This window comes from Halichoerus grypus, chromosome 8 (genome assembly GCF_964656455.1).
Source record: "Halichoerus grypus chromosome 8, mHalGry1.hap1.1, whole genome shotgun sequence".
Taxonomy (NCBI): Eukaryota; Metazoa; Chordata; class Mammalia; order Carnivora; family Phocidae; genus Halichoerus; species Halichoerus grypus.
This window is the reverse complement of record NC_135719.1, coordinates 109,106,347-109,250,525: the sequence shown is the minus strand read 5'-3', so window position 1 is coordinate 109,250,525 and position 144,179 is coordinate 109,106,347. Positions and strand designations below refer to the sequence as shown.

At 37.5% G+C, this 144,179-nt stretch overlaps 1 protein-coding gene across 9 annotated transcripts; it reads right to left on the bottom strand.

The window, feature by feature from the left end:
- Positions 1-35,636: 35,636 nt before the first annotated feature.
- KTN1 (kinectin 1) lies at positions 35,637-143,358 on the bottom strand. 9 transcript variants are annotated; one of them, XM_036113889.2, is made up of 44 exons: positions 143,201-143,358; positions 106,833-107,385; positions 103,236-103,373; positions 101,402-101,572; positions 100,050-100,180; positions 94,405-94,521; positions 92,144-92,284; positions 87,950-88,056; positions 87,009-87,141; positions 85,549-85,636; positions 82,869-83,035; positions 82,381-82,449; positions 80,886-80,923; positions 80,125-80,215; positions 79,685-79,753; positions 79,134-79,171; positions 78,899-78,980; positions 78,022-78,090; positions 72,762-72,796; positions 72,258-72,348; positions 71,529-71,597; positions 70,874-70,911; positions 69,889-69,979; positions 69,660-69,728; positions 68,534-68,571; positions 67,573-67,663; positions 67,428-67,496; positions 66,923-66,960; positions 64,608-64,698; positions 62,393-62,461; positions 61,290-61,327; positions 59,324-59,414; positions 57,212-57,298; positions 53,786-53,875; positions 49,326-49,406; positions 48,453-48,542; positions 48,231-48,323; positions 47,181-47,252; positions 46,862-46,945; positions 46,619-46,702; positions 44,135-44,218; positions 42,376-42,468; positions 41,406-41,526; positions 35,637-36,119 (listed from the first exon to the last, which is right to left on the bottom strand). In XM_036113889.2, exons 2-44 carry the CDS (start codon positions 107,353-107,355, stop codon positions 36,115-36,117), a joined length of 4,074 nt encoding a protein of 1,357 aa, XP_035969782.2. In that variant the 5' UTR covers positions 107,356-107,385; positions 143,201-143,358; the 3' UTR covers positions 35,637-36,114. The 9 variants fall into 9 exon arrangements, with proteins under 9 accessions (XP_035969782.2, XP_077909865.1, XP_077909868.1 ...); XM_078053739.1 differs by lacking the exon at positions 143,201-143,358 and adding an exon at positions 142,628-142,751; XM_078053742.1 differs by lacking the exon at positions 46,619-46,702.
- Between the last annotated feature and the right edge of the window lie 821 nt (positions 143,359-144,179).

Sequence of the window (144,179 nt, the reverse complement as noted above, 5' to 3'; positions counted from 1 at the left end):
AATAATTTTTTGATGTAAGCATGTCCCAAATATTACATGCGTCCTGCATTTATCTGGCAACCCTACCTGAAAGGGAAAAGTCTCTACATAACCCTGGTGGGGGGAATTTCTCCCTGTGTCTTTCTGGAAATGTTTCCCATTAGGTGAAAGGTATATATTAGTAAAAACATAAATCTGAATGTTGAGGTTTCTGAGTTCTCTTCTAGTTTATATCATTGATTCACCAATGTTTCATCCCAAATATTTTTTTCACATCTATTCTGTGCCAGGTACTGGGTTAATTGCTGGGGAAATAAAAGTGCTGGAGAATAACATGGTCCCTGGCTCCTTAGAACCTATAAGGTAGTTATGTGCCCCTTAACCTCTCTGTACCTCATCTTGCCATCCATGGAATAAAGTGGTTGCTTACCTTGGGACTATGTTTCCCAAAGTGGGTCCTTTGCTAAAAGATATTACATCAAAGCTTTCCATGCTCAAAAATTTAAGAAATACTGAGTTAAACAGACTTAATGATACTACACTGTAAACCTTCTCAATATTTTAATGTGTTCATAGTTCTCATGATCTCTAAATGGTGCCTGACCCTGGAACCATCCCTTCAGGGAATCACTCTGGGGATTGGTAGTCTGTGGAACACACTTCGGGAAACACTGCCCTAGGCTGATGCCTAAAGTCCTTTATAAATCTTGCTTCTATGATTCTGTTCTTGTCTTCTTTCCCTTCTCTGCTGAAAATCTTCATCCATCAAGATCCAGCCCAGATGTCCCCTCCTCTGTAAAGCCTTTCCCTCTGACTCTCCCACCAATCCCCACTGCCCCCTGCGCGCGCCTGCGCGCACACACACGCGCGCGCACACACACACACACACACACACACACAGAGCAAGGACAACACCCTGTCTGGCTCACTTCTGCATCCCAGCCCCTAGCAGCACTAGGCCTAGTCCATATAATGAGTTGGGTTGGTAAATCTATTTTTTGTGAATGAACAAATGAAGTAACACACACCGCCACCAGTTACCCTGTCCCTTACTTTCTCATAGCACTTTTGTTTGTTGTGATATAATTTTTTCTTTAGTATCTACTTCCTATTTTTACTGGGAATATTCTGAGGACAGCAAAGAAACATTATATTAGTTTTTCCATCCCTAGTAAATGAATGCAATCTCCGCACACGATTTGCTCTTAATAAACAATAATAAATAACCATACTGATTGCATTACACTCTGTACCAGGCACCTGCATAAATTATTTTTATTTAATCTTCACAACAATCTCATGCAGGGTGTTTGACTATGGACTGGCTTGCTCAACCTCTAGGCTGCAAAGCTGGAAACTGTTGCTCAGATTCCTGCGGAGCTCTCTCAGTTTTGCATGTAAATTAGGTCTCACTGATTGTAAGGATTTGCATGAGTTTGGGAAGGCAGAAATGAGGCAGAGGCTGCTTCCTGCCCCCTTTGGAAGTTTCATTCTGGCAAGCCGCGGTGGAAATGTGAGATTTTTCTGCAGCAGCATTACAGTCCTTCTTCCAGCTTCCTGGGCACCTGAAGCAGAAGCAGTGGCAACATGACCACCTCAGCAGTTTGTTCCTGAACTCAACAGTTCCCATGGTGGCTTCAGAGGGATCGGCTCCCCTGGTGGGTCAGTTCTGGGATGGGGAATCATTCTAGGAGGTCCAGATGAGTGACTGCTCCTCCAACTTTGCCAACAATTGCATAAGTAGGTAACTCCCTGTATTAAATTCCTTTCTCCTTAAAATACTTGGGTTTCCAGTCCTTGTACTGAGTACTGAAGTTACTACCATTATCTACACTCTCCCTAAGAGAAAACTAAGGTGCAGAGAGATTAATTCCCTAAGGTCCCCATTTATTAAGTGGCAGGGGTGAGATGTGAATTCAAACTCTTTCTTATACTCCTCTCAACAAGATGGGGGAGGAAGGCAGAGTTGACATAGAACTCAAGAAGAAAAACTGGTTTCACTGATCAGTCAACTACCTTAAAACTACTAGTAAAATGTATGCAAAGATGAACCTACAAGTTTTTTTCTCAGGCCATTATTTAAAATAGAAGATATTCAGAAACAACTTCAATGTCCAATAATAGGAACTAGTTACATGAATTATATTCCATCCACATGATGGAATATTAAAAAATAATGTTGTGTAAAGCAATAATAGAAGAATGATGTACAGCTCTATGTTAGTAAATTTGAAAACCTGGGTGAAATGAAACATTTTCTAGGAAAAAGTTTATCAAAATTCACCAAAGAAGTGATATAAGAAAAAAAGGTAAGTTTGATAGCAATTATAAAAATTGCAAATAACTGCCCTTGAGAAAAACAGCTGGCCGTGACCGGTCCAGGGATGAATTCTCTTAAATCTTCAAGGAACTAATAATTCCACGATTACCCAAACCTGTCCCATGGCCTAGAGAAAGAAGTAGAGATTTTCAATTCTTTTCAAAAAGTCCAAATACTAGTGGCTTCAAAACCTAACAAACCTTAACAAGGAGAAGCCAGCAATACATTGAAAGAGCAATACCTCAGGGAATTTCTATTCTAAAAATACAAAAATAATTCAATATTAAGAAATCTATTCATATAAGTCCCTACCTTAATAGATCAAAGGAAAAAAACCAAGTGATCATATAAATACATACCTAACAAAGGAATTTAGTAAAATTTAATACTCATTCCTCATAAAAACTCTTAATAAGGTAAGACAATATGGATATAGGAATATGTGGTTATATCTGTAACATAATAACTAATGTATATTTAGGGAAGGATAAGTAACTATGTAGATCTCAAAAGAAGTAGCTTAACACTTAAAGGTGAATAACTATAGAAACACTTGTTAAAATCCAGAAGAATGAAAGTTATCCATGTCTCTACTATTGTCTAGCAATAGCCTGGTGGTTAACTGCACTTAGACAAGAGGACAAAGGTGAGTTTTACAAGTGTCAACCATTGCTGTACCAGGCCCCTCTGTGGAACCAGCACAATGACAACTAAACTCTTACATGACCAAGGCTTCCTCCAGTCTCTCTCCCTCCGTCCAAACCTGCCATAGGCTCTTTCTTAATCAGTACAACAGTGAAATGGTGAACAGTGATACTCATTTCCTTTCCATGTGGTGAGCCCAACCTTTCCCCAGTCCGTAAGCCCCAATACCAGTTCTTCATGTTTTCTTGGGATGCCTGAGAGCCCCACATGACCCGCCAGTCCTTTGCAGTAATTCCAAGCTCCTGTCCCATCTCGTCAGGACTATGCTCTCAGCCAGACCAGGCAGATAAACACAGCCTTGCCATGACCTCAATAAGGGCCGATGGGTTGAGGTAGGACTCTTCCCAATAGCATGTTTTCATTGTAACTTAGCAGCTTTCAAAAGACCAAATATCTTACCTAAAAGGAGGGACCCTGATGGAGGGGATTTCAAGTAATAGTGGCAGATACATGGTCCTCAAGAAGGAATTCCTGTCCTACCTAAGCCTTTCAAATGCGATAGCTACTGATTCTATCTTTATTTGAAGGCTGTCCCGCATCTAACTGGCTTACTGTTGCTGTTCGTTTATTAATATTACATCTTGGGCCTGCTTCCAAAATGGAAGTAACTTGCAATAAAAAAGAATTAAAAATCACCGAAAGTAAATATGTGAGGACTGAGCTTCCAGGAAGCCAAGGCAAAAAATGAAATGCAGCACGTTACATACTTCTCACTGTTTGGTAAATAGCACTATCAGCTTCTCAGAAGAAGAAAAGTTCTTTCTGGCATGAAATACCAAAACACACACATGCACGTGTACGCACACACACACAAGCATGCATGTCCAGATGCCCCTTCAGAACTATCCTTTGAGAACTAATGTTCAGAACAAGGTTATCTGACAAGAATTCTGCAAAAGAGATAAAAGGTTCTGTCCTTTTATTGGGAGGCACCTCTTTGGGGAGAAGGGCACTGGCACACTGCAAAGGCAAAAGTAGGGGGAGATAAAAAAACAAAAACGTGCTGAGCTTGGTCCCAAATGTGAAAGGAAGCTTAATTAGTTCGTACGTGAGAAACACTACAGAACCTGAATAAAGGCTCTCCACAAAGTAGTCTTCATTATTATTATTCATCAGGGTAAATGTGTGGTTTGCTTTCAGTTCTTCTGTATTGAAGCTAGTGAGACATGAAGATAAAGTTCCAAGACAACGTTAAATTACTAGTGCCTCTTATTAGAAAGCCGCATATTTCTTTTCAGGGTTATGTACTGCCATTTTTCTTATTCATTACTGGTGTAACATCAAGCTGTGAACTTCTGCAAGGCTGGAAATAATTCATGCAACCAATCTTCTTTAACAAACTAATCATCTCTCCCCTTCAGGAGGTACAAGATATGGAACACTGGTGATGATTATGAAAAATAACAGTATTTATAGGAATCCACTGGGCTCCACGCTATCTTCAGTATAGTGAAGAAAACTTCAGCTGTGTTTAATGATCTTTCCACTAATACTCTCACTGAGACAGGCAGGGCCTGTCACATCATTTTAGGACAGAAGTTCTCAAACATTTTGTCCTCAGAACTCCTTAACATTCTGATCAAAGTTATTAAATACCCACAAAGAGCTATTGTTTAGATGTGTTATGAGTACTGACATTTGCTATATTAGAAATTAAAGGTGAAATTTTTAAATACATATTTGTTAATCTTATCAAGATAAAACTTATTACAACATTTTTATAAAGCACAACTATATTTTCCAAAACAAAAACATCTATAAGAAGAGTGATATTTTTTTACATTTTTTGCTAATCTCTTTAATGCCTGGTTTCATAGTAGATAGCTGGATTCTCATATCTGCCCCTCTATTCAGTCTGTTCCAATATTACATGTCATGTAGCATCTGGAAAGCCCCGGCACACACTCATGAGAGAATGAGAGTGAGAACAGAGGTAACAACTTGGTATTACTATTAAGACAGTTTTGTCCTCACAGTGTCTCAGGGGCTACCAGAGTTCCCTCCACATATTTTGAGAACTGCTGATTTGGGATCAGACTGACTCCCATAAAAGTGAAATTAAGTTAAATTTACTTTCTAGTAAAAAAAAAAAAAGCACAAGACTTAGAAGAGTAAAAGTTCCATCCTATATATGTAAACTAAACAGAAGGAGAAAAACCTGTCTATTTTAAGGGGCTTAAATTTTATCTTGCCTAGGGTAAGGAGGCATACTGCACTACTCTTCAAAATGTCTGCTGCCCCTCTTACCTGCTACTCCTCAGTGGGTCTCCCAACACAGAAGATTATACTCTTCCCATGCGACTGTGTTTCCGTCTGGCCACCTGACCCACTTTGGCCAGTGAAATGCGAGTGGAGGCAACATGCGCTCCTTCTGTGCCGAAGCTTTACGGGCTATTGCGTGACTCCTCCATCCCTCGTGTCCTCTCCCATCCCACTCACAATGTCCCAGCAAAGGGCTGCTTCTTCAGCCTACACCCTGAAATGAAGGAACATGGAGCAGACTGGCAGTCGATCTACAAAGTACATGTAACAAAAGAGGAGTCCTCTGAGATTTTTGGAATTGTTTATTACTGCAGCACAACTTAGCCTATAGTGACTGATAAAGGTAAGATAATTACAGAAAACCTTACACACTAAAGAAAGTATCATAATAATTATTCCTACATATTAAAGAATAAAAAGCGAGGGTGATCTACGTCAGCATCCTCAAGCTTTTTTCGCAAATATTTTATTACATATAACAAGCATTATAGAGTGAAACCTTACACGGAACATCAAATATTCAAGGGTAAGACATGATCTCAGCATGAAAGGAGAGGATGGGAAGCATGACTTTGACATTAGACCTAGATTGGAAGCCTAGTTCTGCCGCTCCCAACTATATGACCTCAGTAAGTTTTCTTGGAGTCTTATTGTTCTCATCTGTAAGATGAAAATCATAGTACCTACTAAAGATGGTTTTGAAAACTAAATAATACGATTATATAAAGTACATAGCAGATAGCCCAGCATACTGTGTGTTTTCAATGAAGATTACTTTCCTTCATCCTTTGTCTCTCCATCTCCCACCCCGACTCCCAGATGAGGATCTAGGGATTCTAGACTTAGCTCTATCTACTGGGTTTCTCATTTACTTTTATAAATTTTAGTCCTTCCAAAAATAAAAAAATTGGGGACGCCTGGGTAGCTCAGTCGGTTGCGTCTGCCTTCAGCTCAGGTCATGATCCCAGGGTCCTGGATTAGGCTCCTCGCTCAGCGGGAAGCCTGCTTCTCCCTCTGCCTGCCGCTCCCCCTGCTTGTGCCCGAGCGAGCTCGCTCTCTCTCTCTGACAAATAAAGCCTTTTAAAAAAATTGAAAATTGTACCTGTACAACATACATACACACACAAATAGTCATTTAGTCTGTCACTCAACTAATATTTATTAAATACTATACTCATTTTACAAATACGATACCTCAAGCAGTAAGAGGTTTCCTAACTTCCCCAAGGTCATATGTCAGAACATATATATTTACCTCATTTTTTAATGGCTGATAATATTCAACAGTATTGATAAATTACAATTGACTTAATCCCCATTCCCCTTTTTGATGGACATTTTCAAGCTGTGTTATGTGTTTACCATCACAAAAAAGAAATCTCCTTATACATATGTAACGATATTTGTAGGGTAAATTCTAAGAATTGGATTGCTAGGCCAAAGAGTATAGAAATTGGGGCACCTGGGTGGCTCATTCGTTAAGCGTCTGCCTTTGGTTCAGGTCATGGTCCCAGGGTCCTGGGATCGAGCCCCACATCGGGCTCCCTGCTCAGCCGGAAGCCTGCTTCTCCCTCTCCCACTCCCCCTGCTTGTGTTCCCTCTCTCGCTGTGTCTCTCTCTGTCAAATAAATAAATAAAATCTTAAAAAAAAAAATAAGAATTAAAAAAAAAACAAAGAGTATAGAAATTTAAATCCTGATAGATACTGCAAAACTGCCCCTTGGAAATGTCTTTGCCAGTTTATCCTCCTGTGCTCAGGGTAGGAACACGCCCTTTCCCCAGACCTTCATCTACACTGTCCCCTTAACCTGCAGCAGCTTGTGCCTCTGGATCAATGTTTGCCAAACCATGTTCCCAAGAATACCCTCACTGGGCACTGTTTAGGAAAGGCTCCTGCCTGGAGAGCATCCCTCTTTCTTGTCTCTGGTAGGTTAATGTTTTCTTTCTCTGCTTTCACACGTAATGCATTTGGGGAGTCTGGCTGGAAGTGAGCTCTGTTCTGCTCTGAAGTACTCAAGAATAATTCATCTCTCTGAAAGGTAACTTGTATATTGATCCAGAAACATTGCAGGACTGTAGCTTTTTCATTGATTATTTGATAATGGGTCATTTCATTTCTATCTACTTCTGACTCCTCTAACTCGGATAAAAAACCAGGTGACCCTGAGCACATAATTCATCTCAGTGGAAAGCATTTTGCCTGCCAATTCACATTAGCTCAAGAAGTGACCCTGCAATCCTCCAAATCATTTAGAACAACACATTCCAGAGATGCCTCTCCCAACCTGCCTTATTCTTGTTTAATATTTGGGCAAGAAACTAAAGGAGTTTGAAGCAAATTGCATCTCGTATTTTCTTGGAAGGAGGCAGAAGCAGATCTAAAACATCTTTCAATGGAGTGAGCCCACATGGACAAGAGCACTTGTAATCACTTCCATTGTGTGTTCTTGGCCAATTTACAACTACATTCATTGAATTAATAATGATCAGCTGGGACTCACAGAGGCCTACTACCCAGGGCTCCACTGGGGGTTGCTGGCCAATAAATATTTATTGATGATAACTGGGTGACAAAGAGAGATGGGCTTAGCCAGAAATTCAATCTTCCTGCAAAAGCGTGCTAGCCAAGATTCCTCCTCAAGCTACATAGATGCAGTACCCAGAGAAATGGGGGTGAAAAGAACCTTGAAGATATGCGAAAACTAAGAAATTGAGTTCTATGATTGCTTTGCTTGGTGAAAAGTAAAGTAAACTCCTTGAACATTATCTTTTTAACCAAATTGTCAACAAAGGGAAGAGAATTTGGAATTCAACATTTTGCTTTCCTGGATTCTGAATTTTCCTTCCTATTTCAAAAAAATATTTGAGTGGTACTAGGCAGCAGGCATTCAAGTTGTACAGAGATTAAAAGGAGGCCCAGGGCAAGGAATGAAAGAAGGAGAAAGCAGAGAAAAAATGGCAGGAGAGGGGAAAGAAAATACTGAAAAAATTATAAGAGACCCTTTCAACCCATGACCTATCTCATTGGCACTGAAAAACATTTGATCATTATTTCTCCCAAAGATGATTCAGCCTGCTGCCTCTACGTGACAAACAGGAAAATTACAGAGATAATTTAGCTATCAGTGTTAATCGTCTTATTGGAGGATGTGTTAGTCTAGTCAAGTTATGACAGGTTATGCTGCAGTAAAAAAGGCCCCCAAAATCTTAACGACTAAAAACCACGAAGGTTCATTTCATGCTCAAACCACATGTCCATCTCAGGCTGCCAGGGCATTCTGCTCATCAGAGTAACCCAAGGACACAGGTGGACAGAAGAGCCAATTGCCTTTCAGAAGGAGACTCTTGCATCAGCAATAAAACGTTCTGGCCTGGAAGTAAAGAGCACTGATCACTACCACAGAGGCAAAGCTTAAGACAGGTCTAGCTTTGAATCCCTCCCTGCTTCTCATTAACCAAGTGAACTTGAACACATCACTAAACTCTTGGAGATTCCTTATCTGAAAAATGGGAATAATACAACTTATCATGAAGTTGCCGTCAAGAGTAAATGAGATAGCATGGAGCACTGGGTGTTATGCACAAACAATGAATCATGGAACACTACATCAAAAACTCATGACATAATGTATGGTGATTAACATAACAATAAAAAAAGTTTAAAAAAAGAGTAAATGAGATAATAAACAAATAGAACTAGCACACACTTGGGGCTCAGTAAATGATAGGCTTTTGTTTTTTACTATTTTAAAAGACTTCCAATGAGTCCAGTGAGTGCACACAGATGTGTGCTTTTGCTCATTTGCACATTATATACAAAATTCTTTAAAATATAAATTAAACCACTATATATATATATGTGTGTGTGTATATACATATAGATCTCAAGGCTTTCACTGCCACCTACTGTGGTTCCTAACAGTTCAGTTTTGTACATGGGAAAGGTGACCTGAAGGTGATTGAAGAATTGAGCCAAAGTTGTTCTACGGTTAAGAAAATGTTAACATCCGGGGCACCTGGGTGGCTCAGTCATTAAGCATCTGCCTTCGGCTCAGGTCATGATCCCAGGTTCCTGGGATCGAGGGGTCCTGGGATTGAGCCCCGCATCAGGCTCCCTGCTCTGCGGGAAGCCTGCTTCTCCCTCTCCCTCTCCCCCTGCTTGTGTTCCCTCTCTCGCCGTGTCTCTCTGTCAAATAAATAAAATCTCTAAAAAAAAAAAGATTTAAAAAAAAAAAAAAGAAAGAAAGAAAGTGTTAACATCCAACTTTGTGTCTCCTAACTTCCAGTGCAATCTTATTATCTCACTGCTATCCCCTACCTTTTGTGCGTCGGGGCCGGAGGGGAGAACAATATACTGCACCCCAATATCTTTGGCAGCAAACTTTTAGACAAGGATCAGGTAAAATCATAAGATTATTTTCACTATTCATATACCATGACTACGCTTCACAACTATATTTCACATAATAACTAAAGAAAATTAAAGAAATAAAAAAATGATTACAATTATAGTAACCAAAATAATGGCTAACATTTACTAAGAATTTACCCTGTGCCAGGTCCTTTTCTATAAACTTTTAGAGGATTATCTCATTTAATCTTCACACTAACACTATGAGGTAGGTAAGTAATATCACCCCATTTTGCAGGGAACTGAGGCACCATGAAGTGAGGTATCTTGCCTAGGTATCCTGAACAGTAAGTGGCATATTCAGGAGTCAAGCCCAGACAATCTTTTTCTGAAGCCCATGTTCTTAGCTTCTTCACTACAGAGTCATTATTTTTGAAATCCTGCTTACCAGAAACAGGTAATGGTGGCTGATGGAATTGCTCCATCAGTTCAAAGGCTGTGCTAAGAACTGTAGGTTCATTCAGACATACTGTTTTACTCTTATCCATGTTTATACTCAGCATCTCCTTAGTACCAGACAATTAACCAACAGATAAGTTCTTGAACATATAAAGAAGAGCAGAAGAAAAGGGGCAGATCGGAGCATAGAGAAGATGATGAACTGATAATTACTAAATGCATGAATGGCAATTCATCATCACCAACTGAAGAAAACTCAAATTAATGCTCTTCCTGTGTTAGTCAACAACATCCCCATCATAAATGAAATATGAAATTCATCATTTCAAATCTGTCAGCCCCTTAACACAAAATATGTGTGCCAGATTCTGAATATTGAACCTCATTGCACCACTGTCTTTTTATAAGCCAAGGAAGAGAGTTTATGGAACAAAGTGTTTTAGGGAAATGTCATAAGATAGAGGCAGGAGAGGGAACTCATGCTTATCTCCAGGGAGAAGGGGAGACCCCGTGGATGGAGCAGGCAAGCTCCATCAGGCCTGAAAGTTACTACTTCCATGCTATGGGACCAAAAAATTGGAGAGAGAATTTAGCACCTATTATTTTAATGCTCACCAAAAGAAAATTTTAAAATTCCATATCTATGAATTTTCAGGGAGGACCAAGTGGTCTATACTAACCCCAAGATGTCATGTTCTGTCAAACAAAACAAATCTCTCTCCAGATGAAGACAACAACATTAAATGTAATTCTTTGTGTGTTTTAAAATGCATAACCAATTAGTAATCACTTAGTCATGAACTAATAGAACTTACTAGGTTCCCCTTCCTGATTTCTCAGAAATATTTGGAAATTAATGGGATATGATTTATCAGACTGAGCCCATAAGCTATTTTCAAGCCCTTGTTCCCTTCTTCTTTCACATGACAAAGTGGACTGCAACTAAGAATTTCTGTGATCACAATGTATAATCACTATTGCTAAGTGGAAGCTGCAAGGGTAACACCAGTTTGCCAAGGTAGGTTAGTGTCACATATAAGACCTTGTCAGTCAACAACCCTCAGATCACACACTTCCACCTGCTGTCCACACCTCCTCAACTGTGCCTGTTGAGAAAGGCTCAGCCCCAGCAAGTTTGTGAACGGTCCATGGTATGCTCCAGCAATGGGGATCAGAAACAGTGTCATTGAAAATTTATGGGTGAGGTAGAATCAATCCAAACTTGTATACCCTAAAACAATTATGTAATAGTCACCAAAGTTATCAATTTGTTATCAGTAACTTTCAAGTCAAATGGAACAGACCAACTTCACTGCACCAACAGAGTCAAGATAACCCAAAAGGAAGCCCTTTGGCTTTCTGACTGTCCAGGAGCCTTGATTCAGAAATGGTGGAAGGAACTCTCCTGCTTAAATGTTGAGAAGACTATAGCTCTCAAGACTATAAGTGGTCTTCCTCACATCTTTGGGGTTTTCTGGGCTAGGTTATGGTGGCCATGTTGGAAATGGGAACTTGACACCACCACCATACACATAACTATGCGTCTGTTTTAGAACTTAAGTTGTTACTTCCCTCTAGGCAGAAACTAACTCTCTCAAATGGCCTTGTATAGGAGTTATAGCACTGTATCACCAATATTCAAAACTGGCTTTGTCAAACTGATACATATATTCTTTAACAGTATCATGATCTTGCCAATAAATACCAAATATATCAGCTCACACTTCCTGCTAGCATGGTAGGTTTTCACTGTTCCACAAAGTGCCAGGGTTTCCCGGAACGGCTCATAGACTGTCGCCAAGACAGGAAGGGGAAAGAGAAAGTCAAGAGGGTGGAGCATCTATCCCACCTCCACAACCAAGGCCTCTGCTTTATCTGTTTCATACAGTGGGGCTATAGTTTTCCACGTGAGAAAGGGTCTGCTTCTTTAAAAAGTGTGGAAACCGCTGTTTTAGGAAATGCCCAGATTATCAGAAAAAATCAGTATCTAGTGTGCCCCATCAAAGAGAAGCAGCTATGGAGGTTCCATGTTTGTACCTGCCTCCCAGGAAGTAAAGTCCACGTGGTAACGGTGTTTCCTCCGTGCCCCTCCCTCCCACTCCTCCTCAACACCTGGCTCCACGCCCCAAGTCTGACCCTAGCCCAGAGTGAGGAGAAGCCGAATGCCCCGGCCGGAGTCCAGCCAGAACGGACCGCACCGGCCCCATAAACAGCTTCGCCACCATTATTCAGATCAGCAAGTAGGAGGTGCGGCCCTTTACAGGGCAAAGGTGACCGAGAGTCAGCCACTTGTCAGAAGCCCCAGAGCCAGGCCATCCTCCCCCGGCTTTTCTGCTCTTCTGCCCACAGCGCAATGCCCCTGCTGGTGGAGGACAACGGCGCTGTCCCCAAGACCCCAGTCCATTACCTGCACCCTGGGGCCGAGGCCCGGGACGCGGAAGATCTGCGTGATCGTCGCCCGGGACGAGCCCCGGGCACGCAGCCCCTTCCAGCCGTGAACGAGGCCGACTTCCGCATCCCCGGCGCGACCGCAGGGCGGGCACCTGGCCCACGGGCTGCGGCGACCCCACGTGCGTGAGTTCCTGCAGCCAATGGGCGAGCTGTTCGAGCGCGTGCCCGTTCGCCAAGTGCGCAGACTCAGTAGCGGACCCGCGGGACCTGCGGGACCACGCGCACGCCTCCCACGTCTTCCGTCGAGACAGCGCGGGACCGGTAGGACCCCCTTGTGGTGCTGTATAAATATATATGTGTACATAGATTTCTAGGGAAAGGGACAAGGGAAGGGTTGAGGTAGATACATCCTTCTTTCACCTCTTTCCTGGGCCCATAAATTGGAGAGAGGGAGGGAAAGGATTTTTACATTTTTTAAACTACTATTTTCTGAATGAAACAGGCTAGGCCAAGGGGCCCCAGGCCCTGTCCTTTGTCCCTCACACCCTCTTTGTCACAATTATTCATTCATTCAAAACACATTTATTGAGCATCTACTCTGTGCCCAGTATTGTGCTAGGCCCAGGAGCTGAGCAGGGTGGGGGGTGCCTCTACACCTACTTGGTGCCTCCCCCACCCACCCCATACTTAACCATTGCCTTTAGGGGAGCTGTGGGAAATGAGACCCTTCTCGTGGGGTTTGGGGGGTCTCCAGGAAGCCTGACCAAGCTGTCCCCTCCACCATGCCAACCCACCCCCTGTAGCCCCCTGCCTTGCCCCCTGCTGGCTGGGGGCAGCTGCCAGGACATCTTACAGCTCTGACTTCTTTATCTGAAACCCCTCCCCCCAAATGAGGAGTTTGGGAGTCAAGGCCTTGGACTGTCCCCGGGGCCTAACAGTTAAGGGGATCCACATACCAGTGCCAAGGGGGGGTGTCAAGTAGAGATGTCATTGCCCCTCTCCCCCAGAACTGGTGGCGGGAGGGAGGACAAGTTTGGCCTAAATCAGGTGACCTTCCCCTTTGAGTATCTTCTCTGTCACTGAGAGCCCCACAGTGTTAAGAGAACTAAAGAGAATGCCAGAACCTTCCCCCACCCCACCCCCCTAAAAGAGAAGCAGCTATGTATATATAGCAGTGTTCTGGGTTTTCAGAGTAAGGTGTTTTCCTTTCTCATCAGTGAACATTAGTTACCCCTCAGCACTCCGGGAGGAATCAGCAACCCTGAGTGCCTCAACAGCCTAATGGGGCCCCTACTTGATTAACCTTTAAAAAAGGGGGAAAAAAGGATATTAGAGGAAGGAGAAGAGATATGAACAAAACAAGTAGTAAGACAGAATGATGCCACCATGGAAATGCTATCTTGTCCCCTTGTTTCATAGAAATTTACCCAGCCATCTTTATAGAAATGGTTCAGCCCAGCTATTAAAAGCTTGGCACAGACTGGAGGAAGTTGAGAGACCAGAGAACTTGAGTAGAGGCTGTGTCCGCATTCAGAAGGCTTGTGACAGCCTATCAGCTGACAGTCCTGCTGAGTCTACAGAGGAGGGAAACCAGACCCCAGGCTGAATTGTCTGTAGTCAATTCTGGAGGCATCTCCAGACAAAACAACAGTCAGACACTCTGGCACCAAAGATATGACCAAGAAAACACTGGGAAATGATCTCTGTGTACAGGTCTATGATCCCAAAAGAACCCTATAGCAAAAAGTCTTTGACTCCAAATGCATCAGACTGTTTTCATCCTGGTTGTCCCCGAAACTGACGAGCTCCTTTCAGAGCAGGCCCAGGTAACTGCTGCTTCTGAGGCCAGAGCCCCAAGAAACCCAAATGGAACTTCTTGAGAAGCCCAGGGTGGATCACTTTAAATGACTTTTCCTCCAAGCACTGACTCCAGGAGAAGCTCCAGTCTCAGTCTGAGGGGCATAGACCTCACAGTGTACCTCTCTGCATCAGGGCTGAGGATTTTGAGCTGAAAAAGGACAAAGCTGTGGATTATACACTGCTGGGTTGCTTTCCCAGCCCCTCAGAGACCTTCCTACATCTTATCTACAATCTGACCCAGCCTAAGGAACTCTGAAGTCATGAACTAATACTTTCTCTTCTCAAATAAGGCAGCTTCTTTCATACTGACATTACCAAGGCAGCCCCTCGTCATTAGCTTGGAATGGAGGTTCAGCAGCTTTGCTATGGGGTGGCTTTGATCTGGTATTTTCATTATGATATCTACAGAAGAATTTGGAGACATTTTATAAACCCTAAAGGCCTAAAGTGGATTTTTAGAGATTCATCACCTCATGAAATCTTAGGTTATGTCATTGTTGTGTGAAAGCCAATAGAAAGGGATCTGAAATATGTGTCTCTAGTGAGCACATGGTTTCTCACAGTGAGACTCCCCTACAGCCAGGGCCAACAGATGACCAAGTGACTAGCTAAAGGAGGTGGCATTGTCAGAGGACACCAGGACTTCTGTCAGCATTTTCTTAGTCCCTGTAGGGAAAAAAGTTCCAGTTCTTATTTCTTTGTTTGCCAACAAGATGCTCAGTTGTCTAGAATTCATCTGTGAAGAGTCCCACAGGAATCTGGCAGTCACATCAGAGCAAAGGAATTCATTCCAAGTGATTAGAATGGAAAGTTATAATAGTTAACTTGCTAATATCATTAATTCACAACAGAGATTTGCAGTCTTTGGGGGCTGAGCCATCATTTCGTTTATCAGGAAGGAATGATATCAGGCTCAGTCAGAGGAATTTGGATCATCTAAGTACAATAGATTTAAAGGCTGAAAGCATACCTACCATTGCATAGACGAAAGAGAGAAGATTCAGCCTTATCAAGGCAGGTCCAGGTAAACAGCAAGGAAATGAAAGATGGTGGGAGAGGTCGTAGTCCTCTGATTCTGAATTCCCCATCCCAGACTTGCCATGGAGACATTGGAGATCAGTCTCCCTGATCAGAGCCCACATCTCCCACATAGCTGCTGGGTTCTGCTCCCCGTACTTTCTGGTCCATGGACAGAGTCCCTTCCCTTAAAACTGAATGGCATAGGACAGTGGCCTAGATGAAAAATTCAGAAGGAACTTCACTTTGAACTCCAAAGCCCATGTCCGACTGCTCTTAGCCTAGATTCCTTAGGCAAGGATTAAAGGCTAATACTTTAGTTGGGAAGTTCAGTGCCAGGGCGATAAAGTGAAGGGAAAGGAAGGTTAGTTAGGGAAGGATGGAAAGTAAATGCAAGCTCATGTCTTACCGTGCTGTCCACTGCTTCCTGACAAGTCTTCAAAAGAGACAGCCATTGTCCAATGAGTGTACCTACTTGGCCACACACGACATCTCCAGGCTATAACGAGAAAAAAAATATATACCACAGGGCTGTCCATCACAGGGAAGAATGGAGAGGGAATTTACCCATCTCCAGTCTCACTGGCCAAAATGTGGCCCATTTAATTTCCCTGCCTTTCTGAGTTGCACTAAATGGCCCCTACCCCTGAGAAAGCTAGGAACCGCCCCACACACACACACACCCACACCCATGGCATGATGCTCATTCACATGCAGAAGTGCTGGAAGGAGACAGAAACTCTGGGCATCAGAACCACACCAGAGCCTTGCCAGAGTCGATCCCCACCGCAACAGCTGAGAGGGAGGAAACAGCTGTGTCTATGAGGCAGGTGAGGCCAAGAGAATAAGGGGGCACCCTGAGATGTGTCAGATAAAATGACATGATATGTAGTTAAAGGAAGTCATTAGTCTTTGCTCCTAATTTTCAACACAGCTGCAATTGGCAAAATCTGGAGGTTGTGTGAGAGCCAACAGAAAGGGACCTGAAATATGTGTCTCTAGTGACCACAGGTTTCTCACAGTGAGACTCCCCTATAGCCAAAGGTGAGGCAAGGAGCTCCCTGCCCCTCCACCTCTCTAAGTGACCTTCAGGAATGGAAGACGTCCAGTGCTTTGTTGCACCTGCTCTCTGAGACAGGCTTTCCACTTTCCAGCCACAAACATAATGTTGACCAAATTAAATCAGTTTGGGCCCATTGGGCCTCCTCTCTAGCTCTTGGTTGGATGATGCACATTAGGAGCCAGAAAGAAGTATGCGTGCGCTTTTCCATATATTGAGGCAGGCAGCATAGCATTAGGCCAAGGGTTTTATGTTGGGCTCTGGTGTCAGCCTACTGTACCTGGGGCCACCACTTCCCACTTATGTAACATCTCTCTCTCTCTCTGTGTTCTCTTGTATAAAAAATGGGCATAAAATTAGAACCTCTTCAGGGGCGCCTGGGTGGCTCAGTTGGTTAAGCATCCAACACTTGATTTCAGCTCATGTCACGATCTCAGGGTCCTGGGATCGAGCCCCATATTGGGCTCTGTGCTCAGTATGGAGTCTGCTTATCCTTCTCCCTCTGCCCCTAAAAAAATTGTTTATCTATTTATTTGAGAGAGAGTGCGAGAAAGAAGCACGAGTGTGTGTGGGGGGGGGGAGACGGAGGGAGAGAGAGAGAAGTAGACTCCTCACTGAGCAGGGAACCTGACACAGAATGGGGCTCAATCCCAGGACCTGGAGATCATGACCTGAGCCGAAGGCAGATGCTTAACCATCTGAGCCACCCAGGTGCCCCATAAATAAAATCTTAAAAAAAAAAAATTAGAATCTCTTCATAGACCTGTCGTGAGGAGAAATGAGACATTCTCTGGCAAGTGTCTAAACAGCACCTAAAAGCCAAGAAATATTAGCTATTATTATTAATAAATAGAAATTCTCTTGCCCGTTATTATACTTCATTTTTTTTGCCCTAGCTGCCAAAAAGTTGGGAGGTAAATTGTGACTACATTTGATCTCATCATTTACAAACTTGTTTATTCCTCCTGACTTCCTGCCTTATTGTATTTGCATTGTCATGTGAATGTCCTTTATAATAAGCTGCATCTTTTACCTCTTTTGCCATGTGCTGTCCTCCTTTACTCAGCTTCATCCCATTCCCATTTTTCCAGGTAAAGAAACTGCAGCTGGTTTGTGTCCTGCCCAGTACCCTTTCTAGGGTAGGTGGCTGGCTGCAAAATGGCTGCTCCCTCCATTAAAAGGTGAGCCAGGGAGGCAGGATCACCTGTCTTCATCAGGAGTGCTGGGGGGTCCAGAGTGCTGAGGAAGAGGAGCTGGAGTAAGTCCTTAAAAATAGACAAGTTCCTCCTCAGACAGCTGCTCCCCAAAAGCCAGCTCCCCACTCCATGACCATCCTTGAGCCATTTAGTACTGGCCGACACTCTTCTGAGGATGTAGGAGGCATCCTATTTTCTCTTCCCCAAACGGGGCATTCTGTTTCTTACAACAGTGAGTCTCTTGGGTAATGGACAGGACAGTTCATTACTCCAGATGTAAAACCCCAAGCTTCAGAACACAAACAGAATCGCAGTTTCCACGAGGCTACTAAAGCTGCAGATTTCCACATAACTTCCTTGGGTCCCCACAAGTCTCACTCACCTGTGTGATTCCTTCACAACTACTTAAAGGTCCCCAGCAGCTCGGAGCTAGTGGCTTTTCTGAGCTGCCGCCTCCCAACACAGCCTTTCATCCTGCAGAGAGAGATTGTACAGGGTGTTGGGGGGGGGGGAGCCATGGCCTGTGCCCACCCTACCTCCCCCGTGCTCCATGCTGCCTTCCCCCACCCCAGGTGCGGCATGCTTCCCCTTTCCCCCACGGTGCACCATGCTCACTGCAGCTCCTCTGCCCAACGCTCACATCTAACCACCCCCACCAGCCAGGAAAGTTATTTGCACTGCTGAAAGAAAAACTGCAGCAAATGCTCCTGCTGTGTGGGATGGAAGAGAACCTCCTGCTTCTTCAGGACTGCAGATGGTCTTCTACTGTGAGCACCTTTGGAGCCCCGTGTCCCCAGGACCTTTACAGTCCTATTCATCATCTCAGGCCACGGGGCACAGACTGAGAATAGGGAGTGAGCTCTGGAAATGTGGAAGAAGATCCACTGCAAACCACTCAGAGCCCTTCTGTTTCAGGAATCCCAGATGGGCCAGGAGAACTGGGCTAAAATAAGGAGTCTGGCCTCATAGTCCTGGGAAACCTTTTAATCCAGAACAAAGCAGGCAAAGAAAATTCAGATGCAGTCCGCTCTTGGTAACACCAGAACAATGCCTGCTCATTTGTTCAGGCCCCAGCTAAACCCAACAAAATAAATATAGCCATTCAAATTTCATGGCCTTAACTCAGACTGTCAGGGTATAACATTAATTTTATACAAATCATTTTCGGTATCTGAGCCCCCATTTTCCTGAAGGCAGTAAACTTAATCTTGTCAAATTTAAATCAATGTCAATGCACACCGTGTCTTCATCAGTCTGGACCTCTCTCAGCCCCTCCTTGCCCCTTCAGGGGGCATAGGACCTTTGGGTATTCTCATTGCACTAAGATGGGACACCAGGGTCCCACCAGGCTGCCTCAGGGCCCCCTGGCTATCCCCCCATCACCTGCGACTTCTCCACCTCTGTGGTCTTCAAGGACAGAGAACACAGGGGTCACTTAGATTTATCTGGAGTTTCTATCAACATCTCTCCTCTGCTGCTGGGCTCTCATGATATGATCCTTTCACTGAAATATTCCTAACATCAAATTCAATTTATTTGCTAATTCAAAAAATAAAACCAAAGAAATTTCTCCAAAGCCAATTAAAAGTTTGCATTTGTCAAGAAAGACTGTCCTTACTTACTCATTTTTTCCAATCCTATTGTTTATGAAGTCAACCTTATCCTCCTCCAGGTTTTTTGACTTTTGGAACTCAATAATAACAGTAATAACAATAATAATGGTAATTTTTAAATAGCAACAGCATTTCTCCTCTTGGCAAGGAACTACAGGTTTCACTGCCCACGGAAGAGCCCAAGGAGCTATGCGATCCATAGGACCCATTTATTGAGCCTCCATTGTTCCAGGCGTCTGCCCTGGGTATTGAGCTTGAAAGAGCAAAGAAATAAAATGCTGGGTTTTTTAAATAAGCAGCCTTTTGGAATCCAAAGGAAGTAAAAATGTCTTACCCCAAACCAGTGCTATAAAAGCACTTGTCCAACAAAAACAGAAATGGCCTCTGCCTTCAAAGGCTGTGGCTCTCCCACAATCGTCTCGAAGGGAAACACCAGCTAATAACACAGGTTGCCCTTCAAATTGCCATTTCTTGATGATTTTCCCTCTTCTTTGTGAGATCCTTGTAACCAAAAAACAAAGCAAAGAAAATTGAGAGAGAAGATCAGAAAAGGAACAAGTAAATATCACAGGAATATTTACCAGCCTATAAAATTTGGAGACTTAAAAAAAAAAGAGATTATTTTTCTGAGACACAAATGCATAAATAATTATTTTTTTAAAGATTTATTTATTTATTTTAGAGAGGGAGAGAGAGAGAGAGAGCAAGAGTGGGGAGAGGGACAGAGGGAGAGAGAGAGAAAGAAAGAATCTCAAGCAGACTCTGGGCTAAACACAGAGCCCGACCTGGGTGGGGCTGGATCTCTCACAACCCTGAGATCATGACCTGAGCTGAAACCAAGAGTTGGATACCCAACCAACTAAGCCACCCAGATGTCCCAATGACGAATGTTATTTTATTTCATTTTATTTCTAATTTAATTTTAACTTTTCCACTATTATACAAATTATAATTTCTAACATTGACATAATACTATTACAAGCCATATTCAGATTTCCTCAATTATCCTAATGCTGTCCTTTAAAGTCTGATTTTTCCCCAATATCCAGGATCCAATCAAGGATCATACATTGCATTTGTTTTTTTTATTTTTTTATTTTTTTATTTATTTTTTAAATTTTATTTGTTTGTCAGAAAGACAGAGAGCACAAGCAGAGGAGTGGCAGGCAAAGGGAGAAGCAGGCTCCCCGCTGAGCAAGGAGCCCCATACAGGACTCCATCCCAGGACCCTGGGATCATGACCTGAGCCAAAGGCAGACACAACCGACTGAGCCACCCAGGCGTCCCATGCATTTATTTTTTTTTTAAGATTTATTTAATTTTAGAGAGAGGGAGAGAGCATGCACACGCGAGGTGAGGAGCAGAGGGAGAGAGAGAAAGATTCTCAGGGAGACTCCAAGCTAAATGTAGAGTCCTATGTGGGGCTCCATCTCATGACCTTGAGATCACGACCTGAGCGGAAAAGCAAGTCAGGTGCTTAACTGACTGCACCACACAGACGCCTCCATACATCGCATTTAGTTAAAATGTCTTGTTAATTTCCTTTACTCTGGGCTAGCTCCCTGATTTGGGTGTTTGACTCTTTCTTCTTGATTAGATTCAGGCTCAACATTTTTGGCAAGAATCCCATGGGGGTGATATTGTATCTTCATGTGTCACACCAGAGGCCATGAGGTTGGTTTGTCCATTATTGGTGTTGTTTGATCACTTAGTTAAGGTGGTGTCTGCCAGATTTCTCCATCATAAAAGTGCCTTTTTCGCTTTGTAATTAGTAAGTGATGTAAGGGATGATGCTTTGAGACTGTAAGAATATCCTTCACCCAATGGCTCTAGCATCCATTAGTAATCCTTACCTGAATTAATTATGATGATGGTGGTTGAAAAATGATGGCTTTGTAATTCTGTCATTCCTCTGGATTTATTAACTGGCATTCTTCTATAAAGAAAGGCTTTTCCTTCACCCCCTCTCTTACTTAGTATTAATGTAGACTGGTAGATTCTTTTGTTAATGCAATATGTTACTATCCATTACTGTCAATATTAATTTTGATACTCAAGTTGGTCCAAATTTGGTTAGGGGAACCCCTTTAAACAAATTATGTGTTCTTTTGACATGTCCCCTTCAGCTTTTCTGTGAACACACAAGAGCAGTATTTAAAATGAAAGAAAAATGGGGGTCTTGGGTGGCTCAGTGGGTTAAGCATCTGCCTTCGGCTCAGGTCATGATCCCAGGGTCCTGGGATCGAGTGCTGCATCAAGTTCCCTGCTCAGCTGGGAGCCTTGCTTCTCTCTCTCTCTGCTGCTTTCCCTGCTTGTGCTCTCTCTGCCCCCCCCACCCCCGTCAAATAAGTAAATAAATAAAATCTTTAAAAAAATAATTTAAAAAAATAAAATGAAAGAAAAAGATTAAGGGAAATGTGGACGAAGGAAGAAGAACCATGAAGGACTGGACAAGAGGATACTTATGGTTTTAACTAAAACAGAGATCTTATCTTCAGCCAGAGCTTCCCATTGTCCACTATAGGGGTCCAGACATGCCCAGTAGCTGTAGGAACCAGTCTAACAATAGTCCATGTGCATGGGACATAGTCTTGTGGGAAGAACTCAAGATTTGTCCTCTAATATGTTCAAAAACTGTATTATGCCTGACAAATAACCTGTTTTCAGAGGGGAGGAGAAAGGTAGGAAACATCCTACGGGGAAGGAGTTCAGCACAAGTGATTGGTCCTTGGTTGTTAAAGGAGATAGAGGGTCTCGAGATAAAAGTGTGGGGGCTATTATATGAATCCACCTCCAGCCAGTCCTGAATGTGAGAGAGAGGTGACTCTCCATGGAAGCTTTAACAATACTGCTTTGGGACCCTTCTAACAGGTAGTAACACAAAAGTAAGAGAGCCAGCCACTCTTCCCTTTAGCAACAGAGCCCCATGCAGCTCTGTTGGTTCCAGGGAAGCCACAGAAGAATCTACTCTGGCTGAGGGATCATCTGATGAAACAGAATAGACACTGCAGGTGGGCTTCTTCAGGAGTACCTGGGGACTGACTCCCAGAAATACTTCAAGTAAGAGAGTAGGTGGACTATTTGGATAATTTTGCATACACAGCAGAGACAAGAGCCAGATTAATATGGGTTACAAAATAAATAGTGCTTTGCCTGGATGGCAAACATGGAAATTGTAATTTCCCCTGAATCAAAGGCTCAGTGGGATTCCACTATGTCTCAAGGTCAACTAGCGAGTAAGGGGTATTCACCGGGCTTGAACTCCTAGTCCAACATTTTTTTCCACGTAGCAGAAGGGAGTTGAATTCTAGAAAAATGGAAAGAGAACACATCAAAGAGAAAAATGCAGATGACAATGACATAGAAATAGCCATCGAATGGTCTATATACAATAGTCAAAGAGGCCAGCTCAGAAGAACACTAATAAAGGGATAGGAAGGGTCAAGAATGTACCTTACTGCGGTGAAATGAAGTGGAGAGAAAGAAGGAGAAGCTGAACCTCCACAAAAACAAAAATGATCACAAAGGAGACAGAAGGCAAGAAGTCAGAGAACAAAGAAATAGTCAATTCTTCACCTTTAATATCGTCCATTCATTTTTGGGGGCAACATCCACTATTCAAAACCATTCATAGGAGTTTAGGATGCCTTTGTGGAAACACTTCAACAAAAACACAAGATCAAACCTTGATGAGAATGGCTGCCAGCAAAACCTTTGCTTTTCTATCTTAAACCCCTGAGCATCACTTACAAGAAAAATCCACTTTGCTTCCAAGACGAAGTCCGCTTATATGCATTGTCTGTTGCCTCCCCCTAGTGACTGCATACGTGACGTACACTAAGAACCCATCGACAGAGTTGGAAAATGAAATGACCCAATGATCACAGTAATCATGCTTCTTTTTACTCGGATAGCATCGCACGGTCCTCAAAATGCTTTCACACGTGTAAGCTCTGTATCCTGACCACAGCCCTGTGAAATAGGCAGGGTGCGTGCTCTACCGCCGAACTGCCTCATGCTGACACTGCTTCCGAGCTTAGTCATCAAAACTGGGGAAAGAGAACAAGCTGGGGGTTTAGAGGCAAACCTTCCTTGCATCCCTTTGTGGTTTCCAGCCGGGGGCTTAGGTGCTGTGTCTCCATGGCTGGGTGTGTGACACGGGATTGAGACTGCCTGTCTCACAGAGCTGCAGTAAGGACCGCTGAGTCGTATTTGTCCCGGCTTGTGCGTCGCGCCCGAGGCGAGCGAAGGCCCGTGCAAATGCTACAGCTGCTGCTAAGGGCATCTTGGAGGAGCGGTTTCCACTTCCTTAGAAATCCACTATGGTTTCCGGACCTGCTCGGAGGCACTTCTTCCTTAACTGAAAAACATGTTGCTAGTAAGTATAGCAACATGTTAAATATACTTTCTTTCGTTCCAGTATCCTCATCTTCCAGTGACTTCTCTCTTTTGGGCCTGGTTTATGACCTGTTACACACTTTACTTCTAAAGAAGAATGTTGGCTTTACAAGAGTCCCTGTCTGCCATCCCTCACCTTTGGTCTCAGGTCTAGAGCCACATGCAAACCCACAGGGCACTCTTTCCTGCTGTTCCCTCGACTCCTATGAGAGGGTCTCTGTCCACCCCCAGGTACCTGGGCACCTGAGCACAACCAGAAGAGCATGTTCAGACCAGGCTTTGTTCAGAATGGATTCTCTTACTCAAAGACTTTATACCCTGGTGGGGAAAGAGGAGCCAGTGATCATGAGGAAGTGCAGAAAAATACCTAGGGAGCTCTTTAAGACTCTAAATCAGGGGCACCTGGGCAGCACAGTCAGGTAAGCAACGGACTCTTGGTTTCGGCTCAGGTTGTGATCTCAGGCCAGGTTGGGCTCCATGCTCAGCGTGGAGTCTGCTTGTCCCTGTCCCCCTGCTCCTTCTCTCTCTCTCTTAAATAAATAAATAAATAAATAAATAAATAAATAAATAAATAAATAAATAAAATCTTGAGGGGAAAAAAGACTCTAAATCAGACTTGTTATTTGAGTAAGCTTATAAAATGTATGTGCACACACATAAGCCCACAGATGTTCAGAGCAATTATAGGCTCATGAGATCTATTTGGGGATGGTGTGGAGTAATTCCTATAGTTGGCAACCAAAAATAGGTCCAGCACCTGAAATGAGCAGATGTCAGGATGAAAAACAGTTTGTTCCTGAGCAAACCCCTTTGACACCATTGGAGTCACCCAGGCAGCCCTCCTAACAAGGGTCAACTTCTGTCTCTACTCCATGACGAGGTCAAGACTTGCCAGGTCTCTTTGCGGTCTTAGGAGGTAATAAGTTGGGGAGAAAGAAAAATGGGAAAGCAGGGACTACAGAAATGCTTTTATCCTGATGCTTCCTTCCTCCTGCTAAAGAAAACACCACCCTTGCCACCTCCAGCATGCAGAGGACTGGAATAATTCCTTTTACAGCACAGTAGGAAGATACTTTCAAAGAACGATGCTCTGGGACTCGAGACATCAGCCACACAACCAAACCCATGCAAGCTTCTCTGCAGTGAGGTTAGCGATCTTATACTCCAGTGCCTAAAAGGGCCAGCAGGAAACTCCATCATGGTCTCAACTCCTTCAAAGCTTCGGGACGGCCCTGCAAGCCCACACCAAGGGCGGACAGAACTGTAACAAACCGAAGACCCACTCTGCAGACCCACCCCCAGGAGCCAGGGTCACTTGGAAATCAGAAACCATCTATTTACACGCAACAAAAGTCTGTTAGATTGAACTGAAGTATTCAAGTTACATGTATTGTCCATGATTGGGACATGATAGAGTGTTTATACTCTGCTCTTTCAAGAAGTAAACTTCCAGATTGAGTATGAGATGAAAAGCACCTCCTGTAATACAGAGGCAAGAACTCCTCCCATAAAATTCCTGAGCAGCAGTGTCACGAGCTCCAACACAGTGAAAAGGAAACGGCCAAATCTTGGCCAGACCTGGTTTCAATCCTGGTTCTACGTCTTCCTGGTTGGTGGATCTTGGAAATGTTCTTTAATCTCATCAATCCTCAGTTTTCTCATTCTTAAAATGGGCATAATAATAACAACTCACTCTTGCAGGGAAATCAAGAGGATTAGAGGAACATGTAAAATACTGGACCCTCTTAGGCATGCAGTAAGTGGGGCTTTTGTCGTCGTTCCCTTGTAACCTAATCAAAGGCCCCTGGTCCCATCAGCGAGAGCATGGTTGCTCTCCTGCCATTTTGCCCTGCCTGATCACACAGGGTCCTCCACTGCCTCGAGGCTAATGGCCCTCGCACGGTGCCTCTTATGTTATTCTTGCTCTTAGGCTTCATTAATTGTTTCAAAAATCTGTTAGGCACAAGCCTCCCGAGATTCCTACTGTGCCCCAGAATAGCTTACAACGCTTCACATTAAACATGAGCATCCTCCACTCTTCATTTCTTACTCCAGGCCCTCTGGGACATGTTTAAAACAATAATCAAAGCAGCATAACCAGTTGACACAAGTCTTGAATAAAAGCAGGCTCTACCTAATCCCATTCCTCTTGAGCTCATTAAATGACTTTCAGTCCCGCTTTAAATAAAGTCTGTCTTTCCAGCGGCTGAGACCAAGAAGCTGCTGAACATCTTAAAGTCACTGCTAGCTACTTGGGTCCTCCTCCTCATTCCTCCTGAACCCCCACCCTTCCTGCTCATCCTCACCCTCCTCTCTTTCAACACCCTGCCTGCTTTCTTGCTCTCCTGTCACGATGGTGACAACTGATAACATGTATCGCAAACTTACAATGTGCCAGGCACTGTTACAAGCAGTTTACACACGCTGTCATTTGCCTCCTACAACAAACCCATGTGTGCATTCCTATTATCCCTATTTTTCAGACGAGATGACTAAGGCACCCACATGTCTGAGTAACCCAAACCCAACGGGCACTGAAGAGCTCTCAGCCATCTTAGAGCCCTTTCTCTTCCCCAAGCCCTAACCAGGTCCTGTCCCTTCTGCCTCCTGGGTAAGCCCTGTCTCTGTCCTCTCTCTCATCTGCATCATCCTGCTTTAGCTCGGGGTCTCGTTGCCTCTTGCCTGGATTCTTACTGCTCCAACCTCTCCACTGGCCTCACCACCACTAATGTATGTCTCCTTGCCCACACCATCCCCACATGGCCACATCGCTCATTTGGTCCTTCACTCATTTGACAAAATAGTCCTAAGCAGCTATCATGTGCCAGGCATTGTAATAGCTTTGGGGTCATCCAAACGGTAAGATAGTCCCTGACCCCAAGGACATCTCAGTATTGGGAAAGTCAGACAGACAAACCAAAAATAATACTCAGGGATAATGGAAAGGAAGACTGTACAACAGGTAAGGCGGAAATTCAGAGGAAGGACTACTAGGTTCTACCCAGCATTGTGTAACAATTACGATTGATTTTTGCTGCAAATCACTATAGTGGTTTGAACATAGTTGCTGTTTTGTTGTTGTTATTTTTTTTTTAAAGATTTTATTTATTTATTTGACAGAGAGAGACACAGCGAGAGCAGGAACACAAGCAGGGGGAGAGGGAGAGGGAGAAGCAGGTTTCCTGCTGAGCAGGGAGCCCAATGCGGGGCTCAATCCCAGGACCCTGGGACCATGACCTGAACTGAAGGCAGACGCTTAACGACTGAGCCACCCAGGCGCCCCTGTTGTTGTTGTTTTAAACATACTCAGAATTCTGTCTGGAGGTGAGAAGTTACAGGGGTAGGTCAGTTTCAAAGATTTGGGGGTTTCTTTTTCCGCTATTTCTTTGGTTTGTCCTACATGCCACAAGATGACTGCTGCATCTCCAGCCATTGTGTCCGTGTTCAAGGCAGGTTAAAGAGAAAAGGCAAAAGGGCTAGATCAGCTCACGTGTTCCTTTTCTTTCTTCTTCTTTTTGACTGAAGTGAGATTTTGCTTTCCTAGAAGCCCCTCCTATAGACTTCTACTTAGGGTTCACAGCCCAGATCTGGGTTACATCACCACCCTTAGCTGCAAGGGAACCTGGAAAAGTGAGTATTTGGCCTTTCAGCCTCTATAGTGGGAGGCAGCAAAGGAGAGGAGGTTGGGTGTAGCTGTTAAGTGGACAGGCCACATGTGCTCAGAAAAGTTTCAGAGTAGAGATTATGCTTGCTATGGTCTGAATGTGTCCTCGCAAAATTCATAAGTTGAAATCTCACCCCCAGGTGATGGTATTAGGAGGTGGGACCTGTAGGAGGTAACGAGGCTATAAGGAAGGAGCCATCATGAATGGGATTGATGCCTTATGAAAGAGGCCCCAGAGAGCTCCCTTGCCCGTCACTTCCACCATGTGGGGACACAATGAGAAATCTGTGACCGGGAAGCTCTCACTCCACCATGCTGGCATGCTGATCTCCAACTTCCAACCTCTAGAACTACGAGAAATAAATTTCTGTCTTCAAGCCACCCAGTGCATGGCATTTTGTTATAGGAGCCCAAACTAAGGTATGTTTAAGCTGAGTCTTGATTCCTAATTCACATTCCAAAAATGAGTGCCGTGATGGATGTGCTGGTTCTCATTCAGAAACGCTCTAAGAGTGAAACTTTATGGACAGAACTGTCTTATCATCATTATCATGTGCCTGCTCAACAATAGGACAGAATGACTTAGATGAAGGTGGAAACACACCTAACATCACCGGTCACCGTCTCCGGTACCCCCTGCTTCAGCCTCTCCTCCCACTCTGCTGCCCCCCACTCTACATTCCCTTCTTTGCCTCTGCCTCCCACTTCAGCCCTTAGTTTACACGTTATGTTCTCCTGAGAGCCATCCCTGACTTGGCTCAGTGGACCTCCCACAGGAGTTTCCATGATTTGTAACCCTGTGGGGCCCCCTGAGCTCTGTGAAGACACCACCAAATCTCTTGTTCTCTGCTGTGTCCCAGCCCCAGACCTTCTAGAAGACTTAGAATAAAAACTTGTTGAATGAATAAAAGTCACACATCTGCCATAAACATATTGTAGCATACCCATATTCACAGGAAGGTGCCTTTATTCCTAGCCAAAAAGCAAACAAGCAAACAAAAAAACACCTGAGAAGTGAAGCCAAGAAGGAATGGCTTAAACTTGATATGGTCCAATACCAAGAAGCTACTTCCTGTTGAGATCTGTAGAAAATCCTAACACTGGAACCAAAATTAGAATAAAACAAACCAATAAGGCTGAGAGATGGTGCTCAAAGGATCTAAATTGGTTTCCAGGCAACAAGGACCCAATTCCCCTGCCTCAGACACACCTCAGTGCACATGCCAGCCCCTTGCAAGTGTTTACTATATGAGGCTGATCTAGTTCACCATGGGAGGGAGGAAGATTAACATCACCCAGAGCACTGCACACATGGCATCTCACTTTCCCCACCACAACTCAGGGGTAAATAGCTGTGCTGTATGTGGGACCATGCTATGAGGCTGTTACATGCTGTGGGAACAAAGAAGCCCCAGTGGCTAAACTAAGATGATTTCTTGCCCACCCAGTATGCTTCTGCACAGCTCTCCTCCAAGCACTGAATCTGGGATGTGAGCTCTTTGGTGTGACTCCATCAACCTGATCCTGCATTCCCAGCCATGGAGATCTCTCACCTGCACTTGCATTGAGGGCAAGAGCATCTCTATTCCAACTTGCTGCTTACTTCTTCCTCAACTCGTAGGCAGCTGGTGGTACCTTTAGCTTTTGTCTGCTGAGGTCTTTTCCTCCTTCCGATGGTCCCTCTGGACAGAATCCAAGACTTTCTGGACAGAATCCACTGGCTTTCTCCCTCCTGTGCCTCCTGTCTGGCCCATCGCAGTTATCCACATAAATCTTTCATTCTGAAAAATGTGGGTAATGCAAGCCATTCAGCATAACCACCTCTCCTCTAACCTGCCATCAACGCAACCACCTTTTGGCCTTTAGATTTTCCAGGAGTCATTCCCCAGTCCACTCTTTTCCAAATGCAGAGGATGCATTACAAGCTCTATAGACGGGCCCATTGAAAGCCTTCCCTCTTGACTGAAAATGAAGGAGCCCCTCCGCCCACCATCTATTTCTACCCTTGGTGGAGGTGTGACTCACAGCACAAGTAGAGCAATCTCTGAAAAATCCTCTTAACTTGTTGCTAACTCTGAACCCTTTTATGACATCAGAGTGGACATGGGAATTAAAAGCAGTAGCACCATTTCCCCCATCTTCCATTTTCAGTCCTGCAGATTTCGGAATCTCACCACTTCACACATTTGCTTCCACTTTTTTCAGATTTGGAGCTCTTTGCTAGGCGTGTGTGAGGGACAGGGGTAATGGAACTTAGTTTATCACAAAAGAACTGGAGAGATGATGGACCATAGAGAAAGGGATAAAGTCAATAGGACTTTTGCAACTTTTTTTCAAATGTTGTCAAGGGGCTAAGGCCTCCCTAAGGGCAAATGAACAGGAACAGTGGCATTTAGAGGCCAAGAGATCTAGAATGATGTGGGATTGTATCAGAGGATAGGGTACTGGAGAATAATTACAAGGTTCAAGGTTTGGTTATAGGTATGGAAGAGATGAAGGTCTTTGGAGTTGCAGTCATTTGAATAATGCCCCTCCCCCCAAGACAGCCACATCCTAATCCCCAGAACCTGTGACTATGTGATGTTACATGGCAAGGGGCACCTGCAGTTGGGATTAGGATTTTGAGATGGGAAGATGATCCTGGATTATCCAGGTGGGCCTTCAATGTACTTACAAGGGGCCCCATAGGAGGAAGGCAAGAAGACCAAAGGAGGAATTAGATGTGACAAGAGAAGCAAGTGTTTGGAATGATAAAAGCAAGGGCTGCTCACCAGCCAAGGAATGCAGGAGGCCCCCAGAAGCCAGAAAAGGCAAGGGAACAGATTCTCCTCGACAGCCTCCAGAAGGAACCGACCCTGCTGACACCTTTCGTCCACTGAAATTGATTTGGTGCTTCTAGCCTCCAGTACTGTAAGACAGTTAAGTTTGTATTGTTTGAAGCCTCTAAGTTTGTGGTAATTTATTATAGACCCATAATCAACTCTACAGGAGTCAAGGTCTAAATCTTTATTCCAACTGATTCTTCCTTTAAGGAGAGAAAAATCCTAACAGTCAATATGAAGAATAACATTCATGCACATTCAGGTTTGGAGTAGTGGGGATAGAGAAATTCACCAGATAAACTTGTTTTTCAAAAAAATACTCCTTGTGTGGCATAACCTGGAAATATCAAGAAACACCAAGAAAACCACCAATTATCACTTTACATCGTTTTTTAAGTTTTGGGAGAATTCTGTTTTCAATGTAGTAGGCTGACATGCTGCAATCTCTCTCCACCTCCCCGAATTTGTAGAAATTATAGAAAGGATATAAAAATAATAAATATTTAGCAGTGTTAAAAAACGAGAACTCTTTTGACAAGAAACTGCAAAAGAAAATTAAAAACCAGAATGCATGATTTCCAAGTGTGGTCACCAAACCCACATCAGCATCACTTGAAACTCATTCCAAACTGCAAATTCTTGAGCCCCATCTCAGACCTAATAAACTAGAAACATGGTAGGAATGTATCAATCAACAATCTGAATTTAACAAATAGAAAATATCCATTCTCTGGGGCGCCTGGGTGGCTCAGTCGTTAAGCGCCTACCTTCAGCTCAGGTCGTGATCCCAGGGTCCTGGGATCAAGCCCCACATCGGGCTCCCTGCTCAGCGGGGAGTCTGCTTCTCCCTCTCCCTCTCCCATTCCCCCTGCTTGTGTTCTCGCTGTGTCTCTGTCAAATAAATAAATAAAATCTTAAAAAAAAAAAAAAAAAGAAAGAAAGAAAGAAAATATCCATTCTCTTCACTTGGTTGGAATATTTAAAAATACTGACCACTGGCAACCAAGAATTGGAAGAAAATTCACTGTTGCATTTGTTAGAATTTACTAGAGCCATATTGTTTTATTACTTGCACAGCTAGCAAGGAGAGAAACTAGATGCCCAGGGCTGAAAAGCCTGCACAATTTAGATATGGAGATATGGTTATCAACCATACGGTTATCAACACAATCCATCAATGTTAAGTAAGAACGAATTTCCATTTCCTAAACTATTATCTATGGATTACAATACCATGTTTTAGATATTTTGAAATGAATAAACAGAGACTCTGTATTTTGGCAATGAATGAAATCCCAAGAACTCTGTACTGAATAGCTTAGAGAGAACCTGCTCTTAATTCAAAAACTCATGACTTCTTGATTCTTCATAGCAAGAGAATGCATAAATGTAAATAAGACCTTACCCACCTCTTTGACTCTGTTTCCTGTGTTCCTGAGATCACCAGAAAATAAATATTACCCAATTCTTTCTCATTTTCTAACTGAAGAGGATAAGAACTAGCCTGGTAAAGTAATTTGAGATTTCGAATTACTTCATTTAATGAAATCATTTCCTGCCAAAGCTTAGCATTCTTGCTGATAAATCCTCTTTTATTCTAAAGCTAAATGACTTTTTGTTTTTGTTTTTAATTTCTTTCTTCTAACGTCTCCACAAATTCAGGAAATTGGTGTCATACAAGTCATATTCACAGACCAAATGCAGTATTAGGAAACAATACTTAAAAAATCCATGATGTTGGCCACCTGGATGGCTCAGTCAGTTAAGCATCCTTGACTCTTGATTTCTGGTCAGATCGTGATCTCAGGGTCGTGAGGTCAAGCCCCACACTGGGCTCTGCATGTGCACGGAGCCTGCTTGAGATTCTCTCTCCCCCTCTGCCCCTCCCCTTCTTGCTTTCTCTCTCTCAAAAGAAAAAAAGAAATCCATGATGTGAAAAACAGACACTCCAATAATCTCTTATCTTAAAGGAAATAAAAATAAATTTACATAAAATTTTCATTAATTGGTGATATTTTAAATGTCCCTTAGAGGAATATACCAAGTAACTTGTGGCATATCCATAGTTAAAAATGAAGAAAATCTCCATATATAAATTTTAAAGCTAATATTGAGCAAATAAAGCAAATAGCAGAATGATTTATGAAGTTCAAAAACATGAAATTCGTATTATTTCTGGATACACTTATATATGTTAATTGCATAACACCATGAAATTAAATGATAAGCATCCCCTTTGGTGCAGTGGCTACCTCTGGAGAGGGAGGGAAATGGGACCAAGGAGGGGTACACAAGCTATTTAAACTGTACCTTATGTTTTATTTAAAAAACCTCAAGTAGGACAAAAGGTTAATATTTGATACTGAGAGGATACATAGGTTTTTTTCCATTATTTTCCATGATTTTCTGTATGTTTAAAATACGATTTTTAAAAATTAAGAAAGACAACAAAATCCCCACGTATCAAAATCTGTGGGATGCAAAGAAGTACAGAGAACTTACAGTCTAAAATGAATTAGAAAACAAGAATTGAAAATAAATTTTAGGAACAAGTAGTTGGCAAAGTGCAACAAAATAAACAAAAAAAAAGACTGAAAATGTTTTTATCATTTTTAATTCATTAATAAAGGAATTAAATATAAAACAAAATATAGTAAGAAAGTGCTCACAGAGTTGCCCAGTGTTGGGGAAAAAAACAACACGCTAAGAGCAGCAGCTCTAAAATTTTTGGTCTCAGAAATCCTTTACACTTTCAAAAGCTTTTTTGTTGTTTCTATAATATTCAGTGCAGTAGAAATTGAAACCAAGAAAAATTTTAAATGTTCATTTCTTAAAATAACAACATAATGGAACATGTTTTCATGATATGTAACTTCATTTTCCAAAATAAAACCAACCAAAAGGATGTAGTGAGAAAACTGGCATTACTTTACATGTTTGCAAATTTCTTTACTATCTGGCCTAATGGAAGCCAACTGCTTCTGCGTGCAATCTGCTGTGGTGTGCTGTCTGGGTTGAAGTGTATGAAGAAAACCTGGCCTCTGTACACAGATACATCATTGGAAAACAGAGCAGCATCCATTTCAGACCACTGTGGATATTCTCAGACACAAGAGCAAAACTCAACATGTTGTAATTACAGATTAATTGCCACATGGAGTCTGAAACCCCATCAGTGAGCTTTTGGCACTGTTACACTGAAATCCATTAGAATAGATCTTGTTACAACACATGCATGACTTTGTGAACATTGTGCATTGGTCATTCTCCCCTCCCCGTTGGTTCTCCTCCACCTGAGAAATTTTCTTAGGGCTTCCCGCCTCAACTGGCTCCAGTAGTGGCGTAGGGAGTCACTAGAGACAGAGGACACAGGACTCTCTCTGGACGCTCCTTTCCTCTCTCAGCGATCTGCTTATAACACACTGGGGAAAGGTGGACAGTTGAGGATGGAAGAGACAATTATAAAACTGTCCCAAATTGGAATAGGCCATGTTGTGAACTCCCTGCCACATCAGAAGCAAGAAGATGAATGTGTATTTGGTTGGGATGTTGAGGGAGGGGACACAATAAGAGATTGGACTGAATCCTTAACTTAATAATTTAAAAATTATTTTAATTTTTTGAAAATTCAAACATACGAAGAGGTTGAAAAATAATACGATCACACATTTCTTCTGAGGAACTAAGCTATGAAAGAGAATGGCAAAAGAAAGGTGGGATTTCTGTTTGCTTTTTTCAGATGGCAAAGACATGGGTATCTTTATAGACAATAGTCAAGTAAAAAGATTGAGAGATGATGATGATGATGATGATATGGTATCTGGCCTTCAGATCAGTTTTCCAGTGGTTTGCTGAAAGCAGCAAGGCCTGGGGTAGTCCAAATCCTCAGCCAGTCATCACTGTCCATGAGCAGCCTCTTCAGTTTATCTCTACATACTTTAGGACTACTATCTTGTGGGGGCGCCCGGGTGGCTCAGTCGTTAAGCGTCTGCCTTCGGCTCAGGTCATGATCCCGGGGTCCTGGGATCGAGCCCCGCGTCAGGCTCCCTACTCCGCGGGAAGCCTGCTTCTCCCTCTCCCACTCCCCCTGCTTGTGTTCCCTCTCTCGCTGTGTCTCTCTCTGTCAAATAAATAAAATCTTTAAAAAATAATAAATAAAAAAGAAATACTATCTGGTGTACACGGGATGATATGAAAAGGCACCACTTCAGATAATTCTCAAACTACAAAAATGAATTTTATCCATTCATTCATTTCAGTACCTGAGCACAAGTGTCAGGCACTTGCTCAGGGCTGGGGAAAAAGCAAAGAATAGAAGAGAGGATTCCTGCCCTCATGGAGCTACTTTCTGGTGGGAGGAAGAGGTATGACCAAGTATATACTGGAGGCTATAGACATTATAACAAAAATAGGTAGGTGGAGAGGGAGGCAGAGGGGGATACTGGATGGTCAAGAAAGACCTGATGAGAAAGGGGACATTCAAACAGATTTCAAGATGGTGAAGAAGCAAGCCAGGACTGATATCCAAGAGAAGAGAGCTATTTTAAGCAGAAGCATTACTGAAATAGCAAGGAGACCACACTATGGCCTCACAGGCACTTTTATACTCAATAGCACAAGATAGCTTTCAGCGGTTAGTTAGCGTCTGCAAGGTTCAGTGCTTGCATCAAATTATTTAATTAAAAGGAATTCTTAATCTCAGGAAACAATCTGAGGGTTGCTGGAGTGGTGGGGGATGGGAGGGATGGGGTGGCTGGGTGATAGACATTGGGGAGGGTATGTGCTATGGTGAGCACTGTGAATTGGGTAAGACTGATGAATCACAGACCTGTACCCCTGAAACAAATAATACATTATATGTTTAAAAAAAAAAAAAAAAGAAGATAGTAGGTAGGGAAAAACGAAGGGGGGGAAATTGGAGGGGGAGACGAACCATGAGAGACTATGGACTATGGGAAACAAACTGAAGGTTCTAGAGGGGAGGGGGGTGGGGGGATGGGTTAGCCTGGGGATGGGTATTGAGGAGGGCACGTACTGAATGGAGCACTGGGTGTTATACGCAAGCAGTGAATCATGGAACACTACATCTAAAACTAATGATGTAATGTATGGTGATTAACATAACATAGTAAAATAAAATTAAGAAAATAAAAATTAAAAAAATGAAGAAAAAACTTTCTTCAACAAAAAATAACATGTGCAAACTGTGTAACACAGTGCCTGACAAGGACACTAAAAAGTCCCCTATCATTGGTTATGAACAGTAAGTGTAAAAGCAGAGCTCTTCCACCTGAAGCTGGAGCAGTGGGTCTGAATGCTAAATTCTTGCCTCCTCCTTTCTGTGGCGCACAGCACTGCTGGACAAAGTTCACACCACACGGAGCCACGCAGAAGACCCAGAACTCCCCTTACAGAAGTCGTATGAGCAACAATACCTATCTTACCTTGTCCAAGAGTTGCAATTAATAACTGTGTTCTAAATTATGTTGATCTGTACGGCTAATGAGATCTGTTAAAGCGCAATGAAAATTAGAGCAAGTTTGAATAATAAGCATCCCTTTATTTGCTGACGCCATTACAAAAAACGGATTACATTAGCAACAAAAAAGTGTTTTCTTGAAGTCAGAGGCAGTTACTCCCCAAAATGTTAAGTAAAACAGTGTACAACATCAGTATTAAAATGTTAAATTTTATATTGTCTTTACCACTTTTGATCTTCTGAACAATTTTATTGAGCAAAATAAGATAAAAGATTACATGTTTATTTTATCTTCAGGAATGTAAAGGTCTAATTATTCAAACAGTTTTTATTATAAAACTAAACTCTGAAGGTGTCTACAGAGTTGGCTTTTTTTTTCTCTCTTTAAATCAGTAGTCTAACAAGGATTAGAAAAGACAAAACTCTGTTCAGTGTTTCTGACAAAGTAGAAAGGGTGAAAACATAAATAAGGCTTTAATTTGGCAAAATATAATACAATGCCTTCTGTTATCCTTGAATGAACAGTTTCCCAGTTACTTCACTCTGTAAAAGATCAGAAAGAAAGAAATTCATTTTAAAACAAGAAACAAAAGAAGACATTTGTCAAACACCAAAAATACATATTCTATTTGATCTAGCGTGGCTCTTTCAACTAGGATCAAAGCAATTATACTAATGGTAATCAAAAACGAGAGAGAAATCACAGGATTCAGAAGCTTTTGAGGTGGATTTAAAAATATGAGTGAAAACCTCAAACCAAACAGAATAATGTGGGGATTTAAAAATACTATTAGAAAATTTAAGAGAACATTGGGAATCCATTTTTATTAGTTCTTCTCAAGAAAATATAAAGCTAATAAAGTGGGTAGCACTGAAATTTACAACTCTCCCCCATGAATAAAGTTTCAGACAGAAATTTTCTGAGGTCATGGGAAGCTTTCCAAGTCAGATAAAATGACTATAAGAAATTAAACTTCAAAAGTCATTAGAGAGACTAAAAAGACTTAACCAAATGCAACATATAAATTCTGACTGGATCCTGGTTTGGGAAAAATAGCTAAAAAATACTTGCGGTATACTTAGGGAATTTGAACATGGGTTTAATAATGGATAATTTTATGTAACTACTGGTTTTGTTTTGATGTGATAGTGGTTCTATGGATTTGTAAGAGAATGCTTTTGTTCTTCAGAGATGCATTCCCAAGTGCTTAAGGATAAAATGTCGTATCTGAAAGTCACTTTCAAACGGTTTGACATTAACCAAATACGTATATACATGGAAAGAGATGAAGCAGGTGAAGGATGTGCGAGTGTTGCACTATTCTTTCAACTTTTATGTGTGAACTTTTTCAAAATAAAAAGTCAAGGGGAAAAGAATGAGAAAGTGAAAAAGCAAAGTTATCACTGGCTATCGTGTTCTCTAATTAAGAACAAGATTAACAGTGGATCAGAAAGTGTACACAGCCCACTGGTACAGGACGCTATTGAGTGCTATGTAAACACACCACCGAAAATGAAAGCCTGAGCTACGTGATAGCCAAGTGTAAAGTGTAGAAATAAAAGCTAGTTTTTATCTGGAACACTAATCCTTATACTTCAATACCACTATAAAAGAACATCCTTCTTTCAGAAACGAGAGACAACAACGTCGTAAAAAAACCTATTGGTCACATGGAATAGGGAGAGCAAATACATACAAAACACACACACAAAACTTCACCTCAATTTTTTCTGGATAACATTAAGAGCCTCTCCAACTCACTACTGACAAACAAAATACCAACTTGAGGACAAAGTCAGAATTGAAAACACAAACTATAAGAGGCTGGCAACAAAGGATTAGACAGAATGAGGAGGAAAAAAGGCAGCAAGAAAAAGAGGTCAGGGCACAGAATGCCTGAATTAGAGAAGAAAAGTACTGATTAAGAGTGTATGCATTGGGGGTGCCTGGGTGGCTCAGTTGGTTAAGCAACTGCCTTCGGCTCAGGTCATGATCCTGGAGTCCCAGGATCGAGTCCCACATCAGGCTCCCTGCTCAGCAGGGAGTCTGCTTCTCCCTCTGACCCTCCCCCCTCTCATGTGCTCTCTCTCTCTCTCTCTCTCAAATAAATAAATAAAATCTTTAAAAAAAAAAAAAAAAAGAGTGTATGCATTGGGCAAAGACCACCACAATTTAAATCCCAGCTCACCCAGTTACTAGTTGCATGACCTTGGGCAAACTATAGAACCTCTGTGGGTCTGTTGTAAAATGGAATAAAAAAACAAGTAATACCACCTACCTACCCAATGCCCTGGGTTGTTGTGAAGATTAAGCAAATGACCACAAGTCAGAAGCCTGCTCAAGCTTAGCGGGATACTCGTAAGTGCTGTTAAAATAAACTTCTTCCCTCCATAGGATTCCATAAACTGGTTCCAAGGGAAGAGAACCTGAGTGTTATGGTCTGAATGTTTGTGCCCACCCCTCCAATTCATATATTGAAATTCTAACCCCCCAATGTAATGGCATTTGGAAGTGGGGCCTTTGGAAGACTCCACCATCATGAATGGGACTAGTGTCCTTCTAAAAGGGACCCCAGAGAGCTCCCTTGCCCCTTCTGCCATGCACGGACTGTCAGAAATAAATGTTATTTAAGCCACCCAGTCTATGGCATTTTTGTTATAGCAGCCCAAACAGACTGGAGTAATGAAATCTTCTGATATGGTCAGACATACAGTTTGAAAACTTAGAAGACAAGCAAATATGAAAGAAACGTAAGGAAAAATAGATATCTGGGAACAAAAAAAAGCATACCATCAAGTACTAGTGCTGTTAGTCCAAAGCTTAAAAAAAAAGAAAAAAGTATCTTAATTCATACAAAGGAAGGTAAGAGGTGACAATCTTCTTTTTTTGGGGTGGAGGGATAGGAAATAGATAGGAAGACTTCCAAAAGAAAAGAAAGGTTAAGGTCTTACAAATTAAGGATATAAGATCAATACACATACCCCTACAGCTCAGAGAAATGCTAAGTAATGAATATTTGGATTTAGAATACTAAATAACTGCATATCATCATCCCATTTATGCCTTTTAAAAACTGTTTTTCCCTTATCAAATATGTATAGCATTACTTTAAACAATTCATATGTACCTGTGTACAGAAGTAAGAAGTAAGTTTCCTGACATCAGATATTAGCCTATTACCTACATTTCGATGATTAAACAAGCTATATTTTCAATTTAATCATTAGGCAGTAGTAGGTTTTTTTTGTTTTTTGTTTTTCTCATCCAATACAGGTACTAGTTTTAAAAGAATTCACAAGAGGAGTGCCTGGTTGACTCAGGTGGTTGAATGTCAGACTCTTGAATTCAGCTCAGGTCGTGATCTCAGGGTTGTGAGATGGAGTCCTGCGTCAGGTTCTGCACTGGGCACTGAGCCTGCTTAAGATTCTTGCTCTCCCTCCCCCTCTGTCCCTTCCCACCACCCCACCCCCCTAAAAGGAAATAAATAAATAAATGAATAATTCACAAGAGGGAGAATATATCGAGCAAAAATGATGGCTGAAGTTCAAAACTGCGTAATAAACATTTAAAGGGTACAAAGAAGGCTGTGGGGGCGCCTGGGTGGCTCAGCTGGTTAAGCGACTGCTTAACTGATCCGGGGTCCCTGGATCAAGTCCCACATCGGGCTCCCTGCTCAGAGGGGAGTCTGCTTCTCCTTCTGACCCTCTCCTCTCATGCTCTCTCTCAAATAAATAAATAAAATCTTTAAAAAAAAACAAAAACAAAAAACAAAGAAGGCTGTGGGAACCAAGGAATCTGTAGGGAGGGGTTACCACTGCCAATGCCGGGTAGAACCTATAGAATAAAGAGTTCTCAAGTGCCTAGCAGACCCTGTCTTCATACAATCCATTCTATCCAACCCATTCTGCCCTTCACATTGCACTGCTGATGCTCAACCACTTTTTCACCTGCCGAACTTGGACTTACATTCATTAGCTGACCAAAGAGTTATCACTTAGGGGAGCTGCCTGCCAAACAACAGTTCAGTTTTAGCTGTGTTGCCAGGATATACATATTTAACAAGTTGCTACAATTTCATAAATCAGGAAGAAAAAATCTGAAAAATAAAAGTGTTATACTGCCAACAATCAGTATAAGTCTCAAATTTAATAGGAAAACGACCAATGTGGAAATAGATTCCTAAGACTTAATATGAGCATACCACGTGTTTGGGAAGAAAAAGAAATATTAAAGAACACCTTTGAGATGCTGGAGAGATAATACCGACAAGGTTGAAAGGCACAGGGTAATAAGTAATCTTACAATTTTTTAGGCTCTCAGAAATGAAGCCCTTTTCTTATCACACCAAGGCCTATGGACTGACTTCAGCCTATTTAGCATATTTTATAACTACTTTCAGTCTCTTATATTAGAAATTTATACTTTCTTATACTTTCCGTATCAGGAAATCACTAATGACCTCAGCAAAAAGTTTTCATTGGAATGGCATTCTAGAGTACATGGAGCTGTTAATAGCAATTAAAGAAGTAGATATTATGAGAATAGTTTCTCATTTTAAGAATCTCTGTTAAACAGTGATGTAAAAAAAATTAAGGTGGGGGGTGCCTGGGTGGCTCAGTCGTTAAGCGTCTGCCTTCAGCTCAGGTCATGATCCCAGGGTCCTGGGGTTGAGCCCCGCATCGGGCTCTCTGCTCATCAGGAAGCCTGCTTCTCCCTCTTCCATTCCCTCCCCCCACCCCGGCTTGTGTTCCCTCTCTCGCTATCTCTGTCAAAATAAATACAATCTTTAAAAAAAAAAAAAATAAGGTGGTAACCTGAAGGAAGGTTAAAGTAAGACATTAGAGCAGGTTTTCAAGACTGAACAGAAGGAGCATGTGCAGGGAAGAGAATAAGGCTGAAGACATGGGAAAGAGTTACTAGCGACGCAGGAAGCAGATTATTTTCTAATTTAGAGAAGGGAAGTAATGTGGCAGAAGTTTAACTATAGGCAATGGAGAGATTAGCTTACCAAGGATAAAAGATTAAGGTATAATTATTTTTGCGGACAGGTTAAAAGAATGAGCTGGGTTTGTCTACGAAATCTTGTGGAGCTAACTGACCTGAATAGCATTTTAAAGGAGAGTTTATGCTAAGGCAGACCAGATGACAATCATTCTATAAAAGTGAGATAGAATGCCCCTATAACCAAAATGGTGATCCATCCAACTTTTCCAGGACACCTAATATATCTGGAGGGCAATAAAATTTCATAATATGGTTTGGTTAATGATAGGTTTATTTATCTTCAATTAAGACTCACTTTAGGAGTTAAAAAATGGGATTTCTTTGATTACCTTATAAGCAGACTTAAGTAAAAACTCAGTTTCCCATTTAAAGAAATTGTGATGACTTGATTTTCAATTCAGCATCTACTATCAGTAAAAATATTACAGTCACTTTATTTTACCAAGTCATTAAGAAAAAAAAAAAAATCACACAGACACTTTACCAGAACTAAGAGCAGGATCAACTAAAGAAGTAGTTGCCCATATTATGCAACAAAACCTAGGTAAACAAGTCATGAGAGAGTCTGTTTTTTAAGATCGAAGGAGGCAAAAACAAAAGGTTTTCCCCCCTCCAAGCTGCAAGACCAAAATATGGAAGAAATGGAAATAAAACTCCAAGAAAGCTAAAGCTGTCATCTGCGGGTGCTGAGAGAAAGAAAGAGGGACTACTTCCAGGAGGGCAATGGGAGCTCCCGTAGTCCTGGTAAACGCCCACTACAAATACACTCACACACACTCTGTCAACTAGCCGTAAACAGACAACAGTACTTCAGTTATTCTTACCTAATACCTGGTAGTGTTCTTTCTCCTTTGTGAGCTGTTGGTTTACTGCCTGAAGCAACTGCTGTAACTGGGTGACAGTCTGATTTAGACTTACAGACATTGTCTCCTTCTCAGAAGACTCCTAAAAAGAAGAGGAAAGTGATAAAAAACAACTCCAAACATAAGGAAAAGGCATTTGCAACCTAAAACAGAAAATATTTTATTGTTTTAAATACAAACATGAAAAATCTTGAAAATGACATAAAAATTAACAAAAACCACATACAGAAACAGTATTTGCTATCTAGTGATGCAAATTAGGTTGCACCAAAGAAAGCTATGTTATGTCACTAGGCCAACAAAGGCAAAAATCTAGAGCCTTGTTTAGTAGTTGTAAATCCATTTCTCCTTTCAGAAAAAAAAATCTGCCAGACACCAAAGGACAGCACATTTATAACAGTAAAAGTAAGCTCACATATATTGAGCCCTAAATGTTAGGCAGCACTGTTTTAAGTGCTACGCACTATTCTAAGTGTTTTAGATAGTAACGCATTTATTCCTGTCAACAATCCTTACAGGATTGGTACTATTATCATTGCCTTTCACAGATGGGGCAACCAAAGCACACAGAGGCTAAGGAAAGTTGTCCAAAGTCACACAGCTACTAAGTAGCAGAGTCAGGATTCAAGCACAGGCAATCTAACAAAGTCCACATTCTTCAGCAGTATACCATAATACTTCCAACACAAACATTACAATTAATGTACTATCTTACAAGCTAAAGTGAAAACAAACATTAATAAAAACAGCGCATTTCAGAGATAAAATATCTGGAAGAAAAGATGACCTTCAGTAAGAATGCAACATAACTGATGGAAGTACATTACAAAGGCGTTTTTTTTTAGTCAGAAACAGATCTAGCACATTTTTATTCTTCATGTAATTTACAAGGTAATTAGCCTAGAGATCTGGGGTAAAAGAAAATGCATACCATTTCTGGGGAAACATCACTATTCTCAATAACAGTAGTGTCTCCAGCAGCTTTTACTATTTTTGACTGGATAAGATCCAGCGACTTTTGAGCCTGTAAGGAAAAGCAACATGGTAGCCTCTAAATACTACAATGGAGTATTATGAGAAAAAAAAAAAGAGTGATTTTCTTAACATATTTTTTACAAGATTAAAGCTCATCTCAAAATACAATGGAAAGCCAATCTATTCAGTTTTTTCCTCCAAAATTAAAAGCTTCCTCCTTGACCAGATTAAAAACATATGCTGTTTTAAAAAGTTCAAACAACAGAGAAAAATGTATAAAGAAATTAAAAGAAGAAATAGCCACAGTTGATATTTAGGTTAACATTAGTCTAGATCACGTATCAGCCAAATCTGGCCACAGCCTGTTTTTGTATAGCTCACAAGCTAAGAGTGGTTTTTACATTTTTAAAGGGTTGTGTTAAACACACAAAGAAGGGTATGTGAGAGAAACCATATATGCCCCACAAATCCTAAATAGTGGCTTTGCTCTGACCCTCTTGTCCAGATCCCTCCTGTATACATACAAGTGCTAACAAAAAATTTGGGCAGAAAATTTCATATAAATGGGCTTTTAAGATACCTGCTATTTTATACTTGCTTGTTTTATGAAGTATTTTGCTAACTTTTTATATCAATAATTATTTATGTACATTTCTAATCAAGTGTTGCACAGTGTTTCTGGTCTACAGATAAGGGGCAGTCACTGTCTTCTACTGTTGCATTAGCAATCATAAATAACATGGCACATCCATATCTTTGAGCACCTGTTTAATATCCTTAATACCTGAGACACGAAACTGCTAGGCTAAAAATGCATGTTTTATATTGTGATCAAGAGGTCAAAAATTAAAATCACCTATCAAAGTAAGTCAGATTGCTCATCCTTGACAATGTATCATGAACCTACTTCTGAAACAAACATCGTGAGTTCACATTTTATCTACTGGTAACAGTAACGCCAAAATAATTTGAAGCAATTCTGGATTCCTACACTTATTTTTTCATCATGCTAAATGTACTCTTAATGGATTCCTAGACTTTTACATAACAATTAGAAGCTGTATCATACAAAACAAAAATATTTCTTTCAACTTTTAAAAAAGTGACATATTTGTTTTGCTAATGACTCCCACAAACACAATCATAGCTCTAAAGCAGCTTTGATAAGCATGTGACTTGCACTATTAAAACTATCTAAAAACAGAATTACAAATAACTTGCCATCGTAATGTAGAGAGTAAGAAATGTAATCTTAAAAACTCCCTATTTATATATGAGATTAAGAAAGTGTATTTCCACAAAGAAATAAATGAAAGGAACAAATTTCTGAAACATCAGAGGTCTACACATTTTGAATCTATAAAAATCAAAAGAAACATACTTTGTAAGCAACTACATAAGAAAATCCCAACAAAACAATACATGGATGTAACCAAATTTTTAAAAAAGAGTACCTTCAATTGCATTTAAAACTTAATCTATACTTTATAAAGCAATTACTTATATAAATGTATTGAAATAATGAAGCAAATTAAGAACAATCGAAAAACAAGCCAAAAAGTTTAGTTCCAAAAATGCAACTGTAAAACAGCTTAAATTTATAAACACGTTAATATGCAAAAAAAACAAATCCAGAATTAGCAGTATGTTTACTTAAGATTCAAGGCACAACACAGCATGATGATATGGCATCTTCAAGACAAGCAGTGTCTTACCTTATGCAAGTCACCAGCTACCTTCTGTCTTTCACTTTGTTCAGTTCTAAGCTTTGTGAGTGTTTCATTTAACTGTGTCTTTAACTGTAAAAATAAAGGAACACCACAATTAACTTAATTTGCATCCTTCTTTGATTGTGCTGAGACCTCTAGAAGAATGAATGAGAAAGAATGGGATTGCTAACAGTTATTATGCACAGTGGATTAGCCAATATGCTGCACCAGATGTATAGAAAAGCTAAGCAGTGGAGGTTCCCATCTGGAAAGCTAAATATAAGAAAAGCTACAGAAACAAACTAGGGTTCAGAGGAGAAAACTGTAAATGTAAAAATAAAACCATCACATTCCAGTAAAGTGCCTTTTAAAAGTATTACGATTCATAAAGTACTTCATTCATATTTAAATTAAATTAAAAGGCAAGTAGCCAGAAATTTTACTAATTAGTTTTTTAAGGCCTTCTGACCTATACAGTTAAGAGTCAATTGTGTAATATTTTAAAAGACATTGAATGGAAGATTACAAATCCAGTAAAATGAAAACTTCAAAAATTTAAATGTTGATCATCCTTTAAAACATCACTAAAGAAATCAATGCAAGACCACAAGGGCCTAATTATACAATATGCGATGTCTTTTTTTTTTTAATTTTATTTTATCATGTTCTGTTAAAGCGATGTCTTAAGATACAATTCTCAAGAACCAATTTGTCCAGTTATAAAGTTCTATAAACTCTAGTGCCAATATATAATGCCTCTTCTCATGATAAATGCTCCAATTAAATATGAATGAGGGAAATGGACTACACTGACAATAACTTTATTAAATTCATCAAGTTAATTGATTTTGCCTCACACCGACAGGCATACCATCCCAAACAGTTTCTGGAGATCCAAAAGGGAGAAATATAAGATACTAACCTTTCAAACTGGAGAAGGAATTAGTGAGGGACATTCCATTTGGAAATTTTATTTGGAGAACTCTCTAAATACCCAAATGCTTCAGTTTTTGCTCTTTCACTTAACTCTATTTAGTACATCAGATAATTATTCCTTTGACCCCCAAACATACAATGTATGTATAAGCAAACAAAATTATTTTATCTTAAAATGTGGCAACAGTTATCCTGAGCAAACAAGCAGAAAGACTAAAATAAAGATTACAAATTCAAGGCAAAAATAAGAAACAAGTACCATTTAAAATGGCCCCTTAACAGAAGTAAAGAGGCAAAAATACAAAGAGAACATTAGGCTGAACTCAACCATAATCCTATGGGTTTGATGCTACTGTTGGGGTCAGCTCTGACCAAGCACCAAAGTTAAAAGTAAAATCTCCAACAAACGGTGTTAAAAATGACTTTTTAAAAACACATTACAGGGTGAGGCTTATAGCTTGTAGCTATGGCCTAATCACAGTCCTGATGTGTGCAATATATAAGCAAGCATATGTATAAAACTAGTCACACGTTGCAGTGGCAATGATTCAATTAAATAAAATGAAGATAAGTAAAACCAAAATTTTATTTCAAAAATAAAGAGGGGGGGCTCTATGTGTACTTTTCAAAGAGCCCTCATTCCCATAAATCACTGCCATAATACAGAAGACCAACCACAAACGAATGAGTTAAGTTTTCTTTCTTAGTACACACAGCAGTACTAAGAAAGTTCCAAACTAGGCAGGGTTAACTTGGGGTAAGGAGAAAACTAACTACAATCTTCCTAGAGTTTATTCAGATACTTTCAATTTAGTCATGTGTTGTAACAATTTTTCAGTCATAGAAAGACAAAATGATTGTTTGAAACATACAATGAGCTAGTCATATTTATCTAACAGCTAAGCTTGCCAGGAGGAGTGTAAATTTCCAGAAATTTTAAGAATGGGAATACAGGGTACTCTATGTCATTATAAGGCATTTAGCTAACCTTAGTTATCTTTAAGTTTTAGAATTACTATGCTCTAAATGTTATGCTGATGAGAATTTCACAAGCTTTTTGTTATCTATAATCTATAGAAAGACCAGTTAAATTAAGAAGCTGGAATGAATTATTGCCCTTGAGTGAAGAATACGTATCTTCAACCTTCAATCATCTCCTTCCAGGTTAGAAAATAAGAGGTCCAGTTAACTATCATAACTCTGAGAAGAGAATCTTCACAATTTAGGCTATCTTTATCTATTTGTTTCACTTCTTTATTCACTAAAAATAATACTGTCCAAGGAATTAGGTTTTATAAAGCATGAATTTCTTTCTGGAAAAGAGTTGCAAGCCAAACATGCCATTGTTAGGAGCTAAGAAAAGAAGGATCATCTTAGGAGTCAAGAAAAGAAAGATCATCTTAGGAGTCATCAGAATACGAAGATTATCTTAAACTTACAAAAATGCCAAGCTAAAGATGTTAGCAAGGAGAAAAAGTTTGGATGGTTTCTCCACATGTCAACACAAGTGTTTTCAGAGCCTACTTGATACCCAGTGGAGAACAAGCTTCTTACCAAATTTAGCTCTTCATTCTGTCTTACTGCTTCAGAATATGAATCATCAAGTTTTTTCTGCAATTCAGTCAACAGATCTTTCAGCTGCAATGAAGTTTAGAGTTTAAGATTGATCTCCTTATGATATCCCATGTTTTGTACGCTACTTGGACGCTCTGCCACAAACAACTTACACTGAAATACTTTATCATTATTATAAACTTAATTTAAACTGAGAAGCAAAGTCAAAAAAATTCTGAGTACCTCTCTGACTTCTGTAACATAGGTAGATCGTTCAATTTCTGCCTTCTCTAGTTCCATTTCCAAATGCTCTCGTTCTCTTCTCAGCTAGCAACGCAACAAAGAAAAGTTAAATATAAGAATTCCTTTCATGATGCTCCCCCACAATGGAAAGTTACTACACTTACAAATATAACACAGTATCATCTCAAACACTACCCAAGATATTCTTAAAAGCGTAACAACTGCATCATTAAAGAAATCTTAAAACACAGATCTTAAGACAACGTTTAATGCTAAAAATGAGTCCACAGGTTGTAAGTCAAGAGATGAAATAACATACATTTTCAATGTCTTTATTTTCTCTTCTTAATCGCTCTAGCTCTTGTTCTGAAGATGTGAATGACAACTGCATCTGAAATGTGAAACAATTATATGACCAAGTAAATCAAGAATACAGAGCTTCTATCTTGTAGAATTTTAATCAGACTCTTCAGAGGTTTTGAAATGCATCTCATTTTAAAGCCACACTGAGTTTCAAAAGACCCTGAAAATGAAAGTAAGACATTTAACTTGATTTAAATTGTCGTCAAAACCTATCCCATTGGCATGATATTATATTAAGGCCCAGCTAGAAGTGCTTATTTTTTTTTCTTAACAACCAACTAGTAACTGGCTATATTTAATCCCCAAATGCATTAACATAGAATACCACCAGCAATGCTAAATTCTGCACAGGTTGGCCCAGGAAAACAAGTGAGCAACAGAGGACACTCTTTACTTTCCCTTTATTGTAATATATTTTTATTAAAGTATAATTGGCATATCATATCCTGTTAGTTTTCGGCGTACATTATAGTGATTCCATACTTTCATACATTACAAAATGATCCCCACAGTAAGTCTAGTTACCATTTGTCACCATACAAAGATGACTACCACACAGATGACACTCTTTACCACAGCCAAGTAAATGGGAGAAAAATTAGGACTGCCCAAGAACATTCAGATCACATGAACAGAAGGACTCATTAACTTTTTCTTGAATACTATATCATGGGTCACATATCAACATTGCAAAGCTTGCTCTGAACCCCAAATTCTTTGCCTTATTTTATCGCATAGTAGTTCTACAACTTCCAAAGCATTTTACATTCTAGATCACTACCTTAAATCACACCCTAAACTACTGATTCTCAAACTTGGGTGGGCATTAGAATCAGTTGTGGAAGCTCTTTAAAACACAGACTGCTGTCCCCACAGAGTTTCAGATTCAGAAAATCTTGGGTGGGGCCCAAGAACGAGCATTTCTAACAAGTTTCCAGGTTCCTGATGCTGCTGGATCCAGGGCCCACACTCTTGAGAACTACTTGCTCTATGCTTTTTTAGATACCTGTTTAATAGTCTTCTGTGATTCATCAACTTTAACTTTCCATTTATTTTCTTCTTGTTCCACACTTCTCTGTAGCTTCTGTAAAATTCCTTCCTATGGGCAAAAGTATAGTTGTTTTGAAAAATTCATGTTCTAATGACAAGATAAACTATTTAAGCCACTAAGGAATAAGTTAATAATTTAAAAATAAAACCAAAATGTAGATTAAAAATCATTTCCTACTGTTTCTGCTAGGACGGATTTATATTTTTCACACTCGAGCTGTAACAATGTGTGCATTTCATCAGCTTCTTTCAACTTGTGCTCTAGAACCTACAAAGAATGAAATAAAGAAAAATTCTCTAGTTTTACCAGTTTTGTGTGCTTCAAATTTGTTGCAATATTTAATGGTATGACAAATGGTTTCTAACTGTTTTATAGTGAGACACTACATTTCAACCTTCTTAAGCAGCAATCAAGTTCAATAACCTTTTTGGTCATTCAGTCTTTACTAATAAAACTTCCTGAGTCTGATTACTACAAAATATATTACACAATTTATAATAGGCTTATCACTCTTTAGCAGGATGGTAAAATCAAAGCAGAACCACACGTGAAGTCAAGTCACAACACCTATGCTACACACATATGGAAAAGAGGATTTTATTCATGCCACTTGAGATACAAAAAAATCTTCCAAATTTTAGCAAAGATAAAAACACATCTAGATTCTGAACACTCTTAATGAGGTATCGGGGGATACTTTAGCAAACCAGTCAGTTTCTACCTACCTACCTCAACTGATCTTTACTTTTTAAACCCAGGCTAAAAAGAGAGTAAGAGATAGTTAAATATACAGTTTTAGAAATGATTACGATACAGAGTTAAAGAAATAGCAAACATTAGCTTTGTATACTTATCAAATGCAATGAAGACTTATAGCATTTCTATCAAAATTTATACAAAATGAAATCACCTTCTTACACTTTCTCAAAAGGTCATTATTATTCTACTCATAATATGCACTTTATCTTTCCAAGCTCTTAAAGACAATTCTGATTTACTTCTTTCTTCCATGTCTGGTTACAACACAGATACTTCATTTCTTGAACTAACCTTAACCTCCTCTGAACCTGAAGTTTCAGCCACACATTCTTTTGCCTTCTTTTCAAATCCACGCAACCATTCACTATAACTCTGTAAAAAAGAAAAGTCAAAATAACCAATTTCCAAAAATATCTAAATGAAATAAGTAAAACATTTGAAACAACCAAATTAGATGACTATGAAAAAAAGCCTACAGACAAACACCACCTTTCTGGAAATTTCAAAGAACATAACTGCTGCATAAATTGTACCTACCCCAGCCTTGAAAATAAACACTGAAAATACACCTCTGTATTACCACCAAAATCACATCTTATTTACCTTGACCAAGGATATCTGCAATTGAACTCTGGACTTATATATAGAGATCTGGGCTCACTTAATTCCAGCCTCTACCACTTACTAGTGCCAGGACGAGTACATTCAATCTTTAAAACAGAGAAAACTGAAAATAAATTACTTTCAAAACTTTTCTCAGGTAAACCATTTCTCAAAAACTAAGTATTCTGAGTTCATAAACTAATAAAGTTCAAATGAAAATACTTTATTCAGAGGATTTCAAACACTATGAAGGTGTTCCAGGGATTCTGAAAATACTTCGAAATAAATACATATAATGAAGTGTTTTTAAAATCATAATGGGAAGTGGTAAGAATATATAAACATTTACTTATTTAAAACCAACAAAGGGACACCTGGGTGGCTCAGTTAAGCATCTGCCTTTGGCTCAGGTCATGATACCGGGGTCCTGGGATTGAGCCCCACGTCAGGCTCTCTGCTCGGCAGGGAGTCTGCTTCTCCCTCTCCTCACCCCTACCCCTGCTCGTGCTCTCTCTTGCTATCTCTCTCAAATAAATAAAATCTTAATAAATAAATAAATAAAACCAACAAAAACTATTTGTGCTGACAGGTTAGCTGATGCAAACACAAGGCATACATATATATATTTTGGTTTTAGTCATTCTAGATTTTAGAATAAATGATGCTACATTTTTGATGCTCCTTGTCCAAATTTTAAACTCTGATAGAGTATTTGTTAGATACTTAAAAGAGAATAAAAGGAAATTTGATTTAAACCCTTTGGTTGAGTTTACTCCAAGAAAAAAGAACACATGAAATTTCTATTAACTGCTCAAACTTAAAGTTTTAAGTATATGGCTGAATCAGGATTCTCTATACTCCATCAAGTAAGAATAAAAAATAAATATAGCTGGATGCTGAGATCACCCCAAAGTACAAGACCCCATAGTACCAAGTGGTCAAAAAAGCCTATTTTTTAAAATTTATTTATTTATTTTTGAGAGAGTGAGAGAGCCAGTGAGCGAGCAATCACGTGGGGTGTGGGGAGCAGAGGAAGAGAGTCTTAAGCAGACTCCACACTCAGTGCAGAGCCCAATGCAGTGCTTGTTCTCACGTCCCTGAGATCCTGACCTGAGCCAAAACTAAGAGTCAGACACCTAACGACTGCACCATCGAGGCACCCCAAAAAATTAATTCTCACATTATAAATTTGATCCAAGACTAAACGTATACCATTAAAATTCTACTTAGCTTCAAATACCGGAATTCAATAAAAGTTAAAAGTCAGCTGAAAAGATGATTTAGTTGCTTAAAGTTTCGAAACATTCCTCTAGGTCATATAGTTTAGATCTCTCCTATACTGATTTGCTTAGCAGAAAAGCAAAAGAAAACAGTAAAAAGATTTTACTTCATGTGTAAAATTCCTTTTATATCTACTGACTATATTAACTTAAAAACAAACTTAACATTGTTTTATCATCGTAAATTAAATAGATTATCCTATCCTTCACATTTCAAAAATCTAAAAATGCTACACTTTAGTAGAGTTAATATACTTCTCAAATAACAGACTACCTGCAGAAATATTCAACTTTTAACAAGTGGATGAAAAAAAGCCAAATATCATCAGCCAAGTCTTATGGTGATTTATAAATATTTATAGTGCCAAAAACTGTATGGCTGTTGAGGGTAATATTGCCGTTAAGAATGAGTCTATTACATTAAGAAGAATTTTTTATGCTGGTGATTTTACACAATTTTTTTTATTTAAAGATTTTATTTATTTATTTGACAGAGAGAGACAGAGAGAGAGAGGGAACACAAGCAGGGGGAGTGGGAGAGGGAGAAGCAGCAGGGAGCCCGATGTAGGGCTCGATCCCAGGGTCCTGAGCCAAAGGCAAACGCTTAACAACTGAGCCACCCAGGTGCCCAGATTTTACACAATCTGTAAAGAATAGATATTATAATTACTCACTCTCTCGGCTCAATACTGCCAAATAAATAAATCCAATTTTATTTCCATTAATAAAATTATAAAGTAGGAATAAAGAAATAAAAACAGGTCATGGCCACAAAAGAAAAAATATGAAATAAATAGCAACCCCTTTTTCTAGGCTTCATGTAAGACCAGCACTAGAACTAACAGTGTATGCTTAAGTCTGTCCAGTACAAGCTGTCTCATCAGTTGAACCCACAGAGGTAGACATTTACTATAGTGATCAAACCTGAATGTATCCGCAACAGTTACAAAGGAAACTAAAGAACTGTTGCTTCTTGTACAAGTTAAATGTAGATACAATCTGAGAGCAACAGCTAAACTCAGACTACACATAAAACAGACTATTAAATTTACTTATACCACACACCTAGCACCCATAGAAAGAACGGCCGAGAGCTCCTTGGAGAAACAGCTGATTCTAAGTTTGGAGCAGAAAATGTAAATAATAAATCAAAAACATCTTGTTATACCACAAAGCAAAGAAGCTGTGAGAGTTTAGCAGTGCTGTGTCAAAAAGGATTTGATAACCAGCCTAAATAAGTTCCAATGGGCCAAAGAAAGAAAAGCAGACATTTTTAGACCTCATGATAGAAGTGCACAACACCACCATGAAGAAGTCTTGCCCCACTCCATCCTACCTCTAAAGTACTGAACCTGAATCTCATCAGGCCTCTACTGACCACCAATTTATGGGATATAAAAGGTACAGAGAACACACTGACACTACAGGGATGCAGTCAGTTAAATCCAGACTGGGAAATTTCTTATGAAACCATTAGGTTTAAAAAAAAAAAGGTGGCGGGGGGGGCTGGGTGGCACAGTTGGTTAAGCATCTGACTTGATTTCAACTCAGGTCATGATGTCAGGGTCATGAGATTGAGCATCACATTGGGCTCTGCGCTGGGTATGGAGCCTGTTTAAATTCATTCTCTCCCTCTCCAAAAAAAAAAAGAGGGGGAGAGGGGGATGTTGCTGACATACAGAGGGATCCATGGAATCAAAAGGATTTAAGAGACCGCTTAAACCAATCACATATTGACCTTACCTAGGTCCTGATAACAACAAACTACAGTATGTGGTTATTTCATTAAAACTGAAAATTTATATGACAAAAGGGAGAAATGCATTGACAAAATGTATGAAATTAAGGATTTTTAATGTAATTTTTAAAGGAATCCTTATCTTTTAGAAATACATACTACAATAATTACGGATGAAATGCTCTGATGTTTGACTTCCTTCAAAATAATCTAGGAAGTGGTAAAACAAGACTGTGTACTGCAGGCTCATTATACTATTCTTTCTACTTCTGAGTGTTTATACAATTTACCATTAAAATAAAATTTTAAAGAAAGACCCTACAACACCATTTTAGCAAACTACATGCACTCTCACTGGCTTTCTCTGCTCTCAAATATTCACTGTAGTAATTCTCTGAATCAAAGCAACTTTTCTCTCTCACTTAACCTGAAGTAAAGCAAGCTGTTCTGTATTATCTTCAAGGCTTTCTTTAAAGAAGTTAACAGGTGACCAAAATCTTGAGCTTTGAAATGAAAGAAGCCTGGTTCAAAGTATTAAACACATTTAATTAAAAAATGAAGTGTTCCTAAAACTAAATGCAATCATTTAAAATTAAGCTCTATTTGGGGCGCCTGGGTGGCTCAGTCAGTTAAGGGTCCAACTCTTGACCTCAGCTTAGGTCTTGATCTCACCATCACTGAGTTTGAGCCCCATGTTGGGCTCCATCCCCAGTGTGGAGCCCACTTAAAAATAAATATATAAATACATGAAATTAAAATAACAAAATTATGCTGTTTTGAATAAAGCTATTAAAAACATAACTGGCCTATTAAACATTAATATTTCTTTCCCAAATGTTTACAATCCTCTAAATAATTTTATATTTCTATTATGTAAATTGTTATGTAAATATATTTATATTATGTAAAATTTATAGCATACAACAAAAGTATCAGTTGAATAAACAGAAATGAGTTTTGCACCAAGTTATTTATCTTACCTACTCAAAAGCACCCCATATTAACAACAGAAAAGATTAAGGAATAGATGTACTTCTAAACCAAGTGTAGAATGCAAATGCTGCTTATTCACAACTTCCTTAAGTAATGGTAAAGAGGACTTGTTTAGAGAAATAATGAATCAATCTTACCAAATTCGGAGGAACAGACACCTTTGGAAATAATTTTTTGAGAACTTCTTTAGCTTCTAATTCAATTGCTTCCACATGTTGTTGTCTTTCCTAAAGCAGAAGATGAACCAAGTCAAACTTACAAGATTGTAGAATTAAAAAAAAAAAGTCTTTTAAGCTCTAAGGGAGGAAAAAGTCACAGTATTTTAAAAATTCATCTTAATACTGACAAAAGCTCAAATTTATTTTGAAAATGTTAAAATGCTTCCATAAGAAAAAATCTGCAAAATCTCTAAAGCATCCTAAATAACGTCTCAAGTAAACCAAGGTAGTATCTGATAATACGGACATTTTCCTTGCTGTTAGAAATCAAGTGATTTGCCCTTCTAGAAACAATGCAAAAAACAAACAAGAACAAAAAAATTAAAAGTACACTTCCTAAGCTAAAACTTAAACTACATGCAAAAAAAAAAAATCTACCTGGGCAACGTAACTGAGGCTTACTGGCTGGCAAATCTCTATAAAAAAAAATGCATCACTGATGGACTGTAACACCATGGGATTAAAATGGCAACTTTCACATTTCCAGCTTCAAGGTCAAGTGACATTACAAAGAAAAAAAAAAGGCCATCAAAATTTGATGGGTGGTACATATGAGAAAAACAGGAAAGAAAGAGGAAAAACTGATGACAATTAATTCACCAATACCAAGCATCAAGAAGACTAATTCTGACACTTACAGGGACTCTTGTCAGCTGTAAATTTAAAGGTATTACAAATGCATGTCTAAATTTGGTGATTTTAAAACCAACTATGATGGATATCAATTATTAACTCAAAATCATGGTTTGTCAAAATTAGGGTAATGACTTGATCACACGCAAAATAAAAATCTAATAGTCCAACTACCTCTACAAAATTAAAAAAAAACGACACCCAAAAAATGCACATTTAAACCAAGCCAAGAAAAAAACACTTGTGAAGTTCAACAGGTGACAAGAAGGCAAGCGAGCTAGCAACATCTCAACCTTATCTTTCCCGCACCATTTAAATGTGACCTTTGAAATCCATTACTGATTTAAGATGCATACACATCAATTTAGAAAATCTAAACATGAAAATCTAAAATTACACAATAAAAAGCTAGAGATTAATCACATTCTGAACACACACAAAAAAACTTAACTTTATTCAAGATTAGTGGCAGTATTTTACTAGATGTTTTAATGGAGTGTTTTCAGTGATTCAATAAAGTCCACTATTTTTTCAGAAATACACCTAACTGCCTAAGATACATTCATTCAAGGAAAATGATTTACTGCTAATTCAGAATTAATTCACAATTAAGAGGTCATTTTTATCATCTGACCATAGAAGTGGTAGAACAATCACTAAAGAAAAACAGGAAGAGAGCACTGTGCAACAAAGTTTTTTGGAAAACTTTCCAAGGGAAAAAGAATCTAAGTAAAAGAAATGTGCCTAATTTATAACAAGAGGCAGAAAAATGAGAAGTTAATTTTGATTTGTACTAATTTTGCTAAAAAGTTTCCATCTAGTTTGGTAGTTTGGTTGTGGATAGCACTTTCCATTCCACTTTAATACCCAGAAAAGATCTAATATTAAAAATTGCTATTTTTATCTAAGTGTAATATTTATGAAGTATCTTTCATGTGAACCTATCATTTATAGTAGCTCCTCAAGAGTACTTACTACTTTAAAGATAATCTTGAAAAAGCAGTGTATCACCCTCTCTTACATTTTAGATAAAGTTATTGTTACTTATTTCTATCATCTAAAACACTAAAGGAGTTCTACATAGTTCTTTTTCCTCCCAGCATAACTTATGGTTCTGAGTCTATCAACATCACTTTACCCCTAGCCTATCTGAAAACAGTCTAAATTCCATTAAAATAGAGAAAGACTGTAAATTCTATTCTCTCTAGATCATTAGCTATGCAAGAAGCCACCAGGCACTTGGTGCTGAGTTTTGAAATAAGGGTCAATTTTTATACTCATCGCCAAGCATATGATGAAACATGGATAAATTCTAGTTCTCTTTTGGAAACAATCTGCAAGAATGCCTAGAACAGTTGCCTATAATTTCTTGCCGGAATGGCATGATATTAAGTAAGGGATTCGCATTTAATGCAGTCTCATGAACAAAATAAAAGCGACAAAGGCAGGTGTTAACAGTGAAAAATAAGGTAACAGAAACAACCAGAAACTACACCAGAACCCCCCTGCTAATGGAACTGACGGCAACCACTCACAATAAAACAATAATGTCCTACCTACCTGGCCTCGCTTATTCTTTTCCCTGGCCTAGATTTCTCTAGTCCCCAGTATCTGCCACCTGTCTCAAATTTAGGTTTTAGCGAAAATTAAGGCAGGTGAATAGGTACAGAAGTAAATACAAATCTATTACACTAGAGGAAAAATAATGACAATCATTTATTTGATTAAAAAAGCCTTACAGAAACTATTCTACTTAAGAAAAAAAAAGTCCTTCAAATGTCATTAAGACCTACATTTAAAATTCAACAGATTACCATGGTCCACAAAATACTTACAGAATGCTCAACTAAATCACATAATTAACTTTATTAACCCATCTACAAAATTCAATACTCCTGTTCACATTTATTCTTGGTAGAAATTTTCAAAATGCTTGACTGAACCAGCACATTCATTTGTCTCCATCTTTAAAAACAACTCTTCTCAATTGTAAGTCATTAGAGTCTTCGAACCCATGGAACAACTTGAACTCATGGAGAATATCTTTTATTGTTTTGAAGACAGAGGGAGCTATACATATGTTTCAGGAGTACTTTACATACTCAATACTCAGGTCAAGAGAATTATCCCTTCTATTAATATTCCATACTAAACATAACACATGCCTCATTACTGTCCAGCCACTTCAAAACCTAAAGTTTAATTTTAACTCCACCTCTTCTAAGGAAGCACCCAGAATTGATCCCTTCCCTTCCCTGTACTTAACACTTTGATCATTTTCTACCTTGTGTGAGTCATCTTGGTGTGCCCCAAAGAACCTAGGGGAGTTCGTGTACATCTATGTATTCAAATGCGTTTGTTAATTCAGTTAGATTTTGGGGGGCCAGGGTTTTCACCAAAGTGCCCTTAACCAACCCACGAGGCGTACAGTGACAAGAGCTTACTCGGGTAGCATAGGTCTCCTGAGATTCTTCAGCGTAAAGCAGTAATCACCAAAGCTCAAACAATCAGGTAATCATAACAAACTGCATGTTCAAAATTAAAGCTTCAAAGAGTAGATGAAAAAAGCAGAGATGACAGAGATGATAAATGTGGATGATAAGGAGATTTTATATTTAAATTGCAGTAAAATTAAATGCTTTAGTCTGATTTTAAGACAAGCTGCAGATTTTCTCTGTTCAGTGGATTGCTTCTAGGAGTTAGCATTACAACCTTGGAAGTCTTGTTCACTTTGTCCTGCAGCATTTTTTCAGTTGATGCCAATGCTTCCATTGCTTCCCAGTTTTTCTCCCGAAGGTCCTAATCATTTTTAGAAAGAATGATTTCAGTTTATCCATTATTGAAAGATTTTTGCTTTTTTACTTCATCAGTATTTTGCACTGCATTTAAATGCTGGTTACTGCAAAATTATTTCAATGGGAAATATGTATATTAGCAAAAAAATAAAAAGCAATGTTTAGAAGTCTGAATGAGAAAATAAAGATGCCCACTTCCCATGTTTTAGTATACACACCAGATATGCCAGCTATAGAGTAATTACTGTGCACATGTGACAAAGAAGAAAGCATTCAAAAGTAAACACAAACCAAGATAAAAATATGATTTCAGGTACACCAAATATTAAGGGGTTAAGGACAGGGCAAATACACAAGTACTGCAAAAAGCTTTACATGTGATTCTTAATCAGGGCCCATTATCACTCAGACTTTCCAACATTTTTTCCTCTACGTAGGTTTTATGGAATTAACGCATTTCCAGTCTACCTAGGAATAACAGAGTCACTCCCTGTGTCTGCCCATCTCTTTCGGCATGGTCAAAAGTGTGTGCCGTAAAGCAACCTGACATGAATATATGAGCTACTTGATCGAGGCTGAAAACAGGGAGGCTGGAAGGCTAAAAACCACATTCTCTTGGAAGAGAAACAAAGTCATTGGAAACTGAAAGATCTATTTTAACAGCATTTCATTACCAAATACCAGTAAGGACAATCTGCTATATTTCAGTCTTTCTTCAGATTTAGAAATCTAAAGAGTAGATTAAAAACAAATAAAAAGCCAATAATCACCATCTCCTGAATGCTTACTTATGTGCCCAACACTGAACCTGGTGCTTCCCATAAATTCTCATTAATCTTCCTAACAACCCTAAGAGATGTTTACTCCCATTTTATAGATGGGGAAACCACAGCTGCGGTAGGTTAAGAAATGTGGCCAAATATACACAGCCAGGGTAGGGGCCGAACTAGCATGGACCGACGCCGCAATTGGCTGGCTCTTCTCACACGCCCCAGTGCCTGCAGCAGTGCTGCAGCGTTAGACTCGTTTCACTGTGGCCTCCTCATCTCAGAATCCGGGTGATAAAACACACTGAACATGTCCGCAGGTTCGCCTCAGGTTTTGTGCCAAGCGATGCTGTTAGGAATGTTACACAAACATACAAAGGGCAATTCACATACCTAATTTTGACAAACTCAGGGGTGCAAGTACATGTCAACTTGTTAAATTAACAAATTAATGCAAACTTTGAAAAATTAAACTTGCATTAGAAAACACGTATCAATTTCCTACCAATATACCCTTAAGAGATTTCACTAACATTTTTACCTTGCTCAAGTCTTAGCAATCATACTTTTGTGTGCAAAAATTCCTTCTCTAACAAGAATGTTTGGATTCTACTTACAGGTATCACCTTCTGGTCAGAGAGAATTCGAGGAAATCACCTAAATTCACTATTTGTCTATTCAGTAAAAGTATTAGGACTTGAATTTCTTAGGGCGCTATCCCTTCCCATTCTAGTATAAATGTTCTGAGGCCCCTAACATGCTTAATTACCAAAAATCTGAGCCATCTGTTAGTTTAAAAGAGGAGGTTCCAGAAGGCTCTGAAAAAACTAATTACTAAAAATACTAGGTTTTAATACTGGGTTACTTTTAATCTACAAAAAGGCTAGCCCAGTCAAATTTAAAGGAGATGCCATTGATTTTAAAATACTGAGATGAAAAAATAATTTTTTCAAATAAAAGTTCAACAGAAAATCAGTTGTATTTTAAAAAAATAAAAAATCTGAAGCTGTAATAATACTTTCAATATCTAAAATGATAATTAGAAGTATACAAATTAGTCTTTTCATTTATTCATTAAAATATCTGTTCTCCAATAAAATTACTCTAATAATCCTCCCAAAAAAAGGTACACACAAAATAGTACTTTCTTACAAATATTAAGAAAACTACAGTAGAAGTAAATTTTTAAAAAATGGTGAAGCATACTTCATTTCAGTGAAGTAATAAAAAGAAAAGCTTTATTCTGACAAAGATTTGCTTACATTGTTTTTCTTCCTCTGGTGTTCAACAGCCTCCTTCAAAGAATCTAACTCATTCTGAAGAACAGTTATTTCTTTCTCTCTTTCTGAAATTCTAAACCAGAACATGAATACACATAGCAACATTTTAGGTAAACAGTGAACATGGTATTTATTACTACAAAATAAAAACAGCCAGTAGATGATGCTTTGCAAAATGTATTAACTTAAAAGGCAAACTCTTTTAAGCTTAGCTATTAACTGTCACCATAGAAAACCTATTTGTGATGCATTCTTATTTTCAAAAATGACTTTTACAATATGGCATGCTGATATTTGTGCTCAAGAGAAATCATCCCCTTAAGAAGCAGTTCATGAATATATGAACTGCTGCAGTTATAGTTGTTTCTATTTTTATCTGTGGCAGGGAAGTAGCTACTTTCAGAAGAGTGAAAACTGATGTAGACACATTCCCTTCAATATTTTTCCCAAAAGGTAATGAAATCAGTTATGACTTTCTTTAAATGGCTAGCCCACAACAAAAGTATGATATTAATGTGAGGTAGGTATCATTTTCATAACATCCTCAGGATTCAGGTTTTTCTAATTCTAATGCATTAGTTAATTTCCAGAAATGTAGAAAGCAATGGCAAAGATTCACAATTCAATTCTGTTATAGCTGAGAGCAGGTTGGGTAAAAAGTTAAATTACAAACAGCTCTTAAGAATAAGGCTCTATATATAAGAGGTTGGCAAATTAGGGCTCTGGGCCCAAATCACAGTCTTTTTTGGTCTGGCCCTCGAGCCAAGAGCTGATTTTATGCTTTTAAAGAATTGGGGGAGAAAAAGGGGGGGGATACAAAACAGAACTCTCTGGCCCACAAAACCTAAAATATTCACTACAGGCCATTTACAGAAAAAGTTTGCTGACCTTTGCTCTGTACAAACTCCAGACTCAATTTACCAGTAAATAATTCTAAACTAGTAAACCAACAACCTTGTAAACGAGTCAAGATAAAAGAATATTTACTTTTTATCACCTAATACACTTAATGTGGTTGACATCTAGAATGCTCAAACATAACCAACTTAGCTGAAATGACCTTAAATATACCCTCTTAGAGAAAAATACAAGCCAACAATGAAAGAAAAATGCTTCAGTAAAAAAAAAGTCTCCTTAAGGGGCACCTGGGTGACTCAGTCGGTTAAGCATCCAACTCTGGGTTTCGGCCCTGATCATGATCTCAGGGTCATGAAATCGAGACCCGCGTCAGGCTCCCTGCTCAGCAGGGAGTCTCTGCTTTTCTCCTTCTATGCCCCTCCTCCTTTTCGAGCTTTCTCTAAAATAAATAAATCTGCACCAAAAAATAGAAAAGTCTCTTTAAAAGAAAGCAATCACAGGAGCGCCTGGTTGGCTCAGTCAGTTAAGCGTCTGACTCTTGATTTCAGCTGAGGTCACGATCTCAGGGCCGTGAGATTGTGCATGGGGGGCTGGACATGGAGACTGCTTGGGACTCCCGCTCCCTCTCCCTCTGTCCCCCTACCCTGTTTCTCAGCTCTCTCTTAAAAAAAAAAAAAAAAAAGATAAAACTTTTTAAAAAAGCAAGCAACTATAAAGATTGAGATTTGTTTTTTAATGCAGAAGCAGAAACTTATTTGCATCATTCAATTCCACAATGATACCAGAAGGGTAACTAAGATAATTTAAGGTAAATAAGTAAAGCCTTAAATATATATTTTAACTTTATTACATGTTTTCTAAAGTCCTAAAAACCTCAAGATCTCCCTCAACAAACTCCAAATACCATAAAAATGTACAGCAGTTTGGCCAAGGGCACAGCTAAATGCTAGTGACCTATAGTTCAAGAAATCCATATAGAAATAGAAAAATTAGGTGCCATTAGAAGTTACATTAAATTCTTATCTGAGAACTGTTTAGCACATAAAAACAATTACCACTTTTCAAACTGTGAATCAAAATTATTACTTACACTTGTAATAGTTCTTCATGTGGGGGAAAAGATGATGCCTATTAAAAGAGTTAAATGTAATTTCAAAACAAAGTTATTTCTACAAGACTACAAAAAATTAAGCTCTTCCTCAGATATAAATTAACAAAGGTAAAAATACTACATATTCTGTATGCCTGTCACCAAGTAATTTTAATAAAAATATGTATAAATTTATAAAACGTACTGAGTACTAAGTCAAATCTTCCTTGCCACTACATAAATTCTTCATTTAACAAGTATTTATCAATTTCCTACTATGTGTAAAGCACTGAGTTAATGCCCTAAATCTTCCTACTGTACAATTCTTATTTGACTATATTAAGCTTCCAAAAGCCAAAAAAAATACTGTTAAGATGAAATCAAAAGAAAAACTAAGATAAGTTAACTTGCATGTAAGCAAATTTTACATAATATGTGTAAGTACACAGACCTTCACATATAGTATTTACATTCCTTAATGCCTACAATCTCCCAAACTGAACTACTATACTATAATCTTCTTGTTGAGAAGAACACATTCTTTGGCCCCTCATAATACTCTCTAGCTTACGTATGTTCAGAAAAATCAAACTGTATTTTGGTAACATCTTAAAAAAAAAAAATTACACATTTCCATTTTATTTTTACCAAGCAGAGTTATACCTTGAAAAAGTATTTTAAATAGTGGTCAACTATTATTCATAATATTACACATTTCCTAGTTTCTCTCCAATTACTAAATTTGAGGGGGGCGGTGGTGGAAAATATGGTATACATCTACATTTAAACTGACCTCTATAGGATTTTAACTGACTTGCTAAGAAAAGCATTCTGGAGGATGTGAAAACACAGATATATAAAAGAGCTGGAATATAGATAGTAATATTATTTGCATATATCTTATAAATTATAGATTATTTTATCTTGGATATGGCATAGCAAATTGTTTTTTTTTTTAAGGACATCTTCTAAACACTTATAAATAAAACAAGATACTTTAGTCTCCATAAAAAGGCAAAATGGTTAAGAATACTTACAGACAGTCACGGGTTATATAACTTTTTATGACATAAATGAAAGGCAAGCTACCTAATAGTACCTACCTGTTGGTAGTTCTGTTGCTTAAGTTGCTCGATTTCAGATTTGAACAATTTGTTTTCATCCTGTACTTCCTATTTAAAAAATTAAACATGAATACCTGCACAGAGATTATTTTCCATATAACCTTTCGAAATATAGCATACAAACCAGGGAAATTCTAAAATAGTTTTTTTAAAGTGATCATTTTAAAAGTAATAAGCCCTATTTTAAAATACAGTATAAAATTAGAATAAATTAATCTTGTCATTTGCAACGAGAGGTAGATGGAACTAGAGAGTATTATGCTAAGCAAAATAAGTCAATTATCATATCATCTCACTGATATGAGGAATTTGAGAAACAAGACAGAGGATCGTAGGGGAAGGGAGGGAAAAATCAAACAAGATGAAACCAGAGAGGGAGACAAACCATAAGACACTCTTAATCTCAGGAAACAAACTGAGGGTTGCTGGAGTGGAGGGCGGTGGGAGGGATGGGGTGGGTGGCTGATGGACACTGGGGAGGGTATGTGCTATGGTGAGCGCTGTGAATTGTGTAAGACTGATGAATCACAGACCTGTACCCCTGAAACAAATAATACATTATATGTTAAATATATATAAACAAATAAATAAATAAATTAGAAAAAATTATTCAGTACCAATCTGGGAGTATGTCTCAATGGAAGAAAACAGGATCCAGAAACAAATCCAAATACCTCTAAGAATTTAGTATAGGGTAAGGTTTCAGCTCAGCAGGGCAAGTTCTAAGTGACATTTTGGGCTGAATATTTCTCTGTTAACAGGACTGTCCTGTACACTCTAGCATGTTTAGCAGTATCGATGGCCTCCAACCTCTATATGCACTAGCACCCCTCCACCTGCTGTGACAACCAAATGTCTCCAGACATTGTACCCTGGACAGCAGAACCACTGCAGTAAAGTAGTAATGGATTCTTTAATAATGTGGCTAACCTTTTTTTCCCCCAAGGTTAAAATGTTATTCTCATAACTTACTAAATTACATATGAATAAGACATCAAACAAAAAAGCAAATTATAAACATATCAAAACGTGAAAATATTTTTATAATCATAGAGTAAGAGATACCTTTCATTCCAAGACTTCTCAGGAAATTACTTATATCTGAATACATAAAAGTTTCAAACTTCCAAAAGCAGGGAGGAAAAACACAAATGAAATAAAAAGAAAAATTTAAGAAAACAAATCACTTCTTATGTGACAAAAGGTTAATTTCTCTTATTATGTAAAAAAAAAAAAAAAATTATAATTTGGTAAGAAAAAGACAACCCAGAAGAAAAATGTGGGAAAAATTAAAGGCCAATTAATAGACAAATGAAGTACTTAACTTCTCTCACAATCAATGCAAATTAAAACAATCCAACCATCTTTCAATCATAATACCAAATGTTTTCATCTTTGTCAGTGTTGGGAGAGAATAAAAAGGAAATGGCCCTCTACTGGTGTAAATTTGTTAAAACACTTTTGGAGGGTGATTTGATATTATCTAACAATATTAAAAATGAATCCACTTGGCAGAGAAAGAGAATGTAACAGAACTAACACGTGGAGCCAGAAATGTGAGCAAGAGTGGCTGGAGACAATGCAGCCATCTAAATTTTGCTATCATTTCAAATTAATGTTCTGTAAGTATTTTCAATATTAACAACATGGAGATGAGGAGATATGGATTTTCAATTTTAACTACCTCTTTTCAAAAAGAAAAAGAAACTGCATAAAACTTTGACCCAAAATTTCACTTCCTGGAATTTTAAATATAGATATACTAGCAAAAGTACTGAAAATGCACACACAAGGATATTCACTGTTGTAATAGGAAGCACAACTCTAAAAAATCTAGGCATCCATAAACTAGGATTGGTTAATATAAATGATGGTAGATGCTACAACAGAATTAAAAAAGCCATTAAAAGTTGAAGACAGAAATGTGTTTATGTGGAAAGCTCTAAAAAAACATTAATAATTGAGGGAGAAAAAGCAAATACAAATTTAAGACAAGTACATACAACATATTTTATGAATGGGCACTTTCCTCAAAAGATACACAAATAATTGATAGTTTTCTGAAGAATGAGACCCAGTATCTGGCTGGGAGGAAAGAGTCTCTATCCTATTTTCTTTTGTGGTAGTTAAAATTGTTTAAAATATGCAAAGACAATAATTCACACAATAATTAATTTTAACTAAATATATTCACCTGTAACAGCTTTGTTTTGCTAGAAAGATCACTCTCCCTCTCTTTTAGTATAGTTTCTATTCTCTTCATTTCATTTTCCTTTTCTTTCAACCTAGAATTTTTATAAAGACCTTATATTTAGTTATACACATAAAAAGGACAACCAGACTTCAATATCACCCCTAAGGAAAAAAAGATAGCAGAAACAATGTCTAACAGCTCTTTCTTCCCAGATTACACCAACTTATAAATTTGTTTTAAAAAAACATTATTTCCAGAATCACTCAACTCAAAGTACATCATAAAACTGCTGCAGTTTATTTCATAGTTAACATTTCTTAAGCAACTATGGCTTTATCTAGGAAGAAAATCTAAAATCTAAAATAAAAAAAATAAAGCCATAATTAGTTGACCCAGGAACTTACAATATGCCCAAGCCTTTGTAAAGCGATGCTACATATAATTTAATCTAGTTCTCCCTACCCAACACAGATTTAAGTCTTTATCTACCTCATGTGAATCGCAATGCCCTTGTCATCCTAAACAGACCTCTAGCATAACACTCAACATTATTAAAATGATCTGTTTACCTATTTCCTCAGGGCATTAGCCATTTCAGTATTGCCGTGCCACAGGGCACAAAACAGATATACTCAGTATCTTTGCTGAATTGGAAGTTATTTTTATCCCACCTTAATGTAGAAAGAACTTCAAAATGTTTATAGGTCTATATGAAAAATGACAAAGAAGCATACACACATACACACACACACACACACACACACACACACACACACACAAAAGTTGGGGGGGAAACCCCAGCAAAACTTAAATACATATTGTTAAGTGAAAGAAGCCATTCTGAAAACCTATATTCTGTAGGACTTCAACTATATGACATTCTGGAAAAGACAAAATTATGGAGACAGTAATTATGGAGATCAGTGGCAGCCGGAGACTGGGGGTGGTAGGGGTGGCGGATGGAAGAAGGAAGGGATGAACAGGTAGAGCCAGGAGATTTTTAGGACAGTGAAACTATTTTGTATGATACTGTAATGATGGATACATGTTTTTATACATTCCTCAAAACCCACAGAAGAGTGAACCCTAAGGGAAACTACAGACTTTAGTTACTAACAATATTTAGACACTGGTTCATCAACTGTAATAAAGGTACCACACAAATGCAAGATATAACAAGAGAAACAGGGCGGGGGTGGTGGAAAATAGGAACTCTGTACTTTTCTCTCAATTTTCTGTAAACCTAAAATTGCTCCCCCCACCAAATTCTTTTATTTATTTATTTTTTTTCAAAAGATTTTATTTATTTGATACAGAGAGCACACAAGCAGGCGGGGTGGGACAGAAGGAGAGGGTCAAGCCAACTCCCTGCTGAGCAGGGAGCTTGCCGCAGGGCTCCATCCCAGGACACTGAGGTCACGACCTGAGTTGAAGGCAGACACTTAATCCATTGCGCCACCCAGGGGCCCCTATTAACTTTTTAAAAAAAGAAAACTGTGATGCAGAAATAGATCTAAAATCACATACTTTAATGAATTATATACCTACTACAAATGGGCCAGAAATTGTGTCTCTAAGCTATTAGCAAATGAAACAAAAGTACCTTGATAATTATACAATGCCCCCATGATAAACAATTAGCTGTACAAATGAGAATTTTAGTGTCAAGAATAGAGACATCTCCTTTGTCTTCATAAAGACAATGACCTAATATCCTCAATGTCTTACTTTTAAAGACCCAGTTTCAAAGCGCTACTTCTTAAACATCCATAAAGATTGATGGCATCACAGCAGGATCTCTTAAAAACAATTCTATAGCATGCCAAATAGATGAAGTCCAGGTATCCTTCTCACCACTGGGAACTGATTTAGTTAGCTTAAATTAAGAGAACAGACTTTTTAAGACAAAAATTTTCTAGGATGAACATCTATTAAGACCGATACCTCCTATGCTGATCAGACTCAATATTTTTACTCTTTAGCACAGTAACTGGTATGACAACAGATACTACTCTCCTCAATAATCAAGTTACTTTCTTAGAGATTCAATAATCTTCATCAAGGTTATAACTATGATTATCTTCTGGTTGATGGGTTTGAAGGGCTTGGAAAGGATAAAGTCCCCAGGTATCTGAAAGCACTGAAAGAGACTCTGTTTTATTATACCAAAAGAGACTTATTAGCTTATTTGCCTCTGGACTTTAATTCCTAATTTAACAAGAAATGACTAAAAAGAAACTCATCAGGATATTCAAGTACATTCTGCAAAATAATGAGAAGTTCCTCTTTAAAATGCTAGCTAAAATTATACTTACACAGTCTCAAGTTCTTCAAATCGTGATGCAGAACATGCCTAAGAAACAGATTCACATTTTTAATTCTAACATCAAAAAGATCAGGTACTACAAAGTACGTATACTATATACAAAACACCAATAAAATAAAAACAAAAATAAATAAAAACATAATTATATGTTAAAATTAGGCCATTTATAAAACAAAGACAGAATGAACTTTATTTAACTGTATTTTTTATATCCATTTCTTAAAGGATTACAGATTAATATACCAATTAAACACAGATACTTAAGAGTCAATCTCAAAAAGGACAGGAAATGCTTTTAGGCTTAGGTTGACTAATCAGGCAAAAGACTTGACAAAGATAAAATTTAACTTATTTTATCAACAACACAACTATGGTACAATAATTTTTATGGCAAGTAAACTCAGAGAAGATACTAACTTCTTTATTTTCTAGCATGGTAAAAAAGAGACTCCTCATTTTTTATGTAATATGCTGGTAATCTGTTTATACTATACCTCTTTCAAGTTACGCTGTGCTACCTCCTGAACATGAGCTTTTAAAGATTTGTTTTCTTCTTGAAGATCCTGAAAAAGAATTGGTATGAATTGAATTGATATTCAAGTATAAAAAAGGTGTTTACTTTTGTTTTTAACTTCTCACCTGTAACCATTTCCCTCGATTAGCTAGGTCTTTCTCCTTCTCTTCTAAAACAGTCTTCATGGTATTCAACTGTTCCTCCTTTCCTTTTAATCTGAAAATAAGTTAATAAGAACTATCAGTGAAAATATTACAGAACTATACAAAGCAAAATTACTGGCGACTGGAGAAGTAGATTCTAGGTTGTACTTACAGCCCAAACTGACATAAAATAAACTAAAAAACAAATATTTTAAGTATAAAAGCATACAAGATTTTGCAGATAATAAATTAAGAAGTATAGGACGATTAGGGTGCCTGGGTGGCTCAGTCAGATAAGCGCCTGCCTTCAGCTCAGGTCATGATCCCAGGGTCCTGGGATCTAGCCCCACCGGGAGCCTGCTTCTCTCTCTTCCTCTGCCCCTCCCCCTGCTCATCTTGTGTTTTCTCTCTCTTTCTCTCTGTGTGCTCTTTCTCAAATAAAATCTTAAAAAAAAAAAAAAAAGGTATAGGATGATTAAAGAAAAAAGTTCCATCTATCACTGCAGATCCAGATATTGAATAAATTAGGGTAGCCCTCCTCTCACCCCGTATCATCCTGTTTAAATCAATACCAGCAAATTTAGATAGCTTATTACCTCTGGTTTGGCTATGAAATATATAGTCAGTTTCACAGTGGCTATTAAAATGGGCAAAGAGCAACATCTCAGTCTGAGGTCATATTCAGATTATAAATTATGAAAAATAAGACTTTCCACTCTATCCCCATTCCCATCAAAAAGCTTAAGTTAAATCCTAATGAAAAACTTGAAACCATAACTTTTTGAGATATAATTTCATATTCCTAAAAATACTACTTGAAATTAAATAAAAAGAAGCTATGATTTTCATTATAACTGTATTTGATTTGTATTTGACTTGTACATACTTGTATTTAACTTGTGGAAAAGAGATATTAAAGGGAAATGAGAGAAATGGTACTTACAAGTTCTGAAGCTCCTGAATTTGAGAAGTAATAGATAACTGAAATACAAAGAAAAAAGCAGAAAAAAAGCAATTTATAATTCATTCAATTGACCTTTAGTTTTATGATAAACTTTAAAATGTGTACACTTCAAATTACAAAGATCCTAGCTGAATTATTCATGCCGAAATGAGAGGTGTTTGGATTTTGCCTTCTCTTGATTCAAATGACAGTAACAAAATAAAAATATGAATAATAAGTCTAAATAATGTGATAATTCTAAAGTTGTGAAAATTAGAGTATTAACTGTACATATACCTCTCTACTGTATCAGAGCTCCTTTCCAGTCTTCAAAGCCATCTATCTACTCAACAGTACTCAACATTGTGCTCCCTTTTTTTTTTTTTTTAAATCATACACAGTAATTCAACAGCAACTTTTACCCCCCACTGTCTTCTCATAGTTCCTTCAGATTTTGGCTTAAATGTCAGTTCCTCAAGAGATTTTCCTAACCTCTCAGTCTATATTAGAGAACTGTGATCTTTTTATCATACCCTGTTTCTTTCAACACATGATCTTAAATCATTAACACAGTGCTTTCACAAGTAGAACGAACTCAGGAAATACTGCTGAATAACTCTGTTGGATGAATGGATGAATCCTCATTTCCATGCAATCTCACTCCTTTTTCAGTGAAGCTTTATCAGATTAAATTCACCAAAACCCATCTATGTCCAGTAATCTCAGCTACCTCTGAAATCCCCCAACAAACTTTGTACTTTGTTCTCTAAACAAAGGTTGAGCAATACATATTCTATAACAAAACATTTTAATCCATGCAATTAAAAAAAAAGTTAAAAAAAGATTTACCAAACTGTTTTGTGTTTAAGTTGGCAAACTAAAATGAAACATTAATACAGAAAACTTTCTAGAAAAGAATCTTTAAAAGTAAAAAAATATATTAAATAAAATATCAAGAACACTTTCTCAAATCAAGCAAAAATAAATAAATAAATAAAAGTACATAACCCAAAATACTTACAGCATACTACTAAAAGTTTTTTCTGAGTAACAAGAAAAAAACCAAATAGCTCATAAATACACATACACTAAGAAATCTGTCATGCTATGGCTCTGGGATTTTTACCTGTTGAGCCTTTTCAAGCTGGGTATTTCCTATTTCTTCTTTTAGAGCCTCTATTTCCTGTTTCAAATCCTTGACAATGACAAAACAGACAAGATTGGACAATGGAAACACAGAAATTGACATAAAATGCAATGTACAGACAAACACATGAAATTAAATGATATTCACTAAAGTTGATAAACAAAAAAGAAAAAAAAAACCCAACACACAGTTTTCTCTCTCCCAATACCTGAATAGTTTTCTCCTTATTAGCAACTTTGAGAACTTCTGCTTCCAGAAGCTCTTCCACAGACTTGATCTTTCCATCCTTTTCATGAATCCTTAGATGAAGAAATGCAGTATTGAACTTTAATAGAAATCATCGATCCACCAAGACATAAAAAAACAGCACCAACAGGGGTCATCCAAATCAACTCTTCCCATTTTAAGTAAAACGGCAACGTATCTTGCAGATAAGAAGGGAAAAAAATACTTAAAGTCTTCCTAGAGGGGTGCCTGGGTGGCTCAGTTGGTTAAGCATACATACCACTCCCGATTTTCGCTTGGGTCATGATCTCAGTGTGCTGAGATCAAGCCCAGCGTCAGGCTCAGCACTAAGTGTGGAGGCTGCTTAAGATTCTCCCTCTCTCTCCCTTTGCCCCTGCCCACCCCCTCTTTAAAAAAAGGGGGGGGGGGAAGTATTCCTAAATGAGAATTAATCAGTAAATACCAGATGGCTAAAGCTGATACACACAAAGAGAAGCAGGTGACCTGCTTCGAAAGTGCACAGAGAATGTTAGTAAGACTTGCACCCTGAAGAACACTGGGAAGAATCAAGTTTCTCTCAACAATACTGGCTTCCAGAGTTCTGAAAGCAGTAGCAGAACGTATACACAATATGGCATCAAATTTACAGAGTTCAAGAAGAGGATACATGCTCTCTATATCCAGTATAACCTAGTTGTTTTTTTTAATAGTTCTTACTGTAGAAACAGAAAATTAACAATTTGATGCCATAAGTTAAGAAAATGAATGGAATCAATTACAGAAATAGATGTTTTAGCAATCACACTGCACTAGGAAAGCACAGCTAAATTCCCTTAATCCATCAGTAAAAAATTCTAGAGTGAAGGTTAAACTAACATACAGCTGTTTAAATTGCACAAAACAAGATTTATGAGCACTAAGAAAATGGACCAAAAGAGAAAGACCAGTTTAAAAATGTCATCACTTACACTTTCTTAAGTTCTTCAACTAGAGATGCAAAAGAAACCTGGAAATAGGAAAGTATCCTACTTAGTAATTTGCTCAAAATATAAATGAATTCAGAAATAGAAAAGTATATTATCCTTAAATTTTCCACTATACCAAAATCCAAATGAGAACAGTAAACCCAGGAATTGATTCTTTCTAGGTTTTTTTTTAATGTTATAATTATGAAAATTAAAAGCACTCTGAAAGTAGCTTTAAGGCTACTGATGGTTAAGTGTAGGCCAAAAGAAAAATCAATAGATACATGTTACAATTAAAAATTCTAACCAGATAAGAAGAAAATACAACTAGGAAATTGCCTATTTCAGACAGCTTCTTCTACTGCTATTTAGAGTCTTTCTTTATATTTGTACACTCAAAACTTTTATCACTTCAGTAAGCAGCAATGACATCCTATCTAAAGTACTCTACCCAGAGCCTGGAATACAGCTATTATTCAATAAATTGCAGCTTCTAGTACTGTTAATCAAGTCCCTAATCATTCACAGATTAAAACTATGATTGACAAATTCCACATTGGTGAAAGGAGGAATAAACAACAGACCTGCTCTATATGAACATAACAGGTCTGTGCATTGTTTAAAAGAGAACAGTTGCAGGATCTACTGAATACATTACCTGATCATTTTGCTTAGCCTTTAAGTCTTGAACTTCTTTCATCAGAGATGAATTTTCTGTTCTTATTGCCTTTTTCAAAGATACAGAAGCACAACAAACTTTTACTTTCTAAATTAGCTATCTTCAAAATATCCTAATTTCTCATTTTTCTTTAGCTGCTTCTTTCCCTCTCTGGAAGGCCCTTGTCACATGTCTACAATTCTGTAACTTCTAGAGATAGCCATTTAATTCATTTATCCCCACAAGTATTTCTACTTATGTTTCCACAACCTTAAGAGCACACAGTATACCACTTGTAAAGTCATTTCTCCCCCTAAACTCAAATACATCTTTAAACATTTCTTGCAGCAACCCTGTCCTAATCAAGTTAGTTAGGACTAATGATAATCACAAAACAGAACTGGAGCCTCTCCTTTCCCTGGCCTCCAATACTATTTCATGAATTTATGAAGTCTGTTAGTTATCATTTGGGCATGGTGGAGGTGTGGAAGCATAAATTACAAACCAAAAAAAAAGTGTCTATTTCATTAAGACAGTGAATGCTACAATCAACTATGCATTTTTGTATTCCTAATAAAATGTTAAATTTAATGGAAAAAGGGTATCATATATTCATTAAATGTGGATAAATAATATTAAGTTTTAAAAGTTATGGGAAAAAAATTACAGTAATCCCCTTCATGTTCACTGACAAACCACAAGGAAAACAAATGTACAAAAATGTTTTACATTCAGTTCCTCCTCTTTTGTGGCCACTTGAATAAGTCCAGTTTCAAGTAGTTCTTCTACAGTCTTCAACTTCTCATCTTTTTCTTGAATACTGAAATCATAAATTTAAAACATATTAACTATTTTTCAAGGTAAATGCTATCACTGCTAAATATTTTCTATCAATCAACTCCTGTGTCCCTCATTTCTTATAAACTTAATTCTAGGAAGGTTTCTGAGGATCTTTGATCATGGTCTAAATGTACTTCTTTACCAATAAGTAAAATGTGTTCAAGTAATACATGCTTATTTAGGCTAGCCTAAATAAATAAAATCATTGCCACACCTAACACCACAAACCTAACGTAATCCCAAATCAAACCAATCAACAGCATACCACCTTCTTCCATTATGAAGTACAAAGAGCACTTTAAGAATCTAGGTTAATATAGTTAATAATTCTGTTACCTCAAATTTGGTAGAAATGAGTCATTAAAATATAGTAAGAAAAACTTAAACTCTTACCATTTTTCCATTTGTTCCACAACATCTTTATTAGGCTAAAATAAAAATCACCCAAAAAAAGGAAAAAGTTTAATTTTACTAAGTTTGCATGAGGCAAAACTAGTTTAAAAATATAATTCTATGAAAATTGTTTAAATTAGATCCAAAATTTAGGAAGGTGATCTACACTTGAAGACTGTTAATAATTAAAGAATTATTTAATTCAGAAAACACAAGACAGAAGAGAAGCAGCTACACAAAAGACACAGAAAAAGATAAAGTATACTATGAGCTAGCAAAATGAGTTAGTTTTTAATTGCCATAAAAGAAAAGTTTAAGAATAAAGAAGAGAATTTGCCTTAATTCTATGTCAATTCTGTTCTTCAAATATGAAAAATCCAAGGCTCTAAAGCCTTGAAGATGAGGAAGGAGACTTTGTTCTTTCTTCTTCTAAATTGATTTTTTGACTTTTTAAAAACTAAGGTGTAATATTTATATGGGCAAGTGCAAAATCCTGTATACAAATCAATTAATTTTTAACATGTAGATATTATGTGACCACCACCTAGACCAATATATAGAATGTTTTAAAATTGATTATAAATTGCAGGAGCAACACATGAATATATTCTCTTTGTAAGGCATTAAAACATGACATGTAAGCTGACCCCCACTTTTAACCACTTCCCTTCTAGCATCTCCCCAGAAACACAAAAGTCCCCACTGCTATAATTTATTTTGTATCCAGAAGAGGGGCTTCCTCCTTAGCATTCCCAAGCCTTCAGGCAGCTAAGCAGCCTACCAAAACAGGCTTCGGGTGTTTTGCTTTGAACATTTTGTCTGCCCATCCCATTCCCTACCTGTACTGTCCTAATTTTGCTAGTTTCCTACTTTTCCCCCAATTTTATTATAACCATTTTCACAAATACTATTAATTTTTCCATTGCCAAATCCAAGTCCTAAGACTCCACTTCTTACATATTTCCAAAATTAACCCCCTTTTCTTCAATGCCTTAGGTTAGGCCCTCGGCTTCATTCATCTCAAATATCACAGTACCGCACTATTCTTCTCTCTGCCTGTTGCCTATAAGGAATATTTTGTGAGGGATACAGGAAGAACTTCCCAACGGGAAAAATTTCCCTATCACCAGAAAGGAGACGGAGCTGTCAAAAGTATATTAAGTCAGGTTTATAAACTATGAAAATAAATCATGCAACAAGTTTACAAATCTTTCACCAAGATGGGTTTCTGTCCATCTTTATTTTTGATGATGGCCATCTCATATAAGATTGAACAGGTGCAGTTGGGTGGCTCAGTCAGTTAAGCATTGGACTCTTGATTCCAGATGAGATCATGATCTCAGTCGAGAGATTGAGCCCTGCATCGCGGCTTCACGCTGGATGTGGAGCCTGCTTGGGATTCTCCCCCACCACCTCTCCCCACTCCCACCCAGCTAACACACACACTCTCTCTTAAAAAAAAAAAAAAAAAAGACTTAACAAAAAATTTGTGACTGTGTATGGTGATGAATGTTAACTATTAACCAGACTTATTGTTGTGATCATTTCACATTATCTACACATAAGCCCACCTCAAACTAATGTTTTATGTCAATTACATCTCAATTAAAAAGACAACACTATTAAGTCCAAGTTATCTGCACCTTAATCACTTTTTGTATTATACCTTTAGTCCTACACACTTCTCCCCCACACAAATTCAAATACCTCATTGTTACCAGAGTGATCTAAAATGCTGACAAAACACTTATTCATCCTTGCAATATCTTTCAGGGATTTACCAACATGCTAAATCAAGTTCATGGTCCGTACATAGCATACAAAAGTCCTTCATAATCGGGCCTTAGCCAATCTTTCTCTACTCCTTACACTGCATACTTTGCACTTCTACAACATGCCAGTTAACTCTGAATACACCATTTTGGCCACACACCGCCATGACTTTTAACACTGTATTCCCTTAGCCTGGATTTCCCTTGAGCTGTTGGGCAAGTTTGGCAGGCCCTTCTCTGTGGTACCTCTTCACCCTCACTGTCCTTCAGATAGAATTCATTATCTCTTCCTCTAACCCTGTACGACAGTTCAAAAATTATATTCATCGTACTTTTCTGTATTACATATCTATCTCCACACTAAATGCTATATTCCTGAAGGCAGGAACCAAGTCTCATTCATCTCTGTAGCTTCAGCATGGAGCACAGCATCTAGCATATACTCAATTCATAAACATGTAAACATGTAATGAAATTAATTTCCTTTAACAAAGTTACAGTTTAACATGTACTGTTGCTCATCACCTTATCAAATATTCAATTGCAGAAAAAGTGACCAGCTTAGCATCCATCCAACCTTTTTACTTTATATATTATTGGCCTAACCCAATCCAATTTTGTTCTCCCCAGACGATTTCCAAAACTACATTTTATACAATAATAAATAAATAATAAATTCTTTTGCAATAAAACACAAACAGGCAACAGGGCAAAGAGAAAAAATTTCCTACTCCTATAGTTTTTACTTAATAAAAATCTACTAAAGAATAAAAATGCTGCTCCTTTGCTATAAAAAAAAAAAAAGGATAACTCAGAACCCTGCCTCCCCAGAAGTTTTATTTTATTTTGAATAAATGAGATCCTAGTAACTGATTTATTTGCATCACTGGGATTATCATACAGGCTTATATCCACATGGAGCCTTCCCTTCTTTAATGGATAAACAGGTTATCTTACCTGGTATTTGTTGTCTTTCTGCCTCCTACACCTAAAGAAACAACAACTTGGCACCATCACTGGTTTCTGTTTCAATAACCTCAATCTTTTCCTCCCAGATAAAAATCCATGGAGCAAAAAGACTGATTTTTTTTTTTTTTTTTTTTACGTAACTAAACTGTTTATCTCTCAACTGTCACTTAGAATTCTGACTGCTGGATAGGAAGGGGTTAAAGAAAGGTGGAAATCGAAGAAATTAAGATTATACTAATCTTCATCTCTTCTTTCACTAGTGATAGCAATAAAAATGACCAGAGAAGAAGCCAAAGAGATGGTTCTTTGGTCTGCCGAGAGAACTAAGTCACAACTATAACCAAAATACACCATCATAGTTACATGCTTTCTAAACTATTTTTAAAAGAGAGAGCTTTAAGAACAAGAAAAATTCTAAGAATTACCAAAGAGCAAATCTTAAATTAGTACCACAAAGTAAGTTTTCCCTAATCAAATTCTTTGAAATAAATTTTAAAAATGTGGCTATAAAATTTTGTTTTGTGGACTGTTCATTAAACTTCCTAAAACTATTCATTAAAACAAAACCTATCTCATGAAAAAAGTTGTTATTTTAACAGAATATCTAAAAGTACATGGAAACCTTAGTAGTAGATAGAAGGCTGATTCAGTTAAGGTAGAAATTAGGGGGTTTTCTTTTTTAATATTAACTTCCACACATACGGGGAATCTTACGTAAGATATTAGAATGGCAATTCTTAAGTCATCATATTCTCTTTAAGGAAAAGAAAAATGTAAGGCTAGTGGTTTTGTTCTTGTCTAATGATGGAGAGTACATTTTTAGTACAGAACTAAAAGATTAAAAGATTCTAAAAGTTAAAAGATTTGTAAAGATTCCTGTTTTTGTTTTTTTTTTTTAACATGTAATAGTTACCAGCACCTTTAATAGTGGAATTCCAGGACAGAGTCATACATTTCTAGGCATTTGTTTTACCTCCCGTGAAGTTAATTTAAGGAAGTATTTAAAACCTTATACACTGAAATAAGTGTTCCAGAATCTCTATAACCAACTCACAACTCAACATTCTGCTTTTCTGGGTAAGAAGTAACACAACCAAAAATCATCGATCACATTTTACCTCTTCCAAGTCATTAATGTTGCATCTCACACCTGGTATTTTATGTAGCTACTAAAATTTTAAACACTGCCAGCTAAACTGTAACCAGAGACTGTAAGATACATCCAGACTTCAGAGATGATAAATTGAGGGGAAGAATTCTTACAATTGATGAAATGTATTTTATAAGCTATACCACAACAATGAGAAACAAGAATAAGATTTAAGAATAAGACTTAAAAAATTATTTTAGGATTACAGTGGCATGAAGTCATGTCCCCGCACTGCACTAAATATCATCAGTTTAGCATTATCTCCTCTACTGCCTTTTGTTTGCAAGGGTAAACTATATACAAAGTGATAAAGAATACTCAAGGCACTTACTAAATATTCAAGAGGGGGAGGAGAATAAGTAGATTATTTCTTAAACAGATGTTAACAAATACTTCCACAGTATTTGGCACAGCTACTTTACGCCAATTCAATACCTGCACAATGTGAATTTTAAAATAAAAAAGAAAGCATGCATCTGTGAAAGGAAGTGCTATCATTTGCGGTAACTTACACTTCAGCTTCTAATACAAGCTCCCAAATTTAACACTATTAGAAAAACATTCAAAGCTTCTATTTTAATGTGTCATCTAATATCAAGAGCTTCTAGAATATTTTTAAACACTGCAATCTGAAGAGCTCTGTAGGAGAAAAGTCTGAAGTCAACTCTTAGGAACAGCCATAGGATGGACACTGCCTGGGGCTCTAGTTTATGAAGCCATGCTTACTAAGGCTGCTATAGTTTTGATGGCTTACTATAAATATAGAAGAGTCTGATGACAGCAGGGGGTAGAGAGGAGATGAAAAAATAAATATTCCAAGGGAAAGCAATTAAGGTTTAAGATGCCTGCTTAATGCCAATCACCAGGCTAAGCACTACACATAAACGTCCCCATTTAAATCTAACAAGCTTATGATGTAAATAAAATCTCAGTGTGAAAGATTTGGAATGAAAGGTCTCAGAAAGGTTAAGCAATTTGATCAACATCACTACGCTTTTAAGTGCTGGTAGCAGGTTTCAAACCCACTCTTTTTTAAGAAACCATGTTGCCTTAGAAAAAAGGCTCCAAAAGTGAAAGATTTTTATCCTGAGAGCCAAATGTATCAAAATGACTTAAATGCTTTTTATGTATTCTATTGCACTTTTTTTTAAGTGCTTATAAAAAGGAAGTGAGCATTAGCTTCCCCTCAGGGAAGAAAAAATATTTTCCTTAGACACTTGATAAGCACAAGATGAACAGAAATGCAATGAAAAGATACATCCATACTTGAGCAAAACTCCTCAAAATGAACGAGTTGGTTAATATTTAAGAAGAACCAGATCTTTTTAATATTAGATATTTCTGCCTTGTAATTCATGAAAAGCCTTACCTGTTCAGAAACAAGAGTTTGTAGCTTCTGAACTTCTAATTGTAATGCTTTGTTTTGGTCATTTAGAATCTGAAAAAAGAAATCTCAATTTACTGTTTTATTAAGAAAGATAACAAAGCAATCATTTGAATAGGTTAAAAAAAAAAAAAATCAATTCCCCCCAATTCAAACCCATATTATCCCTTCAAGTATTCTTAAAGTGACAGGTGAATTATATACTGATATAACAATGCAAATCTCATGTGGTTTCATTTTTCATTTTCAGTGAATATATTTCCAAAATATAGAAATACAGTACTAGTATAAACTACATGTACAATGACCTCTAAAACAAGTTTCGACTAAGCCCCCCAATTCAGTCATGTGCTTTGTCCCAAAACAGTGTTTCACATGTATTTCAAAGAACTGAAACCACTTGTGCCAATGGATTCCGGGAAATTCTGCTTTCTTAAGTGAATATTTACAGGATTCTTATTAAATAAAAGCAAAAAAAAAGAAAAAGAAGAATGCAAGTCTCATACACATGAAGAGATGCACCCCAGCAATAAGACTGCTTTCCAATACTCAAGCTGAGTGGCCGTGACCAGAAGCTAGCACTGCACCGACAATGGAGGCAGTTAAAACCATCACAAACTACCAAATGGAAACTACAGCAAAGACTGAAGCAAAACAAATATCAAAAGTCTATTATAAGAACAGATAAGATAATCTAGGCAAAAAGTATATGATAACATTCACTGTCTGTATAAGCCCCAAATAAACTATAGAAACATTGCTTCAGGGTGATTTCATATAAAAAACTAGTATTTCTAGACTCATTTCAACTGAAAACTATAGAAGGTTGTTCTAAGCTCAGTTGACAAGCTTAATCACAAACCTTAAAGTCTTCCATTTTGTTTGAAATTTCACACTGTAGCTGTTCTTCAAGCAATCTTATTTGATCATCCTTAACATGAATACTATGAGAAAAAAAAAAAATCAATCAAAATAATTCATACAAAGGTTTACATAAATTATATGTACAACTATCAGTTATGAGTACCAATAACTTCTGCAATTATACTTGAATATAAATGTACGAATGGCTCCATGTACAGCAACGCTTTACTCACCTTTTTTGCATCTTTTCCAGTTCATGTGCAGCAGCAGCCTGTGTTTGGAATGGGATGAGAATCAAACCATTTCTTAGGAAGCACTCCAAACTATTCTTTCCCTTATTTTTATATACCGAAAAGCTGTATTTCCATATATTTGAAGTAAAAGTTAAAGCAATATCTACACATTTCTGTAATACATTTTGCTGTCCAGTATTTTGGACTTCTCACTGGTCAAATTTTATCCAAATAAAAGTATATCCTTTTTTGATTAAATGGCAGAAAGCTAAAACAAATCAGCACATTAACAATGTTTTCATGGATTCTTCTGAGATCTTAAATGTGATCAATTCATTTGATCAAACATGAGTTTCAACATGAAAATAGTACTATGTAGGTGGGTTTTGAGTGTCACGGTCAAATAGAAGAGGCTTTCAACAATATGCCATGCAGCCAGACACAAGTAACCATTATATTTACTATGTATATGAATGAAATTAGGGCTTGCAATAGTAAGTATAGACAAGGTCAAATTCTGAAGTAAATGCTCAACAGCAATAAAGATCTACCTGTTCATTTGCCAGGGCCTGTAACTTTTGCACTTCGGCTTTTAACAAGAAATTCATATTCTGTATATCCTAGAATAAGAAGGAAATATTAAAAATATTTAACATAACTGACTTTAAAATTGGTAAAGCATCTCTTCTACCTAAGTAAAGGTCTCAAGGCAAAGGCCTCAAATCACAATTTCTTAAATAGGAAAAGGAAATCATCAATTCCTGTTATTTAGCATATTTCCCAAATTACTGTGAATTACGTCATGTGAGAAAAGCCCTCTGAACTTCTCTTCTTGGAAGGCTAAAGAGGATTTTGTAGTTTAATAAAGAGTAGACACTTTTCAAATGACTTTAGAGTATTTTCCATTCTTCATAGATGGTCATACTGATTACCATATCAGGGTAATTCAATGTTTATAAAATACTGTTGCCATTTATCAGGATTACTGTACCTTAAGTTCCTCCTCTTTACTTGTTAAATGATCATGTTCATTTGCTAAAGAATCTTCAGTCTGTTTTATCTGCTTATCCTTTTCAGCAATCCTTTAACAGGAAATACATTTTTACATATAAACATTTTGAAGTCAAGTCACAAATCAAAGGATTAAAAGCCTTAAATATGCTCATGCTTACTTAAGTAGTTTCTCATGCATCTGCACCCTCCATTTCTGTAGCTCCTTTTAGTTTAGTAATATCTATCACATACATTACTACAACTCCCTAAGATACATACCCCTTTTTTAAAACTTGAGGTCAAAAGAAGTAATTATTTTAAGCTCGCAAACCTGGTAATGCCAAAGCCAGACTTTAGGTCTTCTGAACTCAAGTGAGCCCTGTCTATGCAAATTAAAAAATATACTAAAAACACAACCTTGTTTTGGGTATACCACCATACAGTTGAAATACAGAATAGGTAAAACTACTTACTAGGCACAAAAACTAACTTACTTCCATTAATCTCAAACCACAATTCTCTCTTCCCAATACAAAAAGGCTCCCCAACTCTTTTTATGATGAAGACATAAAAACACAAAATGTGCATTGTTTAGGAACTCAACTCACTGAGGGAGGAGAGCAAAAATTGCTCCAGATCTAGTTAAGAGTATTTTCTGAACAAGTCAGAATATAAAGTAAATCATAAGTGTTGATGGAACAGGTTATCATTTAGTGGTGACTAAGCAATTACAAGAGAAGTGTAGAAAGGCAGGCTTACACTTTATGTAACTCTTCCGCTAGAACTGAAGCGGAGGTCTAAGAAAGAAAAACAGTGTCAACATAAAAGCATTTAAGAAAAAGTCTAAAAGTTGTACAATAATCAAACAGAGCTTTAAAAATTAAAAGAAATTAATGTATATCAAGTTGTCAAGGTAGTATCTGGCCCATGATGAGTGTTCAATAAATAGTAGCTATTATTCTGAAAGCAACTTTGATCACCAACAACCAGTATTAGGGAATTACATAGCATAAGACAGTTCAAATGAGAACAAATTGCCAGGCCTGGAAATTATATAACTGACCAAGTACCAAATATACAGGAAAAACACCTACAAAGGCCATGTTTCATCTTTATCTTAGTAACAACTTCCAATAATAAAATGATACAGTTCATGGTTAAGATAACAATTAAGTCATTTGGTAATAACCATGCTCATCTTTACTTTTCAAAAACATACTTATAGCATTCTCTAAGTATTTAATTCCTGGTAAATTTTCTAGAGCTACCTTCTCAGCTAACTTAATATTTCAATTCACTTGGAGTTGATAATTTATATATATATGTACACTGACATACAAACATACTCTTCTATAGTAAAAAATTCTTACCCAATTCATTTTAGACTATAGTTTCTACAAAGAAAACAACTAGAAAAAAATATGTGCAATCTCATAGTTTTGGGAGTTTGAAATTGCCTGAATCTCAAAAACAAGTTTTTAATGTTAAAATTACTTTTTAACATAGAAAAAGCTAGTACTTTTTCTACAATTTTTAGAATTTTAAAGTTGAGGAGCTGAAATTGAAATGAACAGTATGTATATCACAGAAATAAGTACTTACAAGTTTTTTTCTTTTTTCTTAATGTTGTATTATAGATATATACACTTTATATCTATGTTTCACAGCAATGTTGCCAAAGAATAACAGGTCTAACAATACAACTTGCAAAACTCTGGAAGGTATCCCCACTCAGTGAACAGAAGTTTTAAAATGATCTTTTTGCCTACAATCTGAGATTATGTATTAACATATAGTATTACATTATTAACATACTGCTACCACCTGAGTGTATATAAAGTTTTCCCTTATGGTTAGTCAGTATTTACTAAGCATTTTTAATACATAAACCACTATTCCTAACACCATTTGGCCAATTTCTTCTGTTCTGTGTCAAGACTATGCACATTTCTTCCTTCTATGGTAGAAACTCTCTATTAGTTGGATTTGGATTTTTTTCTTGGTGTTTTCCCACAGCACTATACATAATTATCAGAGTGCTTAGCTATCAGAATCATCACTGTTGATTCATGGACTAGTTTCCCAACTACTAATCCAGTGCTTGGCACTCAACAGGCATTCAGGTGATTAATTTAATGGCTAAGAATTATATTATATTATTTATTATATAATGTCATTATTAAATTATATATATTTCATATTATATTATTATAATATACATTAGAAATGACAAGCAATATGAAAGCACAATTACCTGGGCTGCTATCTGGGAATGGAATTGTTGAATCTGAGCTTTCAAAGCCTCGTTCTGCTCCAAAATATCCTTTCATAAGTAACAACCAAAAAGGAGAGGGGGGGAAAGTGTGCTGTTAACAAATATACCAATGTACATGAACAAAATGAGGTACAAACTTGTTTATCTTTAAAAAGGCATTCTTAGATTCCAAAGCCATAATTTAAACAACAATGACTAGGGACTCTATTTTGAGAGTTGTTGTAGAAGGTAAAAATTAAGAGTAAGTTGTGTTGCCCCTAATCTAACACAAAGAATTTAAGACTGTGAGGACATCTTTAAGCACATATTCAAACACACCATATTGTGACAACTGCTCAAAAATTAAGTTATAATTATTCATCACCACTCCACAATTAGGATAAGGTAGACTATCCGCTCTCTTCTACAGAGACACATCCAGCCACTGCCTACCTTTATTTTTTAAAAAGAGAGAGAGAATTAGATACCTGAACTTGCATTTGTAAAGATTCTTCTTTGGTCACCCTTTTTTGCTCTGATTCCATTAACTGCATTAGTCTTTGCTCCAACTGTTGTTTTGATACCAAAGTATCTGTGAGCTTACTATGCAGACTCTGTACTTCATTTTCTTTGGCCACGAATTTGCTCTGTAAATCTGTAACAAAACATAGCATTTTACAAAGTTCTCTTCCTTTGCCTGGTTACTACCACTCATCTTTAGCACATGCATTATCTCCTCCAGAAAAAAATTCCTTGAATCTCTCCTCTTCTTCCCCTCCTGCACATGGCTCCCCTGTGCATTCTAGGCTTACCTTTATCATAGAACCTGCCACACTGTACTAATTCTTCTCTTCGCCCAGGAAGTAAGCTTTCTGAAAACAGAAACTGCCTTTTCTCTATATCCAGAGCAGTGTCCAAGGCTTGGTACACAGTACATACTCAAAAATGTGTTAAGTGAATGGTACATGAATGTTTAAAACTATTTTATCATTTCTTGAAAGCATTCTTTATTTCCCCAAAGACACTTTAGTAAGTTATCAAGTGAATCTCTTATAAATTCCCTATACTTTCCTACTTGGAAAACAGAAAAAGATGTTGATGGCTGACAATGTCCTGGTGTAGAATGAAGTACAACTTTTCTGTCTGCTTCTCTTCTTAGCAATGACCCCAAAACAACAAAGAAAATGAGAAACAAACACAAACTATCTTTGATGCAATCAAACTAACTCCAAATCCAGAAATTAAGATAAAATGAATGGAGAGATAATCACTAACTTGGAAGGGAAAGGTGTTCAGGAAATCTGGAAAGGCTCAGGAAATGGCGATACTAGGTATCGTAAGAGCTACCTCTTGGCCCCATAAAATAAACAAGTCCACCACCACTACCACCAAGGAAGAGAGGCAAATATAGGGAAAAAGAGAAAATGCATGTGTGTGCATATTTTAAGATGTTACTGCCATAACAAGACACTAATAACAGAATGAAACACAACTCAAAAAAGAACTCCTTATAATTAAACATAATGGTCATATCCAGGATTAGAACTCAGAAGAGCATAATTATTTCTTTACCAGCAATAGTGGAAGTTAAAACACTGAATTAATGCCTTCAAACTTCTGTGGGAAAAACTATTTATAACCTAGAACTCTCCATCCAACCAAACTACCAATCAAGCATGAAGGTAGAAAAAATAAAAACATTTTCAGATATGCAAAGCCTTAACCAATGTACTTAAAGGCACACTCCCATGGGACTAAAAGATATGCGATTAAATAAGGGAGGAAAGCAAGAAAGATGGTGGTGACAGTATCCAGAACACAGTCTCAGGAAGACAGCTATGGAGCCAACGAGAAAACACACAAGTCTTGGAACAGGAAGACGAAGGACTCCAGAAGGAAAAACTGAAAAGACTCTCCACTACCTCATATGTTGAGAGGTGGGCAGAGGAGAGAGGGTAACAGTTTAACCATAGGTAAAATTTTAAATCATAAAATAAGGATCAAACAACTTAAAAACATAAAGCAATAATTAGCTCAAGAAATTAAACAACATTGTTCATGAGAAGAACTGCAGTTTTAATATTTCTCTTGGCTCAGGACTGAGTTACACTGTCATAATGATGTCAACAATGAATACTGACATGATCAAGAAGTATGCGTAACCATATTGGTAGAATGAGGGGAAGGTGGGAGGAATGGTGTGGGAGTTAAGACCTCATTTCCCCGAAATAAAAGTCAACAGATACCTATTAAGAGATAGCAGTATGTGTACAAATAGTATGTGTATTTAGAAATATGATGGAGAATACCAAAAGCAAAAATGACTGCTTCTGGTGAGAGAGAGGTTTTATGGTTTACAGTTACATAGTTTATAGAGAAATATAGTTTATAGCTCAATTCTTTTGTCAAAATTCATATGTGCTTCATTGATGAAATAAAAAATATAACTTTAAAAAATAAGCTAATGTATCTTAACATAGACATAAACTTTATGTATAAAGAAAAAGGCCTTTAAGTATCTCCGGTATATTTAAATATGGAACCAAAGGGAAATACGGGAATGGAGGGACGGCAGGCATGGGGAATCAGAGGAAACCAAAGATCTAAAAAGCCAAAATTGCATGATCTATCCTACTGTTTGGAACTATAATTTACTACACTGACTCTTACAGGAGAAAAGGAGTAATGGAGACAAATAATACACACAATACAAGCTCCATTATCTCCCAGATGGAGTCATCAAATTAAGAATAAGTAACGAAACTTAGCATTTAAGTAGACTGTTTTAAGTCAACTATTTGAAATGGTAATGATCTTACTTTCTCTTCACAATACAGAAAGTGAGTCCTTCCTTACAAACAAAAAATAGAGGTAATCAAGGAACCAAAGGACATAACTACAGAAACGAAAACACACAAACTAGGTTCCTATTACCCTATTATAAACTATAATTTTATCTGCAACTTAATGCTTCAGGATAAAGCTAGTAGAGAATTTATTTTAGAAATTCTAAGAAATCTTAAAAAAATAAAGGTACTCCGAAAGTGCAAAAGCTATTTTTATTGGCCTTAACAAAAAGGTCAAATCATACTTTCTTCGTATATAGAGAGGGGAGAAAATTTAACCCAGGACTATATACTAAATTTACATGAATACCTCTCCCCTTACCTTGCTGTGCTGCCTCATGCTCTGCTGTTCTCTTCCTGATATAGCTCTGGACTTCTTCCCACCTTCTCTCAGCTTCTTGTAGCTGAACCTGGAAAAAGGTGAAGTCAGCACAATCACAGGATTTCAAAAAAAAAAAAAAGGCATCCTCTTTACTCTTGTCACAAAACTGCTTATTCCATCAGTCTCCTACATTAATAAAATATGCAGATATGCCCAGACTTATACAAAGATATCAGCCACAGTCATTCTACCCTCCAAAATGCAGGATTTACAAAAACCAAATATTTGTGCAGGTAGATCACTATAGCTACTACTATGTATATATCTGACCTATTTAGCTATGATCTGTTTCCCATCTTTATTTTCTGCAGCTGATAGGCTTTCAAAAGACAGGATGGTATCTTTACTGCTAAATCCCAGTAGGAACCTAAAATTCAAATTTTGAGATAGAGCACAACACTTCAATGATGACTATGGTCTTTAGTATCATTTATCTGCTTATCCATATCCATATGGAACTTCCATATTTATAAGTGCCAGCAGTAAACACACCAGCCAAGACAAATTTTGAATAAAAGGACAATTATATCAATCTCCCACAGGGACCCATAAAAACTTCAAGAAAACAAATTGCACTATTTTCCACATTCAATTATTCTCAAAGTCCTTTTAACCCCTACCACTCTGGAACTGGTATTAGGTATGATTCTACCAATGACCCAGGAAGGAATCTAATACACTGGACTTACACAAATTGAACTATATGTTCAATAAATCCTCTCCCCAGTAAAAAGAGGAAAGGACAATTCTATTCACCATTCTACTCAATGTGCATATGCTGTAAGATGCAAAAGAAACAAATCTATTCCTCTGTAGCCTGAGCAACCCCATGCATCACTTCTCAGCAGGAGCTTCTCATGGTACTAAGTACCATTCTGGTATCTAAAGAAACTGTGATTTTTTTAATACTACGGCTCAAGTGAAAGCTACTGGAGCATTTCTTGGTCTTGTGCTAAAGCAAAGGAAAATCATCTATTCCAATGCTGGAAGAAAAATATGCTCTACTGAACTTACTGAAAAATCCAAGTTATGGATGATAAATAATATTAAAGGTAATTTTTACCACTTGATTTTTGCGTCACACATGTGAACCCTAACCGCCCAAAGAAGAAATTCTGTTTGTATCTGTCCATCAGCAAATTTCATTTTTCCTATCTTCAGTCTTTAACTTCAGACTCAAGCCTATATTCAATTCTCTCATTACTGCACATGCTTCTACACAGGCAGAACACTTAGACTACAGATTCCTTTAAGCCTCAAACTACATTTCTCAAACCTACATACATATTTAGGTCCCTGAACTGAATATCTATATTATTTGTGAAATGATAAAGATAAATAAAAAAATAATAATATCTACATTATTTATGAAATGATAAATAAAGATGGGAATAGATCACCTTCAACTGAGTAACTGCTTGTTCAGCATTCTTCTTTTGGACTTCCTCTTGCTGTAGCTTTCCTGTTTTCTCGGTTAGCTCATTAACCAACCTAGCATAATCCTGGCGTAGTTTATTTAGTTCAGCAGACTGCCTGAAAACAGTAACTGGATTAGGAACCTTCTATTATTACAAACACATAAAAAGAATAAACAAAACATATCTGATATTTGTTTTCCTGAGTAATTCCACTTACACCCAAGTGAAAAGAAAATGTTTTAAGTGACTACTAATAATGAAGTCTGGTTGACTATAATCTCTGAATCATTCTGGCAACAATTACACAAATTCTAAAATCACCATAATCAAGAAAAATGGATGGCTACATACTCATGAGCATAAGTCAACAGTGTCACCCTCAAACTGGTGTTCTGAAAATCTATTAAAATCAGTCAGAGTGCTTATTCTTGTAAGCATGCGACTAACACTTCTCTAAGGCAGTTTCTCAAAGGAAAGCCCAGAGCCAATTTCATCACCATCACAAGGAATATGTCTTAATATGCAGATTCCTGGGCTCCACCTCAAAGCCACTGAATCATAATCTTTTATGGGTAGGACTCAAGAATATGCTTTTTTAATGAACATGCCAGATGCCCTTCAGAATAATGAAGTTTAAGAACTACTGTTAAAGGGGATAGATGTTTTAAAACTTAAATATTCAGTTTCATAAATGTGTAGACAATGTTGCACTGCTACCACTAATATTTATCACAGAGTTTAGCTGAAGAGGTTCTTCACATAGCAAGAAAATTGTTTTTGAAAATTCATTTTAGAAACAAACGTAAAACACAGAAGTCTAACCAAACACTATCAAACACCATTTTGATGGTCCAAGAAAATATTCCGCCATTCAATGAAAATATCCTGCCATTCAATTAAAAATAAAGCATTTGGAAACATACTTGCTTTCTAGCTGGTTTGTAGTGCTGCTGACAGCATCTCTCAGTATGCCATTCTCCTGCTTCAAGTGAGCTATCTCTGCCTCCATCTGCTCACGAACTTGCTGGAACTGAAAGTATTTCACAAACATAAGATTTTTAGAAACAAAGACTGCCAAAATGAACTTAAAAGAAACTTTATTATAATGAGAATGTAAAAAGAATCAAAAGAATGAAGTTTGGACCATCTTTCTCAAATAAATATAAACAAATTTAAAGGATGAATTACATTTTTATTGTGGTGAATGCAAAGTAAATACAAGCTGCCACAACATTCAAGAATGCAAGTAGATACTAGCTGCTATCATACTGGAAATGTAAAATAAATACAAATAGAAACGCTGTTTTAGAAATAAAAGACTTAGAATTTCTTTCCTACCCAACAGACTCCTACAGAATAACCCTATCTTGATCCTGTATCAATTTCATGTCAGCAGTTTTCAATGAAAGATTTGTAATCAAAGTTTAAAAACTGAAAATATGTTTAACACATTTATATTAAGTTACAAACTGAGCTATAACCAAATAGATGGCAAATTCATCACGCAAAAATCTACTCACTAAAATATTCTGGCCTTTTAATTCTTATCTCAGAATTACAGAACCAAGAGAAAGAATACTGAATCTCATATTCCCATAAGGATAGGTCTCATTTTAGAATGTGGAATAATCTTAATAATTTTAAGAAAACCTATTCAACTGAGAGAAATTAAAGGATATATATCTATTTTTCAGAGAACAAATCACATAGAACCTATATCCTGGCTTCTATAAAAGAAAAAGAAAAAATAAATCACCTTCCACCCTTAATAAGAGTACTACAAATACTTGACTAATTTCCAAATTAATATAAGTAGCAGTTAAGGAAAAGAAAAAAATCACTTGAGACTAGGAAAATCAGTTCTTCAATAACCCATTTATTAATGGGAAAAAAATATATCAAATGGCTGGGGGTTGGAAAGATAGAGGATTGGGTCAAGTGAAAGCACAAAGCAGTGGAAACTGTAAGAACCTGACAACAGATTCATTCACTTCTTCTCTGCTATTAGTGTTTTTCTGTGGAAAACACTGGGACTTTGATAGCAGTGAAGAAGAATTTAAAACTTTTCAGCATGAGACTAGCAATGTGATCAAAATAATATCTTAGAAACAAATATCTGATACTATTTACATGGTAGAATGGAAATGAGAGACTGAAAAGCCACTATAATTATGCCAGTATGAAATAATAAACTGAGGTGATGTCTAAGAACTGAATGCAAGAGTACCTTGAAATAAAGTATCTTAAAGATTTCAGAAAAAAACTGTAAACTGAGCAAGAGAGAGAAGGCAAAGTATTCAAGCATAAGGATAATAATGCCTCAGATGTTGGAAAATAAGAACTTAATCAAAAGCAAGAGTTTGATTTTAGACATATGTTAAATTAGAGGTGATGACGAGAGCTTCCAAATTGAAGTATCAGCTAGCAATGGAAATAATTCAAAAAATCACTGGCCCAAGAAGACATGAACAGACATTTTTCCAAAGAAGACATCCAAATGGCCAACAGACACATGAAAAAGTGCTCAACATCACTCGGCATCAGGGAAATCCAAACCAAAACCTCAATGAGATACCACCTCACACCAGTCAGAATGGCTAAAAGTAACAAGTCAGGAAACGACAGATGTTGGCAAGGATGCGGAGAAAGGGGAACCCTCCTACACTGTTGGTGGGAATGCAAGCTGGTGCAGCCACTCTGGAAAACAGTATGGAGGTTCCTCAAAAAGTTGAAAATAGAGCTACCCTATGGCCCAGCAATTGCACTACTGGGTATTTACCCCAAAGATACAAATGTAGTGATCTAAAGGGGTACGTGAACCCCAATGTTTATAACAGCAATGTCCACAATAGCCAAACTATGGAAAGTGCCTAGATGTCCATCAACTGATGAATGGATAAAGAAGATGTGGTATATATATATATATATATACACACACACACACAATGGAATATTACACAGCCATCAAAAAAAAAAAAAAAAAAAAAACGAACTCTTGCCATTTGCAACGATGTGGATGGAACTAGAGGGTATTATGCTAAGCGAAATAAGTCAATCAGAGGAAGACAAGTATCATATGATCTCACTGATACAAGGAATTGTTAATCTCAGGAAACAAACTGAGGGTTGTTGGGAGTGGTGGGGGGTGGGAGGGATGGGGTGGCTGGGTGATGAACATTGGGGAGGGTATGTGCTATGGTGAGCGCTGTGAATTATATAAGACTGATGAATCACAGACCTGCACCCCTGAAAAAAAACCCTTTTTTTAAAAAAAAGAAGAAGAAGAAGATAGTAGGAAGGGAAAAATGAAGGGGGGAAGGGGAGGGGGAGACGAGCCATGAGAGACTACGGACTCTGAGGAACAAACTGAGGGTTTTAGAGGGAAGGGGGTAGGGGAATGGGTTAGCCCAGTGATGGGTACTAAGGAGGGCACGTACTGAATGGAGCACTGGGTGTTATATGCAAACAAGGAATCATGGAACACTACATCAAAAACTAATGATGTAACGTATGGTGACTAACATAATAAAAAAAAAAAAATCACTGGCCCAGAAAGCTCAAATAGGGGGAATATTAGACACCCACTAGGTAAGCCGACCCAAACCATGTTCTTCATCAATGATAAAAATGGTATTTCAATCTTAGAGAAAGAGAACAAACCAACCAACCACTGGTTCAGACTTAACTGGAATCATGGAAACAAGTAGTATGTAGAAAAGACAGTAAGAACTGAACCTTCTGAAACGCTCAAAGAAGAGAGGTAAAAGTAAGCCAAGAGACAGGTCACTTAGGCCAAAACCTTAGAAGTCATCCTTCATTATCAGCTCTCTCTTGCTCTCTCCTCCACTCCATCACCAACCCCCATCTACTAACTCTTTCTTCTGGATCACTCAAACTCAACCCCTCACTGTCAACATCTGATTTTAGGCCCTTGTTCTAGGACGTGGATTCCTGCAAAAGCCTTGCAATTATCTTGTTCCACTCTCCACACTGCTACCAGAGTAATAACTAAAAATACTAATATAATCACACTGCTGAGTTGCTTAACTCCTTTAATGGCTCCCCAGTCTTCAGGTATATAAGGCCCTTTAAGACAGGGCCTCTATTTACATCTCTAGATCTTTTCCTCATTCTAGCCCTGATTTCCAAACACAACTCCTACTGCATTTCTCATGAACTGTTATCACTGGGCAATCTCTATCAGAAACACCTGGGATGCACTCATTAAAAAGCTACATCCTGGGCCCCAAAATAGACCCACTGAACAATAATCACCTCTAGGGATGGGACTAAGGAATCACACCAAGTAATAACCCAGTACCCATTTCTTCACTCTCTTACCTGATAATGCCTAATTGTTTTAAAACATTCAACACAGTTTGCATATCATTTCTAACAAGACTTCCCTATAATCCTCATCTTCCCTACTCCCCAACCCAATGGTTCTGAAGCACCCACTGCTTACCTCTACAGTAATCCCCCCCTTATCCACAGGTAATACCTTCCAAAGACCCCCAAGTAGATGCCTGAAACTGCAGAGTACTAAACCATGGGTATACTATGTCTTTTCCCTATACATATGTACATACATACATATCACAAAGTTTAATTTATAAATTAGGCACAGTTAAGAGATTAATAACTAAAAATAGAACTACAATATACTGTCATCAAAGTTACACGAAGTGATTTCTCTCTCTCAAAACATATTATACTGAATTCACCCTTCTCGTGATGATGCGAGATAATAAATGCCTACGTGATGAGATGGGAGGTAATGACACAGGCACTGTGACACAGTGTTAGGCTACTACTGACCTTCTGACAATATGTCAGAAGAATCATCTGCTTCCAGGCCACGGCTGACCATGGGTAACTGAAACCACTGAAAGTGAAATGGGGATAAGGCAGGACTACTATATTGTAATGGAGTATTTACTTGTCAGCTTCCAGCCTCTGCCTCATCCCCCCCTCGAAAAGGTGCTCACTTACAGACAGGGAGCCAGTTTAGCCAATGTACCATCGCCCAGCACACAGCCTTACACATATTAGGCACTTAAAGTCTGCTAATTAATGAATGCAAAATTTCATTTTGTTTTCAAAAAATGAAAAGATACCTTCATCTGCATCTGCTGAGTCTCTTGATAACTAACATGCATTTTGTTTTGAAATACATTATGTTCCTTTTCTAATGTTCCAATCCGATCCTTCATCCTTGCTATAACCACATTGCTTCTTTCTTTCTCTGACATCATTTCCTAGAAGAATAAACCAGAAAAAAAATTATGAAAACCTACTAAAAAAAATAAGTACCATAAGATTATAATAAAAAAACATTTTTAGCATCAGTAAAAATGATGTAAGACAATCATGAATTCTGAAATAAGTACATGCTTGAGGTCAAAGGTTTAAAAAAGAAATTGTCTCTGCATCTTACCTGCATCCACCTGCACCAATTACTTTCATAAACACTTTGCTGTTCTGTTTATTCTTATTCCAAATGCACTTTCTGGTCTGAGTTAAAGAGCTGAACCTAGAATAAATCCTACAGTCTAACTTGATTATAAGAAAGAATAGTTTTAAGGCAAAACAATTAGTTTTCTATTATTTGCAGGTACTAGCTTTTAGGGTTTAGAAAAGGCCTAAAAAAATAACCTAGCAGAGAAAAAAAGAAGTCTCTTCCCTGAGAGAAAAGAAAAAGACATGTTCATGGCAGAATGGAAGATTGGAATAAGGGAAAGTAAAAAATCAGAACTCCAAGTTTTATTATCTTCCCAAGTCAAATCTTAAAAGGGTGATTTCATTTTATATTGCAACTATCATGAACTCCTAGAGCAAATATTATCGAAGTAAAAGAGAGCCAACCAACTTTAAAGTTATCTGCAGGCATGATCAGTTTATACCCCCTCATCTAAGACACTGAAAAAACTTAAAACTTTTTTTTTTAAGTGAGTATATGCACACATGCGGGGGCTGGGGGGTGGGAATGGGACAGAGCAAGAGGGAGAAAGAGAATCTTAAGTAGGCTCCACGTCCAGCGTGGGACACAACACTCAATCTCACAACTCTGAGATCATGACCTGAGCCAAAATGAAGAGTCGGACGCTTAACTGAATGAGCCACCGAGGCACCCTCAAAATTTATAACTTTTATGTACTTGATGGTTTCCTCCCAGAAGAGTTTACATCCATCTGCAAAGTGTTATACTGATGTATATAATACACTTAGGAAGAAGTACACACATCTTAAGTATATAGCTCAATGAATTACTATGAAGTGGATACCTTTTTAATTTTTAAAATTATAGTCAGAAAACCACAGCCACATAAAACTACACTAAAGTGTGTAATCGTAAGGCAACATGCTTATTTTAGTAACAACTTTGATTAATCTTAATCTGACCAAGTTTTTCCATTAACTTTTATTTACTTCAAATTCACATAAAAGGTTTTATATTCAAATGAGGCCATCCTCATAATGTCATCAAGTAGCTTCATGAATGATAAAAAACCTCATTTACTGTATTTAATTCCTAAAAGGAGAAACAAGTACCCCAAGAAGAATAAGACCACATTTTCCATAGAATTTCAATTACGTTCTCAGTCTACATAATTTTTTTGGAGATATAATTGACATAGAACATTATATAAGTTTCAGGTATACAACATGGCTCAATATTTATATATATTGCAAAATGATCACCATAATAAGTCTAGTTAACATCACCACTATAATTACAATTTTTTTTTCTCATGATGAGAACTTTTAAGATATACTTTCTTAGCAACTTTCAAATATATAACACAGTATTACTAACTATAGTTACCATGCTGTACATTATATCCCCAGGACTGATTTATTTTCTAATTAGAAATTTTTATCATTTAACATGATTTTTACATAATTTTTTAAAGGTTTTTTGTTTGTTTTTACCTCTCAGAGTAAAATTTCCGGGGTTTGAAGAACTTCATTGATTAAAAATTATAAATATCACAAGACCCTTTATAAATAAAATTACCTATTAAGAGTTCCACATTTATCTTACTGGATTTAAACAAGATCACACCTAGTTCTGTCCTTCCTTAGAGACTAATTCTAGGTCAGATCCAAGTGAAACATGCCCCCAATGCCCAAATGCTTCTGTTATTTGAAATTAATATATTTAGGAGCACTGTTATTTTAAATTCAACTGTAATTCAATTGTAGGCTATAACATGAAAAAGTGAGGCACCACCACCACAATTCTATAAGAAAGTGACTTTTACTGGGTATAAATTTGCTATACAAATAATTAAATCTGTAATTACAGACAATTTCTGAAATCCTTCACTGCTTCTGATTCAGAACATATATCCCTTAAATACAAGAATGTCTTCACCTGAGTTAACTGCTTACACCGATCCTTAATAGCAGCAGCATCTTCCTTCACAGCAGCAAGTAACTTGTCTTTTTCTTGAAGCTGATGTACAAGTGCAGTCAATTCTCCTTTACTTGACTACAATTGGGAAATCAATACAGAATTAGTAAGAGTTAACATGAGCTAATGAAAATTATGAAAATGAAATATCTAATATCAAGTGTTCTTACCAATGCAGAGTTCACAATTATATATAAAGTAGAATCATGGCCAAGTACTAGTCAGTGAAATATCATTCATGAAAGTCACTGTATCATTCTATATTCTGATGCATACAATAGGACACATATCAACCAATAAACAAATTTTTTACAAAGAATTCTAAGACTCCAGTTTCAAACCCAGAGTCAAGATAGCAATCTCCTTCTCCTCCTCCTAAAAAGATCAAAAGAGGAATATGAAACCAAAATGCAAACAACCAAAATGAAACAATCATCTGTAATATCAAAACATAACATCAGAAAAGACTGCCAAAAGTAGTGGAGATCAAATACAAGTGCTTGACAACCCTGTCAAAATATACTAGACTATAGAAGTACCCCAGTGCCTAGTTCTCTGAAATTAACCGGCATATCCTGAAAGGAAAAACTAACAATCTTCCACTTGACATCAGGAACAAAGAAGGTAGGAATCTTCTTGGAAGGAAAGCTCAAGAAGCAAGAAAGAAGAAATCATACAAACTTTACAAAGAGAGCAGCTAGTTAGGAAGAGTCGAGAGAAATTCTCTATAGTGAGACTCCACAGTGAAGTCTTTTTTTTTTTTTTTAAGATTTTATTTATTTATTTGGCAGAGAGAGAGAGCGAGAGAGCACAAGCAAGGGAAGCAGCAGAGGGAGAGGGAGAAGCAGAGTCCCCACTGAGCAGGGAGCCCGATGCAGGACTTGATCCCAGGACCCTGGGATCATGACCTGAGTCGAAGGCAGGCATTTAACCGACTGAGCCACCCAGGTGCCCCATAAGAGTGAAGTCTTTTATCTGGGAAGATGGAAAGGCTAAAAGAACTTCTCACACACAGCTTGAGGAAAACAGCAGTTAGCCTTGGTCCTTTCATTATCAATCTCCAGGCACAGAGTTGATCTAAGAGGAACACCCTCGCTAAAAGAGTGCTGATTAAAGAGAAAACAGGGTCGTGGTGCCTAGGTGGCTCAATAGGGTAAGCATCTGTCTTTAGCTCAGGTCATGATCCCAGGGTCCGGGGATCCAGCCCCACATTGGGCTCCCTGCTCAGCAGGGGGCCCGCTTCTCCCTCTGAACTCTTTGTCAAATAAATAAATAAAATCTTTGGGGAAAGAAAAAGAAAAGAAAACAGGGTCTATGCAAGACACATGAAAAAAGGAAGGAAAATAACAAAAATAAATGACAAGTGAAGAAAAATCACCAAAAAAGGATTGTAAAACAACAGACAAAATTGTGTTAAAAAATATCGCCATGATTTTTAAAAATCTTACAGCAGTCATTTCTGGAAAAACAAGAGCAAAGAACAGAGCTCACGAGAAAAGATAAGCTCAAAGAAAAGACCAGAGAAGGAGATGAAATATGAGCTGGCAAAACCCGAAGTGGAAGTAAAAGTAACACCACCTCAGAAATACAATCCAGTTAGAAGCAGAGAACAGAAAAAGACACACTGCTGAACTACAGTAAGAAACAGAGAGTCCAGGATGGAGAAAAGTAATTAAGAAAGAGAAATAAACCAAAAGCTTTTTTTTTTTTTTAGGATTAAAATGTGAAAGATAAAGACAATAGGCAAAGATTTAGTATATGCGTAATCGATACCCATTATTTCAATTATGCTAAAGGACAAATCTCATGATTGAAAAGACATGCTTTATCCAAAGAAATACTGAGGGAGGACGCAGGAGTCAAGGCCAAAACCATATTAAATTTACTGAACTTAAAAGAAGCTGAATCCCTTGATGTTTGTACAGTAGGGTGGACACTGGAAAAGTCCAATAAATAATAAATACTTGGGTAGATTGCCCAAAAGATGTTTTTATTCTGAGAGTGTGGTCTGACAAAAATACATGAAAAGAGTGCAAAATTCAGTGTGGTCTCAGACCTCTATCCAGCTATATAAGCAGGGAATGGTAAAGCAAGCATGAAAACTTCTCAAGAAAGTGAAACCCAGAAATATTATACCCCACCAAATTATCATTCAAATATAATAACAAAAAAGCATTTTAAGGAAATATAGTTCCTATGAGCCCTTCTTGAAGAAATTCCAGGAAAAATAACTTTAGCCAACCAAGAGATGAATACAGAGACTACGGCAAAAGAACGGTTATCAAGCTTTAAACCCACCATTCACCTGTAAAATTATGACTAAAACAAACATGAAAATTACAGTCACGAAATATTAAATATTCTAAGTATCTGATAAACAAATGCTATAATTAACAAAAGCTGAGAGGCAAAAAGGAGAAAGTGTAGGAAAAAATTTAAGTAGGCAGACTTCCTCTTGTTATATAGCATAGAGTCAAGAGTTAATAAAGTTGAAAAAAATCATATAATTGAGGCAAGTATATTTAAAGGCCAACACTAAGAAATTAATAATCAATTAAAATATCAAATATATTCTTACTAATAATTACATTAACAGTTAACATTTTTGAGCAATTACTGTATGCTAGGAACTCTGAGCACCTACTGTATATGATTTCATTTAACTTTCAAAACCTGATTATCATTCCCATTTGGGAAATAAGGAAACTGAGGCACTGGGGTTAAGTCACTTACCTAAAGCCAAATAAATCTCAATGTGGCAGAACTCAGATTTGAATCCAGGAAATCTGACTCTAGAACCCAGTATATTAACCTAGGTCTAATATAAAACACAAATGGCTTATAGTTTAAAGATAAAGGCACATGCGTGCACACATGCACACAATATAAAATCTCCTCTTCAACTACGCAACCCCTTTAGCGTTTATTCTCCTCTTCCCACCTAAGGTTATTCAAACTGGACACACTGTCACCTTTCCTATTTATTCAATACTTACTTACAGTCCAATACTCCAATGAAACTGCTTTCACTGAGGATATCAAATCCAAATTTTCCATCCTAATCCTCCTTAATCTCTCTAAAGCATGTCATTGTTGCCTTTTCCCCTCACCCCTGAACTCTCTACCCTCCTTAAGCATCTGTGATTCCACTGTCTCCTGGTGTTGCTCCTCCTCTTCAGGATCCTTTTGTGGTGGCTTTCCCCGCCCTTTAAATGTTGGTGTTTCTCTGGGCTCATTCTTGAACTTTCTTAGCACTCCCCACATCCTCTCTGGTCTAATACACATTTACCATGTGTATTGGTGATAGAAGATTACTTTCCTAAGTCACACCCTAAGTGATCTTTTTTCAACTCCAGAGAAACATATATTCAACTGTGAAATGAATATACCCACTTAAATGATCCAAAGGATGCCTAAAACAACCTCCTAAAAATTTTCACAATCCTCTACTCTCTCCTCCTCAGCAAAGTGTTCATAAATACCGCTGTCACCACAATCTATCCAGTTACTCAAGAGCAAAAACAAGCATTCATTCTAGACTCTTCTTCAGCTACCGTATCTAAGTGGTCAGCAAGTTCTCTAACTCCTGTATCTGCACCCTATGTTGGTGCTCCTGCACTGATCTTCACCCTTAGCTGGAGCAATCTTTATTAGGTGTGGGGATTTATTTATACCTGGAACCTTGCCATCTATTAAAAGGTCTGACCAAGACAGTTTCTATGACAGGAAAAGGGGAAACTAAACTTACTTTTGCAGATACAGAGGACCTACCAAAGATACTGAGTCCCTGCAGATGAGAACAGAACCACTCCATGAGAAACCCAGAACAATAAAATTTTAAAAGAAAGCCCAGTTCCAAAGATGGAGAAAAATGTGAAGTTGCAAAATACTCTATTTCAAAACACTATCTTTAAGAGTACCCGACTTCCTCCTTGGCCTGCCTAAAACAGCTATCAAGGGGAGGTTCATTTACCACCTAGTCTCTAGAGTTCAAAGCTATCCCTCAGACAATAAAATAATTACTCTTGCCCGCATAAATCACCACCAACATCCTCAGAGGAGGACACTTAAAGCAATTATTTTCAATTTTAAAAAGCAGTAATTTCAAACATCAGGCATAGTAACTTCAACTGGAGGCTTTTCCCTTATCCCCACAAATAACTAAGAACACTTTTAAGATACACACTTACCCAATTAAAGTAAACCAAAGTGCAAATTCTTCAATTAAGAATTTCAAGAAAGCTTCTTGCAACAGAATAATCTGATTTTGTATCCAAAGTCACACGCAGTTACCACACGTACCCTGATTAACCCTGGAATACCTTGTTTACTCTGGGCCATTGCTGGCACCATGTGGAGACCGTCCAACAAGCATACTACATTATAAAATGCCAGAGTGGTAAAACACATTGTCAACAGATCCTCGGAAGTATCGACAGACTTAATATGCTATGATAAATTCTATGACAAGGAAGTCCACATAGTTAGGAGAAAGAATAGCATATGAACAATTTAGACTGGGAATTCAATTAGCCTTATATGAGGAAATGATACAGACACATCAACTAGGAGACTACTGGAGGTAATCAGGTGAGGGGGATGGCTTGGACTGAAGAAAAAATGGAAGCCACTCGTGGTTTTAAAGCAGGTGAGTGGTTAGGTGTGTGTGCGTTAGTGTGTGTATGTGTGTGTTAAGAATAATAACAATTAAGTCCAGCATCTAATATTGACTATCAGATACCATGTCATCTTATCGCACACAAGTAACATCTGAAAACGTGTCACCTTTCCCAGTATGACATAGTATACATGATAATATAGTCAGCATGACCCATGAGAAATTAAATTTTAACTCCATGGATTGTCTTTTGTTCTGGCAGGGAGGGGGTGGTGTTTTGTTTGTTTTTTGTTTTGTTTTGGGTTTTGTTTTGTTTTTTTTACAAATTTTAGTCAGTCACAGCAGTTAACTCTACCATACAAATCACTTATTTTAGAAGGATGATCTCTCTCGCTCTCTCACATACACACACACGCACACACACACACAGATTCCCAGGTTCTTTGAAGTGTGCTATATTGAGTCACAGAAACATTCCATATAGTCTATCCAGAAATCACCTGACTTCCAAGCAGAGCAAAGCAAGGTTAAGTGCCAAATGTCCTATAAATCATCTTATTATAAGCACTTCACTTTTGTCAAAATATCAGATGACTCAGACACCTGACTAAATAAGTGTATTGATTAGTATGGATATAAGAAATAACTTCTGAAGCCATTCCAGAATTAAATGTGACTATGTGCTTTGGAATATGAATAATGGTAACGTGATTTTATTCCTCTAGCAAAAATCTTGTTCAGTGAACTTTTTTCTTTTTTTTTGAGAGTGCGGGCAGGGAAGGAGGGGTAGAGGAAGAAAGAGATTCTCAAGCAAGCTCCACGCCCAGCACGGGGCCTGACATGTGGCTTGATCTTACAACCCCAAGATCATAACCTGAGCAAAAATCAAGAGTTGGACACCTAACCAGCTGAGACACTCAGGTGCTCCTTGTTTGATGAACTTCTAATCACTGTTCCCAAATATGCCCATAATCAAAAATATGCTTACCCTCTTTAAAGCATCCTGTATCACACCAGACTTCTCCTTTAGCAGGTCTACAACACAAAGGGCCTCATCTTCAGAAAACATCATAGTCTTCAAGGACAGAAGAAAATCTTTAAATTTCACTTCAGCATTTTCTTTAAAAAAAATAAAGAGTTGGCATTTAAGAAACACAAGTAATAACTTCAGCAAAGGTAAGCATCAAGAATTCTTGACCCAAAAAGTCAATAACCAAGAGAAAACAGATTTACATTTCAGGTCAAACAACAAAAATGTTCCAGTCAAGAGAGAAAAAAGTGTTCATCATCTTTAATATACTATGGAATAATTACATTAACTAAAAACTTGGTCAAATTGCGGAATACTTTAAAGTGCCAGTATGCCCTCACTTTAAAAACATTCAAATGTCTAGAATGCTAGTATCTATACCAGATATGGTCACAAATCTTCTCATTCAACCTTAATACTCATGATATATAAATCAAATTTTACAGATGAAAAAATAAGCACAAAGATAATTATAAAAAGGAAATCTGATTTTATAAATATCAAATAAATACAAACAATCTTGACATTTAAAAAAAAATCCATGCATCGGGGTGCCTGGGTGGCTCAGTCGTTAAGCGTCTGCCTTCTGCTCAGGTCATGATCTCAGAGTCCTGGGATCGAGCCCCGTATCGGGCTCCCTACTCAGCAGGAGGCTGCTTCTCCCTCTCCCACTCCCCCTGCTTGTGTTCCCTCTCTCGCTGTGTGTCTCTCTCTCAAATAAATAAATAAAATCTTTTTAAAAAAATAAATAAAAATTAAAAAATTGATGCATCAAGCATCCCAATTCACCCAATTTCCCCGGGGGGCTTCTTAATATCAAGCACAAACTTCCTCTTCTTAAAAAGTAACTGCAATCCATTAGACCCAAAGAAGTCTAATAATTCAGTAACATGTCAGTTTAAAAAATCAGATGTGTGCATGCATGAGGACAAGGGGTATATGGGAATTCTCTGTACTTTCCACTCAATTATGCTGTGAAGCTACCGCTGCTTTTAAAAAAAAAAAAAAAGTAATAATAAAAGGTGGTTGTGAATTAGCATAGAAACCTCACAAGAGACAACAGTCAAAGAGAAAAAAAAGAAAAACACCAGACAGCAAAATAACTGTGAGATCTCGGGCAAGTCAAATTCAAGGGTCTAGCTCTACAGAACTTAGCAGACTGGACTAGAAAACTACCAATAAACCTTTCACTACAAAGATTCTATTATTCTTTTACAACTCATTGTTTCTATGACAAAATTTACTTGACTCCACCAGAACTCAAAAATGTGTTTCTTCAATACAACAAACGGTTGCATGCCATGTGTTACCTTTGTCAGTTTCAGTCTTCAATTTTTTAGCCCCCGTTTTCTGGATTCCTTCTACTTGGTCAGGTTTAATTAGATCAATAACCTCTCTCTTATCCAACACAGGATTTGAATCAGCATTATCCATCAAAGGAATATAAGTAGTTGCGTGAATAAGGGGTTCATCTACCAAGACTGCAATTTAAATTCAACAAAATTATAATTACTCAGGGCTTTATATAATGGAGTAATTAATAACAAGCACACACATTGAAATTTAATGATAAATGCAGTTATTTTCAAATATCTAACACCAACTTGGCTTTAAATTCCTATTTTATCACTTAACAAGTCAAACCACTCTAATTAAAGCAGTACCAGTTCAACAGTATTTTACAGTACATCATTTAACTAAAAGTGTGTTGGCCTATCTCCTCTTTAATAGTATCTGAAGATTTCTTCTACATCCTTTACATTTTAGTTAGTCATTTTCTTCCTGTTTTAACTAAAAATCCATTCACATTTAATTGGTGCCCAAAGAAAACTATTAATCTGTATTTATGCTGGTACTTTACTGAATTCTTACTGCAAATGCTAGTTTTTTAATTGAGCCACTTTATAGGTACAAAAATCAGTCATTGTTCCTTGCAGATATCATCTCATTTCTAAAAGTTATGCCTGTAATTTCCATGGCACATCTTACTAAAATGGTTAAAATTTGCAAAACAACATTAAGAATGGAGGTAGGAAGCCTCCTTACACTTTGTTCCCAATTTTAATGGGAAGAACTTTAAGAGTTTGAACACTAAAGTCTGATGTCTGCTGACTAGAGACATAAATTTCCACACACATATGGAAATCTCTCTTCTTTTTTAAAAAAAACTTTTGGGCATATATAGTTTTTTTATTTAAAATTTTAATAAATATTTAAGATCATCAAATATTTGTGGGTAATACTTTTCTATACCTAGTTCCTAGATATGTCATAATTTTAATACAAATAACAGAATTTCATCTTTTCCCTCTCCAATTGTACTATTTTCTAGCACTAGTTGACACCACAGCCCAATATTATTTGAATATTACCATTTAATCTACATTCATTTCATAACTGCTTTCCCTAGACAATTCTGAACATATAAAAATTGCTCCATCACTGTTAACTGGATGCTTCTGATATATACATACAAACTATGCTGAGGAAATAATTGGGAATATAGGGTAATGACAGATCTAGCCAATGCTGCTTTTCTCCAGCAAAATCTTTAAGTGATATTTAAAAGTACAAATGTTTCAGGAGGGCGCCTGGGTGGCTCAGTTGGTTAAGCGACTGCCTTCGGCTCAGGTCATGATCCTGGAGTCCCGGGATCGAGTCCCGCATCGGGCTCCCTGCTCGGCAGGGAGTCTGCTTCTCCCTCTGACCCTCCTCCCTCTCATGCTGTCTCTCATTCTCTCTCTCTCAAATAAATAAATAAAATCTTTAAAAAAAAATAAAAAAATAAAAATAAAAGTACAAATGTTTCAGGAATACTTTTCTTCTATAATTTGTGTGCTATTTACATTACTTCCAAAACTCAGTTAAGAATGAGAATATTTAATAAATGCTTTGTCCTTTTTAAATTTCAGATAAACTTCATCACAAACTTAGACCATGGCCACCTGTCAAAGCACTGCGAAACCCCAAGGCTCAAGATATCCCTGGACTTGTATTAGCATTAACAGTTGTTATAGTTATAGTATACATTAAGCTGAGAATTAAAGAGCATATGAGGTCTCTAGGGCCCTTGTCCTAGTATTAGTATTTTTAAAATACATTTCTAGAATTAGTATTTATAAAATACGTATCTACACATTTCACCGTTTTCTGCCTTTTGCTTCTTTGAAGAAACTTTCTTCTTTCCTGATCCACTTTCTTGTTTAGTCTCTTGATGGAGGGGTAATGATTCTTGCTTTTTTGAAGGTGCCAGAAGAGTTTCCACCTTTTTATCCTGATCATCTTTATTGAAAATAAATGAAAAGTCATCATAGCAAACACAGCAGAAGATTCAATTACTAATGAATAATGCCCAGAATGCTTTACCTTCAAATTTATAAACTCTCTAAAAACACCATTCCAGCTTTCTTACTCTGTTACACCTGTTTTTAACTTCATCAAGATTTCTAAGTACTTGCTCCTTCTTTTACATCCCATTTCTCAGCTACTCTTAATCTACATAGCCTATGGGCATTTTCAAATCTCTACCATCTTAAAAAATAAAACCCTTCCCACCACTGTAATTCCTAGCTTCCCACACCCATTTCCTTCTTATATTGACAAAAGAATGATCTGTACTTCCTTTTCTACCACCAACTAAGTGATACCTGATTTTTATCTCCTCCATTATATTCATGAAAGGATTTACACAGCAACCTAGTGTCCCAAATGCTATGTTCTACCAATATCCTTTAATTCTTCTTTAACTTCTATTTTGCATTCCATACTACTGGATCTCTACCTCCTAAAATTCTCTCCTCTTCATAAGTGAAATAAGACAGTCACAAAAGGACAAATAATGTATGATTTCACTTATATGAAGTACCTAGAGTAGTCAAATTCACAGAAACAGAAAGCAGAATCGTGGTTGCCAGGGGCTGGGGTAGAGGGGAAAGGGGAATTACTGGTTAATGGGTACAGAGTTTCTGTTGGGAGAGATGAAAAAGTTATTGAGACAACTTGGTGTTGATGGTTGCACAAGAATGTAAATGTACTTAATGCCACAGAACTATACACTTAAAAATGGTAAATTGTGGTTATTGTTTATTTTACCACAATAAATAAGATTGAAAATTCTCTATCAGCTCCCATAATTCTTTCTTACACTTGAAATATTCCTTTTCAGACTCTTTTGTGAGCTATTCCTACAGAATACCTCATATGCTGGCATTCCTCAGGGTAGAGTCTTTAATTTAAATGATTTCCTTGGATGCTCTTATCTACACCCATAACTTCAATTACTACTGTCATGCTTAAGGCTTCTGAATTTGTATTCTAGCCTTACCTCTCTGCGCTTACATATCCTATTGCATCCTAAATTGCTCCCTATGTAAGTGGCCCCCCATAGGAACCTGAAACAACCTGAATGCATTCTCCTCTCCATATACATCCACTCTCTCTCCAATATTCCCAATCTTAGTGCTACCAACCATCTACCAATCAGGAGTTGGCAAACTTTTTCTGTAAAGGGCCAAACATTACATAGGTTAGGTTCTGCAGACCACAAAGACTCTGTCAAAACTATTCATCTGTTGTTGCAGTATGAAAGCCAGCCATAGACAGAGGTTAATGAATGAGTGTGGCTGCATTCAAAAAAACTTTATTTATGGACAAAGAGGTTTGAATTTCATATAATTTCTACATTTAGCAAAATATTATTCTTCTTTGAATTTTTTTCAAATCATTTAAAATGTAACAACTATTCTTGACTCATGGGCCACAAAAAACAGGAAGCAGGCCAGATTTGGCTCAAAGATTTTAGTATGCCAACCCTGAAAAACTTAGAACTTGGTAATTAGCTTTGATCCTGCGTTCTCCTAATCCACCATACCTTATCTAATAAGATTAGTTATGTCGTTTTTACTTTGTAGACCTCTAATCTACTTTCTTTTCTTTTTTTTTTTTCCAAAGTAGGTTCCATGCCCAATGTGGGGCTTGGACGCAGGACCCTGAGATCAGGAGTTGGATGCTCTACCGACTGAGCCAGCTAGGCAACCTTCTAATCTATTTTTTATTTCTTCTGCCACCACCATATCAATCCTCCAATTTAATTGTGGAAAATAACCTCTTAACTAGTCTATCTACATCAAACATTGCCCCATAAAACTTGTCCTCAAGTTCTGCCAAAGACACGGTTCAAAAATATAAATGTGACCATGTAAACTGACCTGCTTGAAAATCTCTGACAATGGCTAAGCTATAGCATCCCATCTCCTTAACACTATATACAAAAACCATCATCATCTAGATCCTGCAAAGCTTTTCATCTTTGTGTCCTACCACTCACAACCTCACATTTCATGGTTCAACAATACACTATATTCTTCTTTGTGCCTTTCCACATGATATTCTGCCAGTATGAAATGAGATCCACTAGTTGCTTGGGTGAAGTGACTCATTCTGGAAGACCTCAGCCACTGCCTCCCTGTAAAGCTCTTCATCCCTGGTCCCCATAAGTAGTAGTCCTTTAGGCTTCTTGCATTTCTTCTATACTTCATACATCTCTTATGCAAGTTACGATTTATTACTGGCTTACATGTCCTTCTCCCCCACTAAGGTGGAGAACAGAGGTGCTTACTCTTATTTCTCTAGTACCATGCCTTGATCATAGCTGGCAAACAAATATCTAAGATCCAATATAACTAATTTAAGACTCCAAAAGACACACAAACAACTTAATGGTAAACACAAGTCCTTTCATACAAACTGTTTGCAGTTTCACACATCATGACACCACTTCTTATGTGCTTTCCATTACATCTGTTTGTTTTGTCTTGTTTTTTAAGTAGGCTCCACAGCCAGCGTGGAGCCCAACGTGGACTCAAACTCACAACCCTGAGATCAAGACCTGAGCTGACATCAAGAGTCGGACGCTCAACCCACTGAGCCACTCAGGTATCCTTCCATTATATCTATTAACCCCTCTCCCTTACCACCCAAAAAACTAGCTAGTATTTATGTAGCCTCTAAGATTAATTTCAGGCACTACGTCCTCTAAGTGATCCACCTTAGAACTACTACACTGGTTTAGACATACCAAGATCATTATTCTAAACATTTTATAAGAGGGGCACCTGGTGGCTCAGTTGCGACTCTTGACCTCAGGGTCTTGAGTTCAAGCCCCATGATGGGGATGAAGGCTACTTAATTAAAATATATATATATATATATTACAATAGACATTTTATGAAAACTATGTTCATGTGTCTACAGCTTAAAAATGCACTATTTTCATCTCTGTAGTACTAGTACCTAGTATAATGCCTAGTAAAAAAAAAAAAAAAGCTACATGATAAATGTTTGCAAAATTAATCAAAGGCAAAAAACGGTATCTATCTTTTCATCTTTAATTCCTGTCACACTGATTAGAAAGTATTGGTTGAAATAAATTAAGTTTCTAACTGCTGATATTTACACGTCCTTAGTGGTTTTAGTAAAACAGATTTTATATATTTCCATTTAATGTCTTTTCTATATTTCTAATATAAAGTTTAGTTTTAAATGCTATTTTATGATCAATACTAATTATTTTATCAGCAATTAACGTTAATGAAAGCAAACATACAGTAGAAATGACAATGTTCTTGGTTTCTAACTTAGTCTCTAATACAGTGTACACACCTAACAAGCTATCTAAATTTCAAGCTCTAAAGTTATTAAAGCAAATACAATCATACAATATAGTTGAATAGATTACAATACCGCTTCCATTTTTAGACTTCTTCTGTCCTGGTTTCTTCTTTGAGGCGGCTGCTTCGGAGGGGGGGGTGGGCTGTTTAGTAACTGGGACAGGTTCTACTTTTTTGCCTGGAATCTTTGACACATCACTTTCTTTGGTGACCTGTTCTTCTACTACAGGCTTGTGTTTCTTTTCTTTCTTCTTTCTTTCTCTGACACTACTTGAAGTTTCAACCACATTCAGTGGAACAGGTACAACTTGCTCATCTTCTACAACCAAGGCATCAGATAATTTAAAGTCCCGGGGTACACTCTCAGAATCAGATTCATGGAGGTTCCCATTCTGGATTTCTTTCTTTTTATTCTTTTTCTTTTCTGCCTTCTTTTTATCTGTTTTGGTAGGAATAAGCTTTTGTTCTCTTTTCTGCTTTGCAAGAACTTCATCATATAATGTTTCTTTCATGAAAAGCCAGAAGAAGAGGAAAATTACTGTAATAACTACTGAAGGAATAAGGACAATAAAATATGTTGACTCATAAAACTCCATGGTGCTCTTGTTAATGTGATCCTATAAAACCTAAATGGGGGGGGGGGAGAAAACAACCTTGAGTCAGTATTGTAAAATTAAACACGCAAATTTCTGCTCTTTCAAGTAGTATTTCAGATCTAACTTGATGTACAAATCTCAGCAGGTTAATCGCTTAAATCACACAATTATTTTGCCATCTACAATTCAAATACACTATGAAAGAGAAATGTGTGGCAATAACTAAAAAGAGTGTAACACATCCTTCTATTTTTAAATCATGTGAAAAGATCCTCATGGGAGGGGGACGCCTGGGTGGCTCAGTCGGTTAAGCGTCTGCCTTCAGCTCAGGTCATGATCCCAGGGTCCTGGGATCGAGTCCCGCGTCGGGCTCCCTGCTCGGCAGGAAGCCTGCTTCTCCCTCTCCCACACCGCCTGCTTGTATTCCCTCTCTCGCTGTCTCTCTCTCTCTCTCTCTGTCAAATGGATAAATAAAATCTTTAAAAAAAAAATTAAAAATAAATAAATAAAAAGATCCTCATGGGAGGAAAAGACTAGACATCCATTACTTTTTTCCCCCAAATATCAACTTTTGACATTTTATTAGTATTTACCTTTCTTCCTTTTACTACACATTAATTAATAGAACTATATGTGGAAATAGAGGCATTAACTATTACTGAAACACTGGGTATTCATTAAAAGTATCATACTTTTAATTGGGGGAAAAAAAAAGGTGGTTCATTCCTTCATTTAGAGCCTTAAGCCCATTCACAAACTCCTAGCACCTTCATTTCAGGGACTAACAGCCTCATGATGTAATGGGATACATCACAAATACAGAAATATAATAAAGTCAAAATCAAAATGTTAGGCTGTATCATTTGGTATCAATATAAATTACAAATTAGATGATTTTCTCCATTTTTTTTCATGGTATCCCTTACTGCAAACGAAGTATATACTGCAAAAACAAAGCTGGCCATCCTAATCTTTCCCAAATGCTAAAAGATAAAAGAGGCCTTGCCTCATCGATAGAGTAAGTCTTACTTTTAGATTAAACCAAAAGTTACAGAAAATAAAGGTATGCTGTGATTATCCAGATCTGCCTTGAATATAGACACTACAATCCCTCATCTGAAGGGTAGTTACAGCTAAAATTAAACCTCAGAGTAAGAATGACTCTGATGTTTAGACTCTAGCTATCCTTATACCTATGAATATGTATAAACCACATAAATATGGTTTATAATCTTGTAACTCTTATCAAATTTATTGTGGAAAAAGGCAAGGTACTGAATGCAGATGAAATTAAGCCCATGGACATGCTTAAGATAAAGCTACTTAAATTCAGCTTTTGTACTTTTAATGTATAAATAAGTGAATCTGAGAATTTTTAAGTTTTTAAATTATCCATCTGAAGTCTCAAAAGCAGTTAATGATTAGAGAAACAAAATTCCACCTAAACAGAGGAATCATTCTAAGATTTTAGAGACCTTAGAAAACATCAGCTTTAAAGTTGAATAAATCTGAGTTTCATGAATATAAGACTTCACCAGAACCATTTTAATAGGACTCCACAATTTTCCAAGACAAAATAGAGCTATTCACAGTGGTCTCTATTAACTGCCAAGACAGACAGACCTAGAAATCTTATATTGATAACATAATAAACTTAAGCAAATTATTTAGTTTGTCTTTCAATTTGCTTATATCTTATTTTAAAATGTGGGTACTTTTTTCAAGTTACACCAGCAATGACCAGAAGTCTGAAAATAGCCAGAAATGGAACCTGAAAACAAAACTGTTTATTAGGCACACTCTTGATCTTTATGATTAAAACAGCATTTGTAGGGACGCGTGGGTAGCTCAGTTGGTTAAGCCTGAGCCTGCCTTTGACTCGGGTCATGATCTCAGGGTCCTGGGATCGAGTCCCGCATCGGGCTCCTTGCTTAGTGGGGAGCCTGCTTCTCCCTCTGCCTGCCGCTCCCCCTGTTTGTGTGCTGTTAAATAAATAAATCAAATCTACAATCAAATCTAACCAAATCCAATCAAATAAAATAGCATTTGTTAACATTTCATACTTCCATAAGCAATTTTTAATGGTATTAACACAACCCTAGACTTACTTAGACAAGGTTTTAACAAGCTGAAGGGGAACAGGAATCACACGCTAACAAAATACTAAAAGAAATTTTATACAGAATTGTTCTTCCCTGATAATTCATGAACTCTCCAGGTCTTTAATCGATTAGAAATATTTTACTGTGTCTCTGAGTGTTACTGGTCAACCAGAAATGCTTTCAAGGAGCAGCGACCATGTTCTATTTTTGGTTTTTTGTTTGTTTTAACATTACCACCCATAGGCTACACATAGCCTGTCCAACTTAGCTGAGGAGTTGAGAGGAGAAAAAGGACAAGTCAGTACTCCGATTTTTAATTTGGGGAAGAAAAGATGCAGAGGCACTTAGCAACAGCCATAGATGCGGAAACAAAAAAGGTCAAGTCAAAGCCAGAATGACCTTGATGAAAAGCAAACTGCAGCCATGTGCAGCCTAGGCCTAAGGAAAGCAAGCAGAGCAAGAAGCAAACGTTCAAGGAAAAGAGAAGCCATGAGACCACAAGAACTCTGAAACACACATTCCTCAAATGTTCTGATGATTTTCTGATTTCCTTTTCCAGGTCCCATATAAGCCTGGAAGAATCATGATTCCCACTTTTGGATTTTCGGTAGATTCCCTCCACCCAATTCAATTCACCTTCTCTTGAACTTGCTTTCCACATCTACAGGAGCCTAACGAGAACACCGAGACAAATTTAAAGTCAAGAAAATGCTTGCCTTTCTTTAATCCAATAATCCTGATTCTTTAACCCAAGACATTTGCAAGGAAAAGCACATATAAAGATGTTCACAGCAACATTACACATAATACGAAAAACTGAGAGAGACATAAAACATCCAACATCAGAATGGGTTCAATTAGCAAATATCAACTCAATAAAATATTGCCATTAAAACTGTAAATACTTAAAACAAGATTTTTGTCAAATTCAATAAAGCTAAATAGTCAAAATCATAATTTTACTTGTATGACCAAGACATTTTATGTATAATAGGATATATCAAGATGATTTTTTAAAGAGTTGTGCCAGAATCATGGGTATAGTCTCACCTGCCTTACTATTTTAGTTTTATACTTTTTTGTTTAAAAGAAATCCATAAAAATGTTTAATTCTTTGCTTATTTTAAAAAATGGCAGGGGCACCTGGGTGGCTCAGTCGTTAAGCGTCTGCCTTCGGCTCAGGTCATGATCCCAGGGTCCTGGGATCGAGCCCCACATTGGGCTCCCTGCTCAGCGGGAAGCCTGCTTCTCCCTCTCCCACTCCCCCTGCTTGTGTTCCCTCTCTGTCAAATAAATAAATAAAATCTTAAAAAAATATAAAAAATAAAAATAAAAAATGGCAAATAAGTACTATAATATCAATCATAAACTAATAAAAAATAAAAATAATAAGAAACTTCACATTATATACAGAGGTAGAAGAGTAATATAAGGAGAGGGATGCCTGGGTGACTCAGTCAGTTGAGTGCCTCTTGGATTTGGCTCAGGTCATGATCTCAGGGTCATGAGATCAAGCAGCACAGGGCTCTGTGCTCAGCAGGGACTCTGCATGAGATCCTCTCCCTCTCTCTACCCTCCCTCAAGTGCGTGCACCCACACATTCTCTCTTTCAAATAAATAAATCTTAAAACAAAAAAAAGTAATTTAAGGACAGAAAAGAGCCAAAATTTCATTTCACTGGGAATGAAATCCAGAAAAATACAGAGAAGAGCAAAGGCAGGAAGAGATTTTAGGTGGGGGCAGGGGAAGACAATGGAAAAATAAAAGGAAGGGGTAGGAGAAGTTGAGACAAAGTTAATTTAGCTCAGGATGATAGGAATCAAGTTGCTAAAATTTTCTCAGTCCACAATATGCAACTCAATGTAATGTTTGTTGAATTGATAAAACATGGAGAGACAAGTAGCAACTCAGGTTTTGAGATGACAGCAAAATTCACCAACATTAATAATTTCTCCCCTATTATTCCCTTTGTAATATTAATGAACTTCGAACCTAATCATACCTTAAGCCTTAACAGATTCCAATCTGAATGTAATTAACAGCCAGTGGTGGACAAGTAAAGCAGGAATGAGATATCCATGGGATAATAAGAAATGGAGCTCAAACTATTCTCAAACCATATTCCATACCAGTGGCTTTAATATTTTTAGACTTAAATCCTTCAAAAAACTGATCAAAGACCAATCCACTTCCTCAAAACAAAAATGTAGGGACGCCTGGGTGGCTCAGTTTGGTTAAGCGTCTGCCTTCGGCTCAGGTCATGATCCCAAGGTTCTGGGATCGAGTCCCACATGGGGCTCCTTGCTCCGCGGGGAGCCTGCTTCCCCCTCCACCTGCCGCTCCCCCTGCTTGTGCTCTCTCTCTCTGACAAGTAAAATCTTAAAAAAAAAAAGTGTAACATGCTAAGGTGTACAGAAGGTTTCTGGACTCCCTAAAGGGTATACCTGAATCCCACATTTAAAATCCTGCTCTAGAAAAAGAGATGAGAGTTTTCATCCCAACTGTACCAATAAAGGACTTAAAAATTTTTTTAGAAAGTTAACAGAATGGAGAAACAATATATAAAATTCTGTTTCATCTGAGTATATAGAATTCTGAGTTTCATCTGAGTATGTATTATGAATGCTAATCAAATAATTTTAAGATTCCACTTACTGGTCTTCTTATAACTTATTTTGTTCATGCAAAAATTGAGCTGCTTACTCAGTTAAATCTTGAAAACTTCTCAGAAGACCCAACAACCTTTTTATATTAATGATGTAAAACCTAAAATTTTAAATTATATAAAAATAAAATCTAGGAGCAATTATTACAATTTCAACCAAACCGCTTAATCAAAAAAGATAAAACTATATACATAATAATAGATTCACTGTTTATAACGGTAAAGCAATGAAATTATCTAAGTGTGGAACATCTACAGAAACATCGCACATTTAAACATCACACCATTTGGGATGCCTGGGTGGCACAGTCCATTGAGCATCAGACTCTTGTTTCTGCTCAGGTCATGATCTCGGGGTGGTGAGATCGAGCCCGCCTCCAAGCTCAGCTCAGAGTCTGCTTGAGACTCTCCCTCTCCCTCTGCCCCTCCCCCTAGCATTCTTGCCCTCTCTCTCTCTCAAACAAATCTTTTTTTAAAAATCACACCATTTAAAATAACTAAGACAGTGTAATGCAGCAAAATACAATAACAAAAAGCTAAAACTTATGTTGAGCACAATTATATACATATAGATATAACCTGAGATTATACAGAAAAATGAGAATCATTTTTTAGAGTGAGATCACAAGTATTTTTAATGTACAGATGACCCTTGAACAACACAGTTTTCAACTGTGTAGGTCCACTTACAAGCAATTTTTCAATACATAAACTTTCACTATCGATAAATATAACACAGTGCTGTAAATGTATTTTCTCTTCCTTATGATTATCTTAATATTTTCTTTTCTTCAGCTTACTTTACTGTAAGAATACAATATATAATCATATATTACATGAAATACGTTAACTGTTATCAGGAAGACTTCCAGTCAACAATAGGCTATTAGTAGTTAAAATCTGGGAGCAGTCAAGTTAAATGTGGATTTTCGACTGCCTCTAACGCCTGCATAACTGTTCAACTTTTTAAATTCTGCTACATTAAAACAGAAATTTAAATAACCATCCTGAATGCATATTACACTCTTAAAGGTTTAAGTAAACACAAATAAAAAGGAATTGGTTACATGTTCTAAGAAGGGAAAACTAAAACAATTTAATAAGTATACTATTGAACTTCAAGTAAAGATTTTAAATTCTACTTTCTTCCTACCATAGCATTTCAGTTACTCATTTCTGCCATCATTTTCTTTAAACTAAAAAGATTTAAAGCAAAGAGCATCCAAAACAACCCTAATTTTATCAATTCTTCTGTTGATAAGTTGATAAAATTGATAAAGTTATGTTAACTGGGATGACTCAAAGAACTATCAGGAAAAATATAACAAAATTTAGACTAAAATCCAAACTGAAAGTCAATTTTTTTCCACTGATGTACACCAAACATACTAGTAAACAGGCACATTTGTAAAAAAGCAATAGAGGGAAAGGTAGTTTTCAACCCAGGAATACTAAATTTCATAAAAGTTCCTATATAAATCAATACTGCCTGCACAACTAAATGAACACATCTTTAAAATATATAGAGACACACAGAGTAGCTTACAGGAGCTTTATTCAATATACAACATAGCTACAATTTTGTAAGTGGCTGTGAAGCCTAAACTGAAAGCTCTTATTACAGGTTCTTTGTAAAAATACTGTTCATAAGTAAAAAAGAGATCTATCTGTAACCTGATCGCACTGAATCTAAATAGTCTGCATTCCAAACATGCCACTACTCAGACCATGTTTCCCTTCCTTTAAATCCATGATAACATCTTACGTTTTTAAAATTCAAGTATAACAAACAAGTTAATCTTTTTATGAAAAATGGCTTATGGAAAGCACAGTGATAAAAAGTCTATTATTGGTGGACAAGTATCATTTAATCAGATTTCCATTCCACAACAGAAGTATCTATAATATTTTCTGAACTCTTCTTGCTAAAATGTAAGAGTAGGCATTGTGTTGGTGCTAACCTTTCCAATACAGTATGCATGTTACAGTCCAGATATATCCTAAGCCAAAATAAATTTTAAGACCAATGAATAGCAGTATAATAAAGCACTAAAATGAAATTGAGAGTCTTGACTTTTGGTCTCTATTCTGCCTTGGCTCCAGGGGTCTTTTCTTACAAAGCTCTTAAGGTCCAAAAAACCCACATGATCTTGGAATACCAAGCCAAAAAATTTAAGTGGCCCCAAGATGGTGGTGCCCACAGTGCCTGTGGCTAAAAGTAAATGCACACCCTCTCTGGTAGAATGCTCTCTCAAGCAAGGCTCCTCAAGATACCCAAAGACCGGGGCGCCTGGGTGGCTCAGTTGGTTAAGCGACTGCCTTCGGCTCAGGTCATGATCCTGGAGTCCCGGGATCGAGTCCCACATCAGGCTTCCTGCTCAGCAGGGAGTCTGCTGCTCCCTCTGACCCTCCTCCCTCTCATGCTCTCTGTCTCTCATTGTCTCTCTCGCAAATAAATAAAATCTTAAAAAAAAAAAAAAAAAAAGATACCCAAAGACCGTCATCCAGATAGGAGTTCATAATCCAAAATGACAGAACACAAGATAAGCCACCATGAGCAACAGGCAACAAAAACAAAGTAAGGAATTAGATCCCTAAAAATTTAAGATACTGGAACCAATAGATTATAACATGCACACATAAATAAGAGGGAATTGGAAAAATAAGCAAAGAACTGAAACTATCAAAAGTAAGTGGGTAGATATGAATCAACTAGAACATCTACAAATAAAAATATAATTAAAGTTTTAAATCCAACAGATACATAAAACATAGATACAAGGAAGCCAATTAAAATTACTATTTCACTAGGCCAAATTAAGTCAATGCAGACAGGGACACTTGGGTGGAACAACTAACAGGGACAAAGCAACTCTTAAAGCACAGTGAAAGTGAGGGAGGAGACTAACACACTCTTCATTTCTAGCTTGGAAGAGTCCATAAATGATAAAATCACTTGCCAAGATCAAGATTCATGTCTGGGAGTTTTAGATATGATTTTGAAGAATTTATAAAGCACAACCAGCTAGAGAAGATCAGCAGTCAATTGAGACAAAATCAGCAGTAAGAAGCTACCACAGGTTCTAAATCAAGAAACCAAAACGTCATTTTTCAAAAAAATTTCTATTTCACCTCCTCCCTACTATCAAATCTAAAAAACTTCGCCTTGTCCTTTGTATGAAATCTTCACTTATCCTTCAAATCCCAGTTCAAATCATACCTATGAAAATATCTTTTTAACTACAGTCTTCCACAATAGGCTGTCATTCATTCATACAGTTACTTAGCACCAATTTTATGTCAGCACTGTTTTCTAGGGTTTTCTGAATAAAAAAAAAAAGCCACAATCCCTGCCCTTTTATGGCCATCTAATTATACTAAAGGGAAGACAGGCCAGCAATTAATTTACAGTAAAGGAGACAGGAAAATACATGGCATATTCAAGCAAGAACAGTAAGGACAGTGTAATTCAAGTATAATAAACAAGATAAAAAGTAGAAGATGGAAGTTAAAGAGATCATTTGAAGGTGGCAGGGGCAGTGAAACAGATCATGTAGTTTCTTAAAGGCAACTGTAAGGACTATGGCTTGGACTCTGAGTAATATAGGAAACTTGTGGAAGGTTCTGAGTAGAAAAGGATGTAGGGGAAGCTGAAAACAGGGAAAACTGTTAAGAGATGAATGAAATAACCAAAGCAAGAGATGACTGATTAGAGCAAGTTGGTGGCATGGGGGCTATTAAGAAGTTGTCAAATTATATACACTCTGAAGGCAGAGACAAGATGATTTGCTGAGGACTAAAATGTGGGGTGTGAGAGAACAAGCAAAGACAAAGTCAACTCCAAAGATTTCAGACTACACCAAAAACAACAGAATTGCCCTTTACTGAGATGAGGGAAATGTGGAAAGGACATGATTGGGGTTGAAGATCAGGAGACAGGTTTTAAACAGGTGGAGATGTCCAGGAGACAGTTAAACAAAAGAGTGAGTGACAGGTGAGACATGCAAGCTGGAGATACAAATTTAGGAGTATTCAGCGCATGAATTATACCTAAAGCCAATTAACGAAAATCAAGAGCATACTACCCTGGTGGCTAAATGTATAGTGTATGAAGGAGGAGAGATGGATCAAATTTATCAAATGGCGTTGGTAATAAAGTACAATGAAAACTACAAAGTGACTGTTGGATTTAGCAACACAGACAATCAGTGGTGATTTTGGCTAAAGCAGTAGAGTAGTTGTGATCAAAACCTGACTGAAATGAATCCAAAAGTGAGAAGGATGCCAGCAAGTGTGAACAACTCTTCGGAGGAGTTTCTACGAAGAGATGAGAAAAATGAAATGGAAGCTAGAAGGAAATATGAGCTTGAGAGTGTGATTTTTAAAAATAGAAGAAATTACAGCATTAGTTAATATGCTGACAAAGATGATGCAGTAGAAAGGGAAAAATTGATGATGCAGGAGAATGAAGGGCAACGTTTTCAAAGGGCAAGAATAGGATCTGGTGTACAAGTAGAGAGAGTGGCCTTAGGTGGAAGCACAAACTTCTGTAAAAACAGAAGGAAGAGTATATAGGAACCGACACAGGCAAGGAGGTAGATATGATATCGAAGTTTGTGAAAACTCTCTTCCTCAATGCTACCATTTTCTTAATGGTAAACAATTATTAGTCCAGAGTAAGGGTAAAAATGATGGTATTGGAGGTCCTATCGAACACACTATAATTATATTGTTAATTTTTTATTCTTTATAAATTGACTGTCCAGTTAAATTTAAAAATGTGAATGGAGAATGCAGGATGCTTTAGCAGTGTTGCACAAATTGATTTGCTGACTTTAAATGAATTCATGATCTTGCTGAGGAAGTTAAACACACAGTATCAATAAATCAGAGCATAAAAACCAAACCTGAGTCTCCATGTGGTTCTACTCTTCCAGCTCAAGTACCATTCCTACAGCTAGTCCCCCTTCTCCTAACTCTCCATGTACACAGTCACAGAATTCTATGACATAGGAGACAAGTCTAACAATTAAAGGGAGGCAGCAATATACTGCAGTGTGATACAGATAAAAGGACAATAATAGAACTCAAAATCTAAAACAGAACCAAATAGATAAATATTTAGTTTACTATATGTTATTTCAAGTCAATAAAGGAAAGGCTGGATCATTTACAACAAATGAAGACATCAAAGTTTTAAACATTAAGAAAATGTATAAAGTATAAAAAAAACAAGAAAAAAAAGACCTTATTTTGTAGAGTTGTACATGGTTAAAAGTTTACAAGTGTATTACATCTGTAGTAAGAATTTTTTAAAAACTTGATTCTACAAATCAGTAAGAAAAAGACACCAATGAGAAAAACCGAAGCCATTAGCCACTTCCTGAAACGGCCATCAAAATATAAAAACTCATCTAAATTTCCATTGTCTAGTCAGATGCTACACCAAAAGCATAATGGCCCCAGAGTTCACAGTAAAACTATAAATTTATCTTTTAGAATAAGAGGAAAAAAATTCAAAGATTTAACTAAAAGATAATCTAGTAAATGAAACAGGGTTGCCTGACATGGGAATTCCATTTACAACAGCTTTTCTAAAATTAACTTTATAGACTACACTGAAATCTCAAAGCTGTGGTGCAATTTCTCCTTTTAAACTGCAACACACAGTTATTTCTGTGACTTAGACCTTATTAACACACCTCTTATTTCAAGCAATACCCATTCTAAAGTACTGCTACTCCAATCTGAAACAAATCCAACTAATGCCAGAGATGAGTAATAAAATTTAATTTCTCCATTAGGTATCATGTCACAATATATGATGAAACTTCTATATTTTATTTAGCCAAACTTACTTCTTTTTCTTTAATACAAGAATAGATAAATCAGTTTGAATAGCTTCTTCAAGAAATTAAAAAGGATCTGCATAGCTGGTAGGTGCTGCAAGTTAAACCAGTATCTTTCAGACTTCTGCTTAACCATCAAGCCCAAACTAGTCCACTTTCTTAGGAAACAACATTGCATAACACCTCCATAGGGGGTAATCTGGTTAAAAGTTTATTCTGTAAAGAAATCTAACTTTTGATAAACGAATCAAAAACTTTAACACCAAAAGCACACTTTAAATACACAGTATTTCAAGTAGGTTCCACGCCCAGCATGGAACCCAATGCAGGGCTTGAACTCACAACCCCTTGAGCTGAGATCGAGAGTCAGACACTCAACCAACTGAGCCACCCAGGCGCCCCTAAATACTCAGTATTTCAAATCAATACAGTTTCCAAAGACAAGAACATAAATCATCAAAACTGCTCAAAAATTAACATTAGGACATAAAATTCATATCAACAATTTTACTGTAAAACAGCTATACCATATACAGAAGACTTCCTTCCCCTACCATCTACAATCTTGACCTACCTTCACTTTTTCACAAGATTTTGGGGTTAGAAAACGCCATCTAGTTAGCCATTCAAAGACTGGACCCAGCTGAATGGTCAGTGAGTCTCTGAAAACCTGGGAGGAGCACTTCCCATAAGCCCCTTTTATGGCTTTAGAAAGCTGCTAGAACATTTTTCCTAGTTTTGATCCAAAATCTTATCTCCCTATAACTTCTTCCCATGGTCCTACTCCTGCCTAACCTCACCATATAGGTCATCCAATCCCACTACCAAAAAGTAGTTCTAGTAACTGATGTCTGGTATCAATTCAATTTACCAGTAAACAGAAAACCTACTTCAAAACCTGTCATCCCTTAGAAAAGCCTGACTAGAGTATTAAAGTTGCACTTAAGAGTTATTTTATCAGCCTGTTATGTTCATCACTTTAGGTCACTCAACAATGAAACTACTAAAATGATAAAATGTTATATTTATTCTTGCCTATTCCCAGGAAAGACATAATACTAAAAAACATCATTTCACAAACCAAACATGAAATGCAAATGATGAGACAAGAATGTCAAATACTATCCAAAAAGACTGAGGGAACTATTGAAAAAGCTTCACTTAGGAAACAAGAACTTTTAAAACTTACCCAAGAACAGCCAAATAAACACAGAAGAAACAGACCAAATACATATGAAAACTTTAGTATATAATTGACGGGCCATTTCAAATCAATACACAGAAAATATAGGTTATTTAATAAGCAGTACTGATAAATCTGACAGCCATTTTCAGGGGAAACTAAGCCCCTACACCTCAATAATATATGGATCAAAGTTTTAAAGGATAAAAAGTTAAACCATGAAGAACTAGAAGACACAAGTGTGTATCTTTGCATTTTAAAATAATCCTGTTTGGGGGCGCCTGGGTGGCTCAGTCGTTAAGCATCTGCCTTCCGCTCCGGTCATGATCCCAGGGTCCTGGGATAGAGCCCCACATTGGGCTCCCTGCTCCGTGGGAAGCCTGCTTCTCCCTCTCCCACTCCCACCCCTGCTTGTGTTCCCTCTCTCACTGTGTCTCCCTCTGTCAAATAAATAAATAAAATCTTTATAAATACACAAATAAAAAAATTAATTAAATAATCCTGTTTTGAAAAAGGCTTTTCTGTGTCTCAAGTAAAACCAAGCACCATAAAGGAGGAGACTGAGAAATCGGACTAGAAAACATTAAAGATTTTTACAGCAAAAGTGACTAAATCCCAAAAAATGACCAAGGTCTGACTGCCTTCACTTACAAATACCACTTAAAATGTGAGAAAAAGATAAACCCAAAGGACATGTTTAGAAGGTTCTCAAGGGAAAAAAAGATATACAATAAATGTATTTTTTAAAAATGCAACCTCAGGGGCGCCTGGGTGGCTCAGTTGTTGGGCATCTGCCTTTGGCTCAGGTCATGATCCCAGGGTTCTGGGATCCAGCCCCACATACGGCTCCCTGCTCTGCGGGAAGCCTGCTTCTCCCTCTCCCACTCCCCCTGCTTGCATTCCCTCTCTTGCTGTGTCTCTGTCAAATAAATAAATAAAACCTTTAAAAATAAATAAATATAAAAATAAAAATGCAACCTCAGTCACATTAAGGAAATGCAAATTTCTACTTAAGTTGGCAGGGCAGGAAAATGTGAAAATGAGGAATCACAAAGGGGTACAAGGAAATTTTGGAGGTGATGCATGTATGTTCATTATGATTGTAGTGGTTTCAGCAATGTACACGTCAAAATTTATCATATTGCAGACTTTAAATATTTGCAGTTTATTGTGTGTGTTATACCTTGATAAAGCTGCCTAAAAAAATTAGGCATGGGCCAGGAAGTACGAAAACCAGTATTCTCATTTAGTGTTAATTTGATTATAAATAGTGCAATCTCCTTAGAAATTTGGAAAAATCATACAGTATAAAAATAGTGAATACTCTTCGACAGAGAAAATTCCTTCTCTAGAAAAACTACTAGATATCCATATTCTATAGATAAAATCACACAAGTACGAAGATACACCCAAGAGTGTTCACTTAGCAATGTAACTCTGTAAAAACTAAAAAGAACTGTATGTCCAGCATTAGGGAAATGACTAAATAAGCCTGTAGTAGAGTTTCACATGTAATATGGTAAGATATTAAAAGAAATACTGTACATAAATCAAACACACAAAGTAAGTTGCAGAGTGGTATAGAGAGAAAATTACCTTTTACATGACAGAGTCATGCTCATACATGCTTAGAAAACTCCTAGGACACATCAGAAACCATTAACTCTATGGTAATTTCTGGGTACTTTTCTTGGTAACTTTTCGCTTTTTATCCTCCAGAATGTTTATATTTTCCCATCATGCACACATTACTTTTATAACATAATTTATGTTTTTAAATTATGAGTTAAATTATGACTTAAAAACCAAATTGAGGAATCCATGTCTAGCATTATGAGCAAAAACTCTTCCAATTAAATATAACAAAAATTGTTTTGCTCTAAAACAGGCAAGTCTTCTGGTACTCAAGGGAAATCCTAAGGAAGGGGGAAAATCAAATAGGAAATGAAAGTGTTAATGGCCATTTGAGGCAAAGACAGAAAACACTGAGCTGCAGTTGGGGAAGTGGAAGTGAGATAGGTATTAAAACTGAGACTTTCAAGGGTTCCACAGTCAGCAAAGGCTAAATTAAGAGGAAGAAATTCCCATATTTACACAAGGAAAAGAGAAAGCTTGTCCCACTTTTCCTACCATTCAAAAGCGAACAAAGTTCATAAAGATTTTATAACCATGGGTTGAGATTTGCATCCACAGTCTCTGCCAGCCCAGCACACTCCCACCCCTTCACAATCAAAAATAACACAGAAATGGTGCCAACGTCCTGAAATCCTCTGGAAAAAAATTCCTTCTACCCAGTCAAGCCTGCACAGTACAGTATTTACACTCCTGCTGACGGTGAACTTACAAACAGGGATTATATCTCCAAGAATTCCAAAGAGAATAATGTAAGTATAAAAAAAAAAAACTTTCATTTGGTAGAAGCATAAAAGAAATCACATATAAGAAAAAGAATTAAAAACTCCTAACAAAGACCACAAAGATTAGAAAGAACTGAAGAAATTGTGTGTGAGCATCCTTACATACATACACATACAGACACACAGACTTTTAAAACTAAATAGACTGATAATGGTAACTAAAGAATTATAAAACAGAAAGATCTGATCAAAACTGACAATGCAGCACAAACGAATACAAGAGAGAAAACATGAAAGAAAAACTAATAGACACGAAGGAAAGAATGAGAAAAGGTCCAGAAGGTCAAACGGAAATTCAAGGAGAGAAAAGAACCAAGGAATGTAGTATCTGATGAGATAATAACTGAGAATTTTCAAAAACTATTGAAAGATAAGAACCTTCCAATTCTAGAAGGGCAATAAAATCTAAACAGAATAAACATATTAAATATAGACATAGGAAAACAATATAACAAAAGATGCAATGGTCTTAAATCTATAAAGAAATTAAATTAGACTTACATATTACTCAGCAACAGAAGCCAAAGAATAATGGATTAAAATCTTCATAGAAAAAATTACTATTAACACAAAATTCCAGATCCAGCTAAACAATGGAATATCTAGTTTTCAGAAGCAGAAAAAACTGTCAGCTATGTGTACAAACAAAACCAACTGCTAATGTTAGCAAACAATTAAAAATACTTGATGTGATATTTAATAATCCAAAATGTAGTTTTTAAAATGATCAATACTTCCTATCAGAATATGATTAAGAATATTACAAAACTCTTTCATTACATTAGGGATTACAGCTGACCTTTTTCCTAATAAACTTATTAGTTTTTAAAATGATCAATACTTCCTATCAGAATATGATTAAGAATATTACAAAACTCTTTCATTACATTAGGGATTACAGCTGACCTTTTTCCTAATAAACTTCCAGGGAGAAAATGCTAGCAAACAAGTTTCCCTTTCTGGCCCCTCGAAGTGTTCAGAGCTTCCAAATACAAAACCATATAAAATTAAAACAAAACTATACAGTATTTTACAACCAAGTGCACCAAACAGTAAAAGCCTGATTATTTTTTCTAAGACAATATAATCTATTCTTCAGTCTACATTTCAATTTCTATACTTCCACAGTCTGTATTTCAATTTTTTAATGTCACTCCACAAATTTCTACCTCTTCTGCTTAAGAGAAAGTAAAGATATAAAGTCTACACAAACAGCAAAATTGTGAATAGCAAAATCTTACACATATCCAAACTGCAAACATATAAACTGATGGAACTAAAAAAGGGCAAGGCAACTACTTATATGTTTTCATTTTCATATTTTTCTGGAACATCACTTACATAATTATTAACCTAAACTGAAGTTAAACAATCTTTAAAAAATTAAGAATATTTTCCCATTCCCATTCACTGAACTGAAGCAGCATTTGCTTTTACATTCACAATCTTATATAGTCACCTTTCTCTGAAATTGTGCCTTGAGAACTACAGTTTAAAAAAACATTCACTTAAGATTTCTACTTACTTACTACAAGGTTTACTTTATACTATTGAAAGTTTAACACATCAAATGAGTGACATTCCTACTGATCTGTGCGTTCTCTCCCACCTACTGTTTGTAAGCCCAACATGGTGCTCAACGCATAGCACTGTCAAACAGTAAATGACTAAAAGGCAACCAGCATAAATCTGGAAAGAAAAGGTTTACTTCATGACACAAATAATTTCAAAACATAAATAACTTTATACAGGTAGTCCTTATGAGTCCCTCCCTTTGGATTTTCTTTCAAAATAAACCTTCATAAATATTATACACATTAATCCTGTGTTCACTAGTACTCTGAAAAACAAAAATCAAGGACCTTTTATGACAACATGGACTTCATTATAATGTTCTTGAAGCTACAAAGGAATATATAACAGAAAGTTAAAAATTAAAAAGTCCAGCTAAAACTACCATAAACTGGAAGTGCAACTTTTACATTTTAACAAATATTTAAACCTACAACAGCCAAAAAAAAGCCCAAGTTTTGTTTTTGGTTTTTGTTTTGTTTTGTTTTGCTGTTGATGCTATTCTTTTGACTCCCAATAAACAGCCTACACAAAAAACAGTGAGAAAAGTTACCTTACTAAGAACAATCTCCAAGAAAAAGTCAAGTCTCTGAGATTTCACCAACTGAATTTCCACACTCAAAGTTGCTTTATAAGTTATCTAGTTAACATAATCGAAGCTTTGAATATAGTGAACCTTCAAAATTGTGATTACCAAGACTTCCTTCCAGACAAGAGAAATATTTAAGAACTTCAAAGGTGATCAGATATCAGAAATCAGATATCAGAAATCTAAAATATAGCCACAAGAAAACAATCCCATTCATAATAGCACCAGAAACACTACTCAATAAACATAACCAGGAATTGAAAAATGTGTACACTGAAAGGTGTAAGACAATGAAAGAATTAAAAAAGATACAGATAAACGCAAAGATATCTATTGTTAAAATGTCCATACTGGGGGCGCCTGGGTGGCTCAGTAGGTTAGTTAAGTGTCTGCCTTCAGCTCAGGTCATGATCCTAAGGGTCCTGGGATCAAACTGCATAGGGCTCCTTGCTCAGTAGGGAGCCTGCTTTTCCCTCTCCCTCTGCCTGCTGCTCTCCCTGCTTGTGCGCACATGTGCGCACTCTCTCTCAAATAAATAAAATCTTTAAAAAATTTTTTAAAAAAAAGTCCATATTGCCCTAAGCCTTACAGCTATAGACTAAATGCAATCTCTATCAAAATTCTAATGGCACATCTTATAAAATAGAAAAAACAATCCTAAATTTCATATGGAACCACGAAAGACCCTAAATAGCCAAAGCAATCTTGAGAGAGAACAAAGCTGGAGGCATCATACTTCCTAATTCAAACTATACTCCAAAGCTACAGTAATCAAAACAGTGTGGTAGTAGAATAAAAACAGACACATGAAGCAATGGAACAGAATCAAGAGCCCAGATATGAGCTCACACATATCTGGTCACCTAATATTTGACAAGGGAGCTAAGAATATTCAATCGTGAAAAGATGGTCTCTTCAATAAATAGTGCAGAGAAAACTGGATATTCACATGTAAAAGAATGAAACTGAACCCCTATATTATAATACTCACAAAAATTAATTCAAAATGAATTAAAGATTTAAATGTAAAACTCCTAGAAAAAAACATAAGGACAAAGCTCCTTGACATTGGTGTTGACAGTGATATTTGGATAGGACACCAAAAGCACAAGCAACCAACGCAAAGACTACATCAAACTAAAAAACTTCTGCACAGCAAAAGAAACCATCAGCAAAATGAAAAAGCAACCTACAGAATGGGACAAAAATATCTGTAAACTACATATCAAGTAAGGGGTTAATATCCAAATTTTATAACAACTCAATAGCACAAAAAACAAAAAACAATGACAAAAAAAAATTATTTAAAAAATGGGCAAAGGATCTGAATGGACATTTTTCCAAAGAAGATACAAATGGCCAACAGATACATGAAAAGGTGGCTCAATATCACTACTCATTAGGAAAATGAAAATCAAAACCACAATGGTGTATCACCTTACACCTGTCAGGATGGCTATTATCAAAAAGACCAGATAACAAATGCTGGCAAGGACATGAAAAGAATACCTGGTGCACTGTTGGTGGAAATGTAAATTGGTACAGCCACTGTGGAAAATACAGAGGTTCCTCTAACACTTCTGGGTGTATATCCAATGGAAATGAAATCACTACCTCAAAGAGATATCTACACTGCCATGTTCATTGCTGCTTTATTTACAATAGCCAAGATATGGAAACAACCTAAATGTCTGCTGACAGATGAATGGATAAAGAAAATGTACACACACACACACACACACACACACACAGAGGAATATTATTCAGCCATAAAACATAAGGAAATCCTACCATTTGCAACAACATGGATGGACCTTGAGGGCATTACGCTAAGTGAAATAAGGGAGACAAAGAAAGACAAATACTATTAACATCTCACCTATATGTGGAATCTTAAAAAAAAAAAAAAAAATCCAAACTCGAAGACACAGAAAGTAGACTGGTGTTTACAAAGAGAGGGCGGGAGAATTGGTGAAGATGGTCAAAGGGTAGAAGCTTCCAAGTTGGAGATCTAATATACAACATGGTGACTAGAGTTAACAATACTCTATTACATACTTGGAAGTTGCTAACACAGTAAATCTTAAAAGTTCTCACCACACACACACAAAAAAACTATATGAGGTGATGGATATGTTTACTAACCTTATTGTGGTAACCATTTGACAAAATATATATATATCCAATCATTACACTGTACATCTTAAATTTACATAACATGATGTCAATTACATCTCCATAATGCTGGAAAAAGTAAAATCTAGCCACAAGAAGAGACTCCTATCCTATGGCTATCCTGTTCTGTAGACTGTGCTTAGAAACCATGTTTACACAACAACCATGCAAAGATAGATACCGCCTTCAAAAGACAGTACACAGCTGCCACAATCCTACATTTCAAGATCCATAAAAGATTTGTTTTATTAGAAGATGCCTGAAGAGTTTAAAAAAAAAAAAAAAGTAAAAGCTGTCATGTACTGAAAATAGCAGGAAGTAGTGACACTAAAATTGGTAAATTCATTGTGGATAAATCCAGACAATATCACTAAAAAATTTACGTGTATAAAAAGTCATTCACTATAAACAAGTCATTCCAATACCTTTTTTTATACACAAAATGCTTACTAAATCAGGAAAACTCAATACACATTATAGAATGTCTGATTTTAGCAGAACAGTTGATAAAGTAGACAAGCTACCCTTGGAGACAAAATAGGTAAATACTGAACATGGCTGAATAGTAGTATAAATCAGTTAAACGTTAAAAGGTTAAATGATCATATCGCAAAGTTGCCAATTAATGGTTTAGAAAGTGTCTTAATCACGTTATCAAAAGAGTCTGTTCTTTGTCTGAACTTACTAACATTATAATCAATTTCTTGGATAATAAGACTTGCCAGTTTATAATGATGTGAACATAAGAATATCTCAAAAGAGGAAAACAAAGGATAAACCAACTAAATAATATTTCATAAAAGATTTTTAGGGATGCCTGGGTGGCTCAGTTGGTTAAGTGTCTGACTCTTGATTTCCGCTCAGGTCATGACTTCCGCTCAGGTCATGACCTCATTGTGGTGAGGATGGTCCAGCCGCCATCAGGCTCCATGCTCAGCAGGGGGCCTGCTTGAGATTCTCTCTCCCCCTCTGCACCCCTGCTGCCCCCCGCTCGCTTGCTCTCTCTCTAAAATAAATAAATCTTAATTTAAAAAAAAAAGACTTTTTATCCTTTGCCACCAAATACTTTCAGTTCCTTTTCTAACAATGGTTTTTCTTTCTTTTTTTTTTTTTTTTTTTTTGGTATTAGTGATTGTTCACCTAAAACACACACAAAATATTTTATAATGAAATTTTAACATTATGATTTCAGCTAAAGACACACTCAAAAACTTATTCAACATAATGGTTTCCAGTTATATATAGGTATCCATGTACTACACACAACTGGATGAACCCAGAACATTTTGCTTTGTATACATATCAAGAGGAATGCAGAGCTATCATCTCCTACAATTCTTCAGTCTTTTCTGCCTGTGTTCTATTTCCACAGTTTAAAGGACTTCTGTTTGGCCTTTCTTCCCCCAAAGGTGCTTATCTGTGCCATAATTTGACTTTTAAGTGCAGATAAAATGCAAGATAACCCTTGTTAAGTGTCTGCCTTCGGCTCAGGTCATGATCTCAGGGTCCTGAGATCGAGCCCGGCACAGGGCTCCCTGCTCAGCGGGAAGCCTGCTTCTCCCTCTCCCTCTGCCTGTTGCTTGTGTTCCCTCTCTCGCGGTCTCTGTCAAATAGATAAATAAAATCTTAAAAAAAAAAAATGCAAGATAACCTTGAGCATCAAAAAGGCTGACATGAGTGAAGAAAATGGTACAAAAAGAATAAACTTTCCAAAGAGTAAACACCCCACCAACCACCACCACCATTACCAAGTTTTCTCTTCCACTTTTGGCAAGTACAATATACTTTTATCAATTACACTTTACATTCAAAGTATATTTATTTTCAAATTGTTTACATTTACATACACTCATCTTCATTGCTAAATTATTTTCTTATGTGTGAAGTTGGTCAGTTGCAATAGAAAACAGCATAATTTCCCATTAAAATTAATGGAGGGGCGCCTAGGTGGCTCAGTCGGTAAAGTGTCTACCTTCGGCTCAGGTCATGATCCTGGGTCCTGGGATCAAGTCCTGCAATAGGCTCTCTGCTCTCCCTCTCCCGCTCCTACTCTCCCCAGCTCTCCCTCTCCGGCTCTGCCTCTGCCCACCACTTGTGCTCTCTCTCTCTCAAATAAAATCTTTTAAAAAAATTTTTTTTTTAATTAATGGAAATACGTTTTCATGTAATGGCTTTTCACTTATTAGCAGCAGGGGTTTCAAGAATGAATTCAAGACATTAAAGGATACGTACATTTGATTCTGAGTTTGAGGCAACAAACAAGAGTTAAGACAGCAAGGGATACCAGTTCTACCTTGAAAAGAAAAAATTATAGAGCCTCAGACTAACAAAGGATACCTACACTCCAAAATAGACTAAAGCAGCATAGGACGAGTGATATCAACTAGCAGGAACAAGAATCACACACTTCAAGGCTTATGGATTTTAACTGATTGCAATCATAACAAATTAGCGTGATACTAAAATCAGATTTGTTCTATAGAGTTGAAAAACACCCAACAAGATTAAAAAAAGGCAGAGTTGCACAAAGGAAGAGAACAGATAACAGAACTAGAGCAGTCAGGATACTGTGAACTGAGCATCAAAAAAACAAATTAGGATCATAATAGATAAAAATGAAGATGAAGACTTCCAATAAGGATGGTTCTATTCCAAACATTTAAAATGATAGATAAAACATAAAAAGAGATTAACAAAGATATGGCTGAACTCAAAACTAAAATACCTCTACCTGAGTCAGTAAAAATCCAAAACAGTAACCAATACCTAAATGCAGTATAGGAAAGAAAGAATGGAGAAGATGTCCAGATACTGGCTCTACAGCAGGCAAAAAGTCAGAAATTCAGCTCCTACAGGTAACAGCAACAGAACTGAACCAGATTCACTACTTGACACCAAGGGGTAGGAATGGGAATAGAATTTGCACAGGTTGTGGGGACAGGGAGGAGGAGGAGAAAGTGGGAAGGAGAGGAGAGGAGAGGAAGAGAAAGGAGATGAAAAATAATCAGGCTGCAAACCTATTACCTAGAGTTACAGCTTTATAAAAGCTCTGAACCTGGAAAGGAAAGAGGACAAAACATCTAGTCTTACAGCAAATTTTAAATTAACAACTCCTTAGTATCAAGTATGAAGCCAGTATTCACATCAATCCAACTGCTTTGTAAATATCTTTTCAGTTATTCTTTGTTGACTGATTCATTTATCATCTTCGTTTCTTTTTATTATTCAGTTTAGCATTCTTAGAATTTGGGGTTGGAAAAACCAGTTGGTCCTGTACGGATTCCCAGTATGAATTCTGTTGATGGCATCTTCATAGTATTTAACAAGTTTTTTGTCCTTTTATTTCCTATAAATTGGTAAATTTAAAGGCTACATCAGGGGGCACTTGGGTGGCGCAGTTGGTTAAGCGACCGACTCTTGGCTTCAGCTCAAGTCCTCATCTCAGGGTCATGAGATCGAGCCCCGCATCAGGCTCTGTGCTCAGCGTGAGTCTGATTAACTCTCTCTCTCTCTCTCTGCTCCTTCTCTTCTCTGCTCTATCTCAAATAAATAGATCTTTAAAAAAAATAAAGGCTACATCAGATTCAGGATTATGACTTCTGTTAATGACTATGGCACAGATAGCGTGGCATACTTCTAAAAGTATGTATCTAATGTCCAGATGTCTCCCCCTTTGTAGTGACAATAGCAGCTACTGGTGATCTTTGCCTAGACATTATTAAGAGATACAAAATGGCGGTATTCTATTATTCTTTCTTGACTAGGTAAAATACATCTATAGAAATTTCTCTCCTGATCTACTTGGTTACCCTGAGACACAAATCATATGAGTAGGACAAATGTTTATTTTTCTTTATTCACTAGTTGTCAAAATAACAAACTGGTCCAATAGCAACTAATTAAAGGGTTTTTGTTTTTTTTTTTAATGTTTTAGTATCTTGAATTCACAGGTTAAACATGTGATTGGTCTCAATTCATTAATTACTATCTATTGATGTTCAAATTCCCCCCTTTTTGGCCAATGGGATATTATTCAGGATGGCTCCTGGGTTGTTTTGACACTACCCTCAGTTTTGGGCCTCTCTATTACTTCGGAAATGTTCTAGGCTGTGGCAAACAGACTCTAGAGTGGTCCCCTGGCCCCTGCCTCATGGTGTTCTCACCCTTGTGCAATCTCCTCCTATTAAGCGTGAGTGAGACCTGTGACTTGCTTCTAATCAATAAAGTAGGGCAAAGGTGACAGGATCTAAGTGATTACATATACATGGTTACATTACCTAAGACTGTAACCCATGTTACTAGGACATGCTTTCTCTCCCTCAATGGCTTTGAAGAAGCAAGCTGCCATGTTGTAAGCTGCATATGGAGAGGGCCATATGGCAAGGAGGTAAGAACGGCGTCCTAGACAACAACCAGCAAGAAACTGAGGCTTTCACTTGAGCAACCTTCAAGGATCCGAAAGCTACCAACAACCACATGAACTTGTAAGCAGCTCTTCCCCCAGCTAAGCTTAAGATGGGGCCCCAGCCTTGGTCAACACGGTAATAGCAGCTCTGTTAAACACTGTAAACCCAGTTAAGCAGAGGACCCAGTTAAGCAAACTCCTGACCCACAGAAACCATAGTATAATAAATGTGTGTTGTTTTAAATGTGTGTTGTTTCTAACCTTGCAGTAATATTGTAACACAGAAATTAATCATTAATTTGTAGGTTCGTCTCATACAATTCCTGTCTTAGAAAATGCCCATTCTACGCACTAGTTTACTTTTATTGTGAAAGGTATTTAAAGACCACAGTATAGGCACCAGGAGTGTTTTTTTTGCTACTGGGTTGATCATTGTTTCTAGGTCTTTTGGGCTAGAAAATGCGTACATTTTAAACAAGCTAAATTATGGCATGACTCATACAAATTTAGTACTATGGGATTTTTACTTAATTTCACTGACCTTAACACTACATCAGTTTTCAACAATGCTAAAAATCTCAGTTTTCAGTAATACCAACGTAATCATTCATTTCATTTAGCCCGCAATGCACACATTACTCAGTACTGGAATAACAATGTACAAATTACTACCAAAATTATGATTATAATAGTTGAAGATTTGTTTTCCTTTTTTGCCATTCCTCCTCTGCTCTCTTCCTAGGGTATATTCTAATTGGGATATACAGTCAAGTTACCATGTTTTAAAGTCACGTGGCATAGGTCACTCTGGTGTCCACCAAGTGAATACAAGTAAAATTCAGTGGTTTCATTTTACTTTTGATTCTTAGGGATTTTTAAATTTTTGTTTAATAATTATGTAAAATATTTAAATGGCTCCAAAGTCAAGTCTTCACAAAAAGGAAAATTCAAAGCATAGATATACCCTGTGCTTTTCTACACTATGCTTCTCTCCCCCATAAGTAGCGATCATTTTTCAGACTTCATTCTACTTTTAATAAGAGCAATATATAGGGGCGCCTGGGTGGCTCAGTCGTTAAGCATCTGCCTTCGGCTCAGGTCATGATCCCAGGGTCCTGAGATCAAGCTTCACTCAGCGGGAAGCCTGCTTCTCCCTCTCCCACTCCCCCTGCTTGTGTTCCCTCCCTCGCTGTGTCTCTGTCAAATAAATAAAATCTTTAAAAAAATTAAATTAAAAAAAAAATAAGAGCAATATATATAATCATCTCCTTAGCACATGACTGCATATTAAAAACACCTATCCACTTTGTTTTTGGGGGGTTTTTTTTGTTTGTTTGTTTGTTTGTTTTTACTGTGTCTAGAGGCACCGTGGGCCTGGTAGAAACTAAATAACTTGAACGAGGGGCACAAGGGGTTAGCACTGATGGAAAAAAGTTTTAAAAAATCTCCACTCAAAATAAGCCTAACAAACCAAAAATGGAAGAAATGATGGGGGGGGGCACTAATAAAAAAATTAATTAACACCAAATGATATTAGTTTTACAAAATAGTCTTCACAAAGATTTTTAAATTTGAACATGCTGAAGATGTCAGAGAGGTAAGAGACTCCTTTTTTAAAGTAGCAAAAAGATTATAGAACAAAAACAGAAAGAACTGAAATAGACAGGTCTATATGAAAAAGCAACTCCAAATCTAAGAAATGAAAACTGTAGACTCAACAGACAAAATAAAGTCTGAGTAGAGTAGTATTGGTAAACTGCTACATAGTACTGAAATCTAGTATGAGGCATAGAAAAATAGAGAAAAAAACTGAAAAAACAATTAAGATACAAAGACCCCAACTTTCTCTTTCAAAAGAGAAATGAAAATAATAGAAGTCATATTTAAAGAGCTAAGAATTTTCCTAACTTGAAGATCAGATTCCTCACAGTGTATGTATTCTCTTAGTACTAGCTGGATACACAGAAGTTTGTCCACACAATGCACTGTGGTGAAATGGCAAAATATCAAGCACAAAGAGCTGCTACTTAAGGAAGTAATTAACCAGACTGCTTCACAACAAATGTCCTTAACTTAAGGAAACCACATGCAAACACTGGCATCACTAAAATGTTTACAGATCTCTTATAAAGTCACATGGGATGAATGGAGACTTCAAAGTTAGCTATACCTTAAACTTTATCCATACTTTAACATTCTTACATAATTATTTTCTTACGACTCTATAAAAGCAAGCTGTGGACAGTGCGTAAAAACTAGTAACTCGGGCGCCTGGGTGTCTCAGTCGTTAAGCGTCTGCCTTCGGCTCAGGTCATGATCCCAGAGTCCTGAGATCGAGCCCTCCATCGGGCTCCCTGCTTGGTGGGAAGCCTGCTTCTCCCTCTCCTACTCCCCCTGCTTGTGTTCCCTCTCTCTCTCTCTGTCAAATAAATAAATAAAATCTTAAAAAAAAAAAACTAGTAACTCAAAGACTTATTTCAAAGCATCTAGTAAATTCACACATTTTAGCCTTAAAAAACAAGCAAATACTAAGCAATAAAATTTTAGGGAAAAGAAAACAGTAGCATAAAAGAGAAAAAACAAAAGTCAATTACAGGCAAAGAATTGTGAAAGACAACATAAAAGAACACCTAAGAATATCTTTAGAACCTTGAAGTAGGGAAGGATTCCTTAAGACACAAAGTATAAATCGTAAAAGGAAAATACGGATAAATTCAATTAAATTACAATTTTTAACTTTTACTAAGACAATATATAAGACAAACACACACAAAAAAAGAAGCCACAAAATGGGAGAAGACATTTGTGATACTAATCAGCAAAGAATATTCAGAACATATACAGAACTCCTCTTACTCAAAAAGAAAAACAACCCAACAGAAAAATAAACCACCATTCCAGAGAAAAGGGGATAAAATGGCCAGCACCATTAGAAAAGATGTTTCCTCTCAGAAAGCAGAAATGCAAACCTACAAGGTATCATTTCATTAGGGTATCTTACTTTAGTATTCACCATTTATCAAGTATAGGCAAGAATGTGAGCCATCACATGTATATATTAGTGAGGGGAATAAACTGGTACAACTACACTGCAAAACGTTTTGGCACTACCTAATAAAGCTGAAAATGCACCCCTCCTACAATTCAGCAATCCCACTCCTAGTGTGAACAGGAGCTCCAAAACAATATGCTCAAACTGCGAATCTCAGCTCATTAGTGGGTAGCAAAAATCAACTTAGTGGGTCTTAATCACTATTCTTATTTTTAATGAAATGGACTAGCACCACATAGGTATTTTTTTTTAACAAATTTTTTTTGTTATAGATGTGGCACATCTGATAATGTACTGAGTCTCATAATGTAAAATTTATTACGGTAAGTAGTAACAAAAATGTTTTTTAAAACACTATCCTGGAGATACTTATGTATGCAAGTGTACCAATAGACCTATGCAGGGTACAAACAGCATCATTTTTTATAATAGCAAAAGAAAAGTGGAAACAACCTAAATGCCTATGAACAGGTAATAAAGTGAAAAATATTCATACAACGAAATTCCATTCAGCAGTGAAAGTGAATGAATTAGAGCTATATATAACATGGTGAAAGAATATCAGGACCATAAAGCTGAGGGTAAAAAGTTGCAAATAAACTCATTTATAAAGTTAACTGTTAACTGTAATTTTAAGTTTAAATTGGATCCTTTGTAAAAGTGACTTAGTTCTTTTGTTCCTTTGGTGGTTGGGGGTGGGGGAGGGCCCAAAAAATTGCATTTAGTTTTAACCTAAACAAAGTCTTTCTGAACTTGAAATTTTTGGAGCACTTTTTAAGTAAAATACAGAAGGATCTCATTTATAAAGTTCAAAACAAAACAGAAAGTTCAAAAACAAACAGAAAAAAATATTTTAGGTATATAAATATATGTGGCAAAACTACAAGAAAAGCAAATATCATGGTTACTTCTGGCGGGGAAGAGCACATAAAGAAATTAAAAGTTAGGATAATGTTCTTGAACTGGGGATTAGGTACAAGGCTGTTCACTATATCCTTACTCTTTATCTTACATATATCTTATATACTATTTTTATGTACTTAATTTTAAAAGAAAAAAATTTTAAATAAAGTTGAATGAAAGGTACACAGATATTTGGTACAAGGGTATTTCTTTTATATTTAATCTTTAAATTGTACAGACACATTCTATATTCTCTTGTACACATGAATCATTCAGTATTTGTTTTATTTGAGAGAGAGAGAGCCCGCACAAGTAGGGGGAGTGGTAGGGAAGGGGGATAGAAAGAAGCAGACTCCTTGCTGAGCAGGGAGCCAGATACGGGGCTCAAAACCAGAACCCTGGGATCGTGACCTGAGCTGAAGGCAGACACTCAACTGACTGAACCACCCAGGAGCCCCTCAATATTTGTTTCAACTTTCAATAAAATAAAAAGATGACAAGTACAAAGAGGTAAATGTAAATTTAAAACTAACAAGCAAACAGGCATATACTTCCCCGCTTCTTAAATTTATACAATTATGACAGTGCTGAATACCTCTAGAAAGTTATACTTTGAAACAAATTCCGCCCCCCAAAAATAAAAGCAAATACTTCAAAATATAAAATAAGAAATTTCTAAAATCTTTACCAAAAATACCCAGGATTTTCTTGACCTAGCACAAAGCTACCTTAAGAAATCAGATAAAGTAACTCAAAGTAATAACTAAAACTCCTTACACAAAAAGTAGTGTTGTTATTTTAGGGGCACCTGGCTGGCTCAGTCGGTGAACTGACTGACTCTTTAATCTCGGGGTTGTGAGTTCAAGCCCCGCGTTGGGTGTAGAGATTACTAAATAAATAAATAAATAAATAAAATCTTTTTAAAAAGTAGTATGTTATTTTAAATGCTGCTGGGACGTTTTGCTTAAATAAAACTGAAAGAGTATGGAATATAATTATTCAATTCATGCCAGATAAATAATGCTAGACAAGCAGACAAGAATTCAGCCTTGCTCATTTTACATTTATTTTATATTTATAAAGTATTTCTTTTCTCCCCTACCCCTATCAGACAAGGTAAATGCATGGGTTATATTTTACATAATTCCAAGGCTAATCTTAAATGTGTATTTTACTTAAAAAGTGCTCCAAAAATTTCAAGTTCAGAAAGACTTTGTTCAGGTTAAAACTAAATGCAATTTTTTGGGCCCTCCCCCACCCCCAACCACCAAAGGAACAAAAGAACTAAGTCACTTTTACAAAGGATCCAATTTAAACTTAAAATTACAGTTAACATCTAGGTCAAACTGAAAGTGATTTAAGAAATTACTCCCATTCATCAGAACAGTGTACCAACCACAAGCATTATACACCAGAGTATCTGAAACTGTACCCAGAAATGAAGAGTACCAAATGATATGACAAGCTTGAGAAATTCGCATCACAGAAATCGTAACCGTCAGTCAACCTCAGAAATTGTTATGAAAACTGTAAAAAAATTATAGAGCAAATTTGAAATAAACATGACTTCCCAATAAACTAAGTAAGTACAGGTCAGAAGCAACATAAATGAATTCAACCTGTGTGTGGATATTAAAAATGTAAGGAAACATTTTAAATGTTCAGCAACATAGCATTCAGACAGAACACTTGGGAGCTTTCAATGTACAGCTTAGCTTGTTCAAGTTTATTTCAAAGACTAGATCTAAACACATGTAATCACTAAATTATGTACCCATTTTACTCAGTACACTTACATTACTGATGAACAAAGTTAACTGGTACTATGCACAGATAAATTTTCGTGTATTTAATACACGAATTCCGAAATTTGTGTATTAAATAGCTTTCCATTCTGCTCCCAAGAGTAACCCTGAAACCCTTACTCTGGAAGTCTCGTTTTACATGGCATTTCATGTAAATCAACTAGCCTTGCTAACAGAGAAGACTGGCACAAATGATAAGCAGAAGGCTCAGTTGAGTCCTAATCATGTTCAGTTAAGCAACTCATTCATTCATTGAAATGAACACCACCTACCAGAGATACAGTTCAGTGGTAAACAAGACAAAGTTGCCACTTCATAGTGCTTATGTTCTTATAGGTGAGGCAGCTATCAAGCAATATAAAGAAGCATATACTATAATGATAGGTAGTAGTAACTGATCAATGAAGAAAAATAAGGCTAGGACAAAGAATAGAGTATTTTAGGCAGGGTGATAAGGGTTGGCCTTTCTGATATAGCCACTGAGCGATGCCTACAAGATCACATGGCAGTAACTCATAATACACATTCACAGGAACTGAAACTGAAAAAACTTCTTAAAATCTAGAATGATCATAGTCTACCTATTTTCTACATAAAACATTTTATAGCATTTGATTTTAAGTTGCTTTTACTATTTTCTCCACTCAAAAAATTGCAAGTTCTCAAATTTAAGTCACTGACGTTAAGAGCCAATCCTCTAACTCTGGGAGAAAAAAATCTGTATAACATTAATGTAGCTTTCTAACACCTAATAGAAAATTGCACACAGACAGTGCCTTATTTTTATTATTTTTTTTAAGTAATCTCTACACCCAACGTAGGGCTTGAACTCACGTCCCCAAGATCAAGAGTGGCACACTCCACCAACTGGGCCATCCAGGCACTCCTTTATTTATTTATTTGTTTGTTTATAGAAAGCATACTTAAAAAAACAGCTCAATGAGTGAGGATGGACTCTAGAGTCAGAATGCCTCAGTTCACATTCAGGTTCCTCCTCTTACTTGCTGCTCTTTGACAAATTATTTAACCTGTCTCCCTAGTTTCCACCAAATAGTACCTATCTCATAAAACTGTTTGAAAGGATTAAATATGGTACTGTACATAAAGTGTTTACAGAGACTTACAGCAAATAAGCACTCTAATAATTAGCTATCACTTATGTAGCAACTAGTAAGATAATACAAGCAAGGCAAATGAGCCTTAGGCACGTTAAGGTTAAGTAAGATAGTTAAGTTCACACATACGGTAAGTGGTACTAACTAGCAAGACCAAACTTAAGCTCTTCAGAGTCCCTACCATGCTTTTTCTATTACACCATACATTATATAAAGTACTGAGAAAAAAGAAACTTGCATAAAATCTTTAAGTTATTAAAGTTTAAGACCTGTAGGTCTCCTAAGTGCTGACTTCCAGCTTATTACACCAGGCCAGACTGTTTCCCTGGCGACTTAAATGACTCAGGTGCAAAAATAAGTAATAACTGTCCCACATTTTCCAGTGAGAATGCAGCATAACATCAGGTCTCTTGATAGACAATTACTGAAAATCATGTAAGTTCTGATAACAACTATTCATAACTGTTACTAACCAGTCAAAATAAAGAAATGTGGATAAAGGACATTTTCCTCCAGTAATGGTAAGCAGCTAGGATCCTATAGCCCCCATGAAACCTATTCAATATGGAAGCTATCTTAAAGGACCTCTCTCACTGGAGTAAATGACATTTCTCCCCTTGGTAAAAATACATGGGCTAGTGTCTACAGAAAGCTAAATGTTTCTGGCAAGCAGTCTACTCTCCTATAGACTCATTTATTTCTATAAATTCATTAAACAGGAGAATAAAAACAGAAGCTATTATTTCTATAAAAACTAAGTTACATCCTTTGGAAGGCCTTAATGAATGAATGGAAAATCTAGAATGATTTTTAACTTGGAAAGTTTCCCAGTGCCTATATTTTCATTCCGTTTTAAAGAAACCAATACTAGAAACCATAGGCAATGCTTTTAGGGTATAATTTATAGAAAAGAGATCAGTAACTCCTACTCAAAGACAAGAGATTGATCCAAATAAAAAGACAGACAAAAATAAATGTTTTAAGTTAAAACAAAACACTTAAGGTACACAGATATTTGAGTTCTTGTTTTAACCAACTTTTTAAGTTACCTAACCAATGGTCCTAATCGCACAGGGAAGGTCCAGAAGATCTCCACAACACTCTAACATCACTACCTCCCAACAAGGGGTTCCCAAAGGCCTCCTGCAACTTTTCTTCTGTTCTCTGTTCCTAGGAAAGGAGCAAACTGAAAACTCCATATGTTCAAGAATGAGGTATCCATCACAGTAAGAAACTGCAGGATAAGGATTTAATTCACTTATAATGAACAGATATTTAATAAATCTTTATTGAATACCTGCCCGAGACCCTTAGGATCCATCAATAAACAAAACAGACAAAAAGTCCTGCCTAAACAGAGGTTACATTATAGTGTGTGTTGGGGGCAGAGAGGAGAGACAATGAACACAATCAACAAGGAAATTATATACTATGTTGGAAGGTGGCAAATGCCGTGGAGAAAACAGAGCAGGATACAAGACTCATTAAGTAGGGGAGTGCAGCTTTATGTTTTTCTTAAGATTCATTTATTTATTTATCTGAGAGAGAAAGGGAGCGGGAGAGAGGGAGAGAGAAGCTCGAGCGGACTCCCCAACTAAGCTTGGAGCCCACTAGAGGCGGCATCACCACCCTGAGATGAGGACCCGAGCCAAAACCAAGAGGTGAACTTTTTTTTAAAGATTTTATTTATTTGACAGCGAGATAGAGAGCACAAGTAGGCTGAGCAGCAGGCAGAGGGAAAGGGAGAAGCAGGCTCTCTGCTGAGCAGGGAGCCCGATGCGGGGCTTGATCCCAGGACCCAAGATCATGACCTGAGCCGAAGGCAGCCGCTTAACCGACTGAGCCACGCAGGTGCCCCAAGAGTCTTAACCGACTGAGCCACCCAGACGCCCCAAGGGAATGCAGCTTTAAATAAAGCAGTAAGACAGACCTTTTGAAAAACATTTGAAGGACAAAGATTTGAAGGAGACTAGAGAGTTGGCCATGCTGATATCTTAGGGAAAATGTGATCCAAGGAGGGACAACAGTCATTTAAAGGCCTTCAGACAGCAAGTGGGGCTGGAGAGAAATAAGCAGGGAGCAGAGTAGTAGCTAACTTGCAAGTTAAAGGAGAATGGGAAGAGTAGATTCTGTAAGGCACTGCAGGCCATAGGGACTTTGGCCTTTACTCTGCACAAGAGAAGTCATTTACAGTGTTTTGAGAAGTGATAGAATCTGTTTACTGAGTTGAAAAAGACCACAGGGAGCTAGGGAAGAAGCAGGAAGGCCAGTCAGGAGGCTGATCGCAGAAATCTATGCTAAAGATAAAATGGCTTGGGCCCACCTAGCGAGCAATACAGGTGGTAAGAAGTGACTTGATTCTGGATATATTTCCAAGATAAGATAGAGCCAAGAATGCCAAGTGTAAAAGAAAAAGAGAGAAGTCAGGAATGACTCCAACTTTTCTTTTGCCTGAATGTTGGATGGAGCTGCCATCAAATGAGATGGAGCAGACTGCACCTGAGGCAGTTTTAAAGAGAAAAATGGAAGTTCACTATGACTACTTCACCTACAAGTGGAAATGCAGAACAGGTTGTATAGAGTACAGAAGGAAAGCCTGGGCTGGAGATATAAATATGGAAGCCATCAGCATATAGGTATTTATGACATTGGATGAGATCACCAGGGGAGTATAAAAAGAAAAGTGAACCAAGAACTGAGCATTTCTACTTCAAGAGTAGAGGATGAATCATAAGGCAGAAAGAGCAAAGCAATTAGTGAGGAGTGAAACCCAAAAAGCAATGTCCTGGAAGGAGGGGGGAGTATAAACAAATTAATTTAAATTCTACTTAGTATACAAATCACTTTGCTGAAACCAGATTTAAGTTGAAAGTTCTTAATCCACTTGTAGTAGTTAAGGTGATATGTAAAATATTAAATCACAACATTTTCAAAAGGAGTGGAACAGTTCTTAAATTCCTAGGAATACTCTATCTCCCACTGGAGTCTCTACTAAAACTAGTCATTTTGCCTATTTTATCTTTTGAACATTAAAGCCTAAACTATGGGCGGGGGCGGGGGGGGGGCACCTAAATGGTTTGCACTCCTCTTTCTTTCAAACACCAAAAAATATTTAAACAGCAAGTGAACAGCCTAGCATGCAAACAATTATAAATTGTCATTACTTTTCTTTTTCTAGAGCTCAGATACAGCAGGTTAAGTTAATCAAACTCCTCAGTTCATAGTACTTAAGATTTTTCCCGTTTAATTCTGTTTATAGAAAAAGTAGCTTATACTCTTATCTAAACCAATGTTTTCCCTTTGATTTGCACATAAACTACATTTTTAAGATCAGAACATCCAAAATCATGTTCACAAAAACTGAAAGAGAAAGCAATAAAACCCAACTCTATTTATGCATAAGAGTAATCAATGTTATTTATAAAGAACCAGTTACTTGCTTCTAACCTCTAAGAATACTCTGGATTTACCTTCAAAATAATTAAAAACATAAACAGTACAAGAACAAGCAGCTTATAAGATGTTATCCTCAAATATTTAAATGTTCCTGCAAAGCATGATCTCTCTACATTTCTTTATTACATATTAGAGGTCAGATCCCTAAAAAACCCAAAATCTTCCCTGGAAACATTAAATTTACTAACAATTTAAATTTTTACAAAGTATTATGAGATCTTTTAGATTAAAATTTTCTTTGCTATACAAAAATTATAATAAACATTCAATTAAAAATACATCTTCCATAACTTTTCAAGTAAAATTCAATTTTTACTTCAATAACAGTAACAATCTAACATGAGTCATTTAGAAGTTAAGCCTCAAAAAAGCCTTCACTTCTTAGGCCCTTTAGAAAAGCCATATTGACTTCTATTTAACATCTAATTATTAAAATGTTTTCCCTACTGAAAGTAGATTAAGGCCTACAAACTGGAAGGAGACTTGGGGTGAGACCCAAGAAAACACTTGCATCATCAAGCAGAAGAGACACTGATGCTAAGGGATGATATAGAAAAAACTAAATTGGGAACAAAATCATAAATTCATGGTTCTCCACAAAAAAATGTTGACCCTGAGTCATCAAGAAAAGGTTAAATAATACTCGATATCCTTTATAACTTTAAAGTGCTTAATACATTTAAGGGGTGCCTGGGTGGCTCAGTCGTTAGGCGTCTGCCTTCGGCTCAGGTCATGATCCCAGGGTCCTGGGATCGAGCCCCACATCGGGCTCGCTGCTCGGCGGGAAGCCTGCTTCTCCCTCTCCCACTCCCCCTGCTTGTGTTCCCTCTCTCGCTGTGCCTCTCTCTGTCAAATAAATAAATAAAATATTAAAAAAAAAAAAAGTGCTTAATACATTTAAGAAAATTTTTCATTAGGCTTTCTTATATTTTAAGTTTCAGTATGAGTCTCAGAAAGGTAAACAGAACACCTCATTCTCCAAGCATACCTGACAGATAACTGTTATGACTGCTCATGCTGCAAAATTAGAAAAGTCATTTCTAATTCAATGTTACAGAGGGGAATGAATTTTTCTTAGAACCTACCAACAATAAGCCCAGCTATTTGTTGTTAGACCCTAAGCTAAAGGTAGAGGGGGGCAGCTTGTTTATCAGAGAACACAGTAAATATGAAAGTCTATATAGCAATGCCCGTCCACCCCAAATACAAATCAACTCCAGAGTACTCAATGTTGTTCTTGGGAAGATCATCCCAGTCTTGTTAGCAACCGTTTTAGCCAAGCTGGAGACAGTGTTGCCAGCTGCCGGCTAGGCGAGGTAGAGAGAACAAGTGCAACCTAATTTAGCAAGAACTCAAACTTTAAATCAATTCCTACGCAATTCAAAGTGTTTCGTACACACCAAGGTATTTATCTATAGCAGGGTACGGGTGTCTAAAATTTTCAGGACTTTCCACAAAGCATCTCAAAAAACCTCACAACTTTAAACAGGTAGCTCTTTGGGCAGTGCAAATTCACACGTCTGCTAAGGAATCCTTCTCTGATACAGGCCCAAATACGAATTTCGATTCCTCCTTCCTCCCGGGAGAAGGAATGGCTAAAATTAAACAGCCCGCTCTTTAACCTCATCAAGCTGCAGCTGGACGAGGTTAGGATGCCGCTCCCCGCGTGGGAAGCTGCCCGTCTCCCGTGCACACATGCTCCTTCACGACAAACGTGCGGGGCTGCACATCCCACACCAGGTGTCTGATTACCGAACGACTTTTCTAGGCTGCCGGTTTGGTTTTCGGCCGAGCTCCCCAACGCCAAAAATCTCATTGTTGGGAACCGAAGGGGGGAGGGGGAATCACTAAGGAAGACACACCCCTCGGGGAGAGGAAGGGATAACTTCCCCCGTCTCGAGGGCGGTCCACACATTTTTCCAAACTCCCCTCACGCCGCTTTCCCAGCCCCAACCGCCCCCCACCGCGACCCGGGGACACGCACACGGCGGTAGGAGGGGGCACTGGGAAGGGGGCCAGCGCCGGTTCCCTAAGTATCCGGAGGGACAGCGAGAACTGAAATTCCAGCATGGCGTAAGCATGGCCCAGCTCCGGCCCAGGGACGCCGCCGGAGACGGGCTCCCTCTGTCCATCGGCCGAGGAGGCGGTAATCCGCCTTCCTCCTGGGGGCCCTCAGGCCCAGCTAAAAATAGGTGCCTCGGTCACCCCAGGGCCCTCTCCGGCCAACCTCGCACCGGGAGACGTCCCCAGGGGACTACCCGGCCGCGCTCGCAGGCGTCGCGGCGAAGCCCGGGTCGGGCCCTGGGCGGCGCGGCGAGGCCAAGCCGCCCCTCGGAGCCCGCCCGCCGTGACGGCCCGGCTCAGGCGGGAGCCCCGCCGTGGCGACCCGGCGCCCGAGGCCTAGCCGGCGGGCGGCGACAAGCAGCGGGCGGTGTCCGGGCCCCGGGGCCGCGCCCCCCGTCCGGCGCGGCCCTCCCTCCCGCCCTGGGACACCGTGACTGGCACAGTCCTCCCCCCCCCCGCGGTCCCCGCGGCCGGCCCGGCGCAGGCTGCTCACCCTTATCCAGCGCAGCCGGGGAAGGAGACCGGGAAGACGCGGCGGCACGGGCACTACAGCCCGGGCCGCCCGCTCCGAGGCGCCGCCGCTCCGAGGCGCCGCCGCCGCCGCCGCAGTTGCTCAGGTGCCGTCGCGCCGCCCGGCAGGAAACGGGCGGCTTCGGGGCGGGGCGGCCCCCGGCACGTCCCGGCGTCTGGGCCGGCGGTGCCCGGGGACCGGCCCCTTAAAGGGACAGGCGCCCGCCGCCTCGGCTCCCCCGCGCGCGGGTCCTCGGGCTCCGGTAAGCCCCAGCGTGGGGCTGGCTCGGGATTCCGGGGCTTTCCTCTCGAGGCAACGTCCCGCAGCTAGATGGGAGGTGGGAGGTGGGAGCACAGGGTTTGGCGGCTCAGCGGAATTCCCTTCATTCATTAGCCCTGCTCTCGTTCTCTCCCTCTCCCTCCTTTCCCCAAAGCTGGTTTCGTCTTGCGTGGCCCTCCCACTGAAGAACCACCTGGCCCCCCACACTGGATGATTTTTTTTTTTTTAAACCTTAACCAAATGGTACTCGATTTCACCCTGTCTGTCCCAAATTTCTTCCCAGAAAACACTGGAAAACGAAATCTTCCGCTCCTCTGTCTCCAGAGTTTCTCTGAATTCTCCTTCGGGTAACCCCAGCTTCAAGCGGAGAGAGAAATTTAAAACCGACCCAAACAAATTGTGTGCAAATATTATGAAGCTGTTGTGTCTGACAGCTGGTGGCCATTCATTAAGCCGGAGTAAATAACAAGAAGCTGCAGCGGAAAGGAGAGGTTGGCCCGAATCCCTGCTTATTAGTTTGCTCTTTGCTGAGAGGATAGCAGCGATCTTCCCTGGTCTACTGGCAAAGGAGATGTGCTGATTATCATTACTTATTGCTCATCAGTCTCTTGCAAAATGCCAGGCACTGCCCAGAACACACACAAACACCCCAATCTCTCTTGAAACGTTATGGGAACTCAAA

Bases quoted from the DNA above. Each gene is read 5' to 3' on its own strand.
- KTN1 (XM_036113889.2), bottom strand. From the start codon at position 107,355: ATGGAGTTTTATGAGTCAACATATTTTATTGTCCTTATTCCTTCAGTA. The intron at 80,216-80,885 runs GTAAGCCTGCCT...TTCCTGTTAAAG, and splicing joins GCGGAAGAGTTACATAAAGT to GATTGCTGAAAAGGATAAGC. The intron at 47,253-48,230 runs GTATCTAAAAAA...TTCACATTTCAG, and splicing joins CACAGAAGACTATTAAACAG to ATGCAGTTGTCATTCACATC.